Genomic DNA, 128,388 nt, shown 5'->3' on the forward strand with positions numbered 1-128,388 from the left:
GAATAATGCATTTCCTCTTGGTTTGACTAGAAATCGATACGTGAGGCATAATCCAAATCTTTGTTAGTACCACTAACTATGGCAGAGTAATTCCTAGAGAGAGCAAGTCTAATGAGCAACACTAAGGCTAAATAAATGGGATGTTCAACAGAGATGACGTTTTGGCAATACACCAGTGAACAGAGAGATTTTAATTTATTAGTAGCAAAGCACAGATGAGTCCACAATAGGAGAGAAGCATCTTCGGCTGCTTGTTTTGTATGATAAAAGTCTTAACTGAGTGTCAAGTTTTAAAAGATGTGAATTGCTTTCTGCTGCACAGTCTAAATTTCACAAAAATTATCCAGGAGCTAGAAAACCATACTGCATGTCACAAGGATTCCATATATTTGATTACCCAAAAAGAAAGCTGAGGAGTAATTTGACTGCTTCCTTACACATTTAGACATTGAAAACACGTGTGACAGGAGGCAGCCTCTCTGCCTGACCAGCCAGGAAGGCATCGCAGGACCAAGTGCCTTAGAAGGTGCAGTTTGACAGTCACATGTGGAAAGGGCCAAAGTTTCCCTGTGACAGAGGTGTTTAAGCATCAGTGAGTTCCCCAGGCAGCAGCACCATCACTTGGAGTCTCTAAAAGGCTGCAAGACAGTTTCAAAAATTCTATAATCTATTTTTTCCAGTAAATATTCTGTGTACAAGGCTGTAAACTCAATAAGCAGGATAGGCTGTGCTGGCCCTTGAACCGGTGAATCCTTTCCACTCATCCTGAATGCAAGCAGAGATTTCCTAGGGTGGCTGTAGGAGCTAAAGCTCTCCCTTCTCCTGCACAGCCAATATGGGAGTGTGGTTTATCTGCTCCATGCAACGTGAAGGGGGGAACGGGCTGTGCCTTGGAGAAGTTTCATTCCTGCTGCTCCCTCAGTGTCACAGCTACAGCCACTACTGCTGAAATTCAGTAACTCAATACCAAGGACAGAACAAAAAAAAAAGAACATGAAGCTTGGTATGTGCAATGAGTGGTCAAACTATGACTATTTATAATAATAGATAGCAGAAGAAACAGATTACTTTGGAGCTATGGAGTGTGCGGGGGGTGTAGTACATTATAAGCTAACATCCAGGGGCGCTGAGGCATTTAAGAGTCAAAGAGCATAGGTGGTCTCCAGGCTTCTCACTCATTCTCTGGGTTTCTATTTGTCCAGCAGTACCAGCAGCTGCTGGTTCCCCTTGGGCTATCAGGTTTTCTCTCAGACTGGTTGTCTCCACTGGATGTGAGGAGTAGGGGGGTGGGGTGCTGATATCCAGATAGGTGCCCTAAATACAGCAAATGATTTCCAGTTCTGTTGAGGATGAACATTTCTTCATTTGCTTTGCTGATGTCTTCATTGGTGGTGGGATTTTTCTCATCAACACCCTAAAACTTTCAAAGGAAGCAGTTATTTACCTAGTGGTCTATGTAACACTTTAGTGCTGAAAGTGGCAAAGCTGGTCTGCATTTTACATAAGTAAATTATTTTTTAAGACACTTGCCCACTTAACTTCAGAGGATGTAAGACATTGCCAAACCCACAGCTTCCTTGCCTTATATATCTTGATGGCATCTCCATAAGAATCTACATTCTTGGGTACTTGCTTCCGTGCAAATACAAAGGCAGCTTGCTCTGAATGTTGAAAACCATGACTAAAATGTGCTTGTCTTCTTTGACGGGGGAAAGACCTAAAGTAAATTAATTTATTATTCGTGATAAGTGACAGAATTCATTCTCATAATTTAACAGATTCTATCTAAACCTTTTAATTTGTTTTCTGTAATCTCTTATTTGCTTTGAATTCCACAGTGGCTAATTAAGATCTATAAGCAAATCCAGAAATGAGACAAATTCAGCAGAATTAACTGATATAATAATCATAATGCATATTTTTATAATGCAGCTTTCTAGTTATGAATATCCCTTTGATTGTGTAATTCCAGGCTATAAAAAAAGTGCTTGCCCTGCATTTATTTAAGATTTGTACTAATGGCTCTAAGCACTGTATCGTCATTAATAACAATAATAATTAGATCCATGAATCATTAAAGGAATCACTTCTGCAGCAGTTCATGCTGTTCCTTCACCTGTAAAAATCTTTTCTTCTCTTACAGTGCTGAAGGGAGGGCTCTGAATCTCCCCGGACTTTGCCATTGCTGGCAATTAGCAGTGCTTGCTGATTAAGTGAAGCCAAGACATGGCTTTCAGCTGAGCCATGAGAGAAAGTCTGCTCTGTGGTAGGAACCTAGCTAGTAAGGGACCTTCTTTGCTTTGAGATTGCTCTTGATCGCACACTAGCACAGAGAAAGACCTACCTTTTGTAAAGATACTTCAACATCACATCGCAAAGGGACATATGCTGGCAAGACAACACCTCCTTGTATTCAAAGCACTTTCTCCTCATAATCCATCTATTAGGACACAGAAAGAAGCAGCTGATTACTATGACTGATATACTGAAGGAGAAAAAAAGCTTATCTTTGCCACTATTTCCATTACATGCAGTTGCCATTCTTTAAACATATAGCACATGTGCAAGTGGTAGGGGATAATTGATCTTCATTGAGTTTCTAGGTAATAGCTTTCAAAGTTTCCCTGGAGACAGCACTGTCATGATGGATTCATTCATTGAACAACCATGAGACACCTAACATGTTTCAATTAAAAAAATTCCTCCCTCAATCTGCAGTTCTTCACTCCTCTTGAAAAATCCAATAAAATATCTTTTGATAGCAATAATGTCGTTTCATACACGTACACCTATATGCACACATGCAGCCAACCTTTGATTCACGACCACCATTAGTTAAACTATGCTGGACATTAAAGAAGAGCCAGTTTCAGACTTGCTGTAATGAGATATATGTCCAGATCCTGTTTATTCATGCTCTAAATTTGTCTCCAGTACTTGGAGGTTTAATACTAGTTATTTGTAGGATTTATTTGGAGATATATGTGTAATGGAAAAGTGTGTTAATGCTTGTTATATCTTACTATATTTAATTTTATAGAAGGAAAAAATATAGTTTATGTTAACCTTAAAATGCCCAAAGGGAGTGAGTTGTTTTTAAATTGTGATATGGAGGCCAAAAAAGTATGAGCACAGAAGTAATGTCATTCTAAGGGAGCTGAGGATAAAGGCACCCTGGCAGCACGTGTGAAATTCAGCTGCAGTTTGAAGACAGCTCTCATTGAAGCAAGGAACATTACAGGAGACTGTTATGAGTTTAAAAAAGAACTTCAGTCTAACAAGAAATGACGATGCTATCTCCATATATCCACGTTGACAGACACGAGCCACATTCAGCTTTTTTGCCCTATAGACTCCAACATGAATGGATCAAAATGGATTAAGAAAAAACAAACTATCAATCCCATGAAGCAGATCTTATGCACTACAGACAGACAGATTAGGATTTCAGAACTGGAAGGACTGAGAACCAGAGTCATTTGGGGTACCTCGATCATTATCCATATTCAGAAATTGGATCCGTTACTCAGACAGATAGACTCACCCTGATGCTTTTCAGGCAACGGCAGAGAATGGAGATCCCCCCCTCCAGGCCTAACACTGCTCCCTGTACCCTACAAGAGGCAGTGAGTTGGTGACATGGTTATGGGTCCGTTGCAAAGTTTGTACAAAAATCTGTAAACAAAATCAAAGCCGACTATTCTGAAAAGGGAATAATTGCCAGATTGAATTGGAAAACAGATTGTTATAATTAATTCACTTGGATGGCACTTCCGTCTCTAGAAGCATGACGGAATGACTCTTCGTTCAGGAACACGGGTGTGACTGTGTCTTCCAATTCTTTATCTATTCCACCATAATTGAACATGAATAATGTACACTGAAAGCCAAATGTCACCCAAACTAATGCCATTAAGAATGAACGAACATCTATATGGAGCTGAACTATCACTGAACCTGCAGACTTACGCAATTCTTGTCACTAAGAAGCCCATCAGCATTGTATAATGATATGCAAATGAGTAAGAATTGTTCTGAATGAGAAATAATAGCCCCAAAAAAAGCACTACATATCAAAATATTTATCTAGAAAGCTCTTCTATTTCTGGTGGGGTTTCTCAGCCAGATCATTATGCAAACCACTTCCCGTACCTGCTCCTCTCTCCTTACTCCCTTCTTTTTCTGTTTAGGCAAATAATTCTCACTGTAACTTAACAAAATACATACACTTAGCTTTTTTTTTTTTTATAACGATTAGATAATAATGCCTACTGAGGAGAACAAGGCTAACTTAAAAATTATAGACCTGGTCAAAATGAATCTTTATATTTTTATATCAACAGAAGAAAAGAATAGCAGCTGGCAAGACTCCCCGTTCTGCCTCTCCCTCTTTGCCAGCAACAAATATTTAAAGACCTCGAAATGCTTCACAGAATGAATCCATCATTTCCATTCTAAAGGAGAAATTTAAGACACACTAGACAATTCATGTAAAGTCATATGGTCAATCATATATTCCAATAATTTTGTTCAAGCATCATATGCTCTTTTATTTCTCTCAGCCCTGTACACAGCCCCATGGTTTATATCGCCTTTTAATCCACCATGATGGTTGTGCACAATCCCTTTTGTATCCACACACAAATGTATATTTATACTTCATTTTCTTCCTCTGCCATGTGTGCATATAGATAATACTTAGGATTGGCCAGAAAAATACAATTTCATCATGTGAAACATTTTGAACTTTCAAATATATAGAGAGAAAATTATGCATAACCGTAAAAGCTCCTGACTAGTTTTAATTAAATATTGAAATGTAGAGTTACAGTAATGTTACTATATAACCTAGCCAATAAAAACAGCTATGAAAAATCCTTCCAAATCCTTTTAAACCTTTACTACTTACCCTCCTTATCAATAGGTGTTGATTATTAATTTAAACTACAGCAGTGAAAGGGAAAGCGCAGAGCCAAGGCAGCCTGCTATCAGCCTCTTTACACTAATGGCTTGGAAGATACTGTTAGTACGGTCATAGCCCTTCGCTGAAGAATCAAATTATTCCAGCTTTCATACAGACGGCGTTCAAGTAAATTACTGGAGGTGCCCTTTACCACTTGGTGCATCGCCAATTACCAAATGCCATTACTTTCAAATACAATGAAATGTTTTGGTACCACAAGGTTAAAGAGAAAACCTATTTGGAATGAATGAAAGGGCAGAAAATGTCACACGCAGAAACAGAAAGACAGATTGAGTAGTTACAGCAGAAGTCAGAGGTCCAAAGCGTAGATGAGCTGGTTTCCCCAGCAATATTGCTGGCTGTGAATTAAACGGGGTATTCACCTGAGATTCAGGGGAATCTGCACAGTAAAGGATTTTGAAGTATATGCTAAATGCTTTATGCAGGCTCCTGGGAAGGAGACAAGAGGTTAAGTATTTACTTTTATGTACCATTGTGTTTAAAACACGTCAGAGAAAAAAACTTTCAGTAGAAAGTGCTGTACTGTGTCAGGTCAGCCTTTCCATATCTAAATAATGCCCTTTAAATATATAGATAATGTTGGTTTAGTGAGGGGGTTTGGTGGAACAGCTTTGGCATGTCAGATTTACAGATTTACGTTCAAATACTGCAGCCTGTAGGTAAGAATTAAGAATTACCTTTCTAGGAGAAGTTTGCCTTCTGTTACTTCATGTTTCCGTACCATAAAAGGTATTTTGCAATCTAAACTGAAATTATTCCAGATTAAAAGCAGTCAAAAAATCTGTAGTCCAGTTTCCATGAAAGAGAGTCCCAGCTTGAAGTGTAGATGTAAGCCTGGAGCACACAACAATTACATCTACTACAAAATGGCCACTGTCTTCAACTGAATGATATTATTGTGTGTATAGAAAATACTGGTTGTTATGCAAGTATACACAGTGCCTATCAAATCCAAGAAACTCCACTGGCATCAGAAGAGGCTTTCCAAATCTGTTCTTCATGGTCTATCTACAAGTGTGAGCAAGCACTAGCAAAATAAAAGTAGAGTGGAGTCAGAAATCAACTGTCCAAATTATTAAAAAAAAGTAAACTAGGATATCTTATTTCTCTCCACCCACAAAATTTGGCTTAGAACAGCTATAGATTTCATGTTTTATTGTTGCTGTTGTCATTTTAGCTGTACTAGTGCCTATTCCCCAGCACTCCCATCCATTTGTCATTTCATTTTCCTCCAGCTAGTGATTTATGCTTTCCCTTCTGGCTAATAGTGTCTCATTTCAATTACTTCTCTTCCTTCGAAGTCCAGTTCCTACAATGAATTGAGAAATGCCATCTTCTTTATTACCCTGGGCACTGTATCTGACCACAAGCATCCCCTGTATCATGACATCTCAGAAAGGCTTGTGCCTGCTATCCAAAATTGCCTCAGCTGTACATTTTTGCCATTCACATTCCCTTTTCTGTTTGTTTTCTCCCTTTCAGACTCCTGAAACCTCTTCAACCCTGAAAACAGCTTTCTGTGACACATAAACATGTGAAAAACATTCCATGTCAAATAAAAAGATCCTGGGACAGTAGAAACGTAAGACCAGAAGAGGATACATGAGCTTCAAAAACTTGAGTACACAGTGGGAGGCGCAGAGACATCCATGGAGTACCTCTTCCCCCTTACTCACACACACCGTAAAACATCTCCCCGAGTCCCGCTAGCAGACTTAAACCTTTAATAAAATACCCCCAGGCACAACCCCAAAGAAAGATGGAGAAAGCAGGTGAACTCAAGGACATTGTTAATGCTTCCGGTTCTTTCCACAGCAGGGAAACTGCAAGACAAGAGATCCAAGGCTGTGATCTCATCCTACACAACCACGGAGGAAACCATGAAGACACGAAGCATAGACTGGAGAGCTACTGCCACTCTGAGCTGGAGAAAACTTCCCACCAACCTCCAGCCACAAAAAGGATTTTTCAATCGGTTTCTTTCGCAGGTTCACAATATATTTCTAATTGTGTGTATGAAATGTACTAATTAGAAAACTTCATCAGCTTACACACAGCATCTTATAAAGCCTAACTACCCTGCAAGCAGTGCTGGGCACTATTTATCCCTGTCAGCGCTGAAAGTGTATTTTATTAGTATACAGTTAAATAGGACCATCTCTTGGAATAAACTTTAATCCCTTGGCATATATCTGGAAAACCTGTGACCAATGTTGGGAAATGCTCTGTATTCAGGCTAATTTACTTCACTGAAGGAGAATGTTCAAGCAATGTCGCTTGAACGCTTCCCTACAATGCAAACAATTTGCAAGGCTACTTCCATTCTACTAGTTGAGTTTGCAGAAATGATGAAGATAGCCTGGCTTTGAATGGCTGAAGTTCTTCCCTGTCCATCCCCCAGTGTCTCCCTGAATGGCAGCTTTTCCACTGAGTGACACAACTGGCTGTGAGAGAACATTTCAGCGTGGGGAAGCAGACAGAAATACGGAGACGTGGTAACTGAGGGATCTGCACTGGAGGTATTCAAAGAATGACGTGAAGCCAGTCCAACCTTTCTCTCCAGTTAAATATGTAACGAGGGTATATCTTACCAAGTAAATCCTGCTAACTAATAAATATATCACTTAACTCGGCAAGGAAAGAACTAAGCCTTGTAGGCATGACAGTGGCTCTCACGGCTGAAGAAGAGAGAGTCAAGGTAAGTGTTCAGTGGCATGAGTGAGTAAAGGAGTGGGAAAAGATTAATACATGAAAGATCTGGGATGGATCTTGCTTTCAGACACACTGAGAAGTCTCCCATATGTGCCATCATCTGAGCTGACTGACAGCTCTCTCAGTGGCCAGCCTGCCAAGCTGTGACAAAGCCGAAACAAAAGTACTGCCTTGTATAAAAACATCAGATGTATAGGTGAAAAGGGTTAAAACAGGAGACAAATGTTTCAAAAGCCCAATAATTTGTGCTCCTAAATCCTTTATATGCTTTTGACAATCTCCCCTAAAGGACATTTCACATTTCTAGAAGCAGATTTATGTATGTGTATAGGTTTGATAAAGCTTTTAAGAGTGTGGGAACAGATAATATTTTGAATGTGGAACTGAAGAAAAATAACATTAAAAATAAAATTATTAACATCATCCCTGCCTTCCTAGCAGGAAGAAGAGAGAAAGTCAGTGCAATGCAAACTGTGCATGTTGGAATTTCTCTTTCACCATGTATTGTAATCAAAGCTACTTGTGCAGGAGGCTGGGCTTCGTCCCTCTCGTACAGAGGTCAGTGCTTATTGTTAATTACCTACACACTAAAGATAGGCTCTACGTGATTAGGGCTGAAGTCCAGAATCAAGCAGCAAGTGAAGGCTGTCAGTGAGATGCAGAGCTGTTAATAAGGACTCATGAGCTGCCCATCATACCTCTAACCCCCTGCTGTCATTTCCAGCCACTCCTCCTTCCCAGGTGATGTAAATCAGGAATAGTCTCCTGAAATCAGGGCAACAGCAGGAGAGTTAAGGCTGGAGTAAGGGCATGAAGAATCAGACCTGTCTTTCAAAGAGCTGTTCTGGAGAGAGAGCAAGCCTGAACTGCAGCAGGTAAGGTGATAAAGGTGATTCAACAGCAGTAGAGAGAACAAAGGAAACCATAGACAAAGCACATTTCTCTCTCTGTAAAATTATCAATTTTTTAAACTTGCTCTTATATGAAAAAGATCATTTGAAGTTTGAATTTAAAAAAAAAAAAGTGAAAAAGCAGCAATTTTGCTTTTACCAAAGCCACTTATTTGCTCCAACTGGATTTTAGCTTGTTTCAAAGTCGTCTCTACAAACCGATTCAGAAGGGAAAGCACCTATAAGTGAACCAGAGCTTTGAACCAAAAATCAAAACCAGAAGATATGTTTCCTTACCTATACAGCAATCATTAAAGGGAAAAGTGAGTTTAATTACAGGAAGGCAGCTGATTTTGTTTTTACTCAGAGTTACTTTTTTAAAAGAATAAGGCCATGTTCTATTTGCTAGATCAAAAAAAAAAGACATCCTATAATACACCTTTTCGGTAGCTATTCAAAACCTGAAATCCTTCAGAGCCAGTGAGAATTCAAGAAGAAAGGACTTCAGTATAAATCTCTGAGTCTTTTTTTTCCATACTCCCTGTTGATATTTCTGGTCATTATATATAATAATTCCCTCTAACTTTTGCATAGCTTCTAAACAATTTCAGAGGGGTATCTCTGCCTGTATTTTTAATAGGGAATAGATGTCATCATGCATGGGGAAACATCTCGTTAAGTAACCAGGAAAACAAATGCATCTAGCCAGCCATAAGTTAATCAATGGGAATATAACCTGTAATTGTTGCACAGAAATTCTAATAATTTCCCTTGTTTCTTTCTGTCCTTTATGAGAAGGGAAGCTGAACAATCTGACAAGCCCTGAGTGTATTAATTGATGCCCTTGGGAGCCCAAGTCTAATAGCTGTGGCGCAGAGAGCTGGGACCATTAGGCCTTATTTTTATACTATATCACATAAACCTACAGCGCTTCTATTGCCAGATCACTTCAGCTCCCTGTGCATTTATTTATACATTAATTATGGGAGTAAAATACCTCACAAGGGTGCATTGAAACTTAATTCATTGAAACTTAATTCATCGGTGTTTATAAAACCATTTGAGACATGCGGATGAAAGCTTATACATTAAGTGTATAAATAGTTATTATTTTCATAACCATTTGCAAGGACTGATTTCCCACCGCCTCTTCTATCGCGCTTGTATTTCAGCTGCTTTGCTAATGGTTCTCAGCAGATGCAGCCTCAGCCTGGTCGCCTGGTTCCCACGTGTGCCAGGAGAGACACGTAAATACTAGACATTTTTCCATGGCCACTAGGAGCAGTCCTTTTCTTGGTGCATCATATCACTGCCATGGAGCTGGATGCTTAATGTTATTATTGTAACCTTTCTGTCAACCACTGATTGACAGCAAGAAGGGTTGGGTTCAGATTTAAAGAGATCACTAATAAAATGCCAGCTGGAGCATCTGCTCAGAAACTAAGGGAAAACAAAACTCAATTTTCCGCCTTGACTTTCTCTTAGGGAAGCAAATCAACTGACTTAACAATATTATCTTAAAGGCAGGAAAGAAAGAAAAAAAAAAAATAACAAGGGATATAAAGAGAGCAATTCATGACATCTAATTCCTGAAGCACAACAATATCAGGCAACGCTTCCTGCCAAGGCAGGTGTTTGCCCAGCCTGGTGCCTTCCCACTGCAGCAGCATGGTGACTCCAGCTGGCTTTATCCACAGTTCTTTTCCTTCTCCATAGGTGTGGAGAGCTCAGGGCAAAGGCATTTATGAGTGCCCACGTTAGGACTCTGTTCTAGTCTGCCCATCTCCCAGGAGAAGTGCAGGCTCAGAGCAGCTTTAACTCGTTATAATGGAGAGTCTATCTCCATGCCCTACCATTTTTACAACCTTTCTGCTAAGATGGCTAATAAAAATGCCTAACTCTTACTCAGTAAAATGTCATAATTGGCAGGGTGGAGGGAGTTCTTGGAATAGAAGATATTTGTCTGATGGCGAGTTGCATATCACCCCACGCCCAAGCATGTTAATACATTCAGTAAAAGAACAGAAGAGAGCAAATGGTGGATAGAGATAGGTACACATAATCCTCCCGCAGATTTTTCTATCTACCTTAACTTGATTTTGAATCTGTCCTGAGGTTGTTGACTCTTCTCAATCTTCCACATTTTCTCATAAAGTGCCACAATAGCCAAAATAATATGACCAAGCTTATTCCATATCATAGAATCACAGAATGGTTTGGGTTGGAAGGGACCTTAAAGATCATCGAGTTCCAACCCCCCTGCCATGGGCAGGGACACCTCCCACTAGAGCAGGTTGCTCAAAGCCCCATCCAGCCTGGCCTTGAACACCTCCAGGGATGGGGCATCCACAACTTCCCTGGGCAACCTGTTCCAGTGCCTCACCACCCTCACAGTAAAGAATTTCTTCCTAATATCTAATCTGAATCTACCCTTTTACCATTAAAATCATTATCCCTCATCTTATTGCTACACTCCCTGATAGAGAGTCCCTCCCCATCTTTCCTGCAGGCCCCCTTTAAGTCCTGAAAGGCCACTATAAGGTCTCCCAGGAGCCTGCTCTTTTCCAGGCTGAACGACCCCAATTCTCTTGGCCTGTCTTCATAGGAGAGGTGCTCCAGCCCTCTGATCATCTTCATGGCCCTCCTCGGGACTCACTCCAACAGGTCCATGTCCTTCTTATGTTGAGGGCCTCAGAGCTGGAAACAGTACTCCAGGTGGGGTCTCACGAGAGTGGAGTAGAGGAGCAGAATCAGCCCCCTCAACCTGCTGGCCACGCTTCTTTTGATGCAGCCCAGGATGCGGTTGGCTTTCTGGGCTGCGAGCGCACATTGTTGGGTCACGTTTAGCTTCTCCTCAACCAACACCTCCAAGTCCTCCTCAGGGCTGCTCTCAATCCATTCTCCGCCCAGCCTGTATTTGTGCTTGGGCTTGCCCCAACCCAGGTGCAGGACCTTGCATGTGGCCTGGTTGAACTTCATGAGGTTTGCATGACCCCACCTCCCAAACCTGTCCAGGTCCCTGTGGATGGCATTCCTTCCCTCCAGCATGTCAACCATGTCACACAGCTTGGTGTCATCGGCAAATTTGCTGAGAGTGCACTCAATCCCACTGTCCACGTCACCACCGAATATATGGTACCCCAAGAATTAGTTAGTCCTGATTTCTGGTCCATGACTCAAGCTGCATTTGAACCAGTGAACTGGAAGTCAAAGGCTTGTTTTCTAAGCATTACTAATCTTTTGAGTCATCCATCCCCTTGTTTATCATGGAAAATAATTATTCATTGTCGCTATAATTGTTCTGATCCATAGTCAAGGAAAAGCAATCCTGGCAGATGGTCTGGGACATCTAGGTACAGATAAACACCACGCAAGATTATGAAACTCCCTGTGCTGTAACCTTTACTATTGTGAAAAGATTATTCAAAACTTTATAATACTCCAATAAATAATAAAATGAGACTCACCTAAGTGTTAACTGTTGCCAAAAGATTATGTAAAAGATATTGTAGAGCTCAAACATTATGAAATTACTGAGAAATAGTAAGCCTTTCTGGACCAGTATTCTTCAGAATAAAAAGGCAAAGGGATCATTTCTTAACACAGAAAAACTCATCAAGAAAAAAATAGTGTTTGACCAAAGGCTATCTGGTGCTAGTGTTTAGAATTGCATTTTGTACACGTGCTAACACTGTTTAGGGGTCTTATTTGCCTTTCTAGAGAGTAGCCAGAAGACATCTAGTCAAGCTTGATGACAATCATCCTTAATTGATGTCTGAGGCAGAAAACCACCAACAAAAATTACTGAAGACCAGAATTCCATCAAAAGAAAAATCTCATTCATGAGTTGTTGAAATTCCAGCAGATTTTTTTTCATTTCTCTACAAAGCAGCATTTGTGCTCAGTATGCCTGGGTTTGGTTTGTGGTTTGCTCTTTAGGCATAAAAACCCTGATTTTCTTGAGCATCCAGAACCGCAGCTGGGCTCCAACAGATGTGCAGTATTCATCCTTCATGGAAAACAAGCGCTTATTTGAATGAATTGTGCGTCATCGCTTCTGCAGTTTCTGCGTTCTGAACAACATAACCTTCGCAGTTAAACCCCGACGCCCTGGAAGTTGTGCCCATATGTTATTGGAAAGGTAATTTACCCTGGATTAGGGAAAAAAAAAAAAAAAACAGCTCTGCTATTTCGGCTGTGACCCTTCCGTCACAACGCGTTATCGCCGGCTGTGCAGGGTAAGTGACTGTGCGGGGCTGAGACTCGCAGCTGCTCCAGACCCCAGCCCGTGCCGACGGGCAGGGACACGCCTGAGTTCACATAAGCAAAGAAGCCTCAGCACGTTTAGAGCTTTAGCCTTCTTCCCTGCCATTGTGCTGGGGAAAAAAAAAAAAAAAACCAAAAAAAAAACCCACACAAAAAAAAAAAAAAAACACCAACCAAACCTGTATCCTTAATTTTCTGTTTCTGTTGAGCAGTTACAAAGCAGGCGGGTGAAACAGCCGGGGAAATCAGATACCCTTTTAACACACTCCAGTGGAAACTCGCAGGCTAGTGTTTCAGATCTGAATTCTACAATGAAATTAAACAGTAAGAACAAAATAGCAGCTTTAAATGCAGCAAAACACAAAGAAAATCGTTTAGGTGACTGTTTGTTTTCTTCACGATGCTACCACTGGCGCCTGACTGGGAGGTGGATAACGTGCTCAGATATTACAGTGATGGTCATGAGGGGAAACCTACAAAAGATGGAAAAAATGAACTGTAGTGCTCCCAAAAAATGCACATACAACTCCTGCTCAGTGCAATCGAAGGTTTTATGGGCTATGAGAGATGGGTGAGGGGATCTCAGTCTACCTTCTAGGAGAACAAATATCCCCATGACGGAGCCCACAGCATCATTCAGAACTATTAGGACCAAGATGAAAGAACAAACTTTTCAATACTGCCAAGTATTTCTTTTGCTTCAAGAGTAAGGCCAGCAGAAGAAAGCAGATGTCTGTGTTTTTACCATGTTTATCTGTATCTGTGGTGCCTATACTACAGGTAGCCAATAGTAGAACTAGTATTGGGTCTCAGGTCTGTTGGCGTCACCTCCCAAGAAAGCCACCTCAAAAGTTTCCCATATAAATGCTGACACAGATATAAATGCTCCTTGCTCATTCCCAAGGGCTGAATATTCACAACTCTCACTGAAACCAAGCATTTTGCCAGTCAAGTATTCCTATTGGGATGAATTTTAGTCTTAATCTGACTGCGTATTACTTCCCAGTTTTGCATCTCAAAGACGTTGCGCTTTGCAAAATTGAGACCTTGAGGAACTTTCAACTGTTTTAAAAGGCACATGCTTTGGATTGTAATACAGAACTATTGAAATAATTTGAGCTACGTTGATTCAACATATCTGCTTAGGCAAACAATAATATTCACTCTTCAGTTTCACCCATGCCTAAGACTGGTTTTGTGAAAATTCAATAAACGTGAAATTGATACTATTTTTCAGAAGCATTATGAAGTGGGGAGATGGAAACTTCATCCAAAAGCTACTTTTATGGTAAATGTTTCACCCAGCTGTCCTTTCAGAACACCAACGCATTGCTAAAAAGGTGTCTAAGGGGACTGAAGAAACTGGTGGATTTTATTCCTCTTAAAACAGGGGGAAAAAACCCTCTATAAAATGTTGATACTTCTGCATTCAAGCATTTTTGTCAGAATCATTCTTACTGTTTCTTAACCCAGTGGATTAAGTGACTTCCCATATCCCTTATACTATTTTTTTTTCATCTTATGCAGTTTCTAACTAATAATGCCGTGGTTACTAATAATGCCATGAATACAATGACTAGTTTGGTAATCCATATAGGAATCTGCAAATCTAGTTATCTAACAAATGAAATTATTTAGTGAAGTCATCTCATAGGTTTTTCAACCTTAACCTAAACCCACATATTTTCCTCTCTTACAGACAGAGAACTTTAAACATTTTTCCTCTTTTATTCTGAAGTCATGTCCTCAAAAGGTACCTAGCTCGTGTCATGTACCATTAAAGTCTTGATCTCATGCCTGTTAGAGTTAATACATGTCTTACTACTGATTTCAATGAGATTTACTGCTGACTATTTATCTATAATTATTGTTTCTAGCTAATTTTTTACCAGTTCATTTAAAATCATAAAGCGGTATGTTGATAAAATATCATTAAATGCAAAAATAAACTTGATTTCCCTACTGGTACCACCAAAAAGCCCCCTGTAAACTAGCAGTCCTTACACACGAATCATTCAGATATTCATCTCCATTTATCACATTCGGTGCCCTAGAACAGAGAGGAGAGATACAGATGATGTCTATGATGATTTTTAGGCTTTCTGCAAATTCACTGCTTCCAGCACTTCAATAATTGAGCTCCGTGTCCCAGACCTCATGAAAATCTCCTGTTAAAGTCCATTGGATATTTTGCCATGGACATGAAATACTGTCTGGAACTACACAGCTGTAGGTGACAACGTAGGTTCGTTAGTCTTTGACTGAACCCAGAGGCGCTGAATTCGCTGGGAAAATTTGCTATCAAATTCAAGTGAGCAACTTCGCCCCAATAGTTTCATAAAGCTCCCTGCAGAAGGAGCTTAACAAGAGTAATTTACATGCAACTAATTTGTAATCATGTGGCAAACTATCCTCTAGTCTATCAGACACTTCCTCCCTTAACAGGATTTTCCCCTCGATTTAAATAGGGGCAAATTGAATATTTCATTAACTTTTTTTTTTTTTTTTCATAATGACTGCTATTTTTAGGCAAAGAAAACTGAATTTTATTCTATGGAGCCCAGACAATTGAGTCATCTGACAATTTTAGGAGAAAAAAAAATGCTGAACTAATGCTGTGCTGCAGACTATTCAGCTGAGTGCTTATGTATTTGCAGGTGCCAGGACCACAGAATGTGCGGTTTGGCGTTCAGATTTAAGGATTATTCTGCTCTTTAAAACATTGCTATAAGAGGGCCTGTTGTCTGTTTACTACCAGGAGTCTGCCCATCAGTGACGCCCATTTCTCTCTTCCTTTAAACCTATCTTGCCGGCTCCTTGTGCTTGCAGAAAACAAAGATATTCAGAACTTGAATGAAGATAAGAAGGGGGCAGGAAAAACACGGAGCAGTGACAGGAATTTTCCTAGGAAAAAATAATTGCTTTCATGTAAAATATATTTCTGCTCTTGCTTACACTACTCAGTTCCCTGTCATCTGAGCTTAAAATTAAAAACATTTCAGCCTTGCCTGATGTATTCTACCATAAACAAACACTCAGTCACCGTGACAACCATGTTACTTATTTTAATGCTTTTAACTTTTAGTGGTGGTCAGGGAAAGCTTCGTTTGCCTTCTACAGTTTATTTAATCCTTCTGCTACTCAGTTTTGCAGCCAAATCTTTGGGGCCATTTTCAATTTAGTCCAACGCCACTGCAACAACCCTGGTTCTACCAGAAAGTAAATTCCATCCTTTGTTTTCAATGCACAAAAAGAAAGCACAGAGATGTACAGCAGGTGAAGACAAAGATGATCAGAAGGCTGGAGCACCTCAGAAGATGGCTGCTACAGATGATCAGAAGCCTGAAGACAGGCTGAGAGAGCTGGGGTTGTTCAGCCTGTTCAGCTGGGGTTGTTCAGCGGGGAGACCTCATAGCAGCCTTCCAATATCTGAAGGGAGCCTACAGGAGAGCCGGAGAGGGACTCTCTGTCAGGAGAGGAAGTGACAGGACAAGGGGTAACGGTTTTAAATTGGCAGAGGGGACATTTAGATTAGATACCAGAAAGAAATTCTCTACTGTGAGGGTGGTGAGGCACTGGAACAGGTTGCCAAGAAAAGCTGTGGCTGCCCCATCCCTGGAAGTGTTCAAGGCCAGGCTGGATGGGGCTTCGAGCAACCTGGTCTGGTGGAGGTGTCCCTGCCCATGGCAGGGGGGTTGGAACTGAATGATCTTTATGGTCCCTTCCAACTCTAACCATTCTATGATTTAGCACCTCTTTTGAATATGAAAAGCCTTGATGCTCCAGCTTTTAGCAGTGCCCTGGCGCCCCAGCTGTGATTCAGAGGCAGCTCGCAGGATGAGCAGCACCGGGATGGGTCACTCTTTGAGGCAGTTCCAAGAAACACCTACACGCTGCAGGAAACGGTGAGTCAGATGTCAGCAGCTTCCCCCCTAAAATGCTGCAAAACAAACGCCTTAGTGTGGTGCAAGGGTGATGGATTAAAAGTTAAGCTAAAGCTTGAGCTAGACCATCTCAGATCACATAGCCGTTACAGCCATCACAGCCACATATGTAGGTTATAAGGTTATACTCTGCCTGTCCTATAAGATGCTCTATAGCATTTGGCTTGGTTGGAGGTTACTTCCAGGTAGAGATGACTCTAAAGCCTTTTGGCTGACGGGGCAGTTGTGCAGGCACGGTGTGCTTGGGTTGTCTTGGTGTGACATGGTTAGGTGCTGCCTGTGTGTCATCACCACAGAGCGCAGGAAGGAAACAGGTTTTGAGGATTTTAAACTTGAGGTTTATGAAGGTCTGGTGGTGTTGGGCCCCACCAGTCCCAAGGTATAAGGTGATACTGAGGCACCAGCACCATGGTTTTGACCAAAGATTCTTTCGCCTTAATATCTCTTGCATTTTTCCACACAAACATAGGTGCACCCACAGACATGCCTTTTCCCTGCATAAGCAGGAATAACGAGCTCGATGCCTGGAGCAAGCTCCCACTCTAATGACTATATTATTCCTCAGATTCCTCCCCTGCAGCCTCAAACAGCTGCCTTCTTGCTCACAGCCTGCCTGCTGCTGGGCCGTATGGCTGTTCATCCTAACTCCAAACCATCTAAAAATGGGTCCAGCGTGAAACTCAGTTGTAGGGTTTTGAGACACCAGATTTCGCAGTATCCCCTGCCATCACAGATGTGGAAGAACCACCCAGCTTGATTTCTGTCATGACCTTCATAGACTCCAAAAGTGAGGGTGGCAAGAAGTTAATATTCATCTGTCTGAGAGAAACGGAGGCCTTGATTTCAAGGGTCTTTGACAGGTCTAGGGGGATGTGGGCCCCATCCTTCACACGTTTCTGCTCACATAGCATGCACGCTGCAGCTGCGTTTACTGTAATGATTTTCTTGTGATCGCTGATGCAGAACAGTTCCCTGCTCTACTGTAGGTAGCATGAGAGAAAGGAAGAGAAAAGATCACATTTAAGAATTTGCATCAAATAATCCATCTCTCTTTTAATTTGCTGGCTTACATATCCCTACTGTTAGCTAGAGACATTTTGGTGACAAGCACGGCTTTGGACAGGCTGCAGTCTTGACCTCTAGTAGCATTTGCTATGTGTGAAAAGATCACTATTAGCCCAAGTATTGTCAAAGGCAATATTTCATAGATTGCTGCTTTTGCTTGCACTCTGTGGCAAGCTGCACTATAAATCTCATGTAGCGTACGTAAGGACAGAACGCGGCTCCCATAACTAACCTCACACACTCGGCTGCTTATTTATTGCATTACACATAAATTGCAGCCTGAGAATTACTCAATAAGGAAACTCACAAATCTAATAATTAACAGATCCAAGACTTTGCAATCTGTCAGTCAGCAATTTAGGAAAAGTGGAAATCTTCAAATTATTGTTCAGTGAAGTCCTGTTTCCTTCATTGCATACAGGAATTTTTTAGCAGCTTGTACTGAGCAGTAGCCATTTTTGGCAATGGCCAAATTATTTGGAGGTGACAGTGGGAGGGGTAGATCAGAGCTAAACCAGAAAAGGCAGCACAGAAAAAAAATTTATGTAATCACCTAATCTTTGTAAATAGAAATTATCCAAAGTAATTCTTGTTCTACCGGTCTCTTCCATCAAGAAAAGAGGTTTAATAAAAAGATCTATAACTAAAAGAAAAGCTTTTACAGGATTGCCTAACGACTGGCTGTGCTTTGTTTTCTGTGGTGAGAACACGCATGAGCAGTTTAATGTGTCTGTCACAGACTATTTATGTTTAATGGACCTTTGAAACATACTGCACGATTCATTCATGAAGTCAACACATCCATGTGGATTTTCTCCTGGGTCTTTCATTACCTGAATCCGGTACGTTCTGTCTAAACGCAAATGTTGTGTGACACTTCCATTTAGAACCCAAGGTGAAACTCCTGCTTGCTGCACCAAACTCACCTTGCCTTTCTGCCTCAAAATAAACATAGCTTTCAGTTCACTGCCTTCTGACTTCAGGCAAGTCTTCTTCATAATTTCAAGATATTGGAGTCTTGGTTTTGGTCTCGGTCTCCATGGAATGCCTGTCTATCCAGTTGAGCAGTAGCAGCCAGTAAAGGGATTTCCTGCATGCTTACTGTTCTTCAATGAACTTTAATACTCTTCAAATTAATTTCCATCAGAATACTGCCCTGCCACACAGACCATGCCATTAGGACTGTTCATCTCAACCATTCTGTCCACAGTTCGGACTCTGAACACCAAGAGAGCACCAAATCTGCAAAGTATTATACAAAAATGGAGAAAGATAAAAGCATCACACACTCTTATTGAGGAAGAAATGAAGTTACGGAAGGCAGAACTCAGGTTTGATGAAGTGAGCAAGGGAAAAACTGCTTTTTCAATATACCCATTTGTAAATCAAAAAGACTCTCGGTTTCCTTTGGGTAGGTTCTCCAGTTCTCCGTTTGCCCAGCACCCAGGAGGTTAAGTGACTACCTTCAAGCTGGCAGAACCAGGCATAAACAGGCTGTTTCCATAGCGGTCTTCTATAAAAGAAATCCTCACAATAAGCTTCCTATTAATCAAGATTTCATTATCTCCAAAGTGGTACAGAATTGTCATCATTCTAGACACCAGACGGATTACTGGTGACAGGGGATGTGAGTGGGCAGGATGGGGACAAAACAGCAAGAATAAAACAGAATGAACTTTGCAAACCAGACATATTCGGCAACTGTACATTTGTGCTTCCAATTTTGTTAGGAACACAGTTCAGCCTTCTACTAAATGTTGGCAGTTTGGAATGTGGAGTCCTAGAACAGCTTTAGTCATGACCCAACTGCTTTAGTCATGCAACAAGTTTAGATTCATGACTTCTGTTGCTCATTTCATTTTCCTTTGAGAGCAGTGTAAATAAGGTACCCGGCCCCAAAGATATTCTCCTCCTCTCACTGCCTCTACAGTTTCCTTTATCAGGAAAGCCCAAGAGCTGTTGTGATTCATCAGGTGTTAAGTACTTCTTGCGTCTGTGTTCTTCAAATCATTGTCGCATTTACGCTTGACAGGGAATTAGGTGGTACAAGGTTGGCTGTCGGTTATAGGTCCTCTTATGTTACAGGAATCCTCGTCTGCTAAAATCCCTATTGACCAGCATCATTACCACTAGGAGTTCCTTTCCTCTGTACGAGTTAAATAACTGTCCATTGTCTGCCGTATATTTTTGCATTTTAGGAAGTCATCAACACGATTTCAATTCTCTCTTTGAGAGTACAAGCAAGAAATCAGTTTGGATGGGCAGTGGAAGCTTGACAAGAATGCCACTGAATCAAAGATGCCACCACTGCATGATGCTGAAAAGCAGAAACAGGTTAACTATTATATTTGCCCTAATGTGCAGAAGGCTTACAATAATGCAAGTAGAGAATTTCAGGGCAAAGCTTACTTTTACGTCAGAGGGAAGGGGGAGGGGGAATAAGAGAGAAGCTTTAGTCTTATATTAATCATTGAAAATAGGTGAATCAGTGTCTGATAGTACAAAGCCGAATATTGTAAAACTAAATTATTCAAAACGAGAAAAAAAAAAAGAGTGCTTTGTGGGAACTCTTTATGGAGGGCGGGTTTGATTTTATTAAAAAGGTATTAATGATCATGACTTCAGGCATCACACAGCCTTCAGACCAGAATAAAGTAGTAAAATAGCCACCTAGTAAATTAAGAGGTAATTTGATTTAATAACAAAGTATCAATACAATACACAATTGACAGTGAAGTCTGCACACAAGATACACAGTCAGTTGATTTTGAGAAAAGATGACCTTCCAAACTCCAGCCAGTCAGCAAAGGTCAACAAACTCTGGACTTCGTGCCCCCTGTCCCCAGCCTCACCACCATTTTCAGACTGAATCCAGCTGTGGAAAATGTGATTAAACCAGTAAAGTGGGTTTGGAGTTATTCTTTCTGTGGGAAACCTACAATTGAGGCAATTGTGACAGACATGCAAAATGCTGTCTCTGCGGGGCAGGTACCTGGAATGAGCATGACCTACTTCATCCAGAAGTTTTCTGTCTGTGTCACTGCATGCTAGAGTGGAAAGAGGGTCCTTTTAGCGACTGCTGACAGACCATCCCCAAACGCAAAACCTTCTAGAGGAGAAACTGGACTCAGTCAAAGTTCAGGCAGCTACTGGTGGATGAAAGAAATTGCTTCCCAAAAAGATATATGCCATACCTCCTAGAAGGAAAGGTGGGGTAGAAGTTGAGGAGTTGCTCACCATGGGACCTCCTGGTTCACACAGAACACTGAGATGGCCCTTCCATCCCTTTGAGAGGCTGCACCCATCTGCCAGCAGTGACACAACCTCAGAGCAGACATGGTTGGTAGCCCATTTTATCAGGCCTGTTGGAGAGAGACAGACTACAACCAGCTTCAGTCAAAGCAGGCAAATGAGATGTGACCAAGCCCCAAGAAGGGAAGGCAGTTAGAAATGCAAGGCTGGGTGGGACAGGCAGCGCTAGAATGAATGGTGGACACAACCCTTGTGCACGGCTTGCAAACTCGAGTCCGGGTACAGGCAGCATTCACTAAGGCAGAGCGGATACAGCTTCCTACAGCATCAAGAGTTCACAGAGCACCCAACCCAGGTTATTTTTACTCTACATCAATTTCATTCTACTTTGGCATTACAGCTTTTCAAAGCTGCAATTTCATGATTCATCTAGATTGAATGTTATAATAGCAAATCTTTTAAATTAGTGCAGTTTGTTTGCACTAAAGAAGTGGGAACAGTCGTGCAAAGGAACCTCCCAACACAATATGGGATTTTTCCTACTTTCGTGCCAATTTAAACAGATGTATCAGTCCTGTGCTACCCATTAACATTTTAAGTGACAGAAGATATCATTTGCTGACATACAGAGAATATATAATTAAACAGCTGGCTAGTAAAAGAAACAGCTCACTGAAGAACATGGTGAAAGTAAACTGCTAATAAATACATTTGGAAGCATACCATAGTATATTAACTCGTTTACGTGATCCAGAGGGAACTATGATTTGCCATAATGAGATACCTTTGGGGTATTTTGTTTGTTTTCATTTACCTGGCACACTACTACAATCAAATGGCATTTAGGAGGACTTCAGAATATGAAGTCCTGACAAAATAAATGACGTTTAAATGATGAACTTAACTACACATTTATTAAAGTTCTGTCTGCAGTGCCCCAGCAGGCTGGCAAGACTAAACCGTATTCCTTCTCATACGGTTTCTGCTGGGAGACTTTGAATACGATTAGTAGGGATTGGGGGAGGCTTGAGAATCGATGCTGTAATGAAACCCACCAATTTATTATGAGATGAGAAATGAAGATCATTTAATAAATTTTTAACGCTGAGGAATACCTTCATGGAAAAAGCTATTCCATTTGCAGTGTTAGAAAGTCAGCAGTTACCCTCAGATATTTCACTGCGCCTACAGGATCTGCTGTCAGATACTGTCAGGGCAGAGGAGCATATGATATAGGTAAGCATATTTTAATATTCTGGAAAAAATTGCTGTAGTATTTAGTTCTGCAAAGTATTAAGAACATATGCTTACATTTAAAATTTGTAAACATGCAACCCCCCCGCTCCGTTCAGCATCGTGCTGATCCTTAAGTACTGTTGAAAGACTTTCACACACATAGTTGCTTTCCTTCTGTGAACGCTATGTGTTTTCTCCAGCAGTGAGCCAGGAGCAAATACACTCTGTCGATACAAACCAGCTTTGGTACTGAAGAGGAAATTCCTCAACGGACAACCAAAATTAACCATTATTTCCTGCTACAAATGCAGAATACTCCATGAAAACCATGGCTGAGTATTGCTGTAATTCACAGCCTGCAAGAGCAGAACAGCAGCACGTTATCTGAGGCCGCCCCTGACACCTGAAACACTGATCATTTCTCAGTGATCTTTCACCCCAAAATGATAAGTGAGATTGTGGGCACTTCCCGTGTATTCCCATATTTCTGTACCATGGAAACGCCTGCAATTTAAATAAAAATTTTACTAATATATTTTTCCTGTATTCAATCTGTGTTTAAGAGTCTGCCCGTATCGGCTGGTATTTCTAAATCTTAGTGACATTTTCTAACACAGTTCCATTCATAAGGATTAACTGCAAAGTATCCTACAAGCATGTTACAGACACGAGCAGTAAGTTACAGGTTAGAGGCGGGTATTTAGAAAGAATTATAAACAACAATAAGGAATGTATTTGATTTTGTAAGTTATCTTGTTATGAAACTTCACTGAAATCTCCTAGATCTTTTCCCTTTTCCTCCTAGTTATAGATATTTTGGGTTATTCTCCTGCCTTTCCTTCACTTCTTTTTGGTTGTCACAGAATTAAATCCTTCAAACAAAAGCAGCATGACTTGTAAAACAATGATTATTATTCACAAGAAAATTGCCCCCTCACACAGTAGGTATGCATTTTTTGATGTGTAAATAGGGAGCTTTTGAGGTTTGAACATCACTGCAGAAAGCCAGGAACCTAAAGTATCTCTCAACTTGCTGTCAGTGTGTCCAAATTCTCTGCAACTTGGCCCTTCCAGAAGTATTTGAACATTCAAACCAATAGCAAACCTGACAAATCAGGCTCGCCCAGTGCTCTCCAGGCAGAGCTCTGAAGGGTGAGATGGCGAATAACCATGCTGGACACGTCTGCCACGTCAACACTGTGGCCTGCCGAAACCGCCGTCTGAACAAGCCAGAAAAGGTGAAACACAGCAGAAAATGTCAGAAGCCTTCACTGAAAAGCTAAACACAGAGAAGACTGCGTGTAAAAATGGCACTAATGAAAAAAGAGATTCAAATATGTTCAGCATCAGAGGACATTTGCAATCACTGCAGTGCTACAAAACACACGGCTCGAGTTCATCTGGCTTTGAAACGCGGCTTCCCTTGTGTTTCCTGCCCTTGCTGCAAATTTTATTGCTCACGCAGCAGGGTTGTGTTGATCTGAAGAAACCGAAAAGCATCTCGGAACAAGTGGTCATAGCAAAAGAAAGCTATCACGTGGAAGCAGACATCAAAAAGAGATTTTAAGACATGTTTTCTTTTCTCCTTTCCTGTACAGTCTCAGCTAAAGTTACAACCGTGACAAGGAAGCAGGGAAGAGCTACCAGTATCTGTTTTCAGAAAAGTCTGTGGCTGCAAAACTGGAATCCTTTACTCAGAGAAAGAGAAAATTTAGGCACAATCCAAGCATGGCTGCAGCATTTATCATCAAACCATCCATCTGAAACACAGAGCTCTATTATGAAGTACTGCAGAGAAATGGAGCTACTGAGGGAACAACGGTGGCCAGACTGTCACTGTTCAGTGATGGATGGGGAACGCAGCTCAGGAAGCTGCCAAAGAGCTGGCTATTGCCATAGGCAACTATTTGCTTCTTTACCTGACATATTATTTTTCAAAAAGAAATTAGGGCAAAAAGGAGTCTTGAAATACATACTGTGCATTTGTTTAAACTGTTAGTTTTACCTAATTCTAGAATTATTTTTATCAACAGAACATCCTGGTAAAGCATGTCTCCACAGTCCACAAAGATCAATGGTTAATAGAGCTGAGAAACTTCATTTTTCATCTGCTGCTTCTGGCTAGGAGAAAAGAAAAATCAGGCAAAGAACATCATAACCTTCCTTTATATCAAACCTCCATTAAAGTCACTGTTACCCGCCAGCAGATACTGAAGACTATTACACTGACATTTATCTTTAATGCTTTCCACATTTCGGACATTGTTCCAGTCCTGTATTTTTTCAGTTGCCGTCAGATGCTCCTTCTCAGCCAGAGCTCGGAGTGGGAAACTGCTGACTGCATACGTGAGCAACATCAGGCGAGAACAGAGTTCTAAATAAGTTCACATCTCATCGTGTGCATACACATTATAAGACACGTCCATTTTAGGATTGATATAAATGAGCACAAATAAGTAGACAACCCAGTGAATACTGCACTTTGGAGAGTGGAAGATCCTTTATTTCCAGTCTTATAGAGTGTGAATTCTCTGTTTCTGCTTCCAATCCACATGAAAAAGGCATCTCACAGAAGGCTGTTTAAAATTTGACCATCTGAATTGTTTGGCAGAAAACCTAAGCTTTGGGAAAATGCAGCATGTTTGCCTTGTATTTACCTTCTAATTTTGTGGGGGTTTAAAATATTTGCCTTGAGATGGTAGCATTCCTTATTGATCTTAAGGGGGATTTTTTAGCCTCTTTAGATGTTGACTTAGATGCACGTGAAATACTTTCTAGAGGATAAAAATTAGCCGGACTCATTAAACAGCCTCTGATCACTCAGACCTGTTTGAACATCCTTGTCTGCTACACTTATGCTCAGTTTGGGACCTTGATGACAGAAAGCCACCAAGTATTAGTGGATGGAGAAAGAAGAAGATAAGTAACCTGCTCCTTTACCCGGTGAAGCGGTTGCACTGGACAGCCTACCCTTCCCTGCAACTAAATCCAAAAATTCTTAGAAAGGAAGGAACAGACCCTGTTCCCAGAAATAAAGCAATTTGTGACCTAAGCAGGTCAATACTAGAGGGGACTTCACTACTCGCTGTGGTGGTTTTTCAGCTTTCTCCTTCTCTGCTTCCTGTTCAGCCAGAGATATCTATAGTTCCTGTAGTGCCCTTCTAAATCAACCTTGTGTCAACACACTGGTGGCCCAGAGCTGAGCTGGGATTAGCCTTTCTTCTCCATTCTGCGACAATGTCCCTCTATTCCACTGGAGAGGAGGCAGAAGCTGTTTTTTGTCCGAGGTGTGAACAACATAACAAATAATGAGAAGACAAGAAGAGAGGAGCTTATATAAAGAGCAACAGGGTATGATCTTCATTTCTGCTTTCTGGGGGAAAAAAAGAAACCGCACAGGCAACACAGCCTGCACAGCCAACTTTTTGAAGAAGGGAGAAAGAATCATCATCCTACTTCTAGAAACTTTCTTTTCAAAGGTGAGAAAACAGGCTTCATAGGAAAAAAAAAAAAAAAAAAAAAAAAAAGAGAGAGACATGTATCCACAAAAACTACACAAATTTCAGAGGCAGTTTTCAAGAACTGATATGTAACATCTGCCATTTTAGACAGAGACCCCTTTACCATACCACCTCAAAATATAAATTTAATATTGTGCTTTTGACACAGATAAAAAGCCATAGATGACACAGAGGAGTACTAGCAAGGTCACTGCAGGAGCCTCTGTACAACGCAGTTCCTGTTGGCTCGAGTTAAACAAGCATAACCTGTATTTGAGCTCTTACATCATACCAAAACTGGCCGTACCTGTTTGCCCTAAGCTTGTAAATTTATGAAAATGCCAGCCACAATAACAAATCCGTGGCTTTGTGGGTATCCCAGGAACACGTGCTCATAACAGGATTTTTCAAATGAATCTTTAGAATGTAGTTCAGCTGGACTTGAGCTCCGGGTAGCATATTCCCACAGTCACTCATGTTGAATTAAGTTTCCCAAAGTCATTTTAATTTAAATTTTATATGACTACTGTTTAAGTATTATGGATCCACTTCCTGGGAATTAATTACCAGCTTAGATGAACACACCAATCATTATCTCCACAAAATAATTAATTCCCCCTCAAATCTCCTTTTCCTGGTCATTATTAAAGGCAGAATGCTTGCTCATCAAAGTAAATATAGAAATGAATCACCATTCAAGAAAGCCTCAGGGACTGGGGTTTTTTTGTTGTTTTTGTTTTTGTTTTGTTTTTTTTTTTTTTTTTTATTCTGGTCTTTCAAGCACTTTTTATAAGAATTTGGTCAAAGTTGTTAGTTGTGCAATGTAATGGTCATCTGTGCAAGCACTTAATGAAACTGTGGGGGAAATGATACCAAAGCCTTAGTTTGGAAACTTCTACATACACATTAATCCACAAAAAATATCATAAATCAGTTTTAATGTAATTTATTACATAAAAACATTAGTTCTGTATATACCTATATCTGAGGAATAGCTTGGGAAAAGGGATGGGCAGGAGTAGGCTGCTTCTATCAAGGAAATGCATTTCTGCCCAATTCCCCAAGGTTTGTACGTCAGAAGTTTTACTGACAGCACAGGACAAGGAATCACACCCAGACTGATGCCCTCTTAGGCTACCACATGCTACACACAAATCTACTTGAGGAGCGTCAAGGGGAAGTCTACAACATCTTCCACCAAACAGCAAAAGCCACTTCCCAAGACCTTCAACAAAATTAAGATCTGTGGTAAAGACCAAAAAAATTACAGCTATGATGCGCCACAGGCAATGATAAGGAGACATCAATGCCACAGCTAATGCCAAAGTAATTAAGTTGTTGCTATTATAAATCAAGCCGTATCTCGAAGTCCCCAAGCACCAAGAAACACAAAGCACACACGTGGTTCTCAGGTCAGAAGGATTCACACTCTGGGAGTCCACACAAAGGAACTGACTCTACAAAATAGCAATAACTTCCATCACGTATTTTTTTTCCCCATCAGTCAGATTCATCATCTATAGCACAACTTAAATGCTTTTCCTTCTTTAAACATTAGTCTCCTTCCATCACCCCATCTTGTCCCTGAAATACCCTTACAACAACTCACTCTAACCCTCTCTCTGGCTAACTAGGCTGAACAAATCAGGGTTTGCTTTAAATATCAGGTTCCCCAAATCATCCTAGTGGACTTACCTGCACCTATTCTAATTTAAATCCCTTTTTTTGGCAACAATACGCAGTATTCCAAATCAAAGCTTACTTACCTATGTTCTTCCTCTCGAGAAGCATTACAAGGAAGCCTGGTACGAGTCAATCCTTCCTCTCCCTGCTCCTTTGGCTAACCACTGTAGGGGTTAGTCACAGGTTTTTACTGTGACTTTAGTGCAATTTTTCTTGTGCTTTGGTTTCAGTAGGCTGGCAGTTTGCACGCGTTATAATGAAATAGTATTTGATGCTCCAGAGCTGAGAGTGAAGGTGGATGCATTTTATTTGGGCATAAATGGGCACTCCCGCCCCATTAGTTCTCCAATCCAGAGAATAATGAGACTGAATTTGCCACAGAAAGGCTCTCAGGTGAATACAACAAACGATGGTGTAAATTAGAAGTGATTCCATAGCAGTGAGGGTCCTTAGCTTCCCACTTCTTGCTTTTTTAACCTATTAAGGTTTGAGGGTGGCGTGAAAGGGATGTTAATTGCTTCACCTCCACCCTCCAACTGAAGGACCCTTGATGGTGGGAGAAAAAATGAGAGGCAAGGGATGGGCAAATACTGCTAGACTTTGCAGATTAATAAAATATAGAATGGCCTCTCATTCTGCAAACTCTCCAAGGAAATGTTCAGATCAAAAGATATTTGATAGATGTCAGTAAATTTTTTAGTTTAATTACCAAATCTCAGTTTGGTCATTTTTAGGTGAGAGAGGCAAAAAGAAGATATCCTTGCATTGGAAGGACTCGACATCAAAACATGAAGGAAAAACAGCCAAATAGTTCTGTCTGCCTTCTAGTGATTGCGGAAGACTTGATGTCTATTATGAACAAATTGTTATGGGAAGACTTGTGTTGGTCTGATTTTCCTGCATCATGGCATAGATTTACAGTTCTCACAACCTATGAAATTTATGTTTGCCAGCGTAGACCCAGCTTGGTATAGATCAGATACCTTCTTGCCTAAACAGACTATGCCTGTTATGTGAAAAGATGCCCTGAATAGTATTAGCAGAAAAAAAAGCCCTCAGGTCTGCACTTATCTTCCACCTGCTCTACACTTTTGGCAGAAATTAGGAGCCCAAATCACAGGGTAGTGCTTTGTGCTGCTCTTAATATGAATAATAGCAAGGAAATGCTACAGGACATGTAGCACTGGCAGACTTTAAAAAGTCTCTTTTTTTAGGCTGCTTTATAAACTAAGGCTTAATAAGACTCTTAGCTTAAGCTCTATCGTCTCCTTTTGACCTCAGAGGAAGGGAAATGTTCACAAGCAAGAGGAAGCACTAGAAGTGAACTTTTCACCTACACGTTAGAGAGGATCCCAGAATGAGATCTGACTAGCTTAGGCAACCACAGGTACAAAAATAAGCCTGAAGGTTAGAACTAGTTTGCTTATCAGCACTTTGATAATTTAGTCACATCCACTTATGCCTGTAATGATGAAGCTGTCCATCAGAGGTCAGGTAATAACCATGGGCTGTGTCCAGGCCCAGCATTCCTGTGGCCCTGGACTCATGGCCAGTCATGCTGAGGCTCCTGCTCTTGCCACCTCTCAATTTAGCAAGCCCAACAGCTTGGGTGAGGTGCAGCATGGCTTAGACACGTTAGCATTTCTCAATGTTGTGAAGCTTATAAGGATTCCAGCATGAGGATGCTTATCCTCATGTGTTGAGTGTGTACGTGATACTTCCTTGAGCATTTCTTTAATAAAATATTGGCTTCACAGTATTCCAATACACCATTTTCAATGATTAACACTTTCCATAAAGCTCTCATAAGGTCAGTTCTATGGGGTACTTGGGAGATTCTTGGGCCATTGATTCCTTTTGTTTTGGTCCCCAGCCCATATCTGGGATCAGCCCAGTATTTCAACTCTGGCAAACAGGAGATGCTTGGAAGTGGGTTAATACCTGTCTGGGGACTAGGAAAAAGAGTCAAGATCTCTAAAGCTGCTGCTTAACAGTCATGAGACAAAAATACCCCTGAATGTCACATCTACAAACATGAATCTGAAACTATAGGCCCATAAATTCCTTTGGGCAGGTTATCTGAAGAAAATGGGTGATATGTAGGTAAGTTCAAGCACAAAAGTTTTTTTCTTGATTGGTTTAAACTGAAAACAAGTCCACATAGCATTTTCCTTGCTTGTAATGATCATTTGAGCAGAATTCATCTGCCCTTGATTGAATTTTTAAGAAAGATTGTTTCAGTACACAGATTTCCTTCATAATGTTCCCTCTGCCAATAACGCAAGAGTTTATTGCATTTCCACAATTCTCTTGGGAGGAGTTTGGAGGGTTTTTTTTTTCCTTTATAATACAGCTGTACTTATGTCTAGTAACTTGCAAAACAGCTAAACTCTAGCTACACCGGAGTCGCATGAGTTTCCCCAGATTGCATCATTGGATCTCTTGGGAGAAGTTTCAAATAGGTCCCTCCAACATAATTACTGTTTACAATGAGTTTCTGTATTTCATAAAAAAAATGAAATCTTATTTTCGGTTTATGCGAAAATCTCACTTGCATGAAAAAGATGGAGATAAGCAGTGTTCAGCAATCACAGGATTAACTGTTTTCCTTAAAGGCATCTACCTCCCTAATTGTAATTTGAAACATAAAAAATGTGTTGGGAGCTTTCTCTCCCAAATCCATATATTCACCATGTTTTGAAAAAAGTCCATTTATTATATATTGGGAGGTTTTGCCTTTCAGCCATCAGACCTGTCTAGACTCCACTTGTAATATTATCTGTGTTTAAAAAAAAAGGTGCTCACGACTTTTCTCCATCACTTGCATGTCCAGGGAGGATGAACACGCCAGTGTTTACCATTACAAAGAGACCGGCCTTTTATCTCTGCTCACAGCACTGGAACTCAGATCCCTCATAACTTCTAATCTCTTGTGCACGAGTCATTGCAGAACGGAGTTATGAAATCACCATCCCCTCTGGAAAGAAACACTCAACCAAAAACACCCACACCCTACAGCACGAGTCCTTCGTACGGTAATATCTTCCCAGATGCCACCTTTTCAATCAGACAAAGCATAACCGTCTTGCAGCCTTTCCGGCTTTGTCCCTCTCCACTTATCTCAGGTAGCATTCTAACCCACGCGTGGGCGCCCTTCCCTCCTTCCTGCCACCACTGCCAGCTCATAGCTCCATCTGATTTCCCCACACCCATATGCCCTTTCTACTCCACACCACCCATACACAGAAAGCACTTGAGGAATGCGATAAAAGAGCCCTTGAATGTTTTGAGGAGGGGAAAAAAAAAAAAAAAACAAAAAACAACAAAACGGTGAAAAGAGAGCAGGGAAGGAAATGTCTTTAATTCACACAAGGGGAGCAACCAAGCAATGAGCTGATCCTGCCCTTGAACTCTTTCCTTCCCCTGGGCCAGCAGGTGGCCCTGTGTCCTCCCTTGGTGAGCGGGGGCCTGGCCGCTTCCCCTGGTTTAGGAGAGCATGTCGGGGAGCTGCTGGGTGTGAAACTGCACCGCAGCTGGCGAGGGGCAGCCTGCCGAGCCAGCCTTGATGGGATGGGATGTCTCAGGCAGTGGGTTGCAATCAGGACCTTTAGGTGTCTGCTGGAGCGCTAAACACGTTATGGCCATCGGATACCCAGCAAGCACAAGCAACGGAGCAATTCCTATCACCAAGCCCTAAGCAGACACCTACCAACTTCTGACCTCAGTACTTCCCGTAGCATGGAACAGGAGCTGGGTGTATAAACTCTCACCTGATGAAGGCTTCTAATCACAGATGTCCCAAACTTGAAATTAATCCCCCTCACTTCCCCACCTTTCAGCCATCATACGCTCTTATACCATCCCGCTCCTTGTAGTATCTTGCTCTTCACAACACCCTGGTGGAAATGAGAGGCATGAGAAAGTAAAGCAATCAAAGTTGTGGCAAGGCAAGGAATTGCACCCAGATTTACCCAGTTAATGCACGGCTCCAAGGACTATCATTCAGCCACTGCAAGCTTTCCAGGCTGGAGTCTGTTCAGAGCAGGCAGCTCCTTCAGAGTCTGGGCAAGACCTAACATAAACAATAAACCAGAATTCTTAGCTATTTATGACAGTCCAGAGTGATGGAAGCTGAGATTTCAAGTGCATTTTATGTTTTTGATATTATCTGGCTTCAGATGGGGTCACAAGCAGAGAGAGCTTCCCCCAGGGAAGCCAGTTTCCACGGAGCAGCCTATTTATCTGCTCTCATCATTTGTTTCACTTCCCAAGGAACAAGGTGTATCTAACACTGGTAAAGTTTTGGCTGAGGAAAGGGAAACATATGCACTAAAATTGATCCCATAGGTCAGTACAACGGAGTATAAGGGAATGCGTTTTCCTAACAAGCTTGTGCAGGACACGTGGAAATCGAGGTCTGCCTGAGCGGGGCTGCAGCTACGTGGCAGCAGGGGTTATGCATCCCGCTGCCCTCACCTTGTAGCACAGGTAACGTAGAGGGGACCAGGCAGCCACAGACACTCCCACACAGCTTCACAAGCCAAGCAGAGTGCAGGTTCCCAGGGCTGGAGTTTCTCTCCTCCCTAGCACCGATCAGCTGGTGTATATACTTAGTCTTCTCACCTCCACTTTCTAGGTCTGCTCCTATTTACTTGCGCTAGCTGTTATGAAGCCGGGGGATGCCTCGTTGTCCTGAAATTGCTTCTGCCATACTTTTTTAGCACTAAAAGGTTCACTGTCACTGTGTTACCTTCCAAAATTCCAGCTCCTGCTATTTGCAGCATCAGTGTCAAAACGTTTCTTTGTTAAATCTAGCAAGGACCTAATTTATTTTCAGTTGTTTTCTATTGTATTTTACACTACTGCCTTGAGCCATCTGGATGATAAGTAGTAATATAAATGATCCCTTCAATTATTAACACTGGTGACCTTTGCTAAAATGCAGCAAGGAGGAGAAAAGTACAGTCAGGCTGCTTTGCTAATAGTAATAATCAGCCAGGAGGTCTCAGTGGGAATGGGAAAACGTGGAGCTGTTTTGCCTGCTAGTTTGAACAGGGAGGTGGAGGAGAAGCAGCAGGAGGAGGAGGATTTGGTGTGTGTTCCACTCCTACCTCTGTATTTCATGGTACTGTCATGTAAAATCTAACAGGGAGTTTAGAGAGACATAAAGCCAAGACAGACACCAGCACAACAATATTCTTGCTTGATATGGAAAATTGAAGTACATTTCTAAAATGCTCCATGACCCACAAACAGACAATTAGCTTCCCAGTAGTGTTCTGCAGTATTTATTTTCCTTAGATTGTACCTCTGAGGACCGCACGCTATTACCAACCACTTGGGTCTCGCCAAACTTATTTCAAGTAGTGATAGGACGAGGGGTAACGGTTTTAAACTGAAAGAGGGGAGACTTAGATTAGACGTTAGGAAGAAATTCTTTGCTGTGAGGGTGGTGAGGCACTGGAACAGGTTGCCAAGAAAAGCTGTGGCTGCCCCATCCCTGGAGGTGTTCAAGGCCAGGCTGGATGGGGTTTGAGCAACCTGCTCTAGTGGAGGTGTCCCTGCCCATGGCAGGGGGCTGGAACTTGATGATCTTTAAGGTCCCTTCCAACCTGAACCATTCTATGATTCCGTAGGTGCTTGGATTTATCATGATGCTCAGGCAAGGGACTGAACAGGTAAGCGATCTTCTGCCCCTGGGGATGACAGCCTTGGTTTGTGCAATATGCAGTGCTACTTCTTTTCTTCTTTTGATGGCAACCTCCATGCTGAGTGCCAGGTGGGGGAGCTGGTGCAGAGGAGGGATCAGCGGGTGTCCCTTCCATATCCAGCTACCCTCACTCCATTTGGGGGGTGAATGCTGGAACTCTGTCTTAATCTCAATCAGGGATCAGCCTGAAAAACACCAGAGAGTGAAGATTAGCAAAACAAGAGCCCATTATGGCAGGCTGCTCAGGCGGAGAAGCTGCTCCGCTCCCTGGAGAACTTTGTAATTTACCATCCGGTTGTTCTCCGGTCCTCAGTCAACTTCAGCCGCGTGCTTTACCTGGGGGCTATCACAGTGATTAATGCTGATTTTCTGGAGTGGAGACATCGCTGTAGTGTCATCTCTCAGTGGATGAAGTCCTGAGTGCTGGCGGGAGCATGAGTGGCTTGGGTGAGCTCCAGGCACCCCGAGCAGCAGGGCGAAGGCACAGCCTTGCATCCCTGTGCATGGACCCCTGGAGGCTCAAACACAGAGCAATGTGAGACCACTGGGATTTTCAACCTATCTCCAAAGACTTCTGTTACAGAATTTAAACGCCAGACTAGCAGTGTACTGGGTGCAATACAGTAAATAGGTTAATTAGTTTTTTTACTGAAATGTGAAAAATCTCTCTTCTCCTGTTGAGATGCATTGGTTTTACTGCTACGAGTGACATCGCTGCTGTAAATAGCTGTGCTGGAAGAGTTTAGTCCAGGGCACTTGAGCCTCTTAACACCCACAGTTAGAGCCATCTCATGTGCTCAGTTCCTTCCCCTGGCTCCTCCGCTTCCCTACCGCACAGCTCTCCCTAACCCCGAGGATGGGCAGAGCCACCTCACGGCCACTCTCCCCTTCCTCTCCAAACTGAATGAGGAGCATCCCAACTAGACTGGAGTGTATAGATAAACCATCCAAGCTGACCCAGGCACGGTGACATCGGGGAGAGCAAAGACAGCCTCATCTATAGCCGGCGGGGATGCTCTGTGCTGCTGCAGCGGGTCTGAGACACTCGGTAGTAGTTTGATCTCCCCAGCTGAATATTGTGCATCGGATTTCCCAGCTGAGGGTTTTTATTAATTCAGTCTTCATAGTTTTTAGCAGGCAAAGCATGGGACTTGCTTTGAAGTGCTAACCCTGCTCCTCTGGTGTTCGTTATCTTCTTTGATGGGACAGCTTAAACTGCACCAGTCCCTTTGACTGTGGGGCAAATACACGATAGACGCTCATCACTCAAAAGTCAGTCTGCTCTCTGAAGGACTCCACTAAATGCCTGAGAAAGACTTTCACTCCTCTCCTGGAATAGAAAACCTTGTGGATATTGCCTCATGATACCTGGGCTCTCCCATGAGCTTGTGAATTAAAGGGGTGAGGACTCAGCAGCACAACGGGTTTTACCCAGGAGGATGCCGACAAGCACGTCCTGGCAGTACTCCCTCCCCTTCTGAGTCCAGCAGGGTCTCCATCCACACACGAGTCTGGTGATCAGTCACCTTCCCTGGGAGCAGGTGGCAGCTGTCCCCAACTCCACTTTATGCAGCACCAGGCACTGCAATTAGCTGTGATGTAATTAGGAGTGAGGAGCAGAACATACTTTGCAGAGAAGGTTTGGGAGCCTGAGGCAAAAGGCTTTTGTCCATCAGCTGGTGGGCTAAGTAATTTAGAAATCCTTAAATAAGTGATGCTGAGCTCTAGCAAAGCTTCAGATGATCAGAGAAGGAATTTCATCTGTCTCATCTGAGAAAACAAACACTAAAGGAAGGTAATGAGAAGTTCCCAGTAGCTTCTTTTAAAAGAAGTATATCGCAAACAACATGAAATAACATCAAAAGCTTGTGTATAAAAATCCACACAATCTGACACATGTTGACTAGAGCCTTTTCTCTGATAACAAGATAGTGGAAAAGCTATATTAAAAGTACTCTAAAAGATAAGACGCAAGGGACAATGGCTCCATTGCTGTGCTTCTGGCAACTCTAGACAATGGCTGTGTTTTTCCGCACACTAAAAAAAAAAAAGAGTTTTTTTTCAGTGACTAGAAGAGCATCCAATATCCTCTCACTCCTCATCGTGGGAGTCATGAGGACATAGTGGAAAGGGCAGGGGGGGACACGAGCTGCCACCCCAAGAAGGGGCAGAGGAGAATCACCGAGCAGGCACCGCGTGGCACGGCCCAGCAGCCACCCAGGACCGCTCTCACCAAGGGTTGGCAATAAAGCCCAGAACCACCCCAGCACATGCAAGGGCCTATTCATGAAAAATGATCGTCTCATCTTGGTGAGTAGATTCTGCTTTCCTACCGTCTGTTAGTTGTGTACTTACTGTACAGTGAAGACTGAAATGTATTAGAATAAATAAGCAAAAGACCAAGCCATGTGGTTTCCAGTCCTTCGAATTATCTGCAGGCTCATCAGGAATCACTCAACCATCTCGCTGATATGCTGAGACCTCAAGGAGCCAGTGACACTTCTGCAGAGACAGTTTCGTCTCTCTCTCTCCCTTCCCTGTGGGTCCCTCGAGCTTAGAAGGAGGCCAGCATTTCTTTCTCCAGCGTTGGGGAATCTCACGCTTCAGAGCCACAGCTAATCACGGCTGCGGAGCGGAGGGAGTAGCAGGCAGCCATGTACAGCACTAAGCGATGGAGGGCAGAGCAGGTTTGTCATCTCCTTGTTTGCCTAAAACCACTTTATCACAAAGCATCCAGCATCGCCACAAAGGACAGCTGGTCCCAGGTGGTATGTCGGAGTCCACATTCAAATGGGAGAGCTCATCCCCTCTGTCCTGGCTTCTTACTACCTTTAGACCTCACCTTCTGGATACTTTGGTCCCCATGACAGACAGTCAGCACCTGCCAGGCACAGTGACAGTATGTCCCTCTGGATGAAACAGCACAAGCCCTTTTTGAAGTTAATCTTCAGTAAAAATGTTTGAAGTCCCAGGAGGGAGAGGGAGACAGGCAGCCTCCTGGGTCTGGTTGAAAGAGGCAGACGTGAACACCTCTAAATGACATATTTGAATTTGGCTCCTTTCATTAACCAAAGGCCTTTGTTGCCTTTTTCCCTGCTAAGGAGACAACAGAAAGGAAGCATTGCTGTCAAGCCATCCTGCGGCAGGCAGGAATCCACATTAATCACTCCATACTGGCTGCCGACGATCTCAGAAAAAAAAGGGGGCTCATCCCACTTTGAACTAGTGTGACAATTCGAAGCCGCTTGTAAATTAATGCAGATCACCTCGGAAGACTACGGCTGGCTAACGGGAATGTGGTGAGGGACTCGCAAAATGAAAAAAGAAAAGAAAAACGTAATCAATAATTCAGAAGATTTCCTGAATGAGACATTATATGATGCAGCGGGCTCCAAACCCTCATCTATTCTCTTTCTGCTTACAGCTCACTGAAGCAAGTTAAACATTTTTTGCTCCCCTTTGATGCATATATAGACAGATGATCTCATTGACGGGGCATGGCATAATAACATGTATTGATGATACTTGACATGTGCAGTCCTATCGTATATATCTATTACCATTAGCAAGGTCCTCAGAGACAGGTTGCCATATCGAAATGAAGTCCCCAATCCTTATCCAAGACACAACACTGTATGCTTATATTGGTATGTAAATCTAGCAGCGTAATTTTGGATTTACACACCTAAGGGCACAGGATGTAGTCTTTACACAGTACTCCAGGACCCCACTTCTTGAAAAGAAGAAAATTTGTTTCAAATATTTCATTCTATATGTAGCAAAGGCTATCACCTGTTTTGCTTTTCCCCCAGCCCTTACCCACTAATGCCACAAGAATATTTTCTGGAATTTAATTAAAAATACGTATTTAAACTTCTCATTTTGAAATATGTATTTTCCTATCACCATTCCTACTTCTAAACTCTTCAGTGTAATAAGTACAGTGCTATCAGCAGAAAGAATAAGAAAGACCTGTGAATGCTGGGCCTTGGAGAGAGCTACCTCGGTAGGATTTTTCCCCAGTGCCTGCAGGACCTGTTCTAGCTGATGCTGTGCAAGAAGATGCCTTCTTCCCAATTTAAATTAATCTGGCTCCTGACATAACCCTGCAGGTAACCAAAGCTGCTGAGGTTCTCCTTTGGCCTTAATACCCATCTTCATCCCTGCGTGTTTCAGTTCATTGACAGTAAAATGGTGTCGAGTCAAAAGACTCTGCAGCTGGAGTCCTGTCAAAAGCAGCAAAGAGAAATGCATAGGTACTAGTGGTCCCAACTTCATTGCCAAATCCCTGAAGATCTGGCAAATCACTACTCACACCAAGGACAAGGAAGCATATGAAAAAATCCTGTCTCTTCAGATGTTTAGCTGTCTTGCTTTGAGCCCCAGAGAGACCTCACTGCTCTAGGGGAAAAGGAGAGATGAAGATTCATCTGGAAGTAGATGTCTCTGACAAATTTTTTCCCACAAAACACAAAAAGGATGGATGTATATTCAGTGCTTCACTGCTTACAGAGCTAATCTGGGCTATGGGATATACCTGGAAGGAATTTTATCCTTCATCCCCCTCATTTTCCAGAAAAAAAAATATCCTGGCCACTCAGTTTTCTAGAATGGGGGTCTTTCAATTGCTGATTTTGTGTAGTATAAATTAAATATTGTCTGGGTCAGCAAATGGAAACATAACTCATGGATCTAAGGAGATCCAGGTCCCCATTCCTGACAAGCGTCACACTGGCTTTGTGTGCTCAGTCATCAGCTAAACATGAAATTTCAGTGCATAAAGAGATCTTTCGAAACACTGCTTCAATGCCTTTGCAATTTATGGCCGTAAATCAGAATATTTCCTGCTGGGACTGAAGGGTGAATTTCCATTTCTCTTTGCTCACAAAGGTCTACAAATCCTTACATTAAAGTTAAGTGACTTCTTATATAAGAAGTAAAATTCCAAAGAGATTTACTCCCCTGCTTCCTCCGCATTGTTCATAAATGATTGAAATGTCCTTTGATAATACTATGCCCAAGCCATTTCCTCAGTTTGAAATTGAACCAAACATTTACTGTATAGAAATTTCTAACTGGAACATAAATCAGAACTCTTTGGCAAAGCTTTCTCTTCCATGATTAATAGCCTACTGGATTCAGAAATAAAGGTTTTCAAATCGCAGCCTGTTGGAGCTGGGCGAAAATGCAATTCTTTTTTCATTTTAAATCCTTGAAGTTACAATACCTGTAATAGACCTTGAAAAGTTACAGGATGAGCCTTAAATTTTTCTCTTTGCAATTTTACAGGTGGCATGTGACACGTTCTACCCTCTTCATCTTAAGAGGAGATTTTTTTTATACCTAGAAAGGACTAAATCGATGCATAAGTGACTCTGTCTCAAAAGCAGCTGATAAACATTAGGCTGATGGTGTGGTTCTACTCTGACAAGTTGCTACATAAAACTGGTAATTGGACTTGACCACTTTGTGGTATGTATTCAAAACCACAGCGAGCGTCAAAACTAACTGCCTTCTGCTTCTTACTCCTGTTAGCCCAGCACAATTAATGCGACCAAGCGAGAGGGAACTGGACTCAGGGTTTTTTTGTATTTTATTGGAACCTCACTGAGATCAATGGAGTGGCTCAGCCACCACAGGAGTTTGGGCTGGAAGAGGTAACAGCCTCTTAAGGCTGACAGAGCTTTAAAAAACAGACCTTCGCTATGGCTATTGAAGTAAAGAAATTACTCTGTGTGATGCTCCAGATCAAAGGCCTCAAGATCCCAGTTTGCAACAGCCATTTAAAAAGCAATATTTTCTACAGGGTCACCACAGGATGAGCTGGGGCATTTTAACAGTAATTAAAAACAAAGAAAAAAGATCCCCACAAAACAAAAGCAGAACTAATCACAGCCCATAGAAGAAGAGATGTACTGAAGAAAAAACACAGTTTGTCACTATATTTAGAAAGAATTATGTACGAATAGAAGGAAATACAATGAAGTATAAACCAGTGTGGCCAAGCAGTAGATTTCTAGTTTCAAAGCAAATGTTGCTGTACTACTTAAAGTTTTTACTGCAGATTACAGAAGTGCAAACCAAATCCAGTTCTCACCGAGACCTGTGATTGGAATTGATTTGGAAGAGAAAGATACTTCCACAGCATCTCAATGCAATTTTTTCTTCCTTTGCAGAATGAAACAGCAGAAAATCTATCGAGCTTATCAAGTAACTACAATAAAGGGATAAAAAGAAAAGGAGACTGCTGCTCAATGTAAAGCTGTTGCCATAAGGCTGTACGGTCACAAAGGACTTCTCTGAGAAGGATGAAGGTGGCTGTGTCTAGCTGATAGGAGGGGCTTCACGAGAGCTTTGAATTTCAAGCTTAGAGGGTGGTGTACTACACGGAAAGGTCTAAACTGTGTATAAAAGGACCGCAGGGGAGACAAATGTGAGGGTCCCCACTTCCTGCAGAATTGTTCCAAAAGCATTTGCTCGGAGCAGGAGAGCAGCAGCAGAGGAGATACTGGAGTGCCCTGCAGCCCAGTCCCTAGCTCCAGCGGGACTGCCCAGATTGACTTGGGAGAGCACTTCTCATACCCTGCAGTAATCCTTTCTTCTGCCAGAAGCTCATGTTCTTTCCCACTTGCCAAGGCAACTGACCATGAGAAATCAAGGTATTACATCAAACCCAATAGATCCCTCAGCTTCTAAGTGTCAGGTTCACTGGACGGCACAAGTTGAAAGGAGTACTTTCGCTCTGCATTGTTACCATCTGGTATTTGTAAAGACTACAGAAAAAAAAAGGAAAAAAAAGAAAGAGTACTGCAAAAAATATTGCACTTGGCAGGACAAAAGAGAAAAAGTGTTGGCAAAGAGACTGGACACTTCTGTAGTAGGACTTTCTGAAGAAGGGTCCTACTTCAGGACCTCTCTTGCTTCTCAGTTACTTCATTGGTTCCACCAGCCTTTGCAGGACACAAAGGGGTAGTCATGAAAAGATGGAAGTCGTAACAGAGGTGGAAACAGAATGTTAAGAAATGTGAGGGCTCAGTGCATTGACAGTGTGGAAGGGAATTCAAGACACAGTTCCAAAACTGAGCTGTGGTTTCCACCTTTGATCAAAGAGTAACTCAAAATCCATGAGCAACATGTGAAACATTTTGGGGAGGAAAAAAAAAAAAAAGTCATGCTGCTTTCTAGTTGCAAAGCAAAAAAGAAAGTTCTGCTTGAAGAGAGAGGAGTCTAAACATTTCTGAAGCTGATCTTCATGCATGTAGATGCTCACTTAATGTCCTTCTAGAAATCTGAAACCCCATGACTTCCTTCAGTTGGAAAGTTGTCTTTTTTTTTCCTTCCATTGAGCTTTTGATTAACTAGCAAACATGATGGGTTTGTGAAGCTTCTTTCATTCCATTAATAATGCATTATCTACTGCAAATTTAAGATGTTATACAAGGATTAAATCTGAACGGCACTCACAAAGCATTTACTGAGATATCCATAGTATTATCTATGTATGTATCTTTTCCTCCCAGCTTGAAAACAAAGCAGCGGTATGCAATACAGCCAGGGAACAGCAAGGATGGATATTCATAATACATCACCGAAAGTTCACTCTCATTCCAGGGAAATATTTGCATCATGCTACTGTTTTTCAAGTGAGAGAGCAAAGCAGTTTTTTGTAAACTCTGTATGCTGTATTTCCTTCTTGGAGATGGATTAGTATCTTCAGGCGCTGATATTCCTCTTGCACCATTGCCCTGTCATGGGGCAAGATGGTCAGGCCTTTTTATCTGAAGTTCTTGGAATTTGGAAAGAACTTCAGGACAAATCCAGGACAAACTTCAGGACAAATTTAACAATGAATTTGAAAAAACAAGAATGGTACCTGGAATACTATCAAAGTTTAGTCTAGAAGTTTATTTATAGGGAAAGTTGTGCCTGTGAGAAAGTCACAGTGTAATCAAGAGAGAAGGGCTGGTCTCTGCTAGACCACACAGTAGGGAGTCAGAGTTAAAACCCTGGCTCGGACACAGGTTGTCGTGTAACCTCAGATAGCTCATACCCTATGCTATAAAGTAGGAATAATGATATTTCCTAGGTATTTGTGACAAGAATTAATTTTTACTTACTCATACATTAAATATGAAGCTGAAACAAGTACCTCAAGGAAGAAAGCATTGTCTGCCCAGAGCTGAAGTTAATAATCAGGTAGAATTTTACCAAAATAATTTAACTGATTAAGACTTTATATGTGCCCTTACCTTAGCATTGGCTGCTCACATGAAGATTGGATCATTACATTAAAGTCCTATTGGGAAAAGACTACGTTTCCCAAACACTATCTTGTCTTTTCTAGTGATTTTATTAAATACATGCTGGTGAGAGCAGGCTTCAGAGCTACTCAGAAATTTGGTGTACAACAGGAAAGAAGCAGCCTTCTCCTCCTTGAACCATATATGCCTCCTGCTGGCTAAACCGTTTGACTCTTCTCATTGGGTTGACAAATCAAATTCAGTTGAATAATAGGTTGATCCATATCATATAGTGATCTCATCCAGAACTAAGAAAAAAAAAAAGACAAAAAAAGACAAAGTGTTTTTCACTTTGTAAGCCATTTTTTTTTTCATTTGAAGTAATAGATGTTTCCTTTAACTTTTAGAGAAAAGTTCATTTTAAATAGAAATGTGACATTTTGGTTTAATGCAAATTGAATTTGGCTGGAGTATTTTTACTGATTTTTTATTTCACTGAGAAGATAATACTTCATTTTGGTTTGACCCTCAAGTTACTTTTCTGTCTTCCAAAGTTTACCTTTGAACTGAAAGATCAGTAATTCTCTGCTCCGGTTTTATCAAGATTTCATCCCTTTTCCAGTCTGTTCTTAGCCCAAGAACTGAATTTTTTCCATAGTATTTTGCTAGCCTTGTGCAATTTTGCACCTAATGCTTGATCAAACCCCTGTTTAAAGTTTGATCCAAACATTGTATCCTTTAATCCAATCCACTACCATTTTCCTTTACTAAAGTTGAAAGAAAAAATCAACTTATTCTTTAGCAGAGTTTTCCTCTCTGGAAAACTACACCTAGGACCTCTCAAGATATAAGAGAATTTTTGTTACAATGGAAGAAAATAAAAACGGTAAGATTTTGGTCATTGTGATCAGAAACAAAGTGAGGATTTCTGCCCTCTGAATGGGCCAGAGATGCCAAAGAAGGCTCCCCAGCACAGCAGAAGAAACCCCACATCTGTCTACTCTGCATGACTTCTCATTTACTGATGGCACTGCAGTGTCCCACCATCCACCTGTTTCACAGCCGGTAACAGGTTCAAATCTTTGCCCGGCCAAGGGACACTGACATACCCGAGTTTCCTGCTGAACAGGTTGACATTTCAACCAGTGTTTCATGACCTTCTGCACCCCACATACATATTGATTGCGACTCGCATGATTAGCGATCCCATTAATGGACATGCAAAGCTCCTCCAAAGAGTCTGCAGGTCCAATTTCCTCTCCAAAGCTCACAGGGCTGTTAATCAAAGCTCTTTTTCTGGGTGTGCAAGCACCCATAGGTCTCCTTTTAATTCTTAGTACAAACTGGCCACTAAACTGACTAAATAGCTAAGCAATACCAGTGCAGACCAAGAGGAAAAGACTTAACTATTTCCTGTCATTGAGCTATATTTTTGGACATATAACACTGTATGTCTTCAAAACTTTTTTCAGCACCTGAGGGCATCCCCAGTGTGCTCATTTTCCCGTAATCTGGATGCTCGATGGGAATTTACTATACATGTTAACGACAGATTAGTCTGTCTAGACCAACATGCAGAGATCCACACAGTGGCCGAGATGGTCATTGCTTAAAACAAACAGCCTCAGGACCGCAAATATGATGGTCATCATCGTATTTATAGAAAGTACCTCAGTTTTCTTGGCCTTCACAGCTTCCCCTCACACATGAAAAAACACAGATCAGCAACTACCTTGCAGAGAGCTTACATTAAACTTATTGCAGGTGGGCTCCTTGCTGGGGGTGTTAATGAGGAGCAGACGAGCAGGAATAGGAAACCCAGGGAGGGATGTGTGACTGATGATGGGCAAGAGCAATTGCCAAGGAGAGCCCGAACCTCTTTTGCTGTTGCATTAAATTGGCTTGTTTGGGAACTGCCAAATAAGAGCTAATTAGATCAGATTGCTTCATCCAGGATGGCAAGTGGGCAGTGGCTAATTTATTAGTGCTCAGCCCTGAGTGAGGGAGGTCCAGTCCACTGAGAGGAAAACACCTATTGTCATAGGCTTGGCAAGGCAGGAAACTTAAGCGATGAAAAGCAGAGATGAAATTATTCATTTAAATCTCTTGTTAAGCTGTGAAAGATAAAAGTAAGTTCCTACTGAAAAGGAATTAATAATTGCAGGATGAGATGGTAAAAATTTTGTTTTAAGACAAGCCTAGACTTCAGGGGTATCCCTCCGCTTTTCCTTCCCGTGAGAAATCCAGCCATACCCCTTCCCTCGAAGAGCAAGACTGTGCTGTTTGTTATAAATCATATCGGCAGGCAGCTGTGCGGAAGGGATTCAAGGGAGAAAGGTGACAATTATAGACTAGAAGGGGGAGGGAGGGAGGGAGGCTTTCTTGCTATTTTGTGGGGCTTTTTAACCTGACAAACTATGTTTAGTTTATCAAATTGAGCTACATCAGGATGAGAAATGGAAATAAAACAGTATAATTGGCTTCCCAGCACGGCGTGCATTCCCCTCAAGGTGGACCTGCTCTAGGAGAGAGTCTGGGCTGAAGAGCTGAGTAGGCCATCGTCTTTGAGACACCCCCCCCCCTCAGCTGGAAGATTAAACACTTCAGCGTAAACCTGAGAGCACAACTTGGGTCTTTCTGCACCGAAGGCTGACTGGAAATCTTCTTGTTACTCAGACAGTGCCTGTTTCCCTTGTAGCAAAACACGGTGTTGTCGTTTGCGCTTAATCCCCCGACAGCAGGCTGCTGTGTTCACACTAGAGGAGCATCACTCAGCCCGGCTCCCGCCTCCCAGATGTGACAGATGTGACAACGACCACTGGAGCCGCGACGCCTTCAAGTCATCCCCAGTTCTGTAACGCGACATCATAAAAATGACCCCGTGAGGTTCCCGTCTGTCTCTAATGACTCTTTTGCAAAACGGCCACGGTTTACACGCTGCTTTGTTTCTTTTTCAATCCTTGCGTTCCCAGCTTGCGTTCTGGAACATGCTGGGCACTTTCTTTCACACAAACCCTTGCAGGAAGAAGAGATTTGGAGGCCAAACTCTGTGGAATTTTCTGTGTCAGTTTTCCTGCCCAGATATTCGTGCAAGGGGAAGCAATTAATTTGCAACGGTTAGATCTGTGCACGGCGCATACAAGGGATTAACGGCCAGCTGACTGTCTCCTGCCTGGATGAGCTCTGGAAGGTTAACAAGAGCGAAACGCAGTGCGCGTGGCTCCATCTTCACTGATGCCACCTGCAAAAGCATGAAATGCGCAGGAGTCCAGATAGGTTCAGAGAGACAGTGGCTTAGGGAAAAGGTTTCGTTCTGGGTTTTTTTGTTGTTTGTTTGGGGAGGGGGTTTGGTTGGTTGGGGGTTTTTTGGGGCTTTTTTTTCCCCCTCAGGAATTACAATATTCATGGTTTTTCTGCTTTTGGTTGAACATGGCAGTCAAGTGTCCACCTCAAGAAATATTCAGATTTGTGCTAAAAAGTAGGATTACATTGCTCATCTTACATTCTTTTTTTTTTTTTTTTCCCCACAATTTTTTTCTTCTTTACACCCTCTTACACCAGTGACTCTGGTGGTTCTAAATAAGAGAGGACTGCAGTTTTGGACCCCCACCAACTAACGTATTTGGGACACCGTGGCTCAATTTAATAGAGTCGATATCATAAACAAGTTCTCCATGTGCACGAGCAAGACTCTCAGTCCCAACTTGCTCTGGACCATAATACAAGCTAATTTTACTGCTTTATTGCTCCTAGTCATATAATAATATTTAGAAGGAAACAGTGGCACAGGTCTATTTATCTACCTGCTTCCAGGCAAAACTTTGGTGTCCATCCATCCTGTTTAAATTTGGGTCAGCAATGACATTTTCCATAAAGGGAAGCTCTGCCCAAGAAATATGGCACCATCAAGAGAGCATCATCAAGAAAAAAATAAGCACCTCGTGCCAGAAGGGAAGGAAGGGATGACCCAGAGACTGTTTCCTACAGCGGGAAAAGTCTCCAGTATCCTCCATGGAAATGATCTAAAGCTTTGCCGGGAAGCAGCTTGACACCTGCCAGCCCAAGCAACGTGCTGTGAAATTTGTGTGGGATCCTCCTTCCTGCGCTGTTCATTTTTAGTATGTTAGTCCTAAATTTAATGGTTTTTTTTTTTTAATGCAACGTTAATCTTTTTTCTACCATGTAACAATTTGTTTCAAAAATAGTTGGTGTTATACAAAACAGCAGACTGTACTGAGAAAATCATGTTTCAGCAAGAAAAAGTGCAACCCTTAGCATTCTGCATACAGATTTTGGAGCAAAAAAAAGTATTTCACAACTTGTCACACATCCACCCTCTTGCCTTTTTTTTTTTTTTTTCCATTGTCTTTCTCAATCACCTCCAGGAACAATTCCTTGGGTCAGCCCGCTAGATAAAGCAGCTTGCTGAAAGACTCTAAAAACAAATTAGCCTTCTCTATATCCCAGGCAATAGGTCAGGAAGTCGGAGCAAACAGCTGTAGCTAGATAAGGTCATGCCCTGGAAATGGAAATCAAGTGAACGAGCAGAATGAGAATGGGCATAAACTAGAAAATGCAAATAACCCTTTTTGCAAGAAAAAACAAGAGTGATACAGAGCAGCTAAAGCGGGTCAGATTAAGAGACGCGCGCTCACAGGGGAACGGAGAGAATTTGGAAATAGGGGATGGGCTTTGTAGAAATGTGTCTTGACTTACACAATTAATACACAACAAGCAGCAAGAGCCGGTATGGACTGTGTGGCATAAACAGCATATAAAGAGTAGCACAAAAACGGGAGATTTTTTTGCTTAGTTCAGAGAAGGCTTTTTTTCTTAATTTTTTCTCAAAGTCAAGGGAAGGCTCAGCCATGAGGGGTCTCTATATACACTATAGAGAAGTATCAACCGTACTTGCAGGAATTTTTTGTCACCCCCATTTGCTGGCAAAGGAACCATAGTTCAAGAGTTTGCACCCCCTGTGAGTGCACCGTGACTGGCCTGTGTTGCGGTTTCCCAAGTTGATGAAAAAACAACGAGGCAGCAGGGGAAACTGAGGCCTCACATAGAAGGTAGTCAGCACGAAGACACTGCAAAAAGACAAAAGAATTTACAGTAAAAGACAACCCCAACCATATCTGTGCTTCTCAAGGCCAAAAAGCTTCACCTCCTCCCTCCTCTCTGCATTAGTAACTTCTTACAGACATCCTGGCAAAAAAATTCTATGGAGAGAGACGGGGAAAGAGAGACAGAGCCTCCTCAAAGCTCTGCTTCTGGCTTACCCTACGGACTGGTCACCAGATGCAGAAACTCAGCTCGGTATGAGTAGAGGTATGGCCGGAAGCTTGTGCCTCTCTTTTGAAACCAGCCCAGCATCACTTCTTCCCATCATTAGGGACCCAGAAAACACTGCAATCTGGATTGTCAACCAAAGAGCAAAGGAAGGAGGGGCAAAAACAAGCACAAAGATTCGGCAACAGTGAGATTACCAGCAATGCACCTTTTTTTTTTTTCCACAGGGATACGCAAAAGGGAAGTTTAATTACAGCTCCTCTGCCCTTGCCGGATGATAAGACAAGAGAGAGAAAAAAAATAAAAACACAACAGGAAAAGCATTTTCATCATCCAGAAGGTCTTTGTTGCAATTTTTTTTCCATCTTTGTAAAACATTACATCATAAAATAAAGACAATAGCAGCAAAACTCATCAAGATGGTACAAGCACATTCTGCTCTGTACCCTGGTAATGACGTTTATGAAATTGTCCCTTTTCTGAAAATGCCTTTCTAAAGCACCATAAAATCTTACAGAGAGAGAGAAAGAGGGACAGAGACAAGAGAGTAGATACAACATCCTTGCAAGTGGATTTACTGATTGTTTACACCATAATTTGAAGTCGATCAGGAAAAATAGTAGGTCAGCATCCCACTGAAATGTTTCCCCAAATTTTAAGAAAGTTCTTTTTCAAATGCAAAGCTGAAAATGACTAATAATGGTTTCTCAGCCCTGTCCAAAAGGTCCAGATCAAATTCCATTATAATTTTGAAAAAAAATCAGTCTGAAACTACATTGAAACACTGGCCTGAATAAATTTAAATTGCTGGGAAGCTGTGATCCAGATACAAACCCTGCCATTTTCTAATTATAGCTACTACATGACTCCAGGATCTGAGAAACTGCTAAATGGTAGGCTGAAAGCTGGTATGCTTGCCTTACATCTCACAACAGGCACCGTAAGCTTTCCTCTTTAAGCACCCAGCTCTCACCAGGGAAAAAGACCGTGTGGGTGGAATATATTTGGGAGACTAAAGTATTCTCTCTCACATGCCAGATATCACCTGCCTGTGATCTGCTCTCAAGGAGTTCAGCCAAGGAAAGCAGATCCTATTTGCCTCAAAAGGCCACCTGCTAGACATACGTCCGCTTTCCCCTGAAAGCATCAGCACTGGTATTTACTGGTGATAAGTCTCAGCTGAGACATAACCTGTAACCAGAGATGAGGGAGCACAGAAGTTCACATCTACCTGCGTGGAGCGGGGAGGCATCGCCATTAAATCTGTGTGCGAGGGTGGGCATGGTGTGCGAGGTCTTTGCACGGGACTTGTTTAGAACCACTTCTGGAGAACTCACCAGTGTTGCGGATAAGACCAGCCTTTAGGGAGACCTTCTCAACCCAGCTCACAGAGCATGCGCTGGCTACATCAGGACACCCCCAAATAAGCTTTCACAAGTGCTTCCTCAGTGTTTGATTTCCCCAGCATGAGTCAACAGAGTCTAACATCATTACGTACTTCAGTTGCACTGGCAGGAGGAAAAAAAATATGGTCCAGCCCAGCTATGGTATTAAGGAGAGTAACTCCTACTGGTAGCAAAGGACATGGCCACCTCGGGAAGAATTAGGCAACCTAAAGGAATTTTCAGATCTGCATTTTTTTCACTGATATATTGCAGGCAACTAGTTTCATACATTAAACTACAAGCCTTTATTTGAGTTTCATAGATTTATGTTGGTTTGTTTTGTGTTTTCATTGAAGCTTAGTTGCCTAAGGAACTGTTTCTGAAGCTGGGCATATTTGTCTTTAGTAAGTGTAAATGGCACTGCCATTAAACCAGCAGGTCTTCACTCTAGAAAGCTTAAAAATAACATGGTAGTTCCACTTTACTGCACTGACTTGATGGGAACAGATTTTGGCCTTAGATTAGACAAAGCATAGTTCAGAACAAATATATGTACAGGAAGGACTGAAGCAGTTCCCAGTCACCTTTCAAATTCATGTTTAGTAGAAGACTTCTTGTTCTAGGTTAGTACTTAACATAACATAAAGCTTGGTCTTTGCCTGGTATTTATTTTTAGAGGATGATGGGAAAAGTGAGACTAGCAGACATCATGCAACCTGACAACACAAATAAGCCCCTGAGAAAACCAAAGCTGGCAAACAAACAGCCATGTACAGCATAAACACAAATTCTTCAGGAAAACACAGGTTTTATAAGGACAGGGTTTTTAACACCCTGAACTCACAGACATACTTTCATTTATTGTGGGTTTGAGAATTTTGCAGAAAGTCTCTGGCATAGCCCATTAATGGCTTTGGAAGAAGCACACTTGTACTAGAGACATCATTAAGCCAGACAGCAGGAGCTCAGATGATTTATAACTTCACAGCAACAACCAAAATCAGATTTCATGAATATAAATCACTGGTTTTACTTGCTATTATTTCTAATAATTGTTATTAGAAATAATATTCCCTATTAAAGGATAATGAAATTCACAGACTGTCACATGGATGAAGTTACAAATCTTTTCAAAAACACTCATGCAAAATCTGCACAAGTTCAGTGATGGTTAATGGTTCAGGAGGATCCCCAACAGAGCGTGCCAGAATTCTCCTGCACAAGACAGTAGAAAGTGGGACTGCAGAGCTGAAAGCTGTAGGAAAACAGAAGCTGAGTCGTCCTCTATGTGTGAGGGCTGCGGCTACAGAAAAATCCATGTTTCCTTTGTTCTTTCAGGTCCCAATTCCCATGTCAAGCCATGTTGTGCTCAGGGCAGGATCTGAGAGTCAAAGTCAGTAAGTCACCCTTTTGTTTGACTTCTTATTTTCAGGCTGCTGTGAAAGGGTGTAATTTAGAGCAAGGAGTTTTGGATATGGTTCAGGCTACCTTTTGCTAAAACTTTCAATAACGGTGGAATAACCTCACTAGAAATCACATCCTAAGTTTTTTATAAGTATTATTAAATGCCAAAGGATGAGAATTTTAGCCATAAAAACATTTGATGTTTGAACTGAGATTCTCTCCCATGCTGTTGCATACAACTAAAACCAAGGGATGGCCTTTACAAGGGGAGAAGCAATTTATGACACTAAAATGTCATTTTAGTTGTCAGACGTTTCTCTCTGCCTCCGCTATTGCAATAGACCATTTGCACTTTCCATATTATAATAAAAATTATGTATATTGAGGTATTTAATAGGCAATCATATAGGAGAAAATATTTACTCCAGTAGCAGACTGGCAGCTTCCTCAGCAAGTTTCACAGACACAGAAATGGAGAGCAATGAAAGAGAGCGTTTTGCTTTCGTGTAAAAGGTCATCAAATGCTCTGTTCAGTATCTCAGTGGGAGTTTATTCAGCATCACCCTTCGTCCCTGAATCCGTCATATCCCAAACCAGGAGTTGCTGAAGACATGGCTGATAAAATGTCAGCCAGGGATTCTGGCATGGCGTGGCCAGGCAGAAACTAGAATGAGATACACACTCCATCAGCTAGAATCTGGACAAGGGACAGACTGAAAACTCAAAAAGTTTAGAGATTAAAAATATGCCAATATTTCATTATCCTTCTATCCCATCAGAGCAAACGGTTCTGAATTTGGCCACCAAACTTTGCCTCCTCAGTCGCTTTGTCCAGATTGACCTGTTTTCCATGATTTGCCCAATGCCCAACTCCCTGCTCACACAGACAAGTCCTACAAGACAGACTTCTGGTTTCCCTGACCCTCTGGCTATGACTAAGCCTTTTATTTCACATAGAGGAAATGCATCTCCCATATCCTTACAGCTGCCTGCGCGGGACTTTTTTCCATTACAGGCAATCATTTCTTGAGAGAAGAACTCAGTTAAGGAATAAATAACACTGTGTGCATGATGTTGGGTTTAGCGTTTGGTAACCAAAGGGAATTGTTAGCACGGTCTGTGTGTATTGCGTGCTTTCAGAGTCAGATGTGAGGCTTTTGTGAGCCTGATCCTTCATAGGAGCAAAGCACAGGATGGTGTAACCAGGATCCAAATCGCATGTCTGAGCATTTCTGAACCTTTTCCAGAATTCAAATGCAAATCCTAAATTGTAGCTTTCACTCCTAACTTCTCACCAGGCCACAGGAAAACCCCGGATCTGAACAGCATAAAAGCTTAGTACATCCAGGTATGCTTCATCCATCCTGGCACTACAGAATTAGCATGACATGATTCTGAGTGAGACTTCAGAAGATTTGCTCACATGTGGCACTCGAGGCTGAACTTCATCCCAGGCCTGCCCAAAACCAGGAGCAACAGGAGGGCTGAATGACTGTGATGCCTGAACAGACCTGCATCTTGCTGGTGTCTGCCTGTGGTTCGAGGAGGACAGGACCTAAGGATGGCCACAATCTGCCGTCTGCGTCACTGTGAAGCCGAGCACAGGGCTGTGTGGCACAAAAGCCTCCAGGAGCCAGAGCAGCTCTTGAAGCAGATGAAACTTTCCCCAGGGACTGGGCTGACTTGCCTCCAGTAAGCCAAAGCCAGAGCATGGCCCCTCACCTGAAGAGATTCACTGGGGAACTAAGCAGAATCCAATTTCTGTTGGATCTTACTGAGTTAAAGCAATCCCAAATGACCTGAAATTTTTCAAACATTGTTTTTTCATCCTTAATTTTCGAACAGATAATGAAATTAGGGAGATGATACGGTATTTCAAGTGAAGTGAACCAGCAGACAGAGCATACTAAGAACTTCTTCCCTCCTCTGCACCGGTGGAATTTGGCTCACTCCTGCAAATCGTGCAGCCTCAATTAGATATGCAGATATGCAGACTCAAAATTTGCATTTGCATTGCCGTGCTTCTAGTCATAGCCATGGGAATCGTGCATTCCGGTGACCGGTTAGATTTTGAGTTGGCTCATTGCGCATAAAATCTCAGAACCTATCACAGAAAATGAAGCGTGCGTTTTTGTGTGTGCAGACATGGGCGTGCAAATCCCAAAGTCTGCGTCTGTCTGACCTGCGAGTGTCTGTATGTCTGACCAGCTTGTAAGACTTAGTACGTCTCTGCCATCTACATCCATGCTTAATTTACCTAGAAGCCTACAGTTTGAATTGCAGGAATATTTAGGGGTTTGTGAAGGCGCAGGGAAAGCATCGCTGGTGCAATCGCCTATCTCATTTCCAGCATGCAAATTCTATCTGCAATGGCAAACGCAGTAGCCCACAGGCTGAGGCTACAAAATGTTAGTCTGTTTTGCAATTCCTATTAATTATTTTGCAGCCTTTTCTTTGAATAATTACTGTGAAGTCTAGGGACATTTGTATTTCTTATATCCGTATGTCCAGACACCACAAAAGAGTTTTAAAAAACATCCACAGTTTGGTTACATTTCCCTTTAGTCTATAAATGCAGAGAGCTCATGTTAAGATTTTATCAAGAAAAGAGATAGCAAATGAACAAAGGTAGTACCTGAAAGGAAATAAAACAATAATTCAAAATACTTGTTTAAAAAGTTACAAAATATGACAGCATTAATGGCACTTAAAGCTATAAGCACTTAAAAGATTACCACCATTATTTTCTCAACTTCTTTTTTTCCAAAATTTCTTTTTTCTTTTTCTTTTTTTTTCTGAGATTATGACTGCAGCTTACGTCTAAACCCAAACCCAGCAACAGGGGGCAGAGAGCCCTGAGATTCTATGGTTGCCCTGGCCCTCATTTGAATAGCGTATATGCTCTTATGTCTACTTTTAAAAATTCAGATTCAGCTACAGAGAACAGCAGTTTGCTGACATGCAAAAGCTAGAGCTTTCCTTCTGTCTTCATAGTCTTACAGCATTAAAATTGAAGGGTTTTTCCCAGTGGTAGAAAGTGTGAATGAGAAATTCTTTTAAAAAAAAAACAGTTGGCCCACTGTTTTATACATCTAGCCAAATATCATTAAATTAACGTTTCTCTTCTGCTAAACAACATAGCACAAGATGTTGCATTTTCTTCATATGCACTTTCTTGCTGTGACTTTACATTGAATATTTCCTACACGAGAAAAAAAATCCAGTTGTTTCTTTTCCTTCTTTTTGTCACTGGTTAAGATAAATACCCACAGAGGTTTTTTTGTTGTTTTTGTTTTTTTTGTTTTTTTAATGAAAAGAGCAATCCGACCCTTAAATATGTCTATGTTGATTTTTCAAACCAGCACCCAGCTGGTGACTGTGTTTATGGACATTCTTCTGGAGTTTAGAAAGATAATGCATCTGATTCAAAAATGGAAAAAAAAAAAAAATCTAGCTTGGATCACGTGCCAAAACATAAACTTTACCAAAAGTTTCTAGTTCACTCCAATCATTTCTCCTCTTTTTAATCACCAGGGGAAGGCTTTATGGATGCGTACTCCATTACAAAGACAGGCTCTTTTCCATCCCTTTCAAAGGCTCTTCTTACATAGCTGCCCTTTGTCTACTATTAAGCCATGGTAGGAGCACTCTGGTGATATTGCCATGCTTCAACCTCTTCCTTTGTGTCTCGCCCTGGTAATCTTATACAGGCTGAAATTTCCATGTGCGTAGCTTTCTGTTGCCATTCTGCGGTGCTGTGTTCCTGATTTGTTTTGGCAGAGCAAGCTCGAGTCTTTATGGCACAGTGAAATATTCTTCGATGCTATATAATTCAGACTGAATAAGGAGTCTGTATAAGGCACGTGTCTCAATATATATATGTATATAAAAACACTAACATTGTTAATTCAAGTCAAGCATCTTTTACATTTAACTTCTGTCTTCAAGTAACGCATTGTTTTCATGTTCCCTTTCTTTGGTTTCATTGGGGATCACTCCATTCTCCAGGTCTGAGTGCTGCTGGATGCAGTTGGTCAGGACTGCAGTGCTAGAAGAGTTCTCAGAGTTACACATCTTCTCCGTCTCCTCTTCCTTTTTTTCTTCATCCAAGGAGTAGTTTCGGAAGGTCTCGTAAATTTTACGCACATCCTCAGGGATGGTCTTTTTGAGGTCTTTGTTTTTCCTTTTGGTCATCTTAGCAGACGATCCAAACTTGTTAACGATGTTGTCCTCGGATGCCCCCTGCCCGTGCTTGTTGAGCTGATCTGACCCTTTAAGGCGCAGGTTGTTAGGCCTGTTGTTGATGCTTTCCTGAGATGAGGCCTTGAAGCGTCCTGTTTCCAAGGCAGTAAAGACAGAGCGCTTCTCTGGAGAGAGCATGTCCAAGGAGTGGGCTCGCTGGTCCAGGCCCAGGCGCCTGCGCTCCATGCTCCGGATGGTGGCTGCCCGCTGAAGTTTGTCATGGATCTCCACACTGAGCCGCCTCCGTGTCTCTCTGAACTCAGCCGTCACGTTCGCTTTCCACTCTGCCGCATGGGCTTTTATTTCTCCAACCTTTACAACAATGAGAAAGAGAAATGAATAATAATAATAAAAAAAAAAAAAAAACAGCCAAATGAAGCCATAGGCTTTCCTACAGAGCAGCAGCACAAGCACTTTCTTCTCTGGCATAAAATTGAAGACTGGTCTCAGCTCCAACGCATCCATCTGGGCTCAAACTTCAGCAGCAAAGCGTTTATACTGGGCAAGCTCTAAACACACCAACTAGTGAGTAGCTAATGGCTTATGTGGCATATAACTTGTCCGCCTGCTTCACATTTTGGCACACATTTTATAGCTGTGTTGCATGATGGAAGGTGTTCATGCTAATCCCTCCTTGGTTAAGAACAAAATTCCTGATATAATGTCAGTGGTAGATGGACAGGAGTGAGCAAAATTAAGCACAGTTATACCAATATGCTTCAGAACAACACAACCAGTGTTGTAATATATTACAGCAATGCAGTAATATATTTTCCCATATTATAGAATCATAGAATGGTTTATGTTGGAAGGGACCTTAAGGATCATCTTGTTCCAACCCCCCTGCCATGGGCAGGGACACCTCCCACCAGACCAGGTTGCTCAAAGCCCCATCCAACCTGCCCTTGAACACCTCCAGGGATGGGGCATCCACAACTTCTCTGAGCAACCCGTTCCAGTGTCTCACCACCTTCATAGCGAAACATTTCTTCCTAATATCTAATCTAAATCTACCCTCTTTCAGTTTGAAGCCATTTCCCCTCATCCTATCACTACACGCCCTTGTAAAAAATCCCTCTCCATCTCTCCTGTAAGCTCCCTTCAGATACTGGAAAGCTGCTATAAGGTCTCCTCAGGGCCTCCTGTTCTTCAGGCTGAACAACCCCGACTCCCTCAGCCTGTCTTCATAGGAGAGGTGCTCCACCTCTCTTATCATCTTCATGGTTCTCCTCTGGACTCGCTCCAACAGGTCCATGTCCTTCTTGTGTTGAGAACTCCAAAGCTGGACTCAGTACTCCAGGTGGGGTCTCACCAGAGCGGAGTAGAGGGGCAGACTGACCTCCCTCGACCTGCTGGCCATGCTTCTTTTGATGCAGCCCAGGATACGGTTCTGGGCTGCAAGCCCATGTTGTTGGGTCATGTTGCTCATCCACCAACACCCCCAAGTCCTTCTCCTCAGGGCTGCTCTCAATCCATTCTCCATCTAGCCTGTATTTGTGCTTGGGATTATCCCGACCCAGGTGCAGGACCTTGCACGTGGCCTGGTTGAACTTCATGAAGTTGCCATAGGTCAACCTCTCAAGCCTGTCCAAGTCCCTCTGGATGGCATTCCATCCCTCCAGTGTGTCAACCGCTCCACACAGCTTAGCGTCATCAGCAAATTTGCTGAGGATGCACTCTATCCCACTGTCCATGTCACCAACAAAGATGTTAAACAGCACCAGAATCAGTACTGACCCATCTTTCTCATGAATGGAGCTCTTTAGTCCCACTTAAGCTTCTGTTCAGTGCCACAGAGCTACAGAATAATCAACGCTGGAAATACCCATTAGATAATTTCAAGTGGACCTCTGACTGATCCAGTCTAGGCTTCATTCTCAGGGACAAATGTAGCTGTCTTTAATGGAGGTTTTCATTACATAACTGTCCAAATACCACCCTGTCAAGCCAGCTGGAGGAGCTTTCAACACATATTCTGTGTGGGAACGATGAGCATATCCTTAAATGTCTCACTGCTTTGCTCTCTTTTACTCCTTTGCACCTGAGAGCAGAATAATGGCCAGGAATAAAGCACCTACATGGCTGTTATATTGAATAAATATTTATTCTGAAAAGAGAAAAAAGAAGATGAATGACCAAGCAGTATCTCAGTCAACACAGGCCTTTTCCAAAGCTCAGATAAAGGAGAACATATTCAGGAGTACAGTATCTGCAGAAGCCCACCAAGGTCAATGGTTTGCTTGGACTGCTGTAGTCAGAACTTAGTTTCTGCTTTCAGTAGTCCACAAGAAAGTCATCTTTGGTTCCTCAAGCCAGATGAGCAGATGTCCATTTAGAACTGTATTACTTGTGGCAGCAGGCACCTCACATCTACCACAAGAGATCAGATTCCCACCTTTAGGTGCCTGCTGATGATCAACCTGACAGCCAAACTCTCTGTGAATCCCCCTTTGTTAACGGAAATGCACAAGGGATGCACTGGGCCACAGGTAGCGCAGATGCCTTCATAAATGATAAACAGCTCTACCCCTCTGCCAAACTTTGTCTATGCTTCCTCTTTGTCTAACTCTGCCACGTTAGCTTTGCTAGTAATGCAGGAAGAAACTGTCTTACAAACTGAAATTATATTATTAACGTCCTCCACAACGGGCTTCAGTTCTAGAGTCATGGCAATTGCCTTCTATTTTCCACCCTTATTTGAGTGAAGCATTAGCGATACTGTCTTTGAAACACAAGGGGCATATTCTGAGTGAATTTAATCATGTTCTCCCTGATGCTGACTACTCAGTTTCAATTTTTAATAATATGGTACTTGGTAAGGGGCCTGAATCTAAACCTTTATTCAGAACCATAATCCCTGGCATATGGAAAGGTGGGAAAAGTCAATATAACACCCTGGTTTAAAGGCAGATTCTTGTTTCATAATGAAGAGAGCCATCTAATGTCTTCAAAACCCATGCATCTCCAATTTTTAAAGAGAGAACACTGAAATTTTTATCACAATCTTGTAGCTAGTTTCAGAGTGAAGGCTGGCCTCTCTTATTCCATAATTGCAATCCTACTGATGTAGTATTTGGTAGTATTGATAGAGGTGTAACAACCTAGGTTGCTTCAGTTGCTTTCTTTGCTCCCTTTGTGAAGGAGCTAAAGATCAGAGGTAACTGGATACCAGAGGCACCCAGTGGAGTAAATCATGGGGAATATTGCACATTGGTCATGCAGAGGAGCATCCTTCTTTTGACACAAAGGAATCAGGCACTTAAAGCTCTCTTATAAAATGACAAACCACTGAGAAATTACTAGTCATACCTCTTCTTTTGTCTTCTTGGACAGGACTCTTAACCAATCTCCAATCATACTCAGGACAGCGGCAAAATAGGCAAGGCCAACAAGGATCCAGAACCACACTAAGGGTTTATACCACTCCCGGTAATGGATGTCAGCGTTTCCCCCTGAAATAAGCAAATACTTGTGCTTAGGAATCACGAGATGCCAAAATTATGACAAAATAGCTGCAATTCTGAGAAATTCCTGAAAGTGTTTCTTGACTCTTGCCAACACCACTGTAGTTGTAATTATAGGCAAGAGGCACATCAGATGGGAGTCTGTTCTTAATTTAAGACTCTTTAAAATTACCCATTGTTCTGCTGCTATGTGACCTGCCAGAGCACCTAGTAAACACTTTTCTTTATATTGCTCATACTCTGAAGCAAGTCTGAAGCTACTGCTTTGATAGTACTCGCAACAGCATGAACACATTTCCAAGAAAAAAAGTTTAATACAGCTAGTCTTCCTTATTCTGAACTGCCTGCAGTCTGGTAGTTGAAAAAATTTACAGTTCAACCCCCTCAGGTTATAGAGTTTCCAGACTTTTTTGGTTTTAGCTACAGGATTGAGAGACCTATGTGCAGGTGAAAGAAAAGTAGCTTTGTCTTCCCCTCCAAATCAGGACATCTGACAGGACGCCAACCATGCATCAGCCCTGGTAATAAGGATATACTGTCTGCTCGGGGATCAGTTATAGTGGTGCATTCTCTGGCCAGTGACGTGAGAGGAGATATGGATCGAATGAAGCAACAGATATCTATATGGTCTTCATGCAAGTCTCAGGATGAGCTGGTAAAACAAGTATGTGAGATATTTGGCAAATGTAATGGATTACGAAGACCATAAAATAAGTGCAGTAGCAGCCAGGCTGCTGCCTACAACAGACCTGAATAAACTTTTCCAAAGGAAAGCAACCACAACTTCACTTTTGAGACTCCCAGTCCTATCACAGCGCTACGTGCGCTGCAAGAATGAGAGCCAGCGAGAGGCAGGCACAGCCCTGAGCTGAGGAGAGTGAGCGGCAGGGAGTCTGCACAGCCCCGTGGGCACAGCCACGTCCCTAAATGCAGGTGAACAAACATCACCTTGGTGGTTCCTGTGTAAATCTCTGCCTGAAGAGCAAGCCTACCAGGGGGCTTGGGCAGAGGATTGTATATTTCCTGGACTCCAGCCTTGGTTAGACAAGAGATAGATACCAATCTGTACCTCTGTATGACTACAGAGAGATTTTGGGATTTTTCCCCATTAAAATCACCAGACAATGCAGTTCAGCATCTCCCCCCTGAGCTTTTTGCGGTGTGAGACATTCCTACGACTCTTTCATTTTGTTCAGACTCGGTATGAGTATATGTACGGTGCTTGAGCATCTCCATGGAATGCCAGACATTTGAGAATTGGCAGGGACCCAAATCTTAGTTTTGATGTTAATCTTTCCCCGTAGACCGCAACAATCACTCTCTTTTTCCAAGTCTTTAAGAGTGTGAAACAATGGGAGGTGGGGACTGCTGTTGCTACGGTACAACGAGGCTCTTCTGATCACACATGTCCCTGAGGAAGCTTGCTACTAAACAGATTGTCTAGGTCTATCTTACAGAGTAATCAGGCAACTGAAAAAGTATGAGACCTATTTCTTCAGCCTATCAGATATTCTGTTTTTCCAGGCTCCATCCACAATTGTGCCTCCAACAGTAGTACAAAAATTCTCAGACACATTCTAGGTGGAATAAATCAGCATAGCTCCATTGATGCTGTTTTACCAATATGAAGTATTATTTTTTATTTGATGTTGAAGGGACAGAGATACTGAGAGATTATAGTGACAGAAAATCTGTTTCAAAACTAGCAATAAACCCCAAATATCCTGGTGATCACCCGCCTTAAACTCTTATCATGAGATCACTTCTGAAGTTTTCTCATTCAGGGTCCTCCATTTGATTTTTGAAAAATCCTGGTTGTTAGTAGCCACCCAGCTGTGGGTTATATTCTCCTAATTATGTTGGATATAGAACAATTACATTTAACAATCAGAGCTTTTTCACTATTATTAAAGAAAACAATACTGAAGTGTGATATGCTTAAGAAAAATATTGTGAATTATTTTTATTTCACACTGTGGTACCACAAAGACAGAACATCAATGAGCTTCTCTTCACATTTAAGTGGTTAAAATGGACCAAGCTCATACAATCCCTTTTCTATCTGAATGCTCGTAAAATACTTCTTTTTCATATCTGGGGCTCTCTTTGTTCAGTGCCTTTTTTTTCCTCAATAATTCATATCTTCTATACCACTATGTCATAAAAAAGGAGGATCAGAGTCTTCTCTACAAAAAGACTTGTCTGCAGCTCTTCAGCAAAGAAAACTTTGTATATCCCTGTAGTTTCATTTGATGTTTTTAACTCATTCGTATTTCACTGATTTAGAGGAAGTAACAAAACAGTGCCATAATATAGCTGTTTGTAATGTAGGCATCTTAATGCCTTTAACTAGGACCACTAACAGGCATGAGGAGTAGAGGTCATGGACTAATGGGGGAAAAAAATCCACTTATTTTAACCACCTTTTCGTGAGCAAAGCAGTTGTGTGAAAAAAAAAAGAAATCTCTCATCTCTCCAGCCAACAATCTTGACTCCCTCTTTGGAAATTGATAAGGATGGATATTTATAGTTCCTGCTACTACTGTATTAATCTTGGAGAGTATCCTCTGAGCATTGAGATGCATATCCCATTAGCCCTTCTCTTCCTACATGAGATTTGATTAACAGGTCAACTGCAATGTCAAAATTTCTGCCAAGGTTAGAGAGAAAAACGCAGTTTCGGAAATGCTGCAGCTCCTGTAGTACCAGCCCACTACTGCATCCAACCAGAGATTTCTCCAGCCCTATGGCTCAGCCCTACTTTGTAAAAGCTTAATCCATTCACCATTTTGGCTTCTTGCTTCTGCAGTCAGCCTCAGATTGAAATGTAACGGACTAACACAAATCTTGAATTCAGTGGGAAAGTCATTTGACTTGTGCATCATTCATTGCATAATAAAGGATAATCAGGACTTCCCAGACCCCTGTTATCTACACTGCTGAATGCCTGCAATCTGCAGTTGGCAAAGCACCTGGATCTTAAATCAACCCGGTGTCCTGTTGCACAGTAACCCCAACAGAAACACCTGGCATCATTTCATTGGAATATAATACATTGTGGAAAGCCTCCTCTCTACACCAGAAAACAAATTCTAAGAGCCAAGGTCCTCGTGCCCAGTACCTTGGCTCAAACCTGCTCACCTGCTACAAAGTCACCGAAGCCAACAGTGGTCAGAGTGACAACCACAAAGTAGATTGACTCCAAGGCTGTCCATCCCTCGATGTGTTTGAAGATAACTGCAGGAATGGTCACAAAGACAATGCAGCCTGCCAGGATGAAGAGGATGGTAGAAATCACCCGGATCTTTGTTTGACTCACTTGCTTTTTCTAGAAAAAGGAAATAACAAAGGAAAAAAAAATATATTTTTGAGTGGATTTCTGGGACTGCATACCTTGTGAATGGCAGACTGATCTTCCTGGTGTCATCTGGTATGTCTCTTTCTGCCTTTGTGAGCTTATTAGGTGGAATACAACCCTCCCTCCCCATTCGTGAGAGCCCTGCCCGGGTAATAGTGAACCTCTATGTCTGGCCCCAGAAAATGGTGATTCCCATTTCCCATGCACTAGGCAGTTACTAACCTACCAGAAACACAGCCTGGAAAAACAGTCCTGAGTTTCAGAAAAGCTCCAGTCCACTCCAGATCAAGCTCAATGTGTAAGGAAAAGTGGCATTCACGCCTCCATACACGTAAATGTACAGCCACGTTGCCTCACCAGCACCAACCAATTCAGCAAGCAAGACCAAGACAAAAATAAAAATAAACCTTTTTTTTTTCCCTCTAAAACCCTGAGTTTTCCTGTAGAAATAATTCATGCTTTGGGTATTCTAGACTCAAGACTTCCAGCTTTCATTCACAAATGTGAAGGTTAAATCTCCTTTTCAAAAATAGGTATATTATCAGTTTACTCCAGAAATAAAGGATTTATGTCAAACACCAAACACCCTGAGATAAAATTACCTGCATAAATCCACACTGGAAAGCTCTTAAACAAAGAGTATGTGTGTTACTGGCTGCTATAAACAGAATACAAATATGAGCAGTGTAATTGCAACATTTTATACTCCTAGAGCATATAAACTCTAAATTTATTTAATATAATCTTAAGAGTTTGCTTCCAGTAATACTGATGCAGGCCTGGATTAACACAACTGACTCTGGTAGATTTATTTCATATTTTCTCTGCTGTAAATAAACTCAAAATTCAATAGAGTTTCCCGAGAAACCTGGAAATTACTCGAAATCTTACTGCGGATTAATTACAGTGGCAGTGTAAATTCTGTATTTATCCTGGAATAGGAACGTGGAGGTTGCCGTAAGTCACACATTTCCAAATTAGTTTTCCAAATCAGCATCTCCCTTAACCCAGAAATGAGATCTCATTTCAGATTAGGACGTTGCCTAGACAGGAAATAAGGTCTCAGAAGTTATCTTTATAATATACAGAAGGGATATTGCCTGAACTGGTTAATATCTGGCCAGCTTGTGAGCAGTACGACTGCTTCCACTAAAGTGTGAGCATTTCTTTAGAGGTGCAATGTCAGACCCTCTGATCGAGGATGCTCTGCATTTAAAACCCAGGTAGCAGCATAAATATGCCATCTTTCATAAATACTTCTAGTTCTGAAACTGTTTGAAATGATCCCGACACTGAATTTTTTTCTTTTCGTGTGTGCCCCTTGTTTTCTGTCTTGTTCTTTTTCATTGTCTGGCTGAACAGAAATAGCTAAATAGGATTAGTAATATAATCCCATAAATATGATTAATCAAATACAAGACACGGAAAAAACTGCCACTGAAGTACCAAGGAGAAAAACAACACAAGAATATAAAACCTGACTTGACTTCTTATTTCCTCTTTTTCTGGAGAGTCATTTTGAGCAATTTGCTATAATACTAGAGGATGATGTAGCTCCTTTAGGAGGTACGGACACACCGTTCACAATGGCTGGATTTCAGACTTACCGTATGTGCGGTGAAGGGAAAGCAACTGATCACATGGATGTTACGTGGTGTCTTAGATTGGCACACTTGCTTTTTGTCATGGAGGATGAGCGTGGTGAGTAGGACCCGAGGGGTGATCAGCCCCCTGTACTCGGCACTGGTGAGGCCCCACCTCGAGTACTGTGTCCAGTTTTGGGCCTCTTACCACAAAAAAGACATTGAGGTGCTGGAGCGGGTCCAGAGAAGGGCAACGGAGCTGGTGAGGGGTCTGGAGAACAAGTCTTGTGAGGAGAGGCTGAGGGAGCTGGGGTTGTTCAGTCTAGAGAAGAGGAGGCTGAGGAGAGACCTTATCACTCTCTAAAACTACCTGAAAGGAGGTTGTAGAGAGGTGGGGGTTGGTCTCTTCTCCCAAGTCACAGGTGATAGGACAAGAGGAAACGGCCTCAAGTTGCGCCGGGGGAGGTTCAGGTTGGATATTAGGAAAAATTTTTACACTGAAAGGGTTATCAAGCATTGGAATGGGCTGCCCAGGGAAGTTGTTGAGGCACCATCCCTGGAGATATTCAAAAGACGAGTTGACATGGTGCTCGGGAATATGGTTTAGTGTTGGTGGGTTTTTAGTTTTGTTTTGTTTGGTTCGTTTTTTTTAAGGTTGGACTAGATGATCTTAAAGGTCCCTTCCAACCTAGGCGAGTCTGTGATTCTGTGATTTAACCATGTTGCTGTTTATTTACTAGTTTGGCCAAGGTGACTTGTTGACTTGTACTAAATGCTTCAGTTTCCTGATACATAAAAATGAAATGGCAGACATTTTGCTGCAGTGGAAATTAGGAGACACGAGCAGTGCTGTATAGTCCTGGGAATCCTTGGACAAAAAGTGCTTTGGAGCTGCCAAGCACTGGTAGCAAAGCAAAGCTAGGCATAGTAATCCTTCCTCCAGTCCCCATATCGCAACATCAAAATGCATTTCAATATGTCAGGATTGTCTTGTCTCACGGTAGGAACAGGAGTGGGAAGAATGGCCTGCAAAGCAGTACCACACGTTCAGGACATCCAATTGTTCATGAGGCACAATTTCAGCCAAAGGTTGTTGGGTTTTTTAAGTAAAAATGGTAAAGATGTTAATGAGAGGATCTGCAGAAAGGCCTGACTCATAGCTGGGCACCTCAGTCACTCACACAAAAGAGCAGCAGCTGAGGGTCTATTTTTTTCTTACTCTTCCACCAGTACAAATGGAGTCAGAGAGCAATGGTGAATCAGGCACAGCATTTTTAGCGCTACTGAAAAGATCCCATAAGCAAGACTCGGAAATAGAATCACTTAATGGACAATAACACAAGAAATTCAGGATACAAGTGAAAAGGGGGGCCCTTTTACAGTTAGACATGCATTCAGAGGACGTTCACAGTAGAGTATAACTGCTATAGATCCAAAAAATGCTAAGGCATAAATGTCATTATTCATGGAATATGTACATTGTGGTAATCACAGACTACAAAAAGGTTGGTTTGCGTGGGGTTTTTTGCAGATGGAGTTGGCCTTGCTATTTTACTACAAAGAACATCATTTTGTGCTGCCCAGGTTCTCAGGAATAAGGAAACGCAGCCTTTACTTTCCAGTTTTCATACAATTGTATCAAGACAAGGCTAGATGAGCCTAAGCCACTGCAGTATTACACTGTACCGAGTCAGCATTAAAAGAAATAAATATATATATATAACACTATATATATATAACACTAAAGGTTGAGAAATCTGAAAAGGTTCATACAAACTTCCTTTTAAATAGTATTTACAACCTGGAGCCAAACACTGGCAAATAGCTGAGCAACTCCAGCCAGGCTAACACATCCTCTGAGCCCATTTTGGGGCATAAATATAGAATTTTCTATAGGTGTCAAAATGAAGCAGTAGGAAAGGCCTTTCTCCACAAAAAGTAGTTCATCTCATAGCGGTTGAAGCAAAATGAAAACACGTTTAAAAGAGATGTTTTCTACTTTTGTTTTGTTTTACCAATAAGTTCTCTCCACATTGATGAAGCAGATAATTCGTAAGACATTCATAAATATAAATAAATTAGTGCCTGCTAATGAGAGAGACTTCAATTTAAATATACCTAGAGCTAATCTGGAAAAGATCAGAGGAGGAACCTAAGAAGAAAAGAACAGAGTTTTCTATGATATAACCATCTATGAGGGGTCATTTCCATTTACTAATCAAGGTGCTGATTTTACTCTTAAGGTGGTTAAGTGCTAAACAGGCAACATCACTGATATCATCTTGCTCATATTAATTCAAACAACCTACTGTCAACCTGCTCTAGTGCCAAGAGGGTGAGGACAGACATTCTCATGAAAACAGCCTTATCAGTGGAATTTAGTTCTTATGCACCTTTTCCATCATAATTGTGATCTTGCTTTTTCTTTATTTTCTGTTACATACATAGGGGATCTACTGGTTTTGGTCTTATCCAATAATTTCAGGAGTTAAAAGAAATCCCTTTAAAAGAACTGGATTTTTTTACGGCTCCTGCCCTTTTCAGGTGAATTAACTCAGGCACAATTTTTCTGACCTGATTGTTGACAACAAAAGCATCAAACAAGGTTCTTACGTTCCCAAGCTGAGATGACAGGGATGATGCATATTCCTTTGAAAAGGAAGTAGGAGACATTCAGCATGGGATCAAGAGATTCTACAGCCATTTATCAGACTAGCCTAAATGCTAAATATACAGAACATATAGATTTCCAAGAACAGCATATTTCAAATATGCTTATTCCAAGATTTTGTAGTGTCACCTCCCATTTCACACAAACTCCTCAACCAAAAATAGTACTGGAACATTTGCAGCTTCACAGTGAGCTCAGATGGTTCCTCTGTCTTCCAAATATTTTCTTTTCTGAATTCCTGACAAATATCCCCAAGACTCCAAGCAAGTTGTTTATCTTTTTGGCTAGATGACCAATGTCACATTTTTAGTGCTAGTATAATGTGCCTGCATGGAACATACTGTCCTCATCTTGCCACAAGGCTCTGAATTTTGGAGCACTCCTCCAAAGAAAACACATTTCTTCAACATTTCTTTTGTCTTCACCTACACTTAACTTTATGCCCTCTCCCATGGTGCCAACTATTCTTGGAACAGATTGTCTCTGCCCATGCACTAATTAAACTGCTTGTCTTCTAAATCAATTTCTCCAGATCAAAATATTTTAACAAGATAAAAGCCAGTCTTTGTACTCAAAGCATAAAACAGAGTATCGCATATATCAGTTCTATTTTTGCCTCTGCCACAAACATTAGGTATGTCCTTACTCAAAACATTTTTGCTAGGCTGGTGTAGACAGTGCAAGTAGCCACAGGTTCACACTGCCTGCCTTTCAGCTCTGCCAAACGCAAGCCAGCCCTGGTTCAGAGCCTGGCACATACCTCAGTAAAGTGATGCCCATCTCTACAGGCTGTACAGAAAGACTGGCACGGCACTGGGCTTGCAGAGCTCCTTGGTGATCAGCAGTATGGGCACGTCAACCTCATTGCTGCCTATACCTGTCACTGCGGATTTCTTTCTGACTTGTCCTAGCTCCTTCACATTCAAAATGAGACTAAATGTATTTTAAATATCATACAATCATAGCGTGGTTTGGGTTGGAAGGGACCTTAAAGATCATTGAGTTCCAACCCCCCTGCCATGGGCAGGGACACCTCCCACCAGACCAGGTTGCTCAAAGCCCCATCCAGCCTGGCCTTGAACACCTCCAGGAATGGGGCATCCACAACTTCCCTGGGCAACCTGTTCCAGTGTCTCATCACCCTCACACTAAAGAATTTCTTCCTCATATCTAATCTAAATCTCCCCTCTTTCAGTTTAAAACCGTTACCCCTCATCCTATTGCTACACTCCCTGACAGTCTCTCCTCATCTCTCCTGTATCCCCCTTCAGGTACTGCAAGGCTGCTATAAGGTCTCTCTGGAGCCTTCTCTTTTCCAGGCTGAGAGAAGAGAATCACTGGCTTATCACTATCACTGGCTTGGAGATAACATCTGAGAACAATATAACAATCATTTGTTCTTCTGTGTTCTCTGAACACAGCCGGTTCCAGCTGGCTCCAGCAGACACACTGCAGGACACTGCTGAGCTCCTCAGGCAAGACAGTGGCACCTCTGGGAAAATGTATTTAAGAAAGGGCAAAAACGCTGGAGAGGCAGAGGGGGAGGGAATAAGAAAGTCAGGGGAGTGGGAGGTGCTCCATGGCAGAGCAGGTACTTTTCCTGGAGGGACTGCAGCCCATGGAGTACTAATGAAGGACCAGAGGAAAAGAGTTGAGAAAGACGAAGCAACAGAGAGGAACCACTGTGTCCGGACCCCAGCCCCTGTGACACTCCCAGCTGCACTGGAGGGACTGAGCATGACCTGTGGCAACACCATGGGTGGAGGAGAGATGTCTGGAGTGAAGTGAGCCTGGGAGTCAAGCTGAGCCTGGGAAAGGGGGAGGAAAGCCATTTTGAATGTTTATCATTTTTTGTTTCCAAACACACAACTCAGTAATTAAATATTTATGCTAATTGGCAATAAATTAAGTTAATGCCACAAGTCAAGTCTGTTTTGCCCGTGACAGTACTTGGTAAGTGATTTCGCTGTCTTTATTTTGACCCAGGAGTCTTCTCACTCTTGTTCTTCCGATTTTCTCCCCATCCCACTTGCGGGGGGGGGGGAGCGAGCAAGCGGCGGTGTAGGTGCTTGCTGCCAGCGAGGGCCTACTCACCACATTAATGAAGAAGGCAACACCCCTTGAAAGCATAGCAGCAGAATTCTAAATAATATATTTTGAAATATATATGACATTTCAGGCGCCTCCATGGGTTAAGAACAGTGGTTTGAACCATCCCACTAGAAACAGGCTTCCCCTACTGTCTAACCAGCTCTCTTGGTGTCTCGGTGCTATTTTAATTCTCATGTTTTACAAAGAATGCTGCTACTCATGCACAAGAAGATGCAAAATCCATCCCCTATTTCTTAACTGTAGTGCGTACCATAGAGGAGACAGATATAAAAAGCTGTAAGCACTCACTTTTGTTACTAAGCTTGGGAGAGACAATCCTGAACACACACAGTGCACAGGTCAGAGTAAAGAAGGATATTTTTTTTTACTAAAAATTGCTATTTTTCCCCACAAACCACAGTTCCGCAGGGTGTTTGTCTAGACCCAGATGGAATCTGCAATAAGCTTCTCACGGTGCAGCAGCTTTCTCTAATGTTATTTTTGTAAATCTCTAGGCACGGAGCTTGCTGCAGTCATAATGTGAGTACTGACACGGCGCTATGAAAATACAGAAACACTGGCTTGGAAATCTCCTAGGTTTGATATACCCCTTTCCAGTCTTCTTTCTCTCTCTAGAAAGCACACATAGGGCTTTCTGATATGCGCCAACTACTTTTTTCCATGTTGCTTATTATGTTACTGAAGAAAAAAAAAACAATAGTGAGCCCAAACCTCTGTTGTGTCTGAGCTGTTTTCAGCCCAAGAAAAAATACATGTTGAATAAGAGGGATCCATGTATGTATAGGCTTTTCTCAGACATTGGAGCAAAGGACAACAGAGGTTCATGACACAGACTTAAGCAATTTCAAAGGATGATCACAGAGGCCAAATTTGGCATGTGTAGTTCCTTCCTTCCTTCCTTCCTTCCTTCCTTCCTTCAACTCCCTTCTAAGTCACAGCAATACTCCTCACTCTCAGGGAATGCAAGAATGGGTTAATAATGTTTGTTCCACATAAATTCCCTGTACCTGACTGGATTTTACCTTGCCATTCCTGGTAATCCTGATTTCGATCGGTGTTGAGTCAATGCTTTAATCTTGTTCATCAGTGCAATTCAGGGCAAAAAATAAAACGCACTTATGGTGATGCAAAGAGAAGTGCCACACAGCAGTAAGGCTGGATTTATGAGTATATGCTCAGCATCTAATTAAGAAATGCACTGAGACAGAGAAAGACAATTAGCGCAGCTAGATCAATGAGAGATCTTGTTATCTATTGCATGACATGGCCACTTGCAAAGACTTAACAAAAAAAAGAAAATTGAACTTCCTGTTAGAAATCTCTCACCTTAACAGGGAGGAGAAATTCCATGTTCCTTTTTTCAGCTGTTTGGGCTTTCATTTTTTTTTTGTTCTATTATTTTTTTGTCTGTTTTCTTCCTCTACAGTGGAATAAAGCACACAGATTCCTCCATGCTGTTGAGTTTTCAGAACATTTCCCTAGCGATTAGGAATGTAAAAACATCAGCATTCGTAAGGCTAGAGTGGATACTTCATTGGACTAGATATTGAAAGGTTGAACAGGGAGTAGATCTTCAAGCTCCACTTCTTGTATCTGTTTCTAGACTGCAGTTTTCAGTTTCTACTTATTTTGGAATTACTGGCTAAGAAGCCTTCCCTTGCCCTTCTCAGGTACATACATAATTTTCTGCAAGAAATACTTGCAGAAGCCTCCAAAGCATATTTCGTATTTACTATGAGATTTCTTACAGATATTAATACTATAAAGACTGCGATGTTGCAGTCTTTCTAGAGAGAAACACTATTTGTGACTAGCCAAGTAACCAAAGAGCGTTCTCTCAGGTGACAGCCCACAGGGACAGAATTTTACTCTAGGTGGGATACAGATCCCAGAAGAGTGGAAGGAAAGTAAAAGGAGGAGGACAGAGCAATTCCCCCTGGGCAAAAACATGGAAAGAGTGGAAAATCTCTCACCCCTAGAAGTGTCCCTCCATGCCATAACTCTCCCCTGCTCTTTCCAGCCTTCTCCAACATTTTGCAGGAGCTGCCACTGCTTACCTGCCGAGGTAAAAGGAGGGCAGGGAGCACCTTCGAAAGGAAAGGTCTGGCACAGGGTGAAGGGTGCATCAAATACTTTGTCCCACGGCTCAAAACAGTTCTTATTGCCACAATGACATGTTTATTTGCCAAGGGAAAATATGAACATGGAAATTACGTTAGAGTGGTTAATACGACAGCTTGAGAGTCCTGAAAGGTGAAGGTTGAATACATAAAGTAATGTAATACTAAATTCACCACCTCCATCCAGCCTGCTCGTACCCTTGAAGTAGCATCGCTTAAGTGAAAAAGCAGCACCGTCCTTATACCTGGGATAAGCCACCACATACAGGTACCCTCATGTAGTAATTTCTATCTATTGACTTTCAGGATCCAACACACCTCTCACACTCAGTCTCTGATGCTTCCCCCACAGTTGCCCACAGGAATTTTGGAGGACATTCTGAAGAACACTAACCAGAATGGTTCTATGTATTTGTTGGGGGAGAGGGGGGATTAACGATCACTTTATTACGAGTGATTTTGTGTTGCAGTTGCATTTCTGTCTTGCTTTTCCTTCACTCCTTATATTGCAAGCTAAACAATCTTGAGGTTATGATTTTCTTTGGGATTTCAGGTTTTTAGAGTTGTAAACATCTGCATCAAGACCCTAGCACCCAGGATTTGGTATTTCAGCACTGCACTGGCAGGGACACAGAGATGTTTCCACAGCAACATGACCAAAACTTTAGGCAAAAGGAGGTTATTCGCTATCAGTGCTTAGGAAAGAGTTTAACTTTCAGGCTGATGGCTGAAAAGTTCTCATGTTCTTTGGCTTTAATCAGCAGCTTCCATTGAAGTATTTGATTTTTTTAAGCTTCATACGGAGCATCTAAGAAATCCTAGCTTCTCTGTAAACTCTTAATCACGCTTGCAGCTTGTTTCATGGGAGATAATTGCTTGAGACTCATGGGGTTTACTTCCAGTGCACTTCACTGCAATTAAAAGTTATGTGACTAATACTAAGTTTAGCAGGAGGCAGGCAGGTATAATTTTACCCTTTAGAACAGTGGCTCCTAAACATTTTAAACCACAAAGAAGGACCCTTTAACTCACTTCCTTAATAAGAAAATTGGGATTCAGGCTCTGTATGGAAATGCAACTCCTTGCCATTGCTTATACTGATAACATTCTCAATACAACTTGGTTTCAAACGAAATGTGAGATGGCAAAGATTGGGCTTTGATATAGAGAAAGAAATAGTGCTCATCTTTTTTCACCACAGAAAACAGAAAAGGCATAGATGGAAGGAACACCAGCTGGTAAAAGGACGGTGATCGTATTCCAGACATAACCCCTGATGTACAGAAAAAAATAGCCTGAGTACATTCAAATTCACAGTGGAAGAAAACCCCTTCCTCAAAACTTACTTCATTGTTACTCTGTTGGTTTTATGTTCTTCTTTAAGGACGATAAACCATCAAGCACAGACCAATCCATCATCCACAGAGGGGTTTTGAAACCCTTCTACCGAGTGTCAATTGCCAAATACTCTCTTACCTTAGACTTAAATCAGTTTTTTAGCCACTAATTGCCTCCTGCACCTGTCTTTGGTTTATTAATTAATTCACATTCAAACAGGTGTTAAAATATTAGGCACCCCCAAAAAAAAGCTAAAGTAGATAACAAAAAACTCTGAAGAACAGAATCCTGGGTTCATATAGTACAACAGCTGCAGTCTATCCACAGTCAAAAAGCAATGTAATGAAAATTGCTTCCCAAACGAAAAATGAACTATTACAATTTCCTGTAATACAGATAGATACCGGAACAGCAACAAATAAAGCCTTTGTATTAATCATGGATTCCTGACTAGTTTTTGTACAACATTCTGTTTGTAAGAGCTGTAAAATGTTATGAGCACTGCAGTTCAGTGGCAAGAGTAAGACTTCAGTAAGAATTATTGAAGGTTTGAACCTGTAATAATTTTAAATAATGAAGAAAAGAAAAAGATATATTAAAAGGCCTCACATAAGCAGGCAAAACAGATCTCCTCTGTTGACTACGGGGAGCCAACAGGTATACGGTGCAGTGCCTAAACTCACAGAGAGAGGTGTTACAGTGATACCAGTGATAATTACTTTGGGGGATGGACTTCATTGCATATTGGGCTTCGGTTTTTGTGCACTGGAGCTGACTTCAGATTCCCAGATAACACTACACTCTGGATTTAAGCTAGTTTTAAAGCCTGGTTTTAGAATAGTCTTTCCTCTTTATACTATCACCTTTTTAGCAAGACTGATTTTATTCTAAAATTGGAGCAATTACTCTCTCTTCCTGGTGTTGACATGTTCTCCCTTCTTAGAGTTGTTGCCTTCTCTTTCTAGCAACCCCAGGAATGCCCTTTCAACTACCACCAGGCTCAACACCTCCTGGGGCTCTCTTTGGAGGCAGACTCGCTTCAAGACCTTCATGATCCTCTCTTTGAAGTTGCCTCAGGCTGATGCTACCCTTCTCACAAGCCCTTACAGGCCTAACAGACATTGTTGATAAAACCAAAATGCTTAAAAGATTTTTCATAGATGTCAAGATCTGCATTTAATTTTTCAGGTTAATATTAACCCTTCAATTACATGCCAATTTACAAGAGGACTTGCAGGATTAAAGACAAATGTGCTCCACAGCCAGCCCACGTAAGCTGCACGCTCTAAACATATACTCAGCAACAGAGACCAGTGCATAAGAACAAATCAGCAAAAGTTTTGCTGCACTTTAGAGACTTTCCCTGAAGCAGATTAGCTGTAAGCATCACTAACTGAATTAAATACCCAGTTAGAGGAAATAAAATGCCAAAAGCTGTGATCCATAGATTTTCTCATGAACTTTTTAGTACTAGCGTACTATCTCAGCACTGTGCAGAAAAAGATACTTTCCTGCAGCTCATATATAATGGAGGTGGAAAGTGGTCCAAAGAGTAAACCAAACATGTTCAAGACCATACCACAAGCCAGTGGCTGAACCTAAAATAGAATTCAGAGACAAATTTGGCTCTGGTGGATGAAGAGTCACTGCATGTAATGAAGTCACAGCTCACGCTAGTAGTTGTTTAATTCACCCGTAGGATTGTCGTTTGCCTGTATCTTATATTGGCACTGGAGCACAAGGACAACTAAAGCAGGTGATGATCAAAAGCAAAAAAAAAACTTCCTGCTATCTTTCCATCACCATAATTAAAGCAGCAATTAGAAACATTAAAGAAAAAAAAAAAAAAGATGTAGCCTGCAGTATCTCAAGGAGAAAAATATTTCAGAGACAGGCACTGTAAATTTACCACTCCTGCCTTTCATCCTCCAGTTCAACTTTGTACGAGTCTACAGTCACACTTCTGCCATTTCTAGAGATACTACAGTGAAGTGTCCAGATGGCCCTGGGTCTGGGCTGCTTTACATCCAAGAAAAGCAATTAGAACAACTCTTGTTAGGAAGGGTATTGAAGGAATCCAGGCAGGAAGGAGCAGAGAGAGGAATACATTTGTGGAGTACAAGGAGACAAACAGATATGTTACTGATGAACTAGAGGAGAATGCACCCAGAGTTTTCCAACCAGGAGCATGCACCTTGACAATGAAGTCTTCAATTTCAGGAACACTCATGCATTTTGTCAGAATTAACAACTTTCTTAATTAGATTTTGAGTGTTTACCTGGTTTTCCAATATTGAGCCCCGGGCAATGCTACTTGTGACTGGCCACCAACCGGATTTAATGTTGTAATGTAATGTAATACATCCGCACTAACAACCTGTAACCGTTCGTTTTCTGAATCACTCCGTTCACCAGAACCCTTTGGGCTCAGCCCTCCAGCCACTTTTTTACCCATTGAAGAGTACGACCATGCAAGCTATGGGAAACCAGCTTCTCTGGGAGAATTCGCATTTGCCAGCTTCCAGTCAAATGGGACCTCCCCAGTGAGCCAGGACTGCTGATAAATGACGGAAAGTAGCTTGGTGAGCTCTTCCATCAGCTCGGTACCCTTGGTTGAATCCCATGCGGCCCCATAGACTTAGGTGAGTCAAAGTGGTGTAGCAGGTCACTAACCATTTCCCCTTGGATTATGGGGGCTTCATTCTGCTCCCTGTCCCTGTGTTCCGGCTCAGGAGTTTGGATACCCAGAGAACAACTGGTCTTACTGTTAAAGACTGAGGCAAAGAAGGCATTAAGTACCTCAGCCTTTTCCTCATCCTTGGCCACTATGTTTCCCCCCCACATCCAATAAAGGATGGAGATTCTTCTTAGCACTCCTTTTGTTGCTAATGTATTTATAGAAACGTTTTTATTGTCTTTTATGGCAGTAGCCAGGTTAAGTTCTAGTTGGTCTTTGGCCGTTCTAATTTTCTCTCTGCATAACCTCATGATATCCTTGTCCTCCTGAGCGAGTGGCTGTTTGCTCATACTTTTCCATTCTTCTAGCAGTATCTTCACATCAGCTTCATTTAATTTGTCATCCCTAACCGCTTCTTCCAACCTCTCATCCTCACTTTGTCTTTAATTTCCACTTGGCTTCTTCCCTCCAAAACATTCTGCTTCATAACCAACCTGCCAATTGCTATTATCACATCCTTTTCTCTACCTATATATTTTTCTATCCATTTAAAAACACTGTTTACAAAGGAGTGTTTCCACAGAGTCTTAATACAGCGAGGCCCTGTTCCTGGCTGGCTTCTATGGTATCAAAGCGCTAATAACCAATAACAGATTATAATTAGATCTACTGTCTTTACTGCAACAGTAAGAAATTCTTAGAAGATTATGGAAATGTAGGATTCCTTTTTGGTGACTTATTTGTTATATTTCTCAGCCATTTTGTTTTGCTGGAAATGACCCAGGAAATTTTTAGGCTAAGCTCTGAACACTGAAATTTTGGCCCATAAATCTTGTATCATTTTGGAATAATACTGTATACGTGCACCAGTAGGTTGAATTTCACACCCCACCCTGACAGCTCTGTCCAGAGATAGGATGCCAGCAGATGACAGATCGATCATTGTACTGGACAATTTCCCTGTGGAAAGTTCGTGCGTGAATTAAAAACAAAAATTGTAGCTTTTTTCCTTACAGAAAATCACAATGAATAACACTATATTAAAAAAGAAAAGATAGGGTGTTAACATCTTTATTGTTTTTTTAGCAGCTGATGTAATAACACACTGATGCTGGCTAGAAATGAAATGAAATAAAACAAAATAAAAGAGATTGTGTTGATTTTTTATGAAGTAGTGTATTTTCTTGAGACATGAGCTTCAGGGGTGGAACCTGGCCACCATCCACGTCTCTGGCTCCTCGCTCACATCCCTGTATTGTGATTCACACCCTACCGGCTGCGTTGCCAGACCTGTCCTCAGCCTCATGCTGTCAGCCAGAGGAGTGAAAGCAGTAACCAAGTCCAGGAACTGCTCCCACTGGCTTCACCTTAGATGCCAGAAAATCCTGGAGTGCTCTCAGAAGCATGTTTTGCCGAGGCTGAATGCCTTCATCTGCACTGAACTGGAAGATGAGGGAAGATCTGTCAGGTTATGCTCTTCTCACCTACCTTCTGAGAATCTAAACGCTCATTACAAGGTTTGAATAAAGACTATCTGAATTTAGCCTATATTTAACTCATGATAATGACAGCTGCTGCGTTCTGTAACTGTGCACTCTGCCTATGGAGTGCTTTCCTTTCTATCTTTAGATGCTTACAGCCTCTCTGTGTACAGCCCAAGCCAAAAGAATGGGGTTTGCTCTGCTGTTTATTGTAGAAACAGTCTCAGGTCATTCATAAGATCCCTCACATATGTATGATAAGAAGATTACTTTTATGGTTTTATGTCACCTTGAAACGCATATTTCATTTCTGTAGCATCTGGAAAGCTTTGCCAGGTAAAAATTGTTTATAAGAATTACCATCTTTTTAATGAGATTTTGAGTGTTTACATTGTTTTCTCAGCTGGGGTGGGAAAACTGATTGATCACTGAACCCAGATATTGAATGCTTGTGACCAGTGCATATAGCGAATCTGGTGACCCTGTATATATCCATTTTCTCAGGAATCACACTTGTATGTATGTGAGAACAGACTAGCAGCCAGGTTCTGCTCCAGATTATTGAAGATGGGACATATAAGAATAATCAGTAGCTGAGCAGGTAGGGCTAGCATGGGGGATGCTTTGGTTTATGTCTCTGACCTGGTTGATGTTTATTTACTTGTACCAAACATGGTTATTCCTGTAGGACAGATGGCATAGACTAGCCAATGTGTGGTGTTTGGGATACCTCCTCCTAATGCAGGCAGCATCACTCTGCCAGTGCCTCCCTTTCCTAAAATGGTACATGAAAAGTTCCTGTTTTTACAAAGCATTATTTTGCAATGCAATACTTCCAGCCCTACCTAGTCACAAATGAATAGTTGTTTTCCTGGTTACCTACATACTGAAATAGCGGCAACATTTTGGATTGCAAGATGAGTAGTGACATGTGTCCCGCTCCTCTGCTGAAATATTCTGTCAATACTGTGGGGGTAGTGAGCATTTGATAAGAGCAGTTCTCTTTCCCCTTTATGGAGTTCAAATTGTTCTTAAAATTCCCACAGAGTGCGTGGGCTGATCACTGCAATAGCTAAATATGGCATTCTTAGGCCTGTAATTTGTGCTGCTAATTAATGTAGGTTTGGTGGGGTGCCACACAGGTCACATCAGAGGCAGCAGAAGTTCACTAGCACAACTCCTCTGGGAGAAACCCTCCTTTCATCTTTCCAGCTGTGCTGGAGGATGCCAGGGGCAAGCTGTCCCTTGCGTGCCATGGGCTCCATGTTCACCATTACACTGTTCGGTGGAGCAAAAGACCTGTTAAGGAAATGTGTTGGGTGAAAAGAGTGCTGTGCCAACAGAGAAACCTTCCTCTCCTTTCCACCTGCCAGTGTATGCATCTGCCTCTTACCTAGCTTCAGAAAGGATCCTAACCACAATGCAAGATCAAGTTGCTTTCAAATCCCATCCACCTGCACAGATGACGACAACCTGCACAGATGACGACAAAGTTCCAAGGATTTCAGGGACTCTTGGTAACCCTGACATCAGCCACGTAACATCCCTAAGGGCGAACGGGATAAACAGAGGCAACCAGAGACAGACAAGACATAAGCAGAGTGTTGAGGCATAAGCACATGGAAATTAGACGTATTATAATGTCCAGGACACATGCAATGTTTCTTCACATTCCCTTCCCTATGACTAGAAGCTCAAATTGCCCTTGAGGACCCACTGGGAAGCAAATAATACAGGTAACTAGTGAATGCCATCTTACAGACTCAGCTATAAGGTCTATGGGGGCATCTCTTTCTGGAAATTCAATTTGCTATATCACTAGATTATTGATACACACTCAGTGACCCCTCAGATAGATTCTCCTAATTTTTATGTCCTCTCTTTAAAGGTTATAGAAGGTTACTTTACAACCACAAACATGCTGAATTTGAGTTCATTAGGAGGCAGTTATAAAGTAAGAAAAGAGTTACCTATTGAACTAAATTTTGTTCACTGCTCAGGATTATATTAAGAACTGTTACTCCACTTTTGGATTCATCTGATTAGGTTAAAACATTTATGGAGCCTAATAATGTAAACACAATGTGATAATAAATTATGTAATTACAAAATTTATAATGATTATTATATGCTGCATTAGCTAATAATATAAAGTACATATCATTATACAATATTAATGATCATTTGTAATATGTCAATTGTTATGTAAATAGCCATATAAAGTGAAACAACTGATATTAATACAAATTCCTAAGACGCATGTAAATGGTAAACTGTATCAGGAATATTTCAAATAGCTGAACTTTCATTATAGCTGAATATTTCATTACAGCTGAATATTTCATTACTAGAAATATTGAAGGAAATTATATATAACTCCATCCACCAAATCACAAAAGAACAGATATAACGGATTTATGAGAATCAAAATAAAAGGAATAAACATACATCTTGGCTAAACACGGAGATCACAGATCTCTAAATTACTATGGAAGTTGACAAAATACGAAGGAGGAAAAGAAATAGTTTAGACGGTTATAAACAATAAGCAACTGCATTAACTCAAGAAAAGGAAGGAGTACTAGGGATCTTATCTACTTCTGGTTTTGCAGGCACAACCTGAGCCATCTTTCAATAACCTTATTTTCATTTCATAAAAACGTGGGCCATTTTCAAGTGCTCTCCAGTCAGACATGCACATGCTTACTCACCCATGATCACTAGTCTCCTTTTTCCGCATTTAGCCTGAGATGCTCCTTATGGCCGGTCTGGGACACTTCACAGTAATTTAATCAAAAGGGAAATTGTTCATACTCCAGTCTAATACTCAATTACTTCCTTTCAAAAACAGTTACAAGTAATTTGCTCTCATCTGTGGGAATGTTCTAGAAATAGATGCCTATTAAACTAACCAGCTTGGATAGCTTCTCATCCACTCAGTCCCTAGAAAGACTTACTTCCAGTTACGCCGCCTCCAAGGGAAGCATCACACAGGTCACTTCTAGAAGTTCTGCTTCAAAGACAGAATCCCTGAAGTGAACCATCAGCAAATGAGCAAAACAGCATTTGTGAGGTCTGAGGCACTGCTTGCGAAAGAATTGTTTACAGTGATACACTCAAAAATAGAGGGTACTGGCAACACGAAGGGAGACTACGTATGAGAAAGTCTATATAGAAATCTAGTGTAGGATGTATCCATGGGAGGCAGGGCAGGTAAATACCACGAAAATGATTCCAGTAGTGGCATTATGCCAGTTTTTGCAGCTGCAGATCTACTCCAACGCATCTGTCCTCTTGCAGTGAAAACATATCACTCAGACATCTCTCTTCCCAAGTTCACATTCACTCCAGTAACCCTGCTTTCCAAGTCTGTCAGGCTTTATTAGTAATACAGTCAGAACATACTCTGCATCCCTGTTCCTCCAGAACTTACACTACCTTCTCTCTGTTTTCAGTGAATGCATATACATGTCCAAAGCAACCTGTGGGGTTTTGAAGGCATTTACAACCAGTCCTTGTAAGGAACCTAGCTTAGGAGATACATTCCCCAGAAATAGCCTAAAGAAGGAAATTCAGAGCCTGATCTATAATCCCTACATCACCATCTAGAGAAGTCTATTTCTCTCCACAGAAGTCCCTCAGGATGTTAAGCATCATCTCAACTAGACATGCAAATATTTCATGGTGCCCAACATGGAAAAAGGACTGCAGGTAATAGCAACAGAAGTAAAAGCAAGTTAGACAACACAAGCAAAAAACCTGACAGCGAACTTACTCTGAAAACTTTTTCCACCCTTGCGATACTCTTCCCAAAAATGGTTCCAAGTTGGTCTCCAATCCCAGCCAGCAAGAAGCCAAACAGTGGAATCCCAAAGATGGCATACAAGATGCAGAAAACCTTTCCTCCAACAGTGCTTGGTGCCATGTTTCCGTACCCTAAGGAGAAAAACAATTGTCAGAGTCTTAGAACTTACACAGGGCTGTTTAGAAAAATTAATGGGTTTAGAAGAACTGCTCTTCCTGCAGGTATACCTTTGTTCCATATGGAATTCCTATTTACAGAGTTTCCATGGCATGATGTTCTTTCCCAGGTGAGCTACCCACTGTAATTCAGTTCTTCTTGTAGCCTCAGTTACCCATGTTTCCTACAGATTCAGGTCCTATCTGAAGCTGTGTTTGATTAATTAATCTAGCTTGACTTATCATGGCACAAAAATCCCTCTGTGCTGGCCCGGTGCCTGCAGGCTGCTGCTCCTCTTGGAGTCATTGCCAATGACATCCTGATGGGAGTGTGATTCACCTGACAAGGCTCATTTTCAGTGGTTAGCTGATAATTTCCTCAGCCCCTCATCACCTCCAAACTGTACCCACACTACACGAATCCGCCCTTGAACTCTTTATTCAGCTCCTTTTTCAATTTGACAATAAAGAGCCTAACATTCGCATTTCATGAGGGGTTTGTGGCAGTAATATTTGCACCTTATTATTTAAGGTGAGGTATCTTTACTGAAACGTTATAGAGATTTGCATTCTGACTATACATAATTATTTGAATATTAAAAATGACCACATAATCACAAATCACTGATGAAATAAAGTGGAAACATAGAGCATCCAGAGAGCTGTAGATCTAAGAAAGTGTCTGCTTCATCTACAGTAATTCCTCCTGGTCCTTAGGAATTAAGGCTGGGCTCCCAGATCCTAATCGTGTTAGTTTTGTGACACTGGGACTGGATACGTCTCTCTGTCATGGGATGGTGAAAAGACTAAACTGACACACAATGAAGCCCCTGCCCCAACCCACAGTCCTCTTCATGGCTGCATCCCTGATCCTAAATTTCTCCTAAAAGTTCAAGAAAATCCAGGCTCCACAGGCCAATGGACTGAGGTTGACCAAGTAGTCTGCTGAGTGCCGGCCGAAGGGGAGCCCTAACAGGGCTCTGGTGAATAAAAGAAAATAATTTTCATGCCCAGACACAATACATAGACTTTATGCACCCTATAAAAATCTCATTCATGGAGAATTTAAAGTAAATATGGGCAAAAATCCAAGCTCTTTTCAATAAGTTATTTAAATAGCAGATGTCAATGAATATGCCTACATAAACTATGCCTACATAGTGGCATTTATTTTAATGAGTAATTTAAAAGCTTGTCATTTGGGTCTATTGAGTAAACAAATATTAAGGGAGGGTTTTCTTACATTTGATTCAGAAATGTTTTCTTTCTCGCCACCCGCTGGTTTTATGCTATTGTTAAAAATACATGGTAATGTAGCCTAGTATATAGAGGAACACAGGGAGGAGCACGCTCTGTACAACTGCTCTTTCACCCTCACTCTGACGAGAAAGAAAAGGCAGAGCCAAAGGGACAGACCCCGCTGTTTGAGACGATCGCCACAGCAAGTCTTTAACTGCCACAGGGTGTTTTTGTTGCATTACCTGCATAGAGATCTTGCAGAATTCAGTCAGATTCTCACACTTTAAGGAAGGGTTATGTGATTGTCAGATTATTCGTCTATACAGTCACTAGCGTGTGTAACACAGTTGTAATATGGAGAAACACACTACCCAAAATTTAAATCAGAAGAACATTCAAAGGCAATGCAAATAAGAAGCAACAATTTGCATGTGATTTCCAATTGAAATGATCTCTTGACCTCTAACCATGACAGCACTGAAATCAAGCTTTAAATTATAAAACCACTGTATAATTATCAGCAGATTAACTTTATCATCAAAGTTATCAGTTTATTATTTTTTTCCTTCAGACCATCTTCTGAAATCACAGCTGCTTGAACAATCTACAAAATCTTCACAGAGGAGAGGATAAAAACCTTAGCATATCTAAGGGCAGCATCAGAGATCAAGAGACTAAATACATTGGACACAATGTATAGTGGGCACAGATGATAAGGGCCTGAATAATGAACTTACTAAAATTAGTGGTTACAGAAAAGTAAATGGAGTAGTTCAGTAACTTCACCTAATACAGAGAAATGTGTCAATATTTCCAGGCCATTAATTCTAGCATGGGAAAAAAATGTGATTTTTTTTTTTTTACACATGTACAATGTACAATTTGTGGAATTCCTTCCAATTATTAGTATGAAAGCAAGGAAGGATTTTAAAAAGGACATGATACTTATGTGAATACATTTCCAGTTACAAGGAGTAGGGTATGAGAAGAATTACTTATATCAAACTTCAGAGCACAAGCCAAAATTAATTAATGTACCGGTATTGGGACCAGTGCTGTTTAACATCTTTGTCGGTGACATGGACAGTGCGACTCAGTGCACCCTCAGCAAGTTTGCCAACGACACCAAGCAAGTGTCCCTCCACACTGGAGGGAAGGGATGCCATCCAGAGGGAACTGGACAGGCTTGAGCGATGGCCCCGTGCAAACCTCATGAAGTTCAACAAGGCCAAGTGCAAGGTCCTGCACCTGGGTCAGGGTGATGCCATGTACAAATACAGGCTGGGTGGAGAATGGATTGAGAGCTGCTCTGAGGAGAGGGAGTGGTGAGGCACTGGAACAGGTTGCCCAGAAAAGTTGTGGATGTCCCTTCCCTGGAAGTGTTCAAGACCAGGTTGGATGGGGCTTTGAGCAACCTGGTCTGGTGGGAGGTGTCCCTGCCCATGGCAGGGGCGTTGGGACTAGACGATCTTTAAGGTCCCTTTCAACCAAAGTAATTCTATGATTCTATAAACAATAAACATACCTATCGTTGTGATGACTGTTCCAGCAAAGAAAAAGGCACTTCCGAGGTCCCAATGACTGCTGTTGTTAGACGAGTTTCCTATGGGACTGACTCCTGCATTATCAGCATCAACAGCATGCTGCAAAAAAAAGGACAACAAATCAGCCTTACGCATGCCTTACCATATCCTATGCATGCCGGTACAGGTTCCAAAGGGAAATTTTTAGGACCATGGGAACAGCTTAGATTTAAACTTTTTAATACCTGCTCAGAGTATAGTAGCATCCTTTGTACTCACCAGCTGAATATATGACTGAACTAAATAGCCATTAAGGGGGAAGAAAGATGCAGTTCATAGACAAATGACATAAGATACAAAGCAACTGAGAACCAGAGGACGGACAACACAAAGCAATACATAAATATTGTTCTTGTAGCAATAACTGCCAAAGGAAAAATTTCCCAATGGGAACAGCTGATGGTAGAAGCAGCAAGAAGGGTGGTAAGTACCAATAATGTTTGTGAAGTCAACTGAAGCTAGTCAGCCAAGGATTTTAATTCCCAGACAATTAATAATTGATTAAGTTATTTATATTTTACGCTAACTAAAGAAAAAATGGGATATGTATATCCCAATTTAAATGAGCAAATAGGATGGCTATGGAAACATCATGAAACAACTTTGTGGTCAGCTAGAACTTGCCAGTTGTGACACTGGACATGATCACGTGTCCACAAACATAGCAGGGTACAGAGACTCCCAGCCTGAATGAATTAAATCCAGAACGGAAGCAGAGGTAGCTATACTGCTTCCAGGCCGCTGTCCTATGTCTCACACAGCACTGAATAAAACCAGGCAGACATATCAGCCTGCTGACTGTTTGCTTGGGAATTTCAAAAAATGCACCATATTGTATCACGGGGACATACGCGTTTGCCTTTCTCTGCAGCTTCACAGTCCAAAGGAAGATAGAGCTAAATGCATCAGCCTCCAAAGCACAGAAATAAATCTCTCATCAGCACGTGGCACATTCAGCTTAATTGCTCTAAGTTCACTTTTGAGATGCCCTTTGGTACATATTCTCTAGTTGCTTGTAGGTCTCATGCAACCTATTGCCCGTCATCGAGAAATTCAGACCCCACTCTGGAATAGCACCGAAAATTATTTTCTTTCAAAGTAAACCTCTCCTTCCCAAATCTTCCCAACTGAGATTAATTAAAAAAAAATTAAAACCAATGCAAAGGAAGCAAGCTTCTCTCTTTCTGCCTCTTACCATTTCCAGCTCTTTGCCTTTCTCCTGTTCTGTTCCAGCTTCACTTCATGTTGCTGTTTTCATGCTACTCACGCTACTGCCAGATCTTCCCCTTCTCACTCGCTTTGATGTTTGCTCCTCCTCCTAAATATTGTCACCTTCAGCCTTTAGCCTTGGTTATTTCAGTGAGCTTATTGCCGGGCTCAGCAAGAGAGTCAAAGTGCTGCCTCTTACATCCTCTCTTTCTTTGACTTTGTTCAACACAGAATTCCCAACTATTAATACAAGTTTGTTTTGACTTTTTGTATTCCATTTCTTTAACCACTTCTCTTTTACCTCTGACTTGTCACTGTGATTTTTTATTTCACCTTTTTCTATATAGTCAATGTGTAAAGCAAGGTTAACCGTTCTATTAACCATTGCCCCACTTCTCACCTGCTGATGTCTATGATTTCTCTCCTGATTTTCTCTATAACCTTATATTTTCATAGAATCATAGAATCATATTTTCTTGTGCTTTTAGCACTGACTTTTAAATACATCAATTTAACACCTCTTACATCCCTAGCTTTAATGATATGCTTTTCTCCTCATTCACCTCTTCCCTCTGATGGCTCATTTACTGCATTTTTTCTTTTCTTCTCCTTCCATTTTGCACTTTTCCTCACTCATTTTTTTGCCTATATTTCCAACTGACTTAATCGTCACAAATATTTCTCTGCCGCATTTTTTTCCTTGGCTAATTTCAGCTGATCTGCTCCCCAGTTGTTACTTATTCATCACATTGACCCCCAAAACCAGAAAGGAGTGGGAGAAGAGGTGCAGGGGCAAGAACAGAGGCCAGGTACGTCTAAAGAGATCAGTCCGGGACAGCCTTTTTTAACGGCAGAGCTGCTACATGCCAGGCTCAGCTGATTGTGAAATTACAGCATGAGCAAGCTCCAGACTGGACTGGTTGCATTTCACGTGGGCAGAAAGCCAGGGCTCCTCAGCACCTGCCCATATCTTAAGAAACAGGGATATAGAGAAAGGAAGTGCTTAAGACCAAACCCTTTGAAAGGGATTCTGTACCAGTTGCTGGCATATTGCAGGTGGTGTGAAAGCAGAGATCGTTTGTTTGTTTACCCAGAAGATCGTAAATCAGCGTAACAGACAGGTTGCCTGTTTAAATAGGCCATGACACACTGTCAGCTACCCCGGCACGTTACTTCTGCCAAGGAATGCTGCTTGCCTTCCCCTTGAGTGTGTGAATGTCAGCAAGCTAATTACAACACTTTAATCACATTTGAGTTTAGACAGTTTAGCAAGTCTATTAGGGCCAAGAACCAAACCCTGAAGTGAAGGAGCGTCCTGTTGCCTTAAGTAGCTTTGAGCTTCTCGGGCTCCCTTCTCATCCAGAACAAATTCATTTTTTCTTTAAAGCTTGACTGACATCATTCTTTTATAAATATCCAACTATCCCAATGCTATCTCCTAATACATAGCATTTTGCATACAGCAATGGAGGACAGAAAGTGAGCAGCAAGAGGAGAGCAGCCCTGCAGTTAGCAGCACTTAAATATGCAATTTTAGGTCATGCATGGGTAAAGGATGCCTTACAACCACCACAAGTCCACCTATGCAGCAGTATCCTGAAGACTGACACAAAACTCAAACAAGGACACTGTCACTGGCAAGACTCTCCTGGTTCACACAGACCGTTAAATTTTACAGCAGTTTCCCATCTGTGAAACTTCCGACAGGCTTTGCAGCATGACCCAAAGAGCTGCATCCTTAGGTTTTATCTTGGAGTAGGGAAAGAACCAATTTGCTAACTGCTCTGTTGGCAAACCTTCCAGATTTAAGACATTTCAAGCTAGCCGTTTCAGGTATTTTTATAGTTGAAGTATAGTCAAAAGTAACAGGTCATCAGTTTGGTTACAGTCCCTCTGTAACCAAAAAGACATGGTCTGGTGAATCTGCATAGAACTGAAGGCAAAACCCACAGCAAAATCCCAGCATATGTAGTGGTACTGGGATGACTGAATCCTGTATTCCCAAAGAGGGTGCAGTCCAGACTCCATCTCAATCTGGAACAGGTTTTATCAGTTCCACCTGTTGATATTCAGAATCAGAATCAGAATCAGAATCGTAGTGGTTGGAAGGGACCTCAGAGATCATCGAGTCCAACCAACAGTAAAAAAAACAAACAAACAAACAAACAAACAAAAAAAAACAACAAAAAACACCACCCACCACCTGAACACACAACAACAACAACCAAACCAAAAACCATCACCCACCCACACAGCACCCCACCACAAACCAGTAATCTTGGACACTAGAGCATGCCCTGAAGAACCATGTCTACACGTTTCTTAAATACCTCCAGGGATGGTGACTCCACCACCTCCCTGGGCAGCCCATTCCAATGCCTGATAACCCTTTCAGTAAAGAAATGTTTCCTAATATCCAACCTGAACTTCCCCTGGCGCAACTTGAAGCCATTACCCCTTGTCCTATCATCTGTGACTTGGGAGAAGAGACTGACCCCCGTCTCTCTACAGCCTCCTTTCAGGTACTTGTACAGAACAATAAGGTCTCCCCTCAGTCTCCTCTTCCCCAGACTGAACAACCCCAGCTCCCTCAGCCTCTCCTCGTAAGACTTGTGGAGGCAGCGGTATTTAAGGGCTATGAGGCATGGGCCCACCCTGGGCTGCCTAGTTGTTAACATATAGGACTCCAAAGAAAGGTCCAGTGAACACTGACTAATCTCACCAGGTGTCAAGAGTTCTGCCCCCCCAACATAAGATCAAAATAGTATCTCTTCTCTATGGATAAAATCAATCATATTCTCCTTATACCAAATAGAAACTACCAGGGTTTCACCGTCTCAGTCTCTACCTCAGCGATGCTGAACAAGTGTTAGGATCCAGCTTCCTGCAGCCCTGCCCTGCCCAGAAACAACCTCCACCGAGCTGGAGCCTGATCTGTGGACTGATACCCCAGCCCAGCCTTAGCCCATCTGTGTCCCCAGGGAGGTGCCTGGGCCAGGGGATGCCCCTGGCTGCCCCCAGCCAGCCATGTTCCCTGGCTGGCAGTGGTGGGGTCCACAGCTGCCAGCTCGCTGTCCCCTGGGGTGCAGGTGGTCCTCACAGGGCCCGGATACTCACATAGCTGATCCTCCTTGGTGAGTGAGTACATACATGCCAGCTAATGTATTAGGTACGTTGATCACTACTTAAGACAATTATATCAAGAAAATTCTAGAGCTTTGCCCATAGGCGACAAGATAGCTGGGAGCTAGTGCAGCTGATGAGGAGACAGGAACCAAACAGACTTTCTGCTTTCTCTGGGAAAAAAAGGCTTTTATCTGTTTCGCTTGTTCATGTTTCTTTAATTTCTCCATTAAGTTCCCAAGCATGAAGAAGACAAATCTTTTCCAAGGACAAGCCTAATACGCATCTTGAGTGCTAAGCTACTCAAAGGATGTACCGTATGTGTAACCAAGGATAAGAATTTGATAAGAAAAGAAAGGAAAATTCTTGTCATCTTTTTTCTAGTTCCATTAATACCTCTCCACAGATCATGTTAATCCAATAATGATTATTTCCCTATACAATTATTTTCCAAGCAGATTCCTATCAAGCATACAAAAAGTTGTTTCAAATGCCTTTCATGCTCTGATGTTTCTCTATTACGATTATTAGGATGCTTCTCATTAGCAAGCAGCTTTTAAAGACTTATTCTCTAATAACTTTTCTCTACAATCCCTACCTCTCTACTTATTCTCACCACGCCTCAACACAGTGATTAAGGGATGCTCATTAAAAATTCCCATTTATTCACTTTTCCACAGCAGCATTTTTGAAGGACCAAGGCCAGCAATTTTTGTTCAGGTATAATCAAAAGTAATAAGCTTTGAAAGCCCATCCCTTAAATATTTCTGCCTATCCCATAAAGGTCCCTAGGTGACAATCAGCCAGGTAGTGATCTACCTATGCTTACAGTGGTCGTGCATGCACTGTGTCTGAGGGCAGACCTACAGCATTCAACAAAGGACATGCAGAGAGATCTAATTCCAAAAGGCTTAGCTCCCTGCAAACTTCTTAGCTAAGTTCTAGAAGTCACATAGCTACAGGACAGCTGCAGACTTCTGCAGCATCCTAGGCTCAGTCTGTCTCCTGTATGACTGGAGTATCTCTGGACTGAAGTTACAAGCTGGAGTGCCTGCACCAACTTAGACAGGACCCAAGAGATCTGAATTCTTTTCTTCATATCTTTCTAGGGGGAATAAGGTAAAATAAAGATCGGAGCAGAAGGGAAGTTGGGACATATAGAGGACAACCACCAGAGGCACAGGCAGAAGGTTCAATAATCAGGTATTTACCATTGTTTTTCTTTACGATTCAAATAGTCTTTTCCTGTCTTCAGCAACAGCCAAGTCTTCCCCATAGTTAACTCAAGATACTTTCTGCTCCATCTGGAGCTTTCTTCTAGCACATGAAAGTCATCCAAGTTCTCTTCATTTTGCAAGGAAACGCCCTAAAAAGACAAGCTGGCTTTATGATGCTAGTGAACCAGTCAAGCAGCTGAAACTGAAACATCTTTACAGGATGTTCCCTTTCTTGCTTACCTTCAGGGCAAAAATAGTTCAGAACACTAATCAAATGTGCCTATCCAAAATATGAACTCTTACTAACATAATTAGCCAGTAAAGCCTGACTACCTTATTCCAGCTCTGCTTCCTTTTCAGCTTACAGGCTAACTCTAATGAGGTGCTGTAGTCATTAGTGGACATTGATAATATGACTTAGTTCCCAGGTGGGTGATTTTTTTTTTTTTTTTTATATTCTATAATCACTCAGACTCCTAAATTAAACCCTGAAGGAAAAGGAAGAAGGAAGCAACCAATAACCTAAGTAACTTCTTACAGTAGCAAGCCACTCTACCTTACATCATTGTGCAGGACTCATTATGAAAGCAGGGCTCATTACAAAAGTTTTTACTCATACACAGTGCATAGGCTACATAGAATATGAATACCCTTATCAGCTCCACAGGAATTACTTTGCCAAAAGACATTGATGGTGTTCCTGCCTGCATCTCCTAATGACAGAGAATATCTGACCTTTCCGAGAGGCGTAACCTCCCCATTATAAACTCTCAGTGTGAGCTACTACAAAGAGGAGTAAGAAGAGCAAGAGTTCTTTTTGACCCCAGCTACTACTAAACCTATGCTATGGCATATAGGAACAATAAAAAAGTTCTGTAATACGTTAGCAGGTGTAACTATCAATGCTATTTTTCTTTTCAACTGTATGTCCAGCCACTTGAGTTCCACTGCCTTCCGCTCTTTGGTCAAATGGGTACAATGCAGCTAAATGTGCTTGAAGCACCTGACGTTTCATTGCCTTTTAGCATATTCTAGATTTCACTTCTCTCTAACTTTGAAAACAAAAGTGTCGAGATAGAGCACACAATTTTGTCATTTTCTTATTCTGGCATTCACCATTGTGCCAAGTTGTAGATCACATCAGGCATTAAATAATGAACTTGCTTCACTGCAATGCCTTCAGAAGCAGAAGCGGGCTTTAACAATCTACAGTTAAGAACTTCCACTTCAGGTGACTTTGGACAACATAGCCTGCACTGTGAAATACTTGCTATCTTAAGAAAAAATTATCTATCATTGTATTAGTATTAGACAGACCTGAACCAAAACCCAAGAGATAAATACAAATTCAAGATACTTTGAATCTTCCTAGTCATTTGCACTGCTTCCATCACTATATTACTTCTGAAGTCTATGAACGAACTTCACAGTCTGGACTCAGCAATTCACATTTGTACTACCAGTGCTAAGATTTGCAATGGGTTATTGGAGATCAAGTTGGAAAGGACGCCTCGTCCACAATAAATTTTAACAGCTTCCTCATACTGAATTTCACTGAATTTCACTGAATTTTTTTAGAGTTGGAAGGGACCATAGAGATCATCTAGTCCAACTCCCCTGCTGAAGCAGGTGCCGTATATCTTCTTTATAGGTTTTCCAAAGGGGAAAAGGGATAATTCTTTCCATCATTAGCCTTGTAAAGACCATGACACTCCTTTCCTCTTCTCCTTAAAAGATTGTTCCAGAGCCACCCCTACAGTAAAAGGATACAAGCCAGTTCTAAGGTCTCTCTTTCTGTATTTTTTCCATATTCTCCAAAGCAGTGAAATTAATCAACACAGTCATTCTGGAGAATATGATCTGTGTTCATCTATAGGCTTTCAGGTAGTCAAAAAACATTAATTATAAATAGCTCCCTTAGCGGTAGCCAGGTGCTGACTGCACACAGCACAGCAGCCAGGGCCCATGGAGGCTGCCACATCAGTCTGAAATCACTGTTGGAAAGGCAGATGCAGCATTTGGTGCAATGCAGAAATGCATTGTGCCATCCAGGGAGATGTCACTTTTGAGATCATTGACACGAAGGCATGAAAGCACAACATTAACCCCCTGACATTATCTTCAAGCACTGGTTCACTGTTTTTCCGTGCAAGTCAGTTACAATCAGAGTTTTCTGTACCAGCGTACCCAACTACATCCCTGGAGCCACTTTAACCCCCATAAATACAGAAGAATCCACAGAAACTTGTTATTTATTGACAAATCTGCTTCAATATTTCACATCACTTGGCCTTAAGACATTCTGAGCTGCTAAACCCATTTAATTTACCTTTGCAAAATGATTTCCAGTTACGCAGTGCAATGCCTGAGGACATACTGGAATCTCAGGAGAATATCTGCCTTCTAATGACACAGTATGCCTGTTTTTTATTCTAGTGTCACCATTTTTGTGGTGCAAGAAGGAAAAATGTTGTGTAAAATAAAGAATTAAAACTAGTACATAGTTTAGGCTATATCTAGCTTAGGCTAGATATAGGAGCTGTTTAGAAACCTTTGTACTGCAGTTGGTATGCAGGAGTCTACCATCTTGTTGAGGTGCTTTGCTTGTTGCACCTATTATGTGTTCTGCTTTCTGCTAGAAAAGAAAGCACTTTGCATATCTTTTAACAGTGACATTCCCATCAAAGGAATATATACTTCTTGCTTTTAGTATTTTTCAAAAATCCTTTACAACTTTTAAAAGAAATACTAAGCTTATAAATTTGATTTACTTATAGAAATGGTTTTATAACACAGTTGGGTGGATGGACACAAGAATCCAGGGGATAGCTCTGTCTTCTTTCAAACAGCCTGAAATCACAACGGAGCTCTGGTGTGACACCCCAGAGGGAAACACATTGTGCTCTTGGAAGGCCCAGACACAAATTCAAATCTGAAATATAAGGTTGAAGTTCAACTTTGGAATAAATTCCTTAGATATCTCACATTTCCTATCTAATCTCTATTTTCTTCAGGTTAACTGATAGGTTTCTACATGGTATCCCAGAAGATATTCTACTGAAGTCTTGTAAGATCCATAATACTTTGCTTGTCTAGACTTTTAATCAATGAAAAATAACTCTATCCTTGATAGACCTTTCTTGCATGTCATTCGATTTTCCACTTATCCCTACATACTTGATAATTCCTTCAAAAGTTTTTTCTAAAGCTTTGCATACTAGACCAGACTAATATTTCTGTAGTTCTTAAATGCCAATTATTTTCTATTTTTAATTGTATACTTCATCATCATTTATTTATCTAAAATTCATCATTTCCTGTCAACTTGTAAATTAATATAGCAGTAAGTTCAGAATTCCTGGCTGAACATTTATTTCAAAATTCCCACCTGTAATTTTCTGTTCACTGTCATGGTTGCTGTGTTTAATTTTGGAGGAAGAATTAAGACCTTAACATCATTTGAAAATTTACAGAGATTATGGGCAAATCTCACAAAAATTTCTTCCAGATACCAAGTTCTGCTTTTCTTTGCACACATTTTTCATTATTCTAATTCTAAGGAATACATTTAACCTCTATTTACAATATACTATTCCAGGACTTTAAAATGACTGGGAAAGAGCCTGCTCCTCACACTGCCCATTGTGATGGTTCTGTGACAAATTTTGTCCCCCAGCGACTAGGTTGATCAATGAACCACCAGGCTGTTTATTCTGACTTCCAAGAAGTAGTCTTCTTCACATGGCCTACCTGAATCAGCGTGTCCAGCTCTAGCTGGGTTACACAAACGTGCTCCCGAAGAAAGTCAGCCTTCTCTAGCGCAATTGTGTTCTTCTTCTTGCTTTCGAAGGGCTGCTCCAGGGCACGGAAGACGAGTCCTCCCGTCACCAGGTAAACTACCACCACGACAAAGATGGCCACCACTGTTTTCCACTTCATGACTGTCTGTAGGCCTTGAGAAGGGGCTTCCATGGTAGCAACGACAGTGGCTCGGGAGGAAACAGAGAGTCGTGGAGCTGGGTAGTGCCCGTTAGTTTTGGGCTCGGGTTCACAGGCTGGCACTGGTGAGGGAACAGCCACTGAAACACAAAGTAAAAAAATCTTATTCAAAACCAAATTCTGAAGGGTACAACCTTGATCTTCATATATAACTTTCCTAAATACTATTTTCAAGACTCGCATAAACCACGTTGTTCACATAGAAGTGATTCTTCTCATCTGGAAGGCTCCATGTGTGTTTTTTCCATACACAAGCCACCTCAAGAGTTTACCTCAACCATTACCTCTGGAACTGGACAGGTCAGTTGGATATGCAAGAAATTCAGAAGGATGCAGAAAATCATTTATCCGATAAGAACATGAAAACTTTGACTAGTTAGGATATAAATTACACCATCAAGGTGGTGTTTGATGAGGGACCCTGGCAGTGATTTATTTCCTTAAATTGTAATACTAATAGTATTATTAGTGCTAGGAAATTGAACTGTTAATCATCAGTGACCACTACCTGGCCTGGTATTGGCAGAGACAGAAAATGCTTTGCAAACCACAACGCTGTTCGACTTTCCAACAGAAGCAGGCCCATAGTCTCTCCACATGGGAATCACGGGACTCTAATTCACATGGATTCACAAAACCTTCACTTCTGAAAATGTTCTTAAAGCCTGGAAGCTTCACAAATTTTAGCATAAATCATTCTTCAGCCAAAGCAGACTAGATATCTGAGGTCAAAGTCACTCATGCCAAGCACAACGATGGACCTCCCAGCTTGAGACTGAAACACTGTGTAGCCCACGTGAGCTTAGCAGTACATCAGAGCTAATAAGCCCTGACTCCCAGCCAGACTTATTAGCCTGACCACTGTGTCAAGCTACCGAGGCATCCAAATCAAAGCTGGCTCCGGTGTCTCAGCACCAGACTTCCCCACTCTCTCTTGCCAGTGTTAGCAATGGCAGGATGAGGCCAGGTTCCTCAGCATCCGTTGGTATAATGGTACCACATGCAGGCTTTAAAGAGGTTGGATTTATTTTAAACCAAATCCCTGCTGTAATCTTACCATGGTACAGCTGTCACTGGCCTGTAATTTCTTTGAAACCAGACTGATTTATTCATATAACACCTAAATCAGACTACAGTTAAAATAGAGTCACTTTGGCTGCATTCTCTGAACTTCTTACTCTTGAAGTGTCTTTGCTATTTTGCTCAGAAATTAAAGCAGAAGGATTGACAACATCTGATCAGAGTGGCATCGTAAATTGATTCTATACATTTTGAACATAAAATGTGATCACACCTTGAGTTTGAAGTGGGCTACAACTCTGTCCCAATAGAAACCATTTTATTATACTGAATAATTTAAGAACTCAGCAGCTGTTTACTACAGTCACATATTCCTAGAAGTGATACATCTCTGAAGTATTGCATTGAGGATAGTTTCCAATTTATCGCTAACTAATAAACTACAGAAACCTATAGTTGCCTTACAGTTAATATTTCTTTTCATATGTGACTTGGAGGCTTCAGATACTAAATAGATAGAAGAATCCAGGATCAGAGGAAAAGCCTCTGTGGTTGATCCCCTTTGCGTGTATCTCAGTTTTGCAATACCCTGTGGCTCAGTTTGACCATCAAAAAGTCATTATGGTTCCCAACACTTATCAGCCAGGATGGAGTGACATCAAACTTAAAAGGACACTTTCTCTTACTTCCACATATATTTCATGTAAATTCTAAGAACTTGAAGTCGCAACAGGGAGAAGAGTGGCAGTATTAGAAAGAAGTCACTTTTTTTTTTGTAAAAGAGATCAATTACTTCATTCTCTGAAAGGAAAGGATTATTGTAATAGATACAGTGAGTTTCAGCAGGAAATATCACAAAAGTATTCAGAAGAAATGTAAAATAGAGAGGTTGTATAAAGCAGCTAGAACCTCCCTTCCTCTATAGGCAAATATCTTAAATCTGACTCACAATGTCTCCTTACTAAACTAATTAAATTTGAGTATTCCCAGAAGTGGCTCAGCTGATGTAAATCAGTGCAACATAACTTCCATGGATTCCATGGAATTCAATCAATTTACATTAGTTAGACCCCATAACTACTGTGTATCTTGTGAATCAACACAAAATCTGCAAGCCTGAGGGCTGATTTTGCACACTTGGGATTACTCAGCAAAAGAGTCCCAGGATCCGAGGCTCACATGGTAAGAAGAGAGCAGAATTCATGTGACAGAAACAGCATGCTACCGCTTTTTGAAACAACTATCCACCTTACCATGACTGGCACAGTCCAGCATAGGCTGGATGAGCCTTTCAATGAAGAAAGATGCCTGACACTGACATCCCACAAATAATAAGTCAAGAGGAAGGAATTCAAGAGCTGGTAGAGTTAAAATAGCTTTTGTGAGTTTTCTTTTCCTCTCTTCTAGTATAAATGTTGTTTCTTACTCAAATCGTATTTCTGGCAAAGTGTTAGTAACAGCTTTACAGTAAAATCATGGCCTGTTTGATTCTGTCTTCAAAGGAAAATGTGTTGTACTTATTTAAGAAGAAGATGGGAAGTTCAGGGTAGGGAACGTAAAATGTTCTTATAAATATTGTGTCACTTAAACAGCTCATTGGATTACTGTGCTCGGCTTGCTTATCTCTAAAATAAAGATAACTCTTTTCCAAGAACTGTGTTAAAGTCTTTCATTTTCTGCTATTAGTAATAGTTACCCTAAGTGTATGTAAAAATGTTGATCCTAACGTATTTTGTATGCTATAAATTAATACACGGGAAGACTCTACTAAAGCAGCTATTTGAGCAACAGAGACAGTCTTCTTACAGAGGCGATACAGAAGGCACAGCTGCAGTCAATGCCCCAGCGATGTGTCAGGGTAGATTTTAAGCAGCAGTTGGTGGCTGCCGTCTAGCAGCTACCGCACTCTTTACAACACGAGAGTGGGGTTTCGGACTTGAGCACATGGCAAGAAGTCAGAAGGCCCGATATCTAATTGGAACTCTGCCTCCATCAAACTGTGCTCTCAGAAAAGTGCTACCATTCGCCTTTAAAACATGGTTTCACCAACTAGAAAAACATAAAATAGTGCTTACTTTTCTAACACAAGTGTCCTATAAGAATCCGTGCCTGTACAATTAACACACATATAAACATAAAAGCTATATAAACTTCCAGAATTTTAACAAGTAGTTTTACTAAAATCAGAGGATGAACTACAGTGGCAATTTAACAATGTGCAGAGATACAGAAAGTGTTTAAGAAAATGAAGGACTACATGAATTCTTGGATTTGTAGAGCTAGTTTAGATTATAGTTCAGGACAAGCAGTGAGCAAAAGAGAAGAAGATATGTTTACAATAAATTCAGAACAATCCCTGCTTTATTTATCCATATTTTTTCAAAACAAGTTGCTGTCAGAACAGGCAGCACCAGAATAGAGTCTCATCCATGTGCTTTTGTTAAATTATGACTTCATCTGCAAAAGCAGTGATGAATCTCCATTCACATGCATGCACTAAATTAGTAGACAGGTAACCTCAAAGGAACAAGTACCCTCAAACGAACACACCAGTGTTTCAACACAGGCCCTATCCCAGTAAGAGGATGCCAGTGGGGAAAGAATCCTGTATGTTTGGATAAGCTTCAAAATAAAGCAACTGAATATACTGACGTTACAAGTCAAATTAAAATGTTAGGATCTGTAAAGTTGTTCACCCCAAGACTACCGCGCTACCTGCATTTGATGTACTGTCAGGCCTTCCACTGAGAGGCGAGGAGCTTAAATACCTGAGATTTCTGCTAATAGTGATGAGAACTAGGGAATCAAAACTCTTATTCACTGACTGTCAAGAAGAGTGCGGCAAAGCTTAACCCAACGTAGGCAGTTGGCAGTTGGACTAGATGACCGTTGTAGGTTCCAACTGAAATAGTCTATTCTTAAGCAAAACGCTGTAATGTAAAACACTGGAGCCATTGAAACGATGCACCATAAGACATCGCTTCAGGTTAAGAATTGCCCTTTATGACTGCAGGTGTGCTTTGCTTTAGGAGACTGATGTTTCTAAGAACAGGTTAGACTAATTTCTGCTAGAACTGCTTAGGTATAGTTGGCCCTGCTTTACAGCAGCAGGGTGAGCCAGATAACCTGTTATGACTCTGTGAAAAAAGTTCTACTTTAAAGGGAAAATCTCCAGACAGACAGACTCAGAGTACATCCGCCTCAGAAGGACAGCTTCAAATAAGCCAAAATGCTGACAGGATGGTCAACTGGCTTCTGACTATGAAAACATTAAGCATGGCTTTGCCACACTGACCTATGTCCTGGCAATTATCTTACTCAATATGTCAAGAAGATAGGAGACACCCAAGAAATCTGGTTTTAGAGGAGAGTTTCTCAACTGGTTTAAACCAAATACATTCTTTTCTTTTACCCTCCTCTATGATACTGCTGTGACAATTTTTATCTGTGAAAAAATGTAAGTCAGGTTTAATGGACTGTCTTATTTAGTACTTTATTTGCTTCCATGTCTCTGTGTTACATGAGCACACAGGAATGCATGTACATTTTAATGAGAGTATAATAGGGTATTCTTGACACATCTGATGCAAGTGTTGCTTTCACAGGATTCAGCATAGAATTAGATTGAGGCCATACATACTTATGCATTCATAAACCCAGCAGCTGGATTTAAATTTAATACCTGAGTTGATCAAAAATAAAACTGGACATTTCCTCTCCCATATTGGTGGGCGCATCCAAATAAGACAACAAAGTACTTTCAGCTCAAGCAAAAACATTCTTTGATGTGCATCCAAAGGTAAGTGTCAGTGTGTTTCTCAAAAACCCTCATAATATGACGGGAGATTTTTTAAAGAAAGTAAATTATGCTTTCTTCAAACATTCACATAGTCAAGCACTCAAAATTTCCCATGGAGTCTTCCTTATCTTTGTCTTAAAATTAGAAGTTTAGTTCGAATTGTAAAGTAAACTTATCACGCAGTCCAGCTTCACTGCAAAAATTCATGAGCAAATCACACTCCCTACAGCTTTCACAAGATCCTACACTGGGTTATCAGCCCTTGTCCAGCCTTCCTGTAGTACTAGCTAATAAGCCAGCATTTCCTCTTGAAGTAATTTAGAAATACGATATTTTGTCAAATGTGTGAAGTTGCAGGACAGAGATCAAGGCTTGGAAAGGTGTTAGCGAAGTCCACTACAGCTTCCCTGAATAAGCCACTAAAAGTAGGTGGATCTAGCTTCTCTTTTGGATCACAAAGGACTGGGGGATGGAGGGACTCCACTGGCCATAATTGTTTTAACATTGTAGCACGAGCATCATTTATTTCTTTTTCACAGAATGCAGAGTATTCTTGTTGTTTGGGTTGCCCACCCCATCCCTCTTCTGAAATGGCCACACACTGAAGTTAACATCAAAAGACTTCCTGATTGAACAGTGTGCAAAGGCAGGAAAATGAGCAGCCCACCAGTGGATAACGTATGATCTTGCACTCCAAGGCTCTGGCTCATCTCCAAAGAGAAGTTCCTGAGGGATGGGGGTATCTAGCATTTGCTTCCAATCTCACAACCTTCCCACAGACTCCCCAAAGTGATTTCAGCTACTGGCTGCCTGGGTTAAGATAGGACGGCGGTGCCTGGAAGTCAGAGCAAGGATAAGAGGTACATTAGAGGAAGAGCTGAGGCAATTGATGTATTAAGCTCTCAGCCATATGAACTTCTCACAAATATGTCACAAAGAGAAAATACATGCGGGTTTATGGAGGAAAGGAATTTTTATGTCCAACAGGAAGCGGGTGGTTGCTATATGCATGATGGAAGTAATGAAACGTGGAAGTTTCTGTCCATGTGTAACCAAAATATCATTAAGCCATTAAAATTTTGCATTATGAGGACATGGCTAATTATTTCCACCACCTGCTTTGCTTGCTATTCTAGCCCCCTCCCCACCCTCATTCCTCATCTCTGTCTGTTGTATTTTTTAACAGGTTTTGTAAAGTAGAGAGCATCCATTTAACCAACATAATGAACGTTGGATTTTTACACACTGGGCATTCAAAAATCTGGCGCTGGTTTAGAAAGTCTGGCTTTTAGAGCAAAAATCCCAGTAGACAATGCTTGTGTCTGCCTTTGTGTTTGTGCAGCATCTTTGCATGATATGGGCTAATTAACAGGTGACATTTCAGCTGTGATCAAGAAATGGGAGACAAAATCCTGCCTGCAGGCTACGATTACATATGGGGCAGAAAACTAGTATCCCTGTGGCTGTTGTTCTGGATTGAGGCATAATAATAAGCACTGCTGCCTGGGGACCTCGGGATCCTTACAGCCGTGGATTAAGAAAACTGCTCTCAGTGCTGACACGTCTTACACCGGTTTGGCCCTGGTCCCCCTACATATCCCCAAGGTGTTCAACCACAAAAGGGGAATTTCACCCTACTGTTTGTACAGCATTTTGCTGCAAACTGCCATTGAAGTGAGAAGCATTTCTATTACATTTACCGTTGGTGAAAGCAAAGCTTGACATATTGTTTGTTTGGAAAATGCACAGAGTGCCTCCGAGCACATAGCTTTTCACTGCAGCAGTACCCCACTGGTTAAATCTAACATTGTTTTCCCTGAAGTGGGTTCTCTAATGCAGTATTAGTGCTGCTGACTTCAGCAACATCTCAGCAGTCTGCTGCAAATGCAGTCATCAGCGGCAAGGCATTCAACAAAGTACGGAAAGAGAGAGACAGGTAAAGGCAGAAAGGGCAACATATACTAAACCAAATAGATTGAATGTGCTGTTAGAAAGAAAGCAGCACTGTTTGCTCCCAATTGCTCCTTTCCCAGAGTGGGGCGGGGAGAAGGGAGGAATATGTTAGGTTACAAAACTGCGTAAGGAATAAAGTCACTGTTTGCTTCCTATTATAGGATAATGCTAGTGAAATAAGAGTAAAAGTTCATGTATTGAGTTCTCTCTGTTGGTGGGGAGAGAAATATCAGTAATATGTACCAGAGGGAATTATGTCTAGCCATTGCTTTGCCAGCCCTGACAGCAGCTTTGGGGAAAATGTCATATAAAAAGGCTTCTGCAATTTTTCTGTCATTTGTCATATATTCCCAGCTACTGCTCACCATTATGAATCTCGGTAAGTTTCCAAAAAAATCTACATAATTCTGCTTCATCAGTTATAATTGAAACATACTAATTAATAGCTCTTGGAATACCCCAACTGCTTAATTGATTTGGAATGCAGTTGTTACGAGAAAACAAAAAACACCACTGTTTTATAATGTGGCTTTCATTCTTCTTCTTCATAAGAAAACTATAGTTTAGGCAAAAATAAAAAACCTGAAACAGCCTAAATTGGAACATGGTAGAAATTAAGAAATCAGTGTGGTTTGAGTTAAGGTCTCTCTTTCTCTAGAAAGAGCTTCCCAAATATGAGAGTCTTCTTCACAGAGTGGTGGTGCTGGTGCACTGGGGATTGGAAGAACTAAGGGGAACTTAAGCCTCTTCTCTGTTCCTGGAGAGCCTCTTTAGTGGCAGATAAGAAACGTAGCTATGCAGTAAGTCGTCAGAATGAATCTTGCCTTCCTCTGAAGGACATTGTAACTCCTATTTGACAGCAGTTTCTTCCAAGGGACAAATCTTGTGGGAATCTTCTCTAATTTCTACTGTCCATACTACCGGCGTATTGCTGCTTCCATTTAGTTGGGCAGCAAGTGCCTGACTTAAGCCAGGTACCTGGCTACCTGGTCTCCATGACAGTGTATTTGGTTTAGGTGGCAAGGTGTTGGTAGCGGGGTGGCTACAGTGGTGGTCTCTGTGGGAGAAGGCCAGGGGCTGCCCCTTGCTGGGTACAACTAGTTCCTGCTGACTCCAATGAACCCACCACAGGACACAGCTGAGCCCACCAGTGAAGCCAGCAGCACCTCTGTGAAGACGTAGTTAAGAAAGGGAAAAATGTTGTGCAGACAGTAAGGAATGAGGTAAAAAACAAAGTGTGAGAAACAATCCTGAAGACACCAAAGTCAGTGAAGGAGAAAGAGGTGCTCCAGGACCTGTCGGAGTTATTCTCCTGCATCCTATGCAAGTTCTGGAAGAGACCATAGTGGACCATATTTCCCTGCAAACCATGGAGAAGACCATGCCAGAGCAGATATCCACACTGCAGCACATGGAGGACCCCAGCCCAGAACAGGCTGATATTTCCTGAAGGACTGCTGCCTGTGGAGAGACCATGCTGGCACAGGTTTATCCTAAAGGACTGCAGCCCACAGGAAGGACCCATGCTGGAGCAAGGGAATAGTGTGAGGAGGAAAGTGCAGCCTAGAGGAACTGTTACAAACTCACCAAAACCCCCCATCTCCTATCCCCTTTGCACCATTTGGGATGGGGAGGAGGAAGAGGAGTCAGGAATGAAGGAGTGAGGCTGGGTGTAAGAAAAAAATAAAGGATAAAGGTATTTTAACCTTTGTCTTTGTTTCTCACCATCCAAATCTATTTTAACTGGCAATGAATTAAATTAATTTTCCCCAAGTCAAGTCTGTTTTGCCCATGATGGTAATTACTAAGTGATCTCCCTGCCTTTATCTCGACCCACAAACTTTTCCGCTTTATTTTCTCCCCCTCTCCAGTCAAGAAGGAGGAGTGAGAGCATGGCTGGGTTCGCATCTGACAGCCAGCCAAGGTCAACCCACCACAGACAGTTTGCACAGGGGTAATAAAGATGAGGACACAACTCAGATGATTGTATTGTTCAGTACTGCCCTTCCTCTGAGTCTCACCAGTCATGGAGTGCATATGGATTTTGGTGAAAACGTCCTAAGTCCATTACAATTATGCCCCAAGAATATCAATGTATAGATCAGGACTTAAACTACAGTGATGAACATGAGTTAGCTGCAGAGAGAGTAAGCAGTCTTCCAACAATAATGTCTTTTTGTCACTCTCTGCTGGAGCTGGGTCAATATGGAACAAAAACATTCATTTGTCTTGTTGAGTGGATTTGATTTTTTCAGTTTTTATCATCTTTCATTCTTGTTTTTCCTTCCCACATATAAGCACTTCATTTCACTCATTTTCTATACACATTTAAGAAAATGGTTGTTAGCAGCATACATTTTCACATAAAGCTAAATGTCAAATTCATTAAATATTTCATGCTGGCAGGAAGCGCATACACTCTTACCCAATCAAGGAAAAGTAGTAATACAATGTGATATCTCTGACTGACAATTTTTAAAAATACAAGAAAATCACAATCTGCTTGCAGATGTTAAATGGTTAGAAACTGGGCACTGGGTAAACTTGACTGGTTGAATTACTTATTAATCCGGTTTAACAAGAGTGTAAAAGATTAAAAAGTCTATGCAATTACCATTCATCTGAGCTATGCCAGACGAATGCCTTTTCTTTGTTTGCAACAGATTTTGTGAGGCTGTTGAAAGACTCGCTGGTATTCTATCATTTCACTTTAGCAATTCTGAACTTAGACTCCCTAAAGAGATAGAAAAGAACTATGTACAAGCTAATTTAATTTTAGTCAAGAAAGTACAGTGAGAGAGGAGGGTCTGAATGCCATTTTTATACTTATTGTATTTCTGAAAGGTGCTGCCATTTCTAATTGTAAATTCTCTAAAGCACAGAAGAATGGCAGTTCAAGCATCCATCTCACAAGGAGCTTTCAAAGCAGGGAAAGGAAAAACTCACAACGGCTGCTTAAGAAAATAAAAGCTCTGCAGGACTAAAATCTCAGTGCCCTTAACCATATAAAAAACAGAAAATCTTACTATGCCAACAAATCCTAAATCAGCTTTTGCATATGTCCTTATTAATAGTTACATATTGTAATTATTTATTTCATAGAGAATAAACTCTTCATAAAAAGGACCCTAACATCAGCAGTGCTTAGAACAGGAGTGTCCTGCCCTGAATGTATTACAAATAGCAATAATTACCATATATCACTGTCTTTCAAATAATTCTGGAAAAATCTGATGCTGGACAACAATAATGTTCCTTCATCTTTCATGTGAGGAATTCCAAAGTATTTTTAGGCTCCTTCTTGCAGGCTGATCCAACTTTCATTAAGATTTCACAGAAACCAGATTCAAGCCAAGAAAAGCTGAGTAGCTCTGTTAGCGCAGTGCGAAGCTGCTGTTTACAGGCCGAGCCACTTAGCAGGATGTATTTGGTTCAAAACAGTGCTGTTCCAGATAGGTTCAAGTTCACAGCTTCCTTGGGCTGGCCTGGCCCAGACAGCAGCCTTCAACTCTCACTGAATACAAAAAAAAACAAAAAAAAACCCAAACAAACAAAAAAAATCGCTTAACCAAGATCACACAACAAATGACAAGGCTGGAGTAGAAATCCACTCTCCTGCTCCCAGACTTGTATTTTCCAAGACCTATCCCAAAAAAGCTACTCCTATTTTGGACATCTGTACTTTATTGCTTTAACTTTATGTCCATTTCCAGCTTCCGCACAACCTTTTATATGACTGCATATAGTTAGCAACCAGTGAAGATGAAGATATGTTTTTCTTTCTTCAGGCTAATAGAAAAGGGAAGCAAACTCTGAATGGCACAGAAAAGGCTGCTCTATTCACCATCTTCCTCTGCTTCACTTGGCACCAAAATATTGAATGGTGGCTAAATACTGATGTGCTTGTTAAGAGTACGGCGATATAGCAGGAGAGAATGAGTTAGCAAACTACAGGAGGCAAACACTGGAACTGCATTTAAAGAATATGGGAAATACCAGTCTCTTCCTTCAATCAGTTTTGACATCTCTCGTCTTGGTTTGAACCACAGTAAATCAAACTTCACCACATATTCAAATGTCATTTGCCCATGACACAAAATGATTATTACCGCAGTTGTCTTTTTCAAGATCCCACTTCGATTTTCATTGCAACTTTCCAAAGTGTTATCTTAATATCAATGAAAATGCTGTTTGGACTAAGTATAAAAATGTGAACTGTAGTCTCACAGATGAAAATAAGACACCGACTAACTGAAAACAGTGATGAATTCTTCCCTAGATCCCTTAAGAATAGAACAAGAAATTACTGATTAATCTGTACAAAGGACGTAGGGGATGATATATTAGAAAAAAGTCTAGCTACAAGGATAGCTACACACAGGAACAGCCATTGCAATATTGAAATCTCCTTCATTGGAAGTATCTAAAAACAGGGCATAAAATCATCTGCCAGAAATCATTTAGGTCAGTGTTTTCAATATGTGCCCTGCATACTCCTATGGACCCAAGAAGAAAAGCTATCAGTGAAGGGTAACAAAGGAAAACAACCTAATGATGTAGGCTTTGTATTCATCATCCAGGATCTGTAAATAAAGTGGTGAAATGTTCAGGGTATATATATATAAAAAAAAATAAACTCGGAATCATTCATCTTGATATTCTAGTCCCAACTCACAGCAGGAAAATGCTCTTGAAATCCTCTCCACCCCTTCTGTGTAAGACAGTCAAACACATCTCAACATTCCTCTCGGCATCAGTTGTGCCAAGCCTATAATAATCTTTCATGATTATCTAAATATCTCAAAGCATTTCACAAGTAATAGATAAACCCCTGTGACACTGAGGAAAAACAATATTGTACGTGTTCACAGTTTGTCTCATGTAAACACAGCCACAGAGATGTTAGCAAATTAATTAAATTCAAGAGTAATTTCAAAACTTGATTAGAACAAGGTCTTTGTCATACGTGCATCAAGCAGGTACAATGATTTGTCATCACTGTATTAGCAAATCTTCAAGTTCTTTTAGGGCACATGCTCTTTTTCACTATACGTGACAAGACCGGTCTGCCTGTTACAAGATTAATAGACAGCCGTAAATCAGATTCCTTTCTTTTGTTGGTTATGAAGGAAAAATACAAAACCCATGTGTAAGCTGCTCTTGCTGATTATTTACAAGAACTTCCAGATTCTGACCCAGCCTCTCTGCTGTCAGAAACACAGTGAGATCTTGTCCATGAGCCTAAAGTGGACTGCCCAAGAGTTACGCCCGTGCAAACACAGCCTTAGAGCTCCTGCCTGCTGAGGCTACACAAGTGGCAGGGAAACAACGGGAAGCCCAAGGCTGGCTTGCGCAGGTATCAGCCAGAATTTATGCACTGACATTAAAAAAATCTCCGCAAAAGTCACGGTCATGGGATGCTGGGATACTTTCCCCTCCCTCCTCCCTCTCCCAGGCACTGCACTTTGCTAAGGCATACGTGACAGCTCACTGGGCAAAAGAATGGATGTGCTAAGGCAGGACGTGAACTCCAGAAACAGCTGAAAGCATCTTCTTTTTTTTCCTTTCGGGTTTGGCTTCAGGACAGCAGTCCTCAGGGGCTTCCCAGCGAACACTTATTGGCATTAACATGAAGATGCACTGCTACTGACACCATTTGTAGCACTACTTACAGAGCTGCCAAGTCCAGATGAATACTTGAGGGAGATTTGTCTTGTGCTGGAGTGAGATTGCACACTGCTGGAGGGCAGTTCGAATTTTGTTTCCCTTCCTTTGCTTTCTCTCTCTCCTGACCTCTCTTCCACCCTGCCCTCCTCCAAATCCATCCATCTGCTCTTGTCCCTCACTTGTCTCCAGCCGTGCTGACAGCGTGGGAGGCAGCACACCCGTAACTCGCTGCTTAGTTTCTCTTCTCGGCGCTCGACTACCCTCCCCATTGCCTCTGACACTTGAGCCCAGAGCAAGAAGCCAAAAGCAGACGCTCACATGTGACGGGACTCATCAATGAACTTCAGGTATTGGAAAACGTAAAATAGAGTAGAAGAGCGTTACAGTGAGGAGCAGGAAGACTTGAGGGGAGATTAGAAGTGATTGGCAGGGGCAAGTCCCAAATAAGGAGCCCTCCTGCTTCAAGCCTGGTGACTGTGTTTGTTCCAACATGCTCGCTGGCAGCAGTGCTACCATCAGGTTTATGATGCTATTTATAGAGAAACTGAATACAGAGAAACCCAAGAAAAATTCTCACCTTTCCCTTTCTGAAATAAGACTAAAACCAACAGATCACTGAAAAAAAAAAAAAAAAAAAAAATTTCCCTAGCATTAGATCAGTATTTCTTGCTCTTGCTAAAATTGTGAGTTGTAGTTTGTGCAGGTCTCTGCTCTGGCAAGAGCCAAATAGGAAGCAAGTGCTTTTGGCTCAGGATCTTGGGGTATAGAGATGACCTTGTGAAAAAGAGTTCCTGTCAGTAAAGATGAACATTCCACTCAACAAATCATTCTATGATATGATATTGGTTTTCCTTATTAGGTAATACATAGGAAGACTGCTTTCTTGCCAATATATCACAAGCCTCGAGTACAAGCATCAAGGAATAAATAGCTGCTCTCTGGTTCTCTGAAGACTTCACCCTTCGATGAATAATAGACAGGTCGAAGCAGTGATGCTTATCCATAATCTTCTTTTTAAAGACTAATAAAAAAATTTCCATTTCACTATGACATGCCATTGGATGAACAGAGTTAATTACTCTTCCTCACCAGGAAGTGTCCCAGGATTCCAGGAACATTTAGGAAGAGTCTGAATCTCCCACCACAGAAAATCAAGGTGTGATGCTTCAAGGTGCTCATAGGATGATGTAGGGTCAGGGGTTTAGCTGGTGTCTTTCTGCTAGAGCAACTGGACTGGGATCTTGCAAATATCCTATCTCAAGGATTCACAAAAGTAATTTAGCCAATGGTCTCATGGCCAGACCAACCAGCGAAGGAAAGCTAAGTCTCGCAACTTAGCATAAGAAGGCCTGCGTACAAAGGGAAAAACATTCTTATTGACAGAAACCTAGTGGTAAAACAAGCAAGTGAAGGAGACAAAAAACAAGGCAAAGATTCATGCTGCCCTTCCTAGCAGGCAGCTATCTAATCTCCATTTGAAATGGGATTGATGCTGGCTGTCTGCCAGGGGTACAGCCGACCAGTGGAGTGAAGGAATCTCTTGATCACCTCGGTCTTGCGAAGGGGACCTCAGCAACACCACTGACTGCAGCATAGACTGGAACTGTGAGACACCAATACATCGCTCAGCTGAGGCAGTACAACGTCTCCTGCAGGACTCTCTTAGGTTAACAGCCAAGGAACAGATCTTTCACATATAAGTAAAGCCAGAAAAACACATGCAATATAACCTCTAACCCCAGAATAAGAATAGCGTTAGCACTAATTGTTCCCCTTCAAAGATTTCTTGGGGCTTCCTTATGGATGTATCTTCACATTACTGACCATACCTAAAGAGCTCGTACTGATGCTCCTCTGTAAAAACAAGTAGAATTTCTGCATCAGTCTAGTGGGGTCTTCCCCAACCCAGCTAATGACTGGAATCTACAGAAAAATATTTCGAATTCAAGCAAATTCCATTAATGATCCACCACTTCAATTAAGTGATAATTTCTCAATTTTTCTGGGCAACAGCAATAAAAGTGGATCCTTCATCGTGTGGTAATGGTCAGAAATCTTCTAAAAAACACATCAATTGGGCTATTTTTTAGCTCACTGGAGCTATACTATTTGCATATCCTGAGGATCCAGTCTATTTAGCGGTCTTAAGTTCCTATACACAGTAACAGTCTTAGTTAAAGAGAACAAAGGCTTTTCAATACTTTGAAAACCTATTGTGGAAAAGGATGAAGAATACCTATAATATAGGACAGCTATTACAAAATTACAATGTGCAGAAAAGATCTTTCACGAGGAAGAGAAAGCTGCTGTTTGAAATGTACTTGTTCAGCTTAATCATTTTTATTTTCTCTTATTCTAAATTCTTTATGACTTACACATTTTTCTTTTACTTTTTTGGTGTGTAAGTTGCACCAGTAAAGTTGCCACAGTCAGAATGGATGGACAGTCTGCATGTAAGACAATCATTAGAAAGTGACTGTGAATCAAAAAGAGCTCAGGTAAGCAAAAGGAAGTAGGTTAAAGAGACTTCAGATCCATTACGCTGCTCATGGCAGTATATAATAAACAGAACAGATGAACCATGTCACTGGGAGGCTAGTCAGGCACACAGAGCTCCTGGTCAATGCCAGGTTGATTCTGGCTGTGCAAAGACGGTATGGAGTTTGCCATACGGTATATAATTTAGGGTATCTTAGATAATAAGGAGTCTGGTACAACAACAGAACTACACAAGACTTTTCTTATCTCATGCTCAGGTTCTGTTCAGATAATATTGTAAAAATACAGTTCTAATGTGAACTATGATAAAACTTTATAGCTACACAAGGATGGCATCTGCTGATATGGTATGGCTTCTAACATCTCGCAGGACTTCGCAGTGTTGCCATACTGCATCACTGATGTGTAGCTACATGCATTCACAAATCAGACTTAAGAAAGAGACAGCTGCGGCCCTCTAATCAGTTTTGCCCACAATTAAGGTTCACCTAAGCAAAAGTATGCCTGCACAGTGTATAGCAGGTGGACAAGAACTCATCCTCCTGTGCTCAGAGCTGCTCAAAACAAATGAAATCACTGCTAATCATGCCAAGCTCAAAGTAGCGTTTTATAACTTTCAGCAAAGCTGCACAAACCATGAACTTCTTGTAAGCCTAAAGCATGCACAAATTGAGAATGAATCCACCAGGAAAAAGTGGTGTACACCTGCCCTAAATCCTCCTAGTGAGAAGCTACCCAAAGCCATTTGAGCTGAAGTTCAAAATATGAGCAGGAATAACCCTTGTCTCATTTCCTTCCTTTGCTGTAACTTGGAGTACATCCCATTAAAGTCAATACAGATGTGTTTCAAATTGGTCAGTGCAGCCTGAAGAGTGATTCTGCTGACCCTAAACCAGACATCTACTGAAAGTTCTCCAGGGTCCCCGAACCATAGTTGACTGTATCTCCCCTAACCGTAGGAGGTCCTTAGAATAACTCTGCATTTCAGTTACCTACCTATATTCAGGTGTTTTATTCTCCAGCTAAGTCACACTCAAATGGCATAATTCAGTTGCCCATCCATATTATATAGTACCAAGTTAGAGGTCCTGGGATATCCTAATTGGCCTTAAGCTGTTGCTCCAGAAGCGCAGAGGTCTCCCCTAGGTCTGTTAAAATGAACCAGGCCTATGCAAATATCTCTAATGCCTCACAGTCCCTTAAATGGCAGCAGAGGCCTATTTTTAGAGAACTGAACCAACAAATAATGTCTGCTAGCAATGAGAAATTCAGGTCACAAAGTTACATGTCAGTATATCATTGCAACCCAGTAATGAACTCTGCTTCTCATGAAGATAAATTAGTATGGCGGCTGTACCATCATGAAGACGTGGCTCTGGTGGTGTTTCTGTAGCTGTCATGGCTGCTGCTACCCAAGGCCTCTCTGTATGACCCTTTCTTGTGCAATCCAAACTTAGCAGTCTTAACATTCAAGTAATCAGTGATGGATCAGCATTAACCTAAAGGCATGTCTTTGAGATGTGTGAGCTGCTTCCTTCATTTCTACAGTTCCATTTCTTTTACAATTCTTTCATCACTGAGGTTTTTCACACATAGTATCTAGTGACTGCCTTTTGTTTCTTTAAAATGGAAAGCTGAAATTTGAGAGGATAAAAGCCCTGGACAAGCTGTCAGTATGTATTTGCTGTTTTCAAATCATGCCAGTACTATTATATTACAATATTGAGTAAGAGAGAAATAATTCAAGCATCCTTTAACAGCATATCACCAAATCTTAAGAATCACAGTGGCACAATTTTAAGGTGCCAAAATCCAAAATCCTCATCCAGTAAAGTCAGAAACATGTTGTTTTTTCTTCCTAGGGAAGAAAAGATGAGTCAGTCCTGCTGAGATACGAACATATGGCTCTAACAAATCTAGGTACTCAAAGCCTGATCCTTAAAGCAGTGTGATGATCCCGTAGGATAGTGATACCAAAATAACTTGTATTGCTTTGTAAGAAGATGTTTTATCGGTGTTAACTTTTGTTATCCCCTACTAGTTAAACAGTCTATTGTTTTCAGCAAACAACAGTCACACAGTCATACATAATCTATGGGTCATCAGAAAGACAGAGAACTGAATCAATTTAAAGATCTATTGAACGCATCTTTTGGGGGCAGAATTGAGGAACAAACATAAGAAACATAAGCGTGTTTCTCCAATGAAGGACTAGCCAAATAAACAGATCATCATCTACTAAAGATACTTCATGACATGCAGATATTTTGTAATACGTCCGTAAGATTATTTATACTGTGCTTGAATTTTGCTCACAGAGGAGGACCCTGATACATGCCTGAGGAACCAATAGAGAACAAAAGATACTACTTTGTTTGTTTTTTTTTTACATATGCCCTAGGTTATGTGCTTACTTCTAAAAGGTAGAAAGAACTTCATGTGCTCGGAAACAGTGAATTCTAGTTGGAGGCAGCCAAATTTCTCCTTACATTCACCCATTAATTTTTTCAGAGCATTTTCAGCCTTACCACAGGTGCAATCTTTTCATTCTGCATTTTTGGAACCTCCAGCAGCAGATCTGACTCTGACACATTTTGGGTCCATTCTTTTGTAATCTGCATAACCTGAAGCAGCTTTCCTTTGCCTCTCCTTGTTAGGTCTTTATTTCTTTTCAACTGTCCTCTAAAATTTCAAATAGCAAACACAAACAGAATGCTAGACCTAACTACATCTGTACTTCTAAAAAAAACTGAATCCACACCCAAACTTTGCATCTGGTCACTACCTCTATCCAGGACTCCATATCCTAAGTGCAACAAGTTTCAATCCCTTTCATATATTTCATACGTCATGCCCCTTGTCACAACTCCAGCTTTCAGCAGGATGCTCCCCTTCCATTCTAAAAACAGAAAAATAAAATGAAGCCAGGCTTGTTTATTCTCTTCCACCTTTTCCTTCCCTCTATTCAGGTTTGGATAACAGATTCTATCACCTTACTGGTTTTCATTCCTGTTTCCAATACTGAGATATACCCACACTGACGTTTCCACCCTAACCTCAAAATCTTACCAGAGATCTCCTATGCTTGTTTTTTGGGACATCTGAACAAAAAATAATACATGCATTTGGGACACTTTGCCAATAATAAGATTTGTAATAGCATAAGAATTGTATTAGCAGTTAAAGAAAAACTGAAGTCTGAATTCTTGGTCTCAGCATTCTCAGACCAAGGAAACATCTCCTAAATTCTGTGATTCATTAAGAGATGGTAAGAGATTCATAGTTCACTTCTGAAATATCATTTTGTTTAAATAATCTGAGTTGATGCTTGATTGTAACTGTGAAAAGCACCCCAGAATGTATGTTGGGAAAATAATAATGGCCCATGGACTGAAAACAATTGATACCACCACCCTGAAGTACAAATGTATATGACTGTGTGTTGTTGTCACTTGTTTTATCTAATTGAGGTATCCAGTGAGAACTGCATGACACATTATTTAGATAAGTCAGCAGGCTCATCTTAGAGTACATTTTCCATTATAGTTAAAATGTTTTTCATATACATGCTTTATAGACAAACAATAGAAGTGTAACTGACATCTCAGGAACTAGAACATGAGCAGCCTCTGTCTGACAAAGGCCAGGTCCCAGGATGTTTTCAATTTCTTACAAAAGAGAAACAAGAAAACAAAAAAAAAAAAGAGAGGCATTCCTATAAAAAAGGTAGTATTTAGCCTTTTGCTGAATGTCACTTCTTTTACATAAAAATTCCATAAAAATTAGACAATACTTCAGCATTTATACTCTCTGCTTTGGCTTTTGCTATTACACTGAGGTTATTACAAAATAAAGGTTATGCACTCCTATTACACTGAATTCTGTAATACTTTACCTGTTGAATAGCAGTGTGTTTGTTATCCCTTTCATGTCCCGACCTCCTCATTGTTCCCTCCCCATTTCACTCCAGGTACTTACCCAATGTACAACATCTAGGGCCCCTGTTCTCTCAATGATCCCTGGCACTCCTTTACTTTTAACTCAGTAAAGCCTGCAGGGACAACACAGTTTTAATATTTTTAATATGAGTAATCTCATGTTGCTCACACTGAAGTGAGTGGTAAAATTTCTGGCTCTGGAATAAATCAAGAGAGTAACAATTAAAGTGTATCACTATATATATATATGCACTCATCTGTCTCAAGCTGATATAGCCCACACACTAGCTACATAAATCCACATAAACACCAAAAGCTGAACCAAAATCTATCCAATTACAACTGATATCATATATCTTTCTCCCAAAAGGAACCTCCATCACTTCAGGTAGCATCAGTTTTCAAGAGTTGCCCAACGGACTTTTCAGTCCAAAAGCCTATTAATGGATTACGCTTGTACGTGTCTGGCAAAAACCAGCATTGGTAATCTTTACTGGAATAATAATTCTGTCTTAACCTCTCCCACTGCTGACAACTTTACTGCTCTCCCTGTCTTAGACTTAGAGCTTCATATTGCCTTTGATTCTTTTCATTGCCTTTTTCTCACAGTACAGTTGTCATCTTAATGATACCCTACCCTTCTTTCTTACCTTGACTAGAGTTCAAACTTTCCTCACTATTATATAGAAAGCTGCTGTCCAGTCTTTCACTCTAGCACTTTATTATTATTAATTTTACTTTTCTGAATACTTAGTTTTTCCATTTCCAGGGCACCTTAAAGACAACAATGATGAGACTAATAGCTCACTCTCTTCCTCTCCTGCTAATCCGATCATATCTTCCTATCTCTTCACTGAATTTTCACTGAATTTCACTGAAATTTTAGAGTTGGAAGGGACCATAAAGATCATCTAGTCCAACTCACCTGCTGAAGCAGGATTGCCCAGAGCATGTCAGAGCATGTTACTCAGGACTGCATCCAGGCGGGTCTTGAAGATCTCCAGAGACAGGGACTCCACAACCTCCCTGGGCAGCCTGTTCCAGTGCTCTGTCACCCTCACTGTAAAGAAGTTTCTTCTCATATTTGAGTGGAACCTCCTATGTTCCAACTTGTGCCCGTTGCCCCTCGTCCTCTCACTGGCAACCACTGAAAAGAGTCTGGCTCCCGCCTCCTTCAACCCACCCTTCAGATACTTATAAGCATTGATAAGGTCTCCCCTCAGCCTTCTCTTCTCCAGGCTAAAGAGTCCCAGCTCTCTCAGCCTTTCTTCATAAGGGAGATGCTCCAATCCTTGAATCATCCTCGTTGCCCTTCGCTGGACTCTTTCCAGTAGTTCCCTATCCCTCTTGAATTGGGCAGCCCAGAACTGGATGCAGTATTCCAGTTGTGGCCTCACCAGTGCAGAGTAGAGGGGGAGAATAACTTCCCTCGGCCTACTAGCCACACTCTTCCCTATGCAGCCCAGGATTCCGTTGGCCTTCCTGGCCACAAGAGCACATTGCTTGCTCATTGTCATTTTGCTGTCTACCAGGACCCCCAGATCTTTCTCTTCAGAACTTGACTCCAGCAGGTCCACACCTAACCTGTATTGGTGCCTAACATTCTTCTTCCCCAGGTGCAGGACCCTACACTTTTCCCTGTTGAACCTCATGAGGTTCTTCCTTGCCCAGCTCTCCAGCCTGTCCAGGTCTCGCTGGATGGCAGCACGGCCCTCCGGGGTGTCAGCCACCCCTCCCAGTTTGGTGTCATCAGCAAACTTGCTGAGGATACACTCGGTCCCCTCGTCCAGGTCACTGATGAATATGTTGAACAGGGCTGGACCAAGTATTGACCCCTGGGGGACACCACTCTTACCACACTAGGATCCAAAGTATTCATCTGCCTCCCCTGCAGGCTCCACATAGCCCTTAGTAAAGTTCTGATTTCTTCATTCTCTTTTATTTGTTTTCCGAACTCTTCAAATTTTCCACCTTAATGTATTTGGCACTATTGCGTCTACACCACGCACTGCCAGAAGCGTCCTCCTCTTTACCTAATTTCTATTGTCCTTCAAATCTCTCTTAAAAATAAACTCCTTACAGATGTTCTGCAGTCCATGCTTATTAGGCACAGCAGAGTCCTGGTCTATCAGACGGGTCAGTAGCCAATATGATTTTGTGATACAAGTAGCACATGGTCTGTACCCTGCTGATCATGAGTCATTTGCTGGGATCAGAGCTGCTTTTTTACATGTTATAGCTTTCCACAGCAGTCTTCTAACACTGAGCTACTGACTTCTGAGTGCAGAAAGATATTGCTTAGCTCACAGTTACACTCCACTTCTTTTCATATATCTTCTTGAAAACAGAGGACAGAAATGAGCACCTTCATTCTACTCATCTATGTCTTTATAATCAAGTTTGCCTTGCATTGGTCTCTTTGAATGAAAGGACAGAAAAAGCAGGAACTGAAGCAGTTTGTGACACTCTGCAGGCAGTGTCAGTTTAATTTATACTAAGTAGCTGATGTTGAAGATTTTTCCAACAGTCACCAAAGGATGATCCAATCCCGAGACCTGCATGAAGGCATTTTGAGTCAGCTCAGTTGCCCCACATATACGTGTCCAGTGGTGTTTGAGGTGCCTTGGGTGACATGAGAAATCCCATGGCAGGTGACACAGGACCTCTGGAAGACCTGAGCCCCTCTGGAGTGGCAGCTGGGGAATATCAAACGTCTCTAGATACTTCTAATGGGAAACTCAATTGAGTCTTCAGTGTCTGCAAAGAAGCGCAAGTAATACTAGTTTCCTCTAGTGGTAAAGTGCAGAGATAACCTTATTTCTTAATTGATGTGATCTGTGTATGATGACAGGCTGTATTGCTCCCTCCTAATTGTTTTAGCATTTGATTGCAATACATATGCTCTTCTTTCAGTAGCAGATCCTAGATTGCTCTAAACAAGTTAATTATATTTCACAACACCCTTGTGCATTAGGGAAGTATTAATACTCCTATTTTGCAGCCAAGGAAAAAGGGAGGAAAAGAAAGGGTAAGTGGTTTACTGAAGGTTAAACAGTAAGTCAGTGGCAAAATCTGATGAGGAGCTCCAGACTGTCAACCACAGCTTGAATTCCCCACAGACCACTAACTCCTACACTAAATGTAAGGATGATAATAAATGTATGATTCTAGGGTTCCAAACTGCAGAAAGCCATCCTACACAGACAATGTCTTTCTGAAAGGACACAGGAACTTGTATCAAAACTTTAGAGCTCCAAAAGGTCAGTGTAGAGACAAACATCTACCTGGAAATTCAAAATGTTTTGACAATCCTTATCACTGCAATGACAGCAAAAAACTGCAGGAACAAAGGATGGAACAAGACTGAACTCCATTTTCTGCCTACTAAGAGCATCACCAAGATAGACATCCTTTCTTTGGAAAAGACATCTCACCATCATCCTGTAACGCAGTCATGCTTGAGTATAATTTCTGAGCATATTTGCCACAGTCTTGTCTACCCCTCTTTTCTACAAAGAAACAGCAATTTTAAGCAGATAATTTGTAGGTGAAAAAAATGATATTGCTGTAACATCCAGATGTCTCGGTCAGATGAGGGACCCACTGTGGTTTAGGTACTGTATAAAAATTATATATGCAAAGAGATTATAAACCAATTTAAGCACAGACAACAGGTGGGTGTAACAAACAGCAGGAGGAATGCAGGAAAGAGGAGAGATGAGAACAACAATTACAAGAATTAATGTCTTCATATGCTGCTATAAACCAAATCCTATATTCTGAAAAGTATAGATGGGAAGTTGCACGAGGTATGAAACTAAAAATCTCATCTTTCACTAATTTCAGTTATTATTGCTTTACCTGAATTGCACCAAATGGGAGAAGCAAAAATCCATGATATGCAGATCAAATGTTTTATGATTGTGTATATCCAGGCTGATTCCACCAGAAACAAAAATGGCAGGCTTGTTTTTTAAAATGTAAGGGCAGGTCATGTGAGATCCTGTGTCCCTACTCAGTGTGTCCAACTCTCCCTAAAACATTCTTGAGGTGCTTGCTTGGGTCTTTTACTCATTTCTTACCCCTCTCACTCACTGTATTTGAATAGTATGGGGTTTTGATCAATATATACGAAATTCTAGGACATATTTCATGTTGGATTGTTAGGGACAAGTCCCAATGACTTCTGGGATGGAGTTTGATCTGTTTGTTAATGGGATTATACAGTTTGATTGCCTGGGATAGTAGGGGACTTCACTGGAGGAATCTGGACCCTATATACTTCCCGGTTTAAGAAATATTTGGTTTATATAGAAAACACACTCAGCATTTACAGTGAACACAGAGATATAATCTATACCCAAGACAAGTGAAGATACCACACAACAGAATAAAAGCACAGGTCAGTCTCCATGCCCTGTTTGTTCCAGTTAAATGGCTGAGAAATCAGCCTCCCATTAGCTGTCTGTCAGACACTATCCCTCATGTCAATTCTATTCTTTTAAACCTATTCTCTCCACAAAGTCTTTCTATGGTATATTGATCTTTGCTGATGTGAACTGAGAATACCAGTTTTATGCCAGATGAAAGCTACCAGCAGACTCTAATCTATTTATCTATGTAAATATTTATAGTTCAGTCAGCATTACGGAGTTTGAGCATTAATTCATTTCAATAACTATCATTCCAACTTGGGTTCAAACCAGCAGCAGCATCAGTTCCAAGGAAGCCCTATCTCCACAACAAGGGCCTCACCTTCAGAAATGTGTATAGCTTCTGGAAAATATTGCCTGGAATAATCAGCTCTAAACAATCTTTGAGATACCATAGCTCTGACTTACATCGTTGGCCTGCTAGCTTGCTTGCCAGGAACATCAGTTGATGTATTTCAAGTACTGTGAGCACAAGTTAGCACAATTCCTACTAGACAAAACTGTGGAAACTGCACGTTCTCTGTCTGACAACCAGAACAGGGCACGATCATACAATACGTACTGAAATGAGCCTGGTATTTGTGTGTGAACATTAACTGGACAAGAGGTCTGCTTTTAATACTTAGGACTTCTTGTATCCTTGCACCACCAGCTTTCTACATGTTGATCTTTGTATCTGAGAAAAGCTACTTCAGTTCTTAACTCCAAGGATATCACATAGGATGCAAAACATAACCTCATTCTTCACATGCACGTGCAGAGAACAGCCTACATCTGTGACTTTAAAACAAATTCATTTTAGGGCTCTAACTACTTGTGTGTAGATCTTTGCTAACATTTATATCTATGTAAATATATTTTTGTTTCAGAAAGAACGGAACTCTGATCTACCTTGTTGTCCACCCACATCACATAGTCTTCAGTGAGACTATGTGAGTACAATTGGTTAAAGGACTAGGCCTGAGACAACCTTTCCTTACCAATTTGCCTTTTTCCAGTCCACCAAATTTTATCCATTTCCTGAGTGCCTTGAAGAATTAGAAATTAACATTTTTTGCTTCCTTCCTGGCTATACATTAGCATCCTTGCTGCCTGGCTAACGAAGTCAATACACTGATGGGAAATAACAGGTAGGATTCTGCAGTGATTAGCAGGGATTCAGCCTGGTGGAGAGGAAACCTGCTGGGTTGGAGGTCTTTTACCTGTTACAGTACTCTACAGTTTTGGACACATTAGTAAATTGTGACCAACCACCTGTAGGATCCATATGCTCTAAAGCTGATTGCCAAGCAAAGGAGCTGCATACAGAATGCCTTCAGTACAGCCTCCTGTGTGCCTTGTCAGGGAAGGGAGGAAAGGGCTTTTTGCATTAAATGGCATTTTGCAATACATAGAATTAATTAAAAATGAAGTAACAGCAAGCATACATTCAGAAAAGCACCTGGGAAGAGTAAGTTTTCACCACACAGAATTTTGACCTTAGGATAAGGAATATAGTGTTCTTAAAATAATCCGGTCTCTTGTTAGCAGTACTATCCATACGTTCATTGTGAAGCTGAGAGGGGAGGCTGATGTGTTGATTTCAGCCTTTACCTAATTAAAGATGTAGTAAAGCTTAAACTGAAGCTTAATTGTGTATACTATTCAAACAGTACATCAGATCTGCTCAGCAGAAAGATATCTGTTCTGCTGTTTTCCTTCTACACCAGGGGAAACTGTTTCTAACGTTTCATTTTGTAGATGTGAGGGCATGGAGGATGACAGACAAATTGACCACTAAAACCAAACCTGCGGAATAAAGATGAATAATCAAACCCCGTGCTATCACTTCATACTTCCTGCAAGCACTGCTGTACAGCGACCGGCTGCCAGCAGTTCTGCTGCAAACCTGAGCATATGGCTTCAAGTTGCTCTGCTCCCGTACCGATGCACAGAAATATGACATACCAGTATACAAATTACCAGTAGGGTTTTTTTCAGTCACTTCTTCTATAGGTTGCATATGAGCCTCCTCCCCATGGCAGGAAAGAAGAGCTTTTCATTATGGTTTATTTTAAAACACCACTTGGATCGCTTTATTGAAAACCACTGCACTGGCGTAAATCTCCTTCCACCATCACACAAACACACTCCCCCAGACAGTCTGCAAACCTAACTATAGAGTTAATCAAACTACCCACTTGGGCTGATCAATTGTTAACAGGACAGAGTAAGGACTAAAGGTCCCTTTGGGCTCCATTATTTAATGTGTCTTTTTATACCATCCACATTATGGGTTATATTGCAGCAGCATTTTGCTCCAGTTGCTTGCCAACAAACATTTGCCATCGAGGAGCCCTGAGCAGTCACATCTGTGTCCACTCCTGTACCACCCATTTAGGAGAAACAATGATCACTAGAAACAACAAAGGAGCCACAGATAAAACAAACAATGCTGTGAGCCAGGGACCACTGCCATCCCAGCCAAGTTTGCCGTGAAAATACTCAAGAAAAAGGGAGGGGAGGGAAGACAGATATCAAATATAGAACTATAAAACTTACACCTAGAAGAGGTTTTACCCACGCACCCGCCCAGCCTCACATTTTCTAACGCACTGCTAGGATTGAGCAAGAAAGACTGAGCAGTGCACATGGGCAGCAGACAAGCATCCAATGTCTCCTCCCATTTGGAGTCAAATAGTCTCCTACGAGTCACTAGACACAAGGAATAATAATAATTGTTATTATTATAGTAATGATAGTAATAGAGAATCACCAACCTTGAGGATCCCAGTTCACCTGTTTTCTTGGAGTCTCGATTGGAAATTTCATCGCTTCCTTTTTGCACAGGGAGGAAAAAGAATTAAATAAATTCCCAACCTTCCTGTCTCAATGCTGCAGTCAAACAAATTAATTTCAAATTATAGGGAGCCTGCGCTGTTTGACTGAGGGGAACTGGTGGTTGCCAAGGAAAGAAATACACAAATAAATCAAAGAAGGTGGGGATGGGCGGGGAAGGGAGTGGAGTGGAGGGGTTTGTACCGGCGAAGTGAGGAGGGGTACAAGCACCCCAGCAGAGAGAGGGGGAGAAGGGATGGAGTGAGGACCGGGGAGGGTCTGCGGGGGCAGCAGGAACGGAGCGGGATGAGATGGGCAGCGGGTCCGGGATACTGCTGGCTCCTGGGGAGGCTCCCGCAGCTGGCTCGCCCAGTCCACCTGCAGATGTCAGGGTGGCGGGGTCCCCGCTGCAGCCCGGCCCCTCCGCTGCGCCCACCTGAGGGGGCACCCGGGCTGGCGAGCCCGCGGGCTTGCAAGGATGGGGGAGTCAGCCAGCCCCCCTGCACTCCCGGGGACACCTCCCACACGCGCGCACACTCTTTAGCCTCAGCCACCCCCAAAAATGAGCCCACCTCAGTTCGCCCCGGGCACTAGTGGGGTAACAAAAGTCAGCCATGGGGGGTGAGCCGCAGCGGCATGGCTGGGGCGAGGCTGGGGACCACCCCGGCTGAATGCAGCAGCAGCCTGGCTCGCCGAGGAGAGCCGGAGCAGGAAGAGAAGAAGGAGGAGGAGGAGGAGGGAGCCACCCTATAGCTTTGGAGGGAATTCACGGAGCTCCTCTCTGCACTGGCTTAAAAAGGGGGTGGGGAGAGGAAGCGGGGGCAAGAGGCTGCAAGTCCCTTTGTAAGAGGCGGTGGCGGGGTGCCCTAGGGAGGGGGCAGGCTCCGGCTGGTACTTACTGGGTATCCTTCCCTGGAGGAGGATGCAGGCTTGTTTGGCGGAGTTTGCAGGCGGAGACACGCTCGACTAAGCTACGAGCAGCAGTAGAGGCGGCGGCAGCACATGGCAGGAGTACGGCAGCATCCACAGCCTCTGCGGCGCAGGGGGAGGGGAAGGGCAGGAGATCGTCCGAGCCCCCGCAGGCTCCGGGGGACCAGGACCAGGCACCCCGAAAGCCAGGGGACTCCTGCTCCCCCTTCTGTCCTTTCTGTGGACAGGGATGGACACCTGGAGTCAAGGAAAAGGCTGGCACGGCAGAGCTGAAAGATGCATCCAGGCTGCAGGGAGGGGGCAGGAGGGGTGGGAGGGAGGCTGAAGGCCTCTCGGAGCCCCCCTAAGCTCTCAAGGGTCTTCGGGGAAATGGAGGACACTTGGCTCTACCTTGTGCAATTACCACACATTTGCTGCTTTCCAAGTGTGCATTCTCTCTTCTCTCCCTCCTGCTCCAGGCTTTCCCTCAAACCCAAACCAGGCTGGTAACACCAGAAAGATCTTCAGTTCCAGTTACAATACATGCCCCAGCTCCCCTCCCTTAGCCAGGAAAACAAAACCCCAGCCCCTCTGGGGGCCTGAAAGAAGACTGTGCGAGGGTTAACCCTGTCCTGCCTCCTCTCTTCCACGTGGAAATCAGTTCCTTGTGTGAAGGGGATGGTTGGCTGGGGATGATCTGGGGGACAGATCCACAAATCCACATGGGCCATGGCTCAGAGACAGAATCAGTCCTGAGGTCCACAGCCAGGACCTTCCAAATTTTCAGGAAACATGGTTGTGATCTAAACTTGGTGCCTGAGACAATTTTTTCCCCGCTTTTTGCTCAACCACTCTCTCTCTGTCTTGCCTTCCTATCTGTTGCTCAGATGTTAGTTATTCTTGTAAGACGAAAGGGAGACATTTGCCCAGGTGAAAAAAAAAAAAACAACCCCAAAAAAGCAGTGTGAAATGTGTGGCTCTCCTCAGGAAACTCTTACTGTGGAGCTTGGCACACTCTTTTCATATCCGCATTCAGAAGCTAAATACACACATCCATGCTTGTCCCCAGTCTTTGTTCAACCCGAAACAGGAGGGGGAAATTAATACTTGTGAATCCACACCTTTACTTGGCATCAGTGTGCCAGGTCCTGTAATGCAGCATGTAGTTTGAAGGAACTGGATATAAGTGCAGCAAGTTTTCCTGGGGGGAGGTGCTGGGTGTCTCTCCTTTCCCTAATTCAAGCACCCCCTGTGGCTCTTGTTTTGTGCTGTACAGGAGGAGGCGGGAGAGGCTGCTCTAAGGGAGGACATGGTGAGAATGATAATGAGCCTCCTTGGGCAGACTTGAATTTGAGATGATTGCAATGATGACATCAGGAGCACAAGGTATTTCCTTTGCAAGCAAAGCACGATGCATTCTGAACAGGCTCCGGGATTCCTCTTGACGTTACTTCTGCAAACTGAATGGAAACAAAAGTGAGAGTAGGTTTTGTTAATTGTGCCGTGCGATCACTGGAATCATGACTGGGTAATCTTTTCATTATTCTAATAACCAAAAAGGTTTCAAAGAAGGCTTCTGAACCCCCCAAAAGATCACTTATCAAATATGTGACAATATAGAACTATTTATATATTTATACACACAACTATATCATCTATGTATGGATGTATGTAACTTTTCCTCAGCATTCAAAACAGTTTCCAGTTTACTGGCATCTTCCTTGTACATTACTGGGGAAAACTAACATATAGGCATATACTACTCAATTGTGACTTGGAGCTCATCACCCTAACCCAAGCACTATTTTGCCTTTGTGCCATAACTATCAGCAGTTAACTAATGAAGTGGGGAACAGACATCTGTCCACTGAGAACTCAGGTAAGATCACCAAACTCAAACAGGCTGCTGAAAGGCCAACAGCATTCAATTCCTGCTACCATATGCAGGAAGCCTACAGTCTATAGATGCAATCCTCAGGTAGTTCATGACCAGAAACAGATCCTGATTGTTACTGTCTAAAGAAGAGGAATTTTCATGTGGCCATATGAATCCTTTACTATTAAACTGACCTCAGAAAGACACCTCATATTTGTTTCACTTACAGTAACGCTAATTATATATATACACAATACCATATTCCCGTTTCTTGTATCCTCTTAATGTTCCTGTATTGCCAAAAAGTGTCTGGAAGCTCTACATAAACATTTGCTCAAGCTGTATGGTTTAAAAAACCTGTGGCAAAGCAATTGTGATCTGTCAGGTACATAAATGCAGGACATCATGCAATTGTTTTGCAGTTTTTTACCATGTTATGATCATGGAAATCTTTCTCAATTATTTCGATGCCTCAGACCTGCAGTTTTATCTAGTGGGCCAATTTATTCCCAAAGTAACTCATTTAAAATCAATGGGGTTACTCCAGAGATGGATTTGGCACAATAAGCGCATCTTTCACTGACAGCACAGCTGTTGCATAGAAACATAACTATTATCTTATGCAAATAAAAGGCCTTTCACCCCTCAGTGATGTCAAATTCTCATGACGGGGAGAACCAGTGCCTTGAAGCTATACTGTTTCAAGCTGTTACTCTGTCAACTTTTATAAGCTAAGTGGATTCAGTAATTTTTAATATTTCAATGAAAGACCATCAAGACAAAAAACTACACATATCATGATCAATCTACTTTAGTACCTGCATAAGAATTTTCAGGACTCAACTAGTAGTGCTACTGGTAGTTTATCAGACTGATCTGCCTTTTCATTTAGGGTTTATTGTTCAGACTTAATGCCCTCAGAGTTGTTGTTAGCTGAGAATCAGCGCCTTACAGGACTGGGCCTGTGACAGTCACAACACAATAGACAAGAAGCTTTCTATTACAAGCAATCTCACTGAAAGAAAAATAAAAAGCTAAGTGCCCTTTTACCGTTCATTAATAATATGGCATGAGTGATTCAGAAGCTGTTCTGATTTAACTCAAAGAAAGCCATAGCAGAATAGATGAATAAATAGTTCTTATACCTACTTAAATCCAGTGAGCGGGAACAGGAAAATGCATCAATAGTAGATATAAATCATCTGTAACTTGTATGTTCCACTTCTTGGATGCACTGAAGAGATAAGACATGGTTAGATGGAAGTCTAGACAGTCCTTGTGGTATCACTTTGCAATATGCTCACTTGTGTATATAACTATTCAGTTTATGCTTAACTATATGGTTGTTTGAAATCTGGTATTTGTGATTGTGAAGATCATTCTTCATTGAGTTTATTGCCATGGGACTGCTGTTATTTACACTCAGACCAAAAGAGCCAGAGAATAACCCAAGTGTATCCTGCTCTTTATATACTATTGACCCATCCTTCAGTAGTATGAACTTGGACAGCATCCAGTGCAGAATTCTTTTATAACTTCTTTATTACCTAGGAAGCCTTCTGTCTAAGAGGATATTAAAAGCCTTTTCTCTAGGATAACCTGAAGATCTTTTTTTCAAATGGCTTTCAGAAGCTTTAGTGCAATTAGGAATCAAGAAATTAACTAAGAATCTGGACTACTATGCACTGTGCAAGGAAAAGCAACTTATGATTTTCATTTTCTTCTACTGCATGCAGTTTCTCAGTACTTTTTAAGTTGCAGCATGCAGTGCTGTGTCTTCATTCAGGGATGAATCCACAGAACAGAAAAATTACTTATTGGCAGAAATTATTTCAGTGAAATCAGTGAGTCTACCTGAGGCAATTAGGCCTCAGTAATAGCCTTTGCCAGGACAGTATCTTCTCAGATCTGACCTGTTTGAGTTACTACAGCCTGTCTGCAGGTTCCTTTAGCCAGTGACACTAAACAGAATACGCTATGGATCCTGCCTCTCATATCCTAACACATCATTCATATCCTCAGACCCACTTTAATCATCCACCCTCTAAATGCCAGAACAGGAGAGGGGGTACCTGGTTCACAGTTTGTAATCATCATCTTCATCCTCAGTTATTTTCTGGAAACAACTCCTCATTAGCCAGACTCCAGCTTTCAGACAACTGTTATATCAGTCCCTTCATATCACCAGCAAAGACTACAATGTAAAAATGTAAAAATGTGAGTAGTTACCTAACATTTTTATTCTACCTGAAAAAGTACAGTACATGCACATTATTAATGTAATAGTATAATGTAGCATTTTTTTCAGTAAAAAATCTGCCATGTAAAAAACTATTAACTCAAGCTGCATAGTACTGAGTCTCTGTCTGAGCCCACTTACATCTGTTTCACATTAGTTTAATTTGACTTCAGTACAATTACCCCTGAATCATAGTCATGGGAGAATTACAATCTGGCTCTTAGTTTTTCCATGATGTCCCTGAAGAATCCTCATAAGATCAAGGGCTGATATCTGACAAAAATAGCAAGCCTGATTAATAAAAACAAGCCACCAAATTCATTTTATAGCACCACTATTCTCTTCCCTCATGTCATTTTTTAAAGATTTCTTACTAGATAGATACACGATGCTTTACCTTACCAGGTTGATAACTTTCCTTTATATTAAACAGGAAATTTGGGGGTTAGCTTTCAGAGATACCTATGTTTCTTTGACATTCACACCGGTAGCAGAGTGGTGGAAGGAAGGGTACACGCAGCAGCCAGCCCAGCCCGCCGATGGTTTTCAGGACCCTGGACAGTGACGGGCAGGCGGGCAGCCCTCTGCTTCCCGGTTGTCCATCTACCCACCGGTGTCACCGGCACCGGGGCTCTGGGCCAAGAGAAGTACGGGAGAAACAAAGCGATGCAAGAAAACATGGGTATGAACCTCCCTAGCGCATGAGCTTCCTGGCCCCATGTGAGAGTTCGGCCTGCCAAGGCAATGCAGCGTGAATGCGGTGACAATGCAGACTTTGTAGCAGGCACAGGGGAAGAGTAGCCCACAAAACATCCGGAGAGCGAAAACGAGGCGCAGCAGATGAAGGGCGGGCAATATCAGGAACATCCTGAGAGGAGTATGGGCAACCATGCTAGTGACAAGCTAAAAAGGGAACGGGAAAACCCCAAAGCCTGTGATACAAATGAAGCATTGGAGAATAGATGGCCTTGACACAAAACGGGTAAGGATGAATGGGTGGGACACGGACTCTATAGCTTGAAGGCAGAATGAGGGAATAAATGAGTGGAAGTGCTTAATGCACTACAGAAATATATTAAATCACACCTGCAGATACAGGAATCATTCAAGGAGTAGAATAAAATTGCACTACTTGAGTAGATGAAGGAAAATAGAGCCAAGTAACATGGTTTTATATATATATGCCCGTTGCCCTAACGCTATTTTTTTTTTTTTTTGTAGTGCCTGAAGGTGTAAGAAATGCACTTAGGAAGCTTTGTACTTGGAACACGCAGGGATCTTGGGCAAGACTTCAGATTATTTTCTGTACTGCTGCATAGCCTGACTATTTCCTTCTTAGTCTGCAGGACTAGTAGAACTAACTCAGCTACATGGAAGGATGCTTATCCTCTACTCTGACCTTCCTGGAGACACGACGGCAGCCTTATCAGCCAGCAGGGCAGGGGCAGGGTCCATACACACCAGAGTCGTTAATGCTGGTCTCAGAAGCATTGTCTTACCACCCATTTTACTGAAAACTTTCATAATTTCTTAGAATCAAGTACGCCACTAACTGCAGCTGTTCCTTTCAGGTTTTTTCACTGCAGGATATCATCTCAGCAGCCTATTAAATGCAGGGATTAATGCAGCTATCGAATAGTTAAAAGTAGGGAGGAAGAGTCTGCACAGACACCATTCACTGTGACCAGTTCTCCTGCCGCTTTCAGCCGTTTCTATTTCTTTTCTACTCTGAGCAGCAAGGGAAGAAAGAAGATATACTGAGTATTTAAAGGGCTGACTACAACCCTTGCATTAATCATCGTCATTTTAACAGAACTTAGAAGAGCTTTACTACTTTCTAAATTAGGTAACATATTTCTCACAGGGCTCATGTAGTAAGAAGCTCTTCCCAAAATATGAAAGCAATGGTATTTAGTATGGAGCTGTGGAATAAGGAATGAGATGAGGCTTCCTATTCAATTTTACTCCCAGCACTCTCCCCCACCTCCCCATGACTTTGTAGCCCAGGACACACATCTTTTCAGCCACACAGATGCAGAATATTCGGAAGCAGTAGTTTAGCCACTGTTTGAAAGGCTAACGCTCTGAATTGCCTGGGTCTCTGTACCGGCACGCCACTGGCACCTTCAGTGCTGGAGCTATCTGGGGAAAATATCCTCGAAATAGGATGATATTTCAAGCAAAATCAAATCAATAATTTATTATTCTGTTGTAGGATGAGTGGGGGTTCTGTTCTGAGTGTAAATTAGAAAACATTAATATTAATTATAGGAACAGTGCGCCAGGCACTATAACAACAATGAGGAAAACAGCTCATGACTGCATGTCTTAATATACTAGCAAGGAAAAAGCTATTCCTGCATTTCTGAAGATGCGTAACCTGACAGGAGGGGCATTCCAATTTGAGTTTCTACACAAACTGTACACGCACACACATATATAGTCATGAACAAGAAACACAAATACAAACCTGTGAGTGGAATCTAGTGGACATGGTAAAAAAGAAGGCCATTAAAAGACTAGATTTATACTAGAATATAACATCACCTTCTACAACAACTGCCCTGATGAACATGTTCTCCATTTCATTAACTATTTCATAGCATTTTGTGGGAGAAGATATAGCGGAATTACAACAGTTTAGATGCAACATGGCAAGAGACTGCAGTGTTATTCACACATGGCATACTCTCAGCAAAGTGAGAAGCTCACTGTGAATCAACCCATAGGCAGTGGCTTCTCACAGTCAGCAGATCCGCTACAGCCTACAGACCAACAGGTGACATGCACTTCATTCTGCTACCCATGAAAAGAGAGGTGTCACTATTTATAATTATAGTAGGCTTCTGGACTATACGTAGTCTGGAAATATAAAGGCAATGAAGAGATTATATGAGTTGGGAATTGTACTGAGATAACGTATCTTTATGTTGAAGAATGGAAAAATGTGATGCACATTAACTTCTAAGCTAACAGTTGCAGGGTGCCTACAAGCAGCCTCCTTTATCCATTTACATTTTGAATGCACACATTCTTTAAACCTTTTATGGAGTAATTCAGGAATGCATCCTTACAGCTCTCAACCAGCTGCAGTTACTTCTATACGTAATACATAGAAAAGCATTGGGATATTGCATTCAAAGGGAACAATATAAACCACTATATTTACATCTTTATATTGTATTTGTCTATAAAGATCCCATTTAGTAGTTCTCATCTGCTTCCTTACTACACAAAATAATGTGATGCAGCTAATCTCTAGCTCCCAGGGACTTAACATGGCTCTTGCACAGTCAGATCAAAATTACCTGTACTACAAAATGCATGTACAACTCAGATAAGCACTGGGTTTTTTTTTTTTCTTTTTTTTTATTATCACAAAGAAATAGTTTCACAAGGCTATTAAGGGAAAGACCTCCCCCTCATTTAGAACACTTCTTTGAAATACTAAAGAGTACTGGGGATTAGTGACTATTTCGTTATAGCAGCTGTCAACCAAAGCTTTCAAAATTGACAAGTGATTTTCCATCCCCAGCTGAAGACACCTTGGAAAAAAAGTTTTCAGACAGTGCTGAGTATTCTTTCTAAGAAAAAGATGGCCCTTTAAATCATCTCCAGTTGACCATTCAAGAACTCAGGGATCCAAACCAATTAGTCCTGATCCATAGTTATAAATGACTATAGAACAGATTCCCAAAGGTATTAAGGCAAGCGACTCTGACCGAGTTAATGGCACTTGGGCACCTAACTATCTTCTGGAACTGATTTTAAGCAAACCGATCCATCAGTACTGTAACCACGCTAACAGAATTAATTAAAGAAGAAAAGAATTTAGCACAGAATTATATTGGCGAACATTTTGAGTAAAGGAAGGAGACGGAATGAATGAAGGCTGTCACCATGGTAGTTAGCTACCTGCACAGACAGTGATAAAAATGGACTCCCCAAGAGTTCAGAAGTAGTGCAAAAGTGTACATTTTTGGCACAAGTTTTCTGAATGTCAAGTTGGAACTAAGAGCTGCTATGATTATAAAAATATCAACAGAAATTTGACTCTACTAACATTAGATGCTTCTAAATATATAAACAGGTATGGAAGTTCGCTATTACAGGTCCTTGCTAGATAGATCAATAACTTGCCTTTGCCAATGCCCATACTTGATATTTCAAGGAGAAAAATAATACAGCTAATTCTATTTTCTTTAGCATCTTCCAGCTGAGTATCTGAAAACATTCTACTAGCAAAAGAGAATCATGGAAACCTTTTAGAATAAATATTATTATGGCCATTTACAGATGAAGTAATTGATATATAGGATGGTCTAGCATCTCATCTAATTTCATGAGAATCCTGAATACAGTGAAAAATGAAAATGAGATTTTCCAAAGCCCAACCACTTAATTGGAAAAAAAAAAAAAGGGTAATTTGATGATGTAAGAATGCAGACTGGCATACTGAAAAATATTGTTGTTAAAGAAAGAGGAAAAGAATCAAGGTATATACTATCATTTTGCTTGGTAAAATTATACCTCTTATTCCAGTAGTTAATTCCATACAAAATCTTTGCATAAACCCACCCTCCCTCTCAATTACCACAAACATCTATAATTTATACATGCTGGCTATTTCATATCACTTTCTGGCAATATAGCATCATCCTTTTATTATAATAAATATCTCATTCTTGATATTGTAACACTCCAAAAAGAACAAATCACAAAGGCTCTTTAATTTTTCATTTTGTGGAATCACAGAAATCTATACCTGTCAATTTATTCTTGTGTGTCAACTTCCTTTTTCTCACTCCCATAATTCTTTTTGTCTTTTCGATCTTTATTCTGCTGTCTTGAAAAGCAGTGGTGAAAACTGAATGAAACAAAGATACGTTCATTACAGATTTGCTGCAACTTTCTTTAAATACAAAGGAAACTAATTTTTCTGTGTTATTTTCCATGCTTTTCAGCATTGTAATGCATTTTGTTTCTGTCATAGCTGGGTAAAGACACATACTCAAGGCAAACTACAAAAAAGCTGGGATGCTATCGTTGCTTCATTTCTTGTAGGAAACTCACTGAAGCACTGAAATCGGTACTTGTTTGAGCTGTGACAACCTCACTGTTTTAACAAATGAGGTGATACCTGGTATTTGACTCTTCAACATGTTTTTTTCTGCTTTAGAGGTGCAGTATTTTCATGGCACATAGGACTTGGTTTGGTTCTGCTTCACTGTGATTTGGGATGGATATTTAAACAAGCGTGTTTTTTTCTTTGTTTATGCAACAAACACAAAACAACACAAAACAAGTTTTGCGATTGACTGAATTGGTGCTTTGTGCATGAAAATTCTCTAAGATTGTAGCTGTTTTTCATGAAATTTTCCAAAATTAATAATATTTCCGTTTCTTGGCTTTAGAAATAATGTCATTAAAACAAACATCTATTTTTGGCTTACTTTATCCTCTACCTTGACATTCATTATTCATTAATTAGGGGTTAGTAATAAAAGGCAGTCAACTTCCTTTTGTTAGTTGTTTCTGATTCACACATAGTGGTAGGAGGAAATCCAGCTGCTGCAAATACTGGATACACAACAGTCTGACAGCCCATAGGATCTTCAGAGCTGGAGAGGCTGCCATGGGAACTGACAAAAGTAAACCAATATAGCTATACATTTCATTATTTTGGAGAATCAAGTTTTCAGATCAGTAACACTGCAGCAGCCACAACACAGCAAACATGAGCTAGTTACCAGTAATGCAATCCTCAAAACCTGCTGAGATCCAAAAGAAATGGCCACTGAAATTTTCAAATGAGAAGAAAATTATCAGTACCCCAAAAATAAAAGGCAGACCACCTCTCTTTTCAGCAAATAAAAACCAATCTTTTTTTCTTACACAAAGAATAACCAGAATTGCTGTGGCTGAACTACCCCCATCCCCATTTATACTTTGTAAATTAAAGATTTTTGCTACTGTCTCGACTTCTAGTAAAAGAACCATTTTTTCTTCAGTCATTTCCGAAGCAACAAGAAAAATATATCTCCATATCTGCAAATCTAAAGATAATGGTCTTACAGGGAGCCTCATGTTCACCTCCATTTTGAGATGAATCATGAGTGTTTTGTTTTATAACTGTCATCCTCCTTCTCAGATATTACATTCCACCTGAAAAATTGCTAATGTTGTTAAGGCCAAGAACAACTGAGGCTATTTAAAACTTTCATTAAGCTTTAGTCAATCGAGTAACTTGTGTCTTAAACTGCTATCTCCTCAATCCCTAGACTTAGAACCGTGATTAACAA

The 128,388-nt window shown here is 41.5% G+C and overlaps 1 protein-coding gene across 1 annotated transcript; it reads right to left on the bottom strand.

Annotated features, from left to right (window-relative positions):
- Nucleotides 1-52,874: 52,874 nt before the first annotated feature.
- On the bottom strand, nucleotides 52,875-117,056 carry KCNK10 (potassium two pore domain channel subfamily K member 10). Its single transcript, XM_074149291.1, has 7 exons — nucleotides 117,005-117,056; nucleotides 90,688-91,016; nucleotides 81,331-81,448; nucleotides 78,382-78,542; nucleotides 60,408-60,594; nucleotides 57,112-57,254; nucleotides 52,875-54,114 (listed from the first exon to the last, which is right to left on the bottom strand). Exons 1-7 carry the CDS (start codon nucleotides 117,054-117,056, stop codon nucleotides 53,491-53,493), a joined length of 1,614 nt encoding a protein of 537 aa, XP_074005392.1. The 3' UTR covers nucleotides 52,875-53,490.
- Nucleotides 117,057-128,388: the final 11,332 nt, after the last annotated feature.

The sequence above is a fragment of the Numenius arquata genome, chromosome 6 (genome assembly GCF_964106895.1).
Source record: "Numenius arquata chromosome 6, bNumArq3.hap1.1, whole genome shotgun sequence".
NCBI lineage: Eukaryota > Metazoa > Chordata > Aves > Charadriiformes > Scolopacidae > Numenius > Numenius arquata.

Excerpts from the sequence above, each read along its gene's own strand:
- KCNK10 (XM_074149291.1), bottom strand. The coding sequence starts at position 117,056 with ATGAAATTTCCAATCGAGACTCCAAGAAAACAGGTGAACTGGGATCCT. Across the intron at positions 78,543-81,330 it reads AACAGTCATCACAACGATAG|GGTACGGAAACATGGCACCA; the intron begins GTATGTTTATTG and ends TTTTCTCCTTAG. Across the intron at positions 54,115-57,111 it reads CCAAGAAGACAAAAGAAGAG|GTTGGAGAAATAAAAGCCCA; the intron begins GTATGACTAGTA and ends ATTGTTGTAAAG.